The sequence below is a fragment of the Drosophila ficusphila genome, unplaced genomic scaffold (assembly GCF_018152265.1).
Source record: "Drosophila ficusphila isolate 14025-0441.05 unplaced genomic scaffold, ASM1815226v1 contig_607, whole genome shotgun sequence".
Lineage (NCBI taxonomy): Eukaryota > Metazoa > Arthropoda > Insecta > Diptera > Drosophilidae > Drosophila > Drosophila ficusphila.
The window spans coordinates 1337875-1476561 of record NW_025064537.1 but is presented as its reverse complement, the minus strand read 5'-3'; the positions used below and the strand labels follow the sequence as shown (position 1 = coordinate 1476561).

Below are 138687 nucleotides of genomic sequence, written 5' to 3'. Positions count from 1 at the left end.
AAGCCCCCCAAACATACACACAATCACACATATGTATAGTACATTCGGAATCAGTTAATATTCGCTTGTATCACTCATACGTCACGTTGCCGGTTTTTGGGCTGCCAGAAAAGAGGGGCGGGTAGGAAAAATGGGTGGGAAAGTGTTTGGCAGTGGTCAGGAAAAGCTGCTTTTGTACAGCACGTGCACTTGACATTTAGTGCCGCAAGTCCCCAAAACCAATAACCCCAAAGGCCCGCAGGTGAGAGTCTACCCTCTGGTTTTTGTGGAAAATTTGGGGACCGTACGAACTGCTCCCATAAAAATTCAAAGCAGACAGCACTCAGTGACGTACGATCCGAGACGGAGCTAACTAAACTGGAAAATAACAGCGACAAAAACTCTTCTAAATGTAATTTTCTGTTAAAACAATTTCACTACTTCAACTTGTTCAACAAAGCGTTTCGTGCGTAATTTAAAGTACAAAAATTTGTACTTCTTTCAGAACCAAATTTTGTAAATTAAAAATCAGAAGTAATTTGTTTCTCCTGGTTGTAAAGTTTGTGTTACTATTATTACCTGTCCAAAGACGTTAACATTTAATTTAAACTTAAGATATTGATAAACAAACTACCTTTTAAGTTACTTAATTAAAAAAGTAAATTAAAAAGAAAATTTTTTACCCTTGACAAAAAAGTTATTGTAAAATGTTTGTAATTATTATTACCTGACCAAAGACATTAAAATTTAATTGAAGCATAAAATATTGATGGGCAAAATATTATTTTTAATCAATATTCCCCTATGAATTATTTATTTAGATTTCTAGATGGGACTTAACTATATACTCATCTTTAACTTGTTTTTCTGAACATTTCCTGAGATGAAAGTACTACAACCAACTAGAACCTATTTGAGCTATTATTGTTGTCAGGTGTCGAGTATCTTCCCTATCCTACATTTTTTATTGAATATAAAGTATACAATTTTCTTTTATTTATCTGCAGGCATCCGAATAATTCCAGCGGCTTAGTCAATAACCTTTTCGATTAGTTATCCCCCGCCAACTCGAATGAATCGCATGGCGTGTCTGAGCACAAAAGTACAAAGGGAACGTGGCATTTCCTCGTCCTTGATGGCAATTGTCAAGTGCGAGTCCCGGATTGCCCCGCTACTTGAGTTTTCCCGCAGTCGCGCACGAAAAGCGCAGCTGTCGCAGCCACTCCCCCTCTTTTCCTTTTCCCCCTCCCCCAAACCGTTACTGTTGCCACTTGTGTTTCAGTTGGGTTTCCTTCGAGTGGCGCCGCCAATCATCGAAAGTGAAGTGTCCGAAAAAGAAAGTGGCGAACACAATGACGAAAATCGAGGGGATTTTGCTGGAGAGGAAGTAGTGGTGTAAGCCAACTGGCCAACTGGCCAACTTCCTGCCCGGTGAGTTAACCTAATGACCAGCATTCATGGCCATTTCCCTCTCGTGACGGCTCAAAAGTTTGGCTGGCCGATGTCCAGGCTTTTATGTGCCTTGTCTTTTGTCATTTATCATAACTTTCAGTCGTTCCTGCCCTTCAACCTCCCTCCCGCTTTCCCTCCAGAAACTCTTTCAATTGTCCAACGCAAAATTTAGTGGCAATAAGAGCCAGACCTTCGGGACTGTGTGGCAACTTTAGTTTATGGCTCAAACCAAAGGAGCAAACGAATTCTAAAATTAAAACATTTTCCTTTGCGTTTTTATGGGTGGGGTGGAAATGCCAGGGAAAATTGTCAAGTTATGTCAGCAATGAAAAATTATTGCATAAATTAATTACGGGGGAGAACGTGCCTGGCAAGGGCTCGACTTCAAAAAATATTAAGCACGTGTCCCGTATGTTGGCGAATGAAGCCCGTTTTGAGGTCGGAGGTCGCAGGTCGGGCTTTCATGGCGTATACGTAATGGCTGCTGCTCCGCTTCAACGGTACAATGTGTGCGTTTGAGGACAAGCAATTAACCACGTGTGCATTCAGGTCGCGGCTCCTTTGTCCTTCTTACCGGGAAATTTAATTTCCGGCATGGGTAGGAAAAATGCATTGATTGTCTGAGCAAATGAAATTTCTGCTGAAATTATGTGGCTTTCAATTATTTGCCGCCAAGTGCGTAGTCTTAGGCGATTTACCACCCTACCACATATTTTATGGATATGCATGAACGGGGGTGTTCATTATTGATTTATCCTTCGAATGCCGAGGCTTCTGGTTGGGTAAGCTGTTATAAATAAATTAGTTGACGATTATCCCCGGGGCACATTCAGCTGGAAATCCAATTCTCACGTCAATTATTAATCGTAGGAAAATTCGAATGTAAATTGCGCATACGCCGTGTGCCGCCTGTCTAAGGGAAAACAAATCCGTCAACACATCGCCGCTCGTGTTGACGTTGACAACCAGCCAACGCATCAAATTAGCTTCTGCCTGCCCGTCTACTGTGACATTTTGAAAAAACAATAGAAAAACAGCAAAAAAAAAAAAAAAACGAAAAAAAGCTAGAGCAAAACAACATCAACAAAAACGGGAGAATAAATTCAAGCGTAAACACAAGTCACAAGGGGACATCCATCAGAGTCCAGGACACTTGCTTTTCTCCCCTGTCAATCCAATCGGAGAGCCGAGATTTTCTGGCAGCCTCTCTTGTTCAATTAAATTAAATATATATTTTCCCCATGCGAATCACGCTGCAATTGGCTTTCACTTTTTTATGTCTGTCAGTGTGAGGGGTTGCTAACAACAACAACAACAACAATAAAAGCAACAATGCGATTAAAAATAGCCGCCCGTTGGCCAAGGACAAATTATGGTTATTTTTGAAGCCATACAAGCTGCAGGGCGAATGGCCAGAAAGGCAAAGGCAATGGATGGCAAGACAAAAGGTAACCATTTCTTGAAGTCGTTACTGTTTCTGCTACTGTAGTTGTTGTTATGACATTGAAATAGATTCGCGGGAATGCATAGCTTTTCACTTTCACTGTCCAAGTTTTCGTTACGTTTTCCATTTATTTTTCCAGCACTTTTCTTTTTCTTTTCTTTTGCTTTTGTATTTTGTGCTTGGGCTAGATTTATCGAGGATTATCCCCCACTTTTGTCACAAACGAACGGACACACACACACACACACACAATCTATTGTTTTTTGTTTTTCGCACGTTTCTTGAAAAGCCTATGACCAACAATGAAATGCGGCCGATTGGGAAAATCCGCCGTGAGTACCGTTAGCTGCAGTGGCTTCCAAACAACTGAATTTCCGCCAACGCTTTTGAAAACACTTTTTCAAAGTTGCGTTCTCGGTTGCGGTTCGTGCCATGTGCTTCGAACACGCTCGATGCGGCATTTTCATTGTTGTGTTTTGGGTTCGAAGCGAGCCGACTGCACAAGCCGAAGCCGATTTTCCCCCATTTTCCACCCACCCAGCAAACAACGAACCGCTATCCCTTCTATCCAACCCAAAGATGCTGCAGCTCGCATACAAATGGCCAAAAACGGAGAGGCTTTCTGGGTGGGAAACTCTGGCTGAAAAGCGTATTTCCGCGCGAGGATTTCACTCAGTCTGCGGCTCTGAAAAATTGCTTACAAATGGAAATGAAGCGTGTGTGTAAAGGTAAGTAGCAACATCAAATAAATGACCATTGTTGCCGTTCTTTGGACAGGTGAGGAATGCCTGACATATGGCCCACGTCCACGTATTTTGTGTGGGCCTCTGCCAGCAAAGGTTAATGGTAAGCTTTATTAGTATTTACTCCGATTTTACAAAATGATATTAATGGCGGAGATGAAAATAAAATAACACTAATTAACCCAACCTTTTTAACAAGTTAAAGGGATTTTTTAGATTCAATTTTTGAATTTGTAGAAGCAAATTTTAAAGTCATGTATTCAAATTTTATAAAATCTGAATGTTGAAATATTCAAAAAATCATTTCATGCTTAACAAATTTTAAAATCACCTACTAATCACCTAATTTGTAATTTTGTATATTTGGATATTATAATTATTTAACTGTTCCTGATTTATTAACTTTTAACAATTGTATCTGAATTTCACCTTTACTCTTGTATAAATTGGTCTCTCAACAAATCACAAGTTTGATTAAACTTGGTCTAGTTGTCCAAATTTTACATTTAACCTAATATAGGAAAAAATTTAGTTAATATTTGTCTAAATAATCAATTCTTGTCTTACTTACCACTTACATTATTAACTACCTTTCAATCTTTTATAAGCCACAAATTGCACTGCACACAATTTAAGAAACTTTTACGAATTCCCCACATTCCGAAGCAACTCCATAATTTCCACCTGCATTCATTGCCAATCCCTTGGCTGCTCGTTCATAATAAATGATTGTCCTTCTTGTGCCCATTGCCATGTATTGATGATGTCCAGGACCTTTTGTCTGACCGCAAGTCATCACATTAATTAAGAGCACGCCACAAAATCCCACTCGAATACTTCGATTGGACTGGAATAGCCATGAAGGTCGGGTGGAAATCCCGGATCCGGCAAACTCCTAATCCTTGCCGAGGCTCATTCTCCGGCGTATTCTGAGCCCTTGGCCTGGCACGTAAAATATGCCAACTGTGAGGAATTTTGCGGCAACGCCTCGCATTGCTGGCAGCGTGTAAAATGAGCGATAAGCGAGAGGAAAGCCGAGGAAGGAAGGGTAAGGAGGAGGAATAGCATAAAACAACACACAGAAATAAATCTTTGCATTCAAAACAAAAAAAAAAATGAAATATTATAAATTTTTAAAATATGGTATAAAACTTGTTGGACAAAATAAATGCAATCATTACTATTAAAATAATAACAAGTTATTAAGGACAGTAATTGCATATTTGCCAAATTTGTATGGATGCCTATATTAATGTTTTAAGCTTAATTGTTTTAGCAAATTAAATTATACTTGTTGATAAAAAATATTTATTTTTTTCAGTGCACAGGCTGTGAAGTGAAGGCGTGAGAAATATGTGGTAGCAAAGGAGGTAGTGTTGCCTGCAGTTTATGGTGGTAGTAGTTAATACTAACGGAGACGGAAAACCTCAAGACGCAGCGAAGGAGAGCGAAAGAGAGGGCAACAGGCGAAAGAAGAGAGAGAGAGAGAGGGATAACAGAGTGAAGCTCTGAGGAGAACAATCAATTTCACGTCAATTGGTTCATATTTTATAGGCTGAGCTACGGATGCGACGACGACTACGTCGACACGACAATCGGAGGCAAAGACGCAGGAATTAAGGCTATAGTTCGAGGCCTTCACTCCGCATTTCCCCCTCCTATTGGGTTGCCAACTAATGGCCAAAACGCAATACTTGACCCAAACAATATTTGGCACTGACAGCACGGCTAAGCCCAGTCGAACAATTGAAATGTCAGCATTTGTGGGCGTGCAATAACTGCGCTGCTGGCCAAAAGGAAATGGAACTGGCCGAAAAGCCGATGGAGCAGCCAGGCGAAATGGGGATGGACCAGTGGGCCAGTAAGGGATAGCACCCAGGGAGCTCATAATTTGACAGGTCGAAATTGAAATGCACTTACTCTGGTAACAGCTGACTGAGACGTGTTGAGAAGGCTATAATCCAGGTGAACCAATCAATAACGGAATCGTTTTACTAAGAAACGTATAAGCGTATATGTAATCCAATTATGGATAAGCTTATTTTGGACAAAAAATGTAGTATTTGAAGACAAGCTTGAAAATAAGTTACTAATTTCTAAATGATACTTTCTTCAAAGTACCCCTTAGCTCCTTTTAAAAAAATATTTATACAACAAATATTTCAAAATATATTTATTACCAATTAGAATTTAAATATAAAACATTTTTTATTTTCTTATAGACTATAAAAATAAAATCAGAATAAAAGTGTACAATTTAAAAAAAAAAGCATTTCTCTGACCGTTATTTAAATTTTTTCCATTAATTTTATCAAACAAAAAACATAACCTTTAAAGCTCTTGTTTGAAAATCAGTTATATATCATTGTACCCGTTGCCCAATTTAGTTAAATTTAAAGGCGAATGATCAGCGCGTTGGCCAAAGTTCAAAACGCTGGCCTCCGGGTTGTCGAACTTTGCGATGCCATCCTTGGACTCCTCCAATATTACTGTTCCATTGCCAAACAAACGCTGACTAAGCAAAACTTTTGTTTGGCAAGCGAAGCGCGTCCTATGCAAAATTGTAACCGGAAACACTGTTCGCTGCCGCGGATGCCACGGACTGGGCCAAAGCGAAATGAATTCGGTCCGATTGGAAGCAGTCTGCGTAATTTGGCCCTTTGATTGAACCGGGCGTATGCGCAATATGAGAACATAACAAATATGAAATGCGCGTGACCGCCGCGTCTTGTTTGCCCCATTTGCCCCACTCACCCCACCAGCGAGTGGGTCCAATTAATTTGCATCCTTTGGCGGACGACAAAAGGCTTTCACGTGCAACTGGGCGTGGTCACACATTCACCTGCTAATGAGTGGGCGTGGCAAGGTCAAATGTGCAAGCACTTAGTCTAATGATAAGCAAAGAATGCCAACGGGCAAAAGCATACCGAAATTCCGCCAACAGCCATTAAGTGGGAAAGAAGAAACCACTGCCACTGGTGAAGGGGAAGGGGAGAAGAACTGGGGCTCTGGTTAGGGAAAACTACACAAATCGTTCAACACTTGGCGGCACTTAAATGGGGAAACCACATGATAAAATTAGACGATTAGCAGTGACCGCAAGTTCACACACATACAGATACTTGTACTTGGTAGACATGAGCGTAGACAAAAGGGGTAAAACTTTTTAATTAAAAAAAAAATTAAATTAAAAGAAATCGTAAAGTATAATACAAATTATTCATAACTTAAAGGTATCATTATTATAGATATTTTGAAGTAATGTAATTTCAGGAAGTCCTGGAATTATAAACGTTTGTATAAATAAAATAAATAAAAATCATAAAAATTCTATAATATTTTAGCATTTTTTAAGCTCTAAGTTATATATTGTTAAGAAATAAAAATGTATTGGATTTAGATTGACTGCAGTATACAGATATCAACCATTAATAATCACAAAATAAAATGATTAAAGTTTAAGCACGCTACAAATTTATTTTATATACTTTTTCTGCCCCTTAGTGATTTTTCTTTGCTTTTAGTTTCTTGGAAATTTATACGCTTGACTTGCTTGTTGACCGGGCAAACATTTCGGACCCCTCTGGGTGGCGCCCCTGATAGAAGCACACATCGAGTCCATCCACAGACCCCGACTAGACTGAGTAAACAAACGGAAAACGCAGCTGGCAGTTCATGCAAGCTCCATGCTGCCAACAACTAACACTCGATTTTGGAGCTCACAACCCCAACCCTAAACCCCAACCCCTTTCACCCCCATGACCTCTTGGTGGTCAACAGAATAGAACGCAAAAAACAAAACCATATAGCGAAAGAAACACACACCAATTTCGACGCAGTTCTGGTGAATATTTCCGCTGTGAAAAATCGTTTGAAATTAGTTGAACGAAACATAACGAACAGCGATAAAGCAATAAATACTTGACACAATGCCTTCGAGTCTATTGTAAACAAAGAATAGATATGAATAAATTGCCATGGGGATTATCATACCGCAAACTGTGGGAAAATATATTAAATTATATCAACAAATTAATCTTTAAAGTCAATCAAAGAACATTTATAGTTTTATTAACTTAATTGCAATCCAACAAAATTGAATTATTTTCAACACAAGTTTTTAAAAACAAAAAAACCAATGTATGAATTTGAACAATACGTGCTTATAGACTAAAATATTCAATTACAGAAAATATAAACAACCTCAAATTATCTGGAAATATTTTACCAATTTTATGGAAAGTGAAAAATAGATGTGGTCTTTTGGTTTGCTGACATTGCTCCTTTGGAATCTATTATGTGGACATTGCGAAATTCTGGTTATGTTCTGCATTTTATTGCTTTGATATTCTACATAATTTACTGAATTTTACTGGTTTAGATTTAAAACCAGTAAATCCAACAAATCGGGTTAACCACATTACTGCGTGCTTATGCAGCGATAAAAACTTTGTGGTCTATGCCCTTTTAACTTTTAAATTGAGTTTCTGGGGCAATTTGTGAATGGAAATTAAATTGTTTATCCAATGGCTTTTGTGTTTACCTTTTTTCCCCAAATTAGTTCCCAAAGGGTAATAAAAACTAGACGTTTGATGCTAAGCAGAGAAAATCTAATAAATTACAGTACAAACAACATGACAAGTTCAAGACTTGTGCGACCTTGCCTATCACAAATTGAACACTCTGCGCAGATGGGTCTCCTTGAAGGGTCTCCCGTTCTTCTCGAAGCCTTCGGCTTCTTGATAAATTTGAAAACTGTCAGTTTCGCCTGATAAGACCAGAACAATTCCAGCAACTCACTCCGGCTCACACTTTTCGGGAAGTTTATCACAGGCCACGCGCCAGTTGCCCTCGAGCACAAGTGGAAAAAAATAAGATTAAATTACATTTTGCACACAGTTGTGATTTTCATTAATTTAGTGGCACATAAACACACACTCGGAGGGCAGTCGAGGCCAAAAAATCATATAGAAAACAGAAACTTTTCGAAAAATTCCAAATCAAATAACTTTTGCAACTTTTCCTTCCGGTGGAGGGGACAGCCACAAACAAAAAACACAAAAAGTTTGCCAAAAAAGTTGCAGCTGCCTCTTAATTATGCCGCACGGTAAAAGCGAGCATATTGTTTATTTTTGGAAGTATGTAACATTTAAGTTTAATTATCTTAAGTAATTGCTTTAACTTTTATGGTATATATTGAAAAGTAAACAAATTGATTTTGAATTAAGGTGAATTTTACTTAAACAAAAACCGACGATTAAAAAAGTTATTTTAAACTAAAATAAAATTGATATAAAATAAGTAAGAAAAAAAATGTTTAATAGAGGGCATTCTTTATCCTCTACAACTTTTATCTGCCAAGAGTTTTTTTTGCATTCACTTTTTTAGTTGTTCGCACGCTATATTCATGTTTTTCATTTTGGTATTACCAATACGCAACGTTGACTAGAACAAAAGGCATATTTTGTCTTCAGCCTTGGCTGACTTCATCGAACAAAAAAGCGTTGACTAAAAAGCGTCCTCTAATAATCGTATAAACCTTCAAAGTGTTATAAAAACAGCCAGAAAGACGTAGTTACTAAAAACTCATTTGACACCATATTTTTAGCGTTTCAAAAGACAATGTAAAGTAAGTAAAATTGCATAGAAAAATCATCGATAGCAGTTATAAGACATTTGAAAGTTAAAAGATGCAACTTTTGCTACAGGAACAAATGAAAACTTGCCCCTTTTTCTTTTCTTGTTTGCTAGCAGCAGATTTTAATGTCAAATTATGGCAACTTAGTCCGTGCAATTGCAACTGAGATTAAGACTTGCGCAACTTTTTAACTGCATTTTTTATTGCACTTACTTAAAAAAACAAAAGCATTTTATGTGAAATCGATGGAATAGTGCTACAGAGTAAGTAGAGGTCAAGTGCCTTGATTTAAACTTCTACATTTACAGCAGACACTTTACAGGTGTTAATTGCCTAACAACAATTATGTGTAATTATACATTAACAGTTATTTCATCGGTTAATACAACAATTAACGTTATTTATTAATCAACCCGAACCATTTATAAAAACACAAACCTCCCGCAGTGTTCTTCTTTCGATAATTCTAAGAAGTTATCTTATTAAAGAATATTAATAAAAATAACCTTCTTTTATGGTACTTCAATCTTCTCTGGAAAGGAGCTAATACAATTTCCATTTACATTTTTTGGCAAAAGCAAAATAAAATAAAAAATCAAATCAAACGAAAAAATTTTAAAAATATTTTTCTTTAACATATTGGTTTTTACAATTAACTATTTTATATAATTTAAAAATTTACTCACTTAACTTACAAAATACAGAGGACCAGTAAGCAAAGATATAATATAACAATGTGCAAAAAAAAATTTTAAAAACACCCTAGTTTTTGCATTACTTTGGATATACTTAGTAAGTTACGTGGAAAAGTTCTGCGGTCACCTTTGCAACAGCTATATGTAACCGTTAGGGCTTAAGGGCAATAAAGTTTTTTAGTGGCTGGTAGTTCTCAACTGTTCTTCTGCCAAAGCAGCAGGTTTTTTAAAAAAGTTTTAGCAAACGCTTTATAACATAAGATGCATAATAAAAAAGATAATCATTGATAAACAAGGGATCAAGACAATTTAAAATGAATTTATAATTTTAAATATTTAAACATATGTTTATATATCTAATTTGATTCCAAATCATATTTTACATATATATCGACTATAAAAACTTTTAAAAAATACGATAAAGCTGTGAAAAACTGGAACTATATACATCGAATGGTCTATACAATATTTTAATAACGGTAACCCTTTGCAAAGAAAACGCATAAATAATTCAATCAAGTGTGATAATTGGTAGCAGCAATTAAATACTCTAAGAGGCAACAATTACGCATGTCTGTGTTAGCCACAAAACTATTTAAAAGCAGCAGCTACCATAATTCTTGTCTAACTGTTCACAATATGGAGTCAAAGCTTCCGGTTGTAAGAAGTGAAAGTCTTTATAAAATTTATTGGCTCTATTTACGAATTTTGGCTGTCGAGGGAAATTATCCGTATCGATGGATTCTGGATTTCATAGTTTTCTTTTTCATTACATTTTGGTACCCCGTACATCTAATAATTGGACTGTATAATGAACCGGTGGTAAAGGTTTTCAGGAGTCTGTACTTCACAATAGAGGTATTTTTCTGCAGCTTTAAGTTTGTGTTTTTTCGTTGGAACATGGCAGAGATAAAAGTCACCCAAAATTTGCTCCTGGAATTGGATAAAAGAGCCGAAAGTGACGAGGAGCGCAGTTATTTTGAAGAAAACTCAAAGCCAGTGGCCAACTTGATTACCAAGGGTTATTTGGTAGCTGGTTTACTATCCATAGTAACTGCAGCTGCCGCTGGTTTTGTTACAACTGGTCGAAATCTAATGTACTTGGGTTGGTTTCCCTATGATGTCAAGGCCACTGCGCTATACTTTTGGATTAGCTTTACATATCAATTTGTTGGGTCCACCCTGTCGATTGTGCAAAACCTCTCCAACGATATTTATCCCCCGATTACATTTTGTGTGGTTACTGGCCATGTGAGACTATTGGCAATGCGTTTAAGTCGAATTGGCAAGGATGGGAAGAAATCAAGTGCTGATAATACCAGGGAACTCATCAAAGGCATCGAAGATCACAGAAAACTAATGCAGTAAGAAAGCACTGAAGTCTATACGTTGTTATCATATTTGATACTCAAGATAAAGGTTTTAAAAGTTCATAAAAAGTTTGTGCGAGTGCAATTTTGGTTTTAATTTGATGTTGGTAGAAAATACATTCTAATTTTAAATGAACACTATTACGTCAAACCTAAATACGTATAAAGTAATTTTATTTATTTTGATTAAAAACATTAAAATTGCTCGAGGAAAAAATAAATAAAATTATAATACTGTTTTGCATGAATATTAACTTCTCGTTTTGATATAAATATGTTTTCATTCAACAAATACAAGATTTATGAATTAAGTAATAATCTATATATTTGATTTCCGCATTTAACCACTATATATTCTTAATTTTCTTTCAGGATAATTCGCCTACTCAGGAAAACTTTGTACTTCACCCAACTGGGCCAATTTCTTTCCACCGGAATCAACATTTCTATATCGCTTGTCAACATTCTCTTTCTGGCGGAAAACAACTACTCCATGATTTACTATTCTGTGTTCTTCGCGGCCATGTTTATAGAACTATTTCCAAGTTGTTACTATGGAACTCTGATGTCGATGGAGTTCGATAAACTGCCTTACGCCATTTTCTCGAGCAATTGGAGTGGAATGGATAGGAAATACTGTCGCTCCTTGATAATTCTGATGGGGTTCATGCTTATCCCAGTGGACATTAAAGCGGCCGGAATTGTTGGCATCGACATGAGGGCATTTTTTTCCACAGTCCGCATGGCCTACTCCTTTTTCACCTTGGCCATGTCCTTTCGATTCTAGAAGTACAGAAGCAATCAGTTAAATATTAGTTAAATTTCAAACAAAAAGTTTAGCTAATCAAAATCGCGTAAACGCAATATTATCCAGTTGCTTATTATACATTAAAGACATTATAAATGCGTCGGTAGGTTAAAATCAAAACATAATAAGAACCTGTAAAGGTAAAAAACATAAATGCTGTGTTAAGAATTAAAATTACCAAGACACTTACAAATTGTAATATTCATTAATATTGTTTAGCACGATACATATCTGTTTGTATTATACAAATCACTTATATACAGCTATTTCACTTATTTTCAATCCAAACCTTAATCAATAAAATGTTTTAACTCAAACCAAAAATATTTATTTATATATCCGTACTGTTTCACCTATTAGGGGAAGTATATAAATCATCACACTTATAATTCAGCACTGACTAGCCAGACGTTTTACAATAAATTACTCAAGGATAGGTGTGAATTGGTTAATGTAAATTATAGGGTTATCACGGCGACACCAAATTGATGGGCGTAACAATGTAAGAACAAAATGTGTCAAAATCCGAGTATAAAAGAAGAAATGCCGCAGGACATTGTAAATTGTTTCGGACATGGAGCCAAAATCGCCAGTCATCAGAAGTGAACATATCTACAGAGCTTATTGGTTGTATTGGCGTCTTTTGGGTTTGGAGAGCCACCATATTCTAAATCGGTTACTGGATATTGTGATCACAGTTTTCGTTACCTTTTGGTATCCAGTTCATCTTATTCTCGGATTATTTACGTTAAGAACCCTCGGAGATGTCTGCAAAAGTCTACCAATAACAGCTGCCTGCTTTTTCGCTAGCTTTAAATTTATTTGTTTCCGTATTAAGTTATCGGAGATAAAAACAATAGAGGTCCTTTTTAAGGAGCTAGATCAACGAGCTGTTAGTCGCGAGGAGTTTGAGTACTTTGACAGAAATACGCGCCGTGAGGCGAATTTCATTTGGAAAAGCTTCATTGTGGCCTATGGATTGTCGAATTTATCGGCAATGTCAACTGTTCTCTTCGGCGGTGGACATGATTTATTATATCCTGCCTGGTTTCCCTACGATGTTCAAGCCTCGGAACTAAGATATTGGTTAAGTGTGTTATACCAAATTGTGGGAGTAACTCTGGCCATACTTCAGAATCTGGCCAATGATTCCTATCCACCGATGACTTTTTGCGTGGTTGCTGGCCATGTGAGATTATTGGCAATGCGGCTGAGGAGAATAGGTCATGGTAAAAAGGAGGATCAGTCCTTAATCGCCAAGCAATTAATCGAAAGCATTGAGGATCATAGGAAATTAATGAAGTACGTAACTACCAAATCAAAATAGAATTAATTATGAATAAATACCATTTCAGAATCGTGGAGCTGCTTCGAAGTACCATGAATATTTCCCAACTCGGCCAATTCATCTCCAGTGGAGTGAACATTTCCATAACTTTAGTCAACATATTATTCTTTGCGGAGAACAATTTTGCCGTAACTTACTACGGAGTATACTTCATATCCATGGTGCTGGAGTTATTTCCTTGCTGCTACTACGGCACCTTGATTTCCATCGAGATGAGCCGCCTGACATATGCTGTATACTCGAGCAACTGGATCGGAATGGATCGGGGATACTGCCGCACCCTGCTGATCTTCATGCAGCTCACTTTGAAGGAGGTGCAAATTCAGGCAGGTGGAATGATTGGCATCGGCATGAACGCCTTCTTCGCCACCGTGCGATTGGCCTACTCCTTCTTCACGTTGGCCATGTCGCTGCGATAATGAGTGCTCCACTCATTTGCATATTCGCCTCAATTTAATTACCACTAATGGCGGCCATTAACGGAGGCTTTATGAAAATTGCATTGGCATCGTTTAAATGCCGCTTAGCGGCAGATTATGCACGCGAAAAATTCGCACTTAAATAAAGTATAATAAAAAACAAATTAAGCAAACCTCTTCGCCTCTTGCTCAGTTTAAATAAATGTGGCAATTTATACAGGAGCTACCAACAAAGTGGAGAATTATTGTTTAATTTCTTTTATTCACATAATTGCACTGTAAACAAATCAATCATTTGCTCACTTGCGTAAACAGTTCTTAATTAAATCGATTCATTATAACTATTTTATCCTGTAATGAATTGTAAAGCCCTCTTCCCAGTTATGCTAAATACACTCAAAACTGCACCCATTTTAAAACCTTCTCTCAGTGCATGTGTCAATGCAGCTGCATAAAAGCCGTCACCTCACCGGCGAATTTCCATTCAAAGAACAATGGTCACCGTCGATAGTGTGAGTTTTTACCGGCCGTTCTGGCTCTGCATGCGAGTGCTTGTGCCGACGTTCTTTAAGGACTCTCCTCGTCCTGTCCAGCTGTATGTGATGGTGCTCCATGGTCTGGTCACCCTCTGTTTCCCCCTCCACCTGGTGCTGCATCTCGTTGTGCATCATCCTTCGCCGGCGGACCTCCTGAAGAACCTGACCATGTCCTTAACCTGCGTGGCCTGCAGCCTGAAGCATGTCGCCCATTTGTACCACTTGCCGGAGATTGTGGAGATCGAATCGCTAATTGGCCAGCTGGACAAGTTTATCTCAAGTGAGGAGGAGCATCGCTACTACCAGGATTACGTGCACTGCAATGCCAAACGCTTCACGCGGTGTCTCTACATAAGTTTTGGCCTGGTTTACTTGTCCGGTTTACTTGATTTTCCTGTTCGGTGTCATTGTTCAGATCTTAACTGGTACCTGGGGCATTCTATACCCCGCGTACTTTCCCTTCAACATTGAGGACAATCGCGGGATGGCTGCTGTGGCCCTGGCCTACCAGGTAGTCTGCATCCTGGTGGAAGGCATTCAAGGCCTGGGCAACGACACTTACACTCCTTTGACTCTGTGCCTTCTGGCTGGACATCTGCAATTGTGGGCCATTCGCATGGCTCAACTGGGATTCTCTGAGGAGAAAAATGACAGCAATCATCATCTGTTAAGGGACTACATTGAGCAGCACAAACTCCTGATGAGGTAAATTTGACCTATTCTTAATTTTTAAAAAATATAAATAACAATAATAAATTTTTTCACTTATTTAAAACTACAATTTAAACAATTTAAAACCTATTTGAAACTACAAATGTAAACTACTCATCAAATTAATCGATACAAAGTCTACAACATATCGATTTCCAATTAAGCCTAACCATCTTAAATAGTTAAAAAATTTTATGCTTTTTCACAAAGAATCGCAATTAAGAGGATGTGTTTTTATTTTATTTCATAGAATTTCTCTAATAATTAATTTTGCTACCATTAACATTTTGTGTTTAAAAACGCTATTCAAAACTGTGCTAAGAACTGGAAATATAAATACCTAATTATCCCTCCTAAATCCGCATTGGTTTTTGATCCTACAGATTCCACCAACTTATATGCCAGACCATCAGCGAGGTGCAATTGGTGCAACTGGGGGGCTGTGGCGCCACCCTGTGCATCATTGTGTCCTACGTCCTGTTCTTCGTGGGCGACGCCATCGCGCTGGTCTACTACATGGTTTTCTTCGGAGTCGTTTGCGTCCAGCTCTTTCCCAGCTGCTACTTCGCCAGCGAAGTTACCCACGAGGTGCAGAATCTCCCATATTCCATCTTCTCCAGCAGATGGTACGATCAATCGAAGGAACACCGCTTCGACCTGCTCGTCTTCACCGAAATGACCTTGAGGAGCAGGGGGCGGGTCATCAAGGCGGGCGGTCTCATCGAGCTGAATCTAAACGCCTTCTACGCCACCCTGAAAATGGCCTACTCTCTGTTCGCCGTTGTGGTGCGGGTAAAGGGAATATAAAAACGGATGGTTAATTAAATAGCCACCCCGGCCACCGTATTGTTATTGATTTCGACCCCCCTGAAATCGGCCAAAAGTGGAGCAATCAACGCAGAATGAAATTTCATTAATTGGCCCCGTCGCGATACGCAAATAAACAGTTTGCCACACGGATATTCTGCTCTTTTGGTCGAACAATGGCACATTAAAGTGAAACGATTTGTTTACGAATACACACAGTTTTTATTCTGATTTCTGCTTGCGTAATTTGTTATTGTAAACCTTGTATAAATCTCAATGAAATCTGGCTGCTCTGTGTTGTTGTAATTATAATAAAAAATGTATGCCAATCAGCGAGAAATATAAAAAAAATGCATGTAAATGCTATTTATCGCAGTATGGAATTCATCCTTGAAGTCGCTTTATTGCCATTTTAAATTCATTGCTTCTCTGCACAGCACAGTTTTCCCAATTCGTCAATATTAATTTTTTTCCATTTATTGACTTATGACAAGAGACCCTGGCTTTTTCTTTTTAGGGTCGACTTGCGCCCCAAAGTGCCTACGTGATCCAAACACATTTTTCCACGCCTTTTCATCTGGAGAAATTTAATCAAACTTAAAAGCCTCTGCAAATCGATGTTCAATTTTTAAGCATCTCCGGCTCAGACGCACATTTTATGACTGATTTTTAATTAAAACTCTTACCAAGCGGGCATAATTGAATTCGGATATGGTTCCGCTGCATTGCATTCGATGTTTTTTGGTGGAAGCTTGTGAAACCAACAGGGATACCCTTGATTTAAAAATATTTGTTAAAAAATTGATATAAAAAAACTAAAAAAATTTAATTAAATTTATAAAATAGATAACGCGCAAATTATAAATGAAATATAATATATTTGTCATAACTCAGAGCATTAAAAATGAAAAAAAAATTAATATTGAATAGATACCCAAAATTATTCGAATAAATGTCCTCTTATGTTGTTCCGTCTTACAATTTAAATGGTCGTTAAAAACCACAGAAAATGCTTGCTTAACGAAGCAACCGTGAATGTGATTAAATGAATCGACATGGAAATCGTGAAGATGGGACATGATAGCATCTCGAAACGCGAAACTCATTCGCAAGGCGGATATGCTGAGGTGGAAACAAGAAATATATTAAAAAATATTTCACTGGACTGTAGGCTTTTTGTCTGAAATGCAAATGAGGAAAAGCCGTTGGGATTTCATGCCGGAAAACTGCACCGGACAACGGACTGCATAAGTAACCAGGAAGGTGCCACATGACAAATGCATTGAACACTTGCTCAAGGACTTGAGGTGTGGGGTGGTGTGTGGCGGTGTAAGGTTGAGTGGGGTGAAGTAGGGTGTTGCCAAGGACACGCAAGGATTCGCACCGCGCCGGTGGCAATTTATTGATGCCAACGCAACGATGAGCGCGTACAAATTGCTTGGAGTGATGGCGGATACACTGGAGTACAATTTCTATATATTAGTTAAATAAAATTCATTTAGAAAATAATTAATTAAATATGCATTATTTGACAAAATAATTATTAAAAAATATATTTTAAAAATTTTTAATTACATTTTGAAGCCTTAAAATAACAAAATTGTTCAATATATTATTTTTAATATTTTTTCCAAAATATGTAATACTTGGAATTATTAAATATTAGTTTTCATTTGGCAATTATGTATTTACTTAAAATGTGTTATATCGATAAAAGTTTTTAAAAAATCAACATAAATGTTTTTAACATTTGTTTTTTAGTTTTTTGTTCACTTTTAGAAGGCTTTTAAACCGGAAACCGCTTTAAACCGCTTCACTTTTGTGACATTTTTCTCACTGTATTTTGAGGAGTTCGACAAGGGGTTGTGTCAGTTCAATTTGTCGCCTCCAGATGGCGCTGTCCTATCTGTCGAGCGCGCAGTGCCCAAGCAGCCATTAAAATGTCCCCCCAGCAACACTTTGCGTCATTATTGAAAGCAATTTCCCACGGCAAATAGAAAATCGAAAAACAAAACAAAATCGAAAATAAATGCGGGAAATAAAATAAAAAAGAATCACGCAGAAACCGGTGGAAAATGCGACAAATGTAGAGGCTCAGAACGCAGCTTAGAGGCCGATGCGCGAATATTGCGCATACGCCACCCCAGGGAGCAGCTCTCAAAATGCCTAGGCATACAAAACCTACATCCCACTACCCAGAACCCACTGCCCTGAACCCACACTACCCACTAGACACAGATCTAGAGTCGGGAGCCACAGAAGGCCCAATTGCTGGAGGTGATTTAACTTTTTCTGCCTGCCATTCATTTCCTTTTCAATAGCACAAAAGCACACAGACACCAAACCGAGCGAAGCCGAGCGAAGAGATGGCAGAAATATTGTTGGCATACTTTTTCAAGTGTTTCCTGCCTTCCTGCATGTTGTCCTGGCTCCTTTCTCCTGGCTGTTTATTTTAACTTTTGGCATTTTGTGCGCGAACCGGGGGAATTTCGCCCGTCTGAAATAGGAAAGTAAAACAAAAAGCGGTTAAACAAAATATGAAAAATAAATTGAAACACTCAACCGGGCCCCTCTGTCTGTCTATCTATCTATCTTTCTATCCAGAAAACCCCCGAAGAGACTTCCACTCAATCAGAGCTTTGGCATCGGTGACATCGGGTTAAAAATGCCATGCACCTCCTGTAAATAAAACCAGATTTGCGATCTGGCCAACGTCCTGCCGCAGATTGAATTGCTTCCTCTGACCGAAAAACCGAAAAACTGAAACTGAAAACACACAATTTGATTGCCAAGCCCTGCGGTATTCAGAATGAAAATGCCAAACTAAAGCAATCACAACTTGCGTTGCATTTTGCCTTTGTTTTTCTTTCTATATTTCTTGCAAAAATCAACAAAATGTGTTTCAGCTCGATGATAATATATGCAATGGTGCATTTTTAATGGGGTGAAATGCATTTGCACAAGTTTTAAGGTTGTACAAATTGCTAGAAACTACTTGTGTGAAAACAACTTGCAGAATAATAAGGGGAAATATTCTTTTTTACTGCATTTGTTGCTCTACGTTGTCAGAAAATTATCTTTACTTGTTATCATTTTATATATAGAAGAAGGGTAAAATAAAACACAATTTTTATTGTCGTTCAAACTTAGCTAAGGAAAAACAACTAAAATTAGTATATTAAAATGTAGCCTTAAATTTTACCGATAATTAATCCTTGTTTCTTTGCTCAAGTGTTATAATCATTATAAACTCATTTATTTTGTGAACTTTCATGTTTTAATCAAACAAATAGAAGCTCTACTGGGGAACACAAGAAACCTAATTAAATTCGCAGAAGCAATAGCCATTGATTATTTAATGAACGCTAATACAGTAAATGTGTCGACTCTAATTGCCTTTTGGCAGTTGCAAATTGTGAGAAATTGTTGGGCGCACTTTTCTGTACCAATTGAAAAAGTGAAAAATGATTAATTACCCGCCGGCAAATTGGCCAGACTTTGGCCAAGGGAAAGGGATTTTCCGCGTACAGCTGCAATGCATTCGTGTCGGAATTGGCGAAACTATTTTACCATTCCACACGGCCAACTCAATTACAACGTGGCCGACTGTCGGCTGCTGGCCATTCAATTTTCCCTGCCCAGTGAGAAAAACAAGCGGAAAAAGCGCATCAAAGACAAACAAAGCTGCTAAGGGGGTTAGAGGGCTGGAAGCGGCATGTTGGATGTTGGAAAAAGTGTCCAACATGTTAGCGTGTCGGGCGGGCAACCAAACTGGCGGCGCCTAAAACTATGCTCCACGGCATGAATAACTGAGCGGATCGGCCCTTCAGCTTTTTTGCGCGGCTTCTGCACTGACAAAAAAAGTATGTTTTTATCGTAGTTAACATAGAAACAAAGTCAAATTTGGTTTATTGAAAATGTGAAATACGCACTTAATAAAGGAAATACTTGAGTCTAAAAAGGTTATTTTTAAATAAAAATTTTATAAGTATTAATCCCTTTTTACCTATCAAATAATCTTATGTTTTAAATAACGAATAAGGCTTTATTCTCATATATATTTATTAATTAAAGATAAATTATATAGAATGATGTTGACAAAGTGTTATAGAATTATTATTAATAGATAATATGATTGAAATACAGGGAAGACTAGTAGGCAGTATAAATTTCGTTATTAAATTAAATATAATTCTTTCTTAATGAGTGCGACATATAATATTTCTTTTTTTTTTAACCCTTATGTTAGTAACCGGGTACCCGGGTACCCCCCGCGGTATATCTGTGTGAAAAGCTTAAAGCAAGTTCAATATTTCATGTTAAGCTCTTAAATCGTCGTTTTTTAACTTAAAAGGAAGCTAGTTGCGAGTTCATTTAATTTATATATATTTTTTTTATTATATTTTTTTATGCTTAAACTTCAGCCATCGCCTCATTAGTAACCGGGTACCCGGGTACCCACAGTGGAAAGCATAGGAAATAAAGTGAATAAAATTTTTATAAATGCATGCAATATAATTAATTACATTGAACACACTGGACACGATTTACTGAATGTTCGTCACATACAGGTTGGCGACAATTGGCACAAGACTTGCGTGTCTTTCGCCGTCTTCTTATTGGCAAAGCATTGCAGACATAGCAAGATCCTATAACCATTTTTCTTCCGGTTTTATCTTTTGGAATCTCTGGACCAGGATTTACCACGACTGTTTCTGTCAATGCATGGCCTAAAATACTTTGAATGGCAATCTTTGTTGAAAAGTGACGCATTATTTGTGGATTCGCGGTACGATTTTCAATCATCGGCAATGCTAGTTCCTCACTTAGCTTACGCATAAATTGACGACGTTCTGTCGTTTTTTTTTTATCATTTTATTATTTTTTTAGAATAAATTATATATGTCGCAAGTGAAAAAATGTCTAACATATTAAAAAACATTGCCATTGGCCATCTCGAGGATCGTCGTTGACTGGTGTATCTCCGCACCATTCGGTCCATTGTGTCGACTCCAGTTTTATATTCATTATAGAAATTTATTATTTCTGGTTTCTTTTTAGCGTCATCACTATTTTTTTTCCTTATATTGTCACTTACTATTAATATTTTAAGAAAAAAAATATTTTGGAAAAATTTTTTTAATAAAATAAACAAAATTTTTGATATTCAGAATTATGGGTACCCGGGTACCCGGTTGCTAAAAGACGTCGGTAAAGTTGGTTACTAACATAAGGGTTAAATATAAGAAGAGAGATTTGGATAATCTCTGTGTACCGCCCTTCTGCTCTAACTCTTGTATTTTAGTCATGCATGACAATTTTTTCCAGCCAGTTGCCGTTTTTGCTTTTGGGTTTCCTTTGGCTCTTCTCCTGTTATTGTTGCTGTTCGCTTTGTTTTGCCCTCGTTGGAGATTTTTTTGTTTTCCTACGCACTGACACAGATGTTCTGCCCGATGTTGTTGGCGCTTTTTGTTTTTCCAGCTGATAAAGTTGGCACAGTCGCGGATTTCAGTGTCGCGCGCTAACCAAGTTAACGTGCACCCATTAACAAATATAACTCATAGGTGGATCTGGGGAAAAAAGCGAACTTTAAGGATGAGTGCCGATAAATAAATATATGCTATAAATATAGCTTCAATTTCATTTAATCTGATTTGATTAAGATATTTGTATCTTTATGAAATAATACAAGTTTGGTATAATTACAATTTAAGAACAATTAAAAAAATTCTTTCTCGAGAAAATTATTATTTCTATTTATACTTTTAACAACTTTAAAGCTTCAGTGCATTAGGTAACATATTAGGAAAAAGCTGTCTTCATATTTTCTTATTGAATTCTTGATATTGGTGATACATCCTTAAATGGTTCATTATTGCTCAATTCCCAGTCACTGCTGATGGAATTTTCCCGTAATTCTCTACCTTAAGCTCGATTTCTGACATTATCAGATATAAACGAGCTCTTAAATCCCCCCTCATCTAATCATAAAGCACCTGCATTGCGCAAATCCAGTGAAGCACCGCAAAGATCCACATCCGGTGGGCCAGTCTGCACTTCCTGCAATCGCCGCAAAAGACAACAAATGAGCCGGGGCTCTTGTTACTCTACGCATGATGAAAAACCTGTCGGATAATGAATCGAGATAATCGATAAAGTGTGCCTGGTTACAGGGGAAGTCCATTAAAGTGACCGTTCCAGCCTGGCGCCTCTTTTACTTATGGCCAGCTATCAAGTTTCCCTTTTTTCTCGTTTTTCCCCCCAAACGCATTGTTGTTTTTGTTGTTGGCATTTTGCAATTGGAGCTCGGTCGGATGAGGGATTACAAAATTTCAAATTCATGCAACAAAGACTGTCTCCGGTGCAGGCCTATTTTCAATTTCCGCAGGCGATGTTGCCTGACCATTTTCATAAGCGCCACCCGATTTTCCTCCCTTCCCATCTCCCCATGCTTTTCCATGGTTTACCATAGCTTTTCATTTGGGCTAGTGGGTGACAATTTTGTGTTGGCAACGCAGCGGCGGCGGCTGAAAAGTGAATGCTGCACTGCAGCTCCAATTTATGTGTACTCATATCTGTGCCTCGGAGGAAGGTCATTTGTAACCTTAACTAAACAAATTTGAAAGCTCTGTCCGGCATATCGGGTGTGGTCAGGTTCTTCTACCGATCTGCTGATGGCCCTTTTTCCGGCCGGTGTTATAAAATGGCCAGTGGGCCTGGCAGGTGGCATCAGTTCGCCACGAGTTCGCCATCGGCAGCAAGCAGCAGTAGCCAACAATTCGAATAGCCAGCAAACGAACAACCAACTAGTCGAATACTTAACGTCAGCAGCCATGAAACGGGTAAGTTTTCCATCAACCGCTGCCGGCCATAAATCCTCGGAGCTCCCTTGTTGTTCTGCCGCCATGTAAATCCGGCAAAGTGGAAGTGGGGCCATAAATCAGGATAATCAAAAATACAAAACGATAAAGGACTAAGCGTATTAGGCCAATTTAAGTGCCAAAGGGAACCGGCATAAGCCAAATGGAAATCAACAAAGTTTAGCTTGAGTGAGGAAGGTTAAACATCCTTAAAAGTTGGTAAAGAAATTAATGAAGGTGTAAACCAGCAATCAGCATTTGAATTCAAAACATTCAATTTATGAAAAACATTTACCAAAGATTTTTAAACTTATTTCTGTACCTTTAAAGACTTATCTTAAAATAACAAATTGCAAAAATACCAATATTTAACTAGCTTTTTCTTTCATTTAAAGTCTCAAATCAATTTCAAAATGAAGTACAGACTTGAATACTGATTTTTACAACTCTATTATACTTTTTTGGCTTAAAGAGTGAACATATTTTCCAAGAGTACCAGAGTACTTTGTAGTATTATTCCCGTCATCTAAGCTTGTTCTCTTTTCAAGCCTGACAGCCAATAGAGTCCGACAAACCAACAAATAAATCCGCACAACTTTCTGTGCAGGAACATGAATGGTTCGATGTCGTTTTTAATTTATGGCCCTTTGCAACTAACAAGTAAAAAGGAAAAACCATTGTGGGATGACAAATTGATGAGGCCAGCGGGTGATTTATAACGGACAGCCATTTAATTCGCATCCTGTGTGAATCCCTCTCTGGTTTGGTTTCAGACATACTTGTTGCTCTGCCTGAGCCTGCTGACCTGCAACTTGGCCAATTCGGCCTTCTTGCGGCCAATTGATCTTAGCCAGCTGACCAAGTCCTCCGGAATCCAGCAGCAGCAGCAATTGCGAGGGGATCTCAACCGGGATGATAATGACAGGGATGACGAGGACGCCACCACTTTGGCCCCCAGTTCCAGTGAGGATTACGACACCCGCCCGCAGTACAGTTTCGCCTACGATGTGCGGGACTCCCTAACTGGCGATGATAAGCGGCAGGAGGAGAAGCGGGATGGCGATTTGGTCAAGGGTCAGTACTCCCTCATCGAACCCGATGGCACCCGTCGAATTGTGGAGTATACAGCGGATGATGCCAGTGGCTTTAATGCCATCGTTTCCAAGCAGCGTTTGGACGAGCAGCAGCAGAGACTGAGCAGTGCCTCCACCTCCTCCCGTTTCAACAGCCTCGAGGAGCTCCAGACCAGACTTACTGCCCAAGCCATTGCAGAGGCCCAATCTCTGGCAGAAGCCCAGCAGGCCAGTCAATTGCAGCTGGAGGCCCAGAATCGCAGAGAATCGGAGAACCAGGCACGCAACCAGGCGCAGCAGCTGATGGAGCAGTTCCAACAACAAGTGCAGCAGCAGGAGCAACAGCGTTTGCAGCAGGAGCAGCAACTGAGGGAACTGCAGCGTCTGCAGGAACAGCGGGATCGGGAGGATCGCGAGCTTAGAGAAAGGGAACAGAGGGACAGGGAACAAAGAGAGAGGGAACAAAGGGAGAGGGAACTCAGGGATCGGGAACTGCGGGAACGGGAGCTGCGGGACAGGGAACTGCGAGAGCGAGAGCAACGAGAGCGGGAGCAACGGGAACGGGAACAACGGGATCGGGAGCAACGAGATCGCGAGCAACGAGATCGCGAGGATCGTCGCCAGCAGGCGGAGCGTCGTCAGGGTCAAAACCAACGGCTGATTGATCAGCAGACCCTGCTCCTGGCCCAAAGCCTGCCCAGCATTCAGGCCACCGTGGTGTCGCACCCACCCACCCTGCTCACCTCTCGACTGCCCACCACCACCACCACTTCCTCGAGGACCACCACTCTGCTGACCAGGGAACGCGATCTGGAGGCCTGGCGCCAGCTTCCAAGTGCCAGAATAACCATTGATCGCTCCACCCAACCCTTGATCCTCAGCCAACCTTCAAGTGCAACTGTTCAAGCCCAACTGATCAGTTCTCCTCTTCTCCTGGAGTCGGGAAACCTGAATGGATTGATAACCACCCGGCTGAATGGTAATGCCGCTCGTGCTGGAGCCGCCTTGAGTTGGTCCAATGGACGTCGCCTCCTGAACAACGATATCTGGCAGTTGGAGAGGCTAGATCGGGAGGATCGGGAGGATAACAGCCGACGGGAGAGCGAGGAGCTGCGTTCCAACAGCGGCGAACGGCGATCCAAGAACTGGTAATCCCGAAATTGGGAAACTCCAACCCAAACTTCAACTGAACTCAAGCGAAACTCAACCAGCGACCTCAGCCATCTGCCAACCGGACCACGAATATGCTTAGCCCTTAAGAACTAGATTCAAATATTGTATTTTGTGTGTGTTTCTTAGCCTGTTTTTTAGCCTAGAATCGGGGATTTTGGTAATGACTCTCTGTCAGCTCTCAGCTCTTTTTTGTTTCGACCAGCGCATACAGCAAACTCTGCCAAGAACTTAACTCTAACGCTTTTCTTTCACGCTAACTTTAGCCCTAAGTTTAATTGTCTTTGTGTTACTTTATAGTTAGTCAACTGCATCAATTTGAAAACGTAAAAAAAATAAACCAGACGAAGTCTGCATGCTCTTTGCAAGTGAAGTACACTACGCTTTTTAAACTTAATTTATGGCAACTTCCAATTAAGTGTGGCTAACTTCGCAGCAGATTTGAGAAACGCTCACAGGTGGTCAGGGATTTGGCTTTCTCACTCCTTCTGCCCAACTAACCAAAGTCAGTTGACCCTAATCGCCTTTCATGGACTCTGACACTTCGGTCATGGATGCTGCAGACTCACACATGAGTTTTCCCAACCCCTTTTCCTCCCCCACCCCCTTCTTCATCTTTCCATTTTAGCCTTCATGGACACGTGTGCACGCAACTTGGCCATAAACCCCGGAGCCAAGTTTCTTCAGGGCAGCAAATGGCTACAATTTTTTTAATAATAAACACTCGCAGGAGGACGCTGGGAAAGCGCTGGAAAAGTTTCCTTCTCGTTCCATAAAGTTTGTCTGTCGTACACTTAAAAATAAAATTGCACTTGAGTGCTTGCTTGGGAGAAAAGGTGATGAGTTTGGCCAAGGCTGTTTGGAACGCCGGGGTAATAACAAAGTGGCAAAAGGTAATGAAAACCGGTCAGAGACCACAGAAATTGAACTCCAGTGAAACGAGGTTTGATTAAGAAATTTTTAAAGTGGCAAAGTCATCTTTTATTGTTCTTATGGAGGATTTAGTTCTAGAAAATACCTAAAAGGATTATTCACTGGTGTTAAACAGTAAATTCATCGATCTATTAAAACTAGTTTAGACATACAATAAACTTTTGAAAAAAATGTCAATATGTGCTTCTTTTATTGATCAAACCGAAAAATTAGATTAGAGATTATGATTTATCTTATTCATAGAGATGTTAAATTAAATTCTTAAATTTAGATTTTATGTACGTTAATATTACTTTTTTACCTTTTTGCTACGTTTTATGTTAATGTTTTTTAATTCAAAAACCGTTTGAATTTGCAGAACCTTTAATTTGGGTATTTAAATGCTGTCTTGTCGTTAATTTAACCTTTTAACCTGTCTCAATTTCGCAGCTGTAATCTCGGCAAACTAAATTAAGTTTGAGGCTCCAGTTTAAGTGACATCCAAAGTCATGACGAGCTACTTGCAGCTGTTGTGCAAGGCGCCCGTGAGTCCTTCGGCGGGAAATCACTTAAAAGTTCATCAAAAGCGCAGCTCGACTCCCATAAGCCCTTCGGCTCGACAATGGGCTGACATTGGGAGAAAGGAAAAGCGGGAAAAGGAAAACAAGGGGTGGAAAACTGAAAAACAGTCTGCCTGCGCGGCAAATGTCAAGTCCATGGAATACAAAAAGGAACAACAGAGACACAAAATCCGAGGAGCTCAAAAAACGAAACCAACTAAGCTGGTAAGCGACTCCTCTTGACTTTTGGCCATCACCCGAAAGCTGACTTTCTGTCCAAGGCACAAAATGTTGGGAATGCTGAGGAAAAACGTCAAGAAACTGCAAGTACTTAATTGGCCGCTGACCCATAATCGCGGATTCCCGACATTACTTAAATTTGATATAAAACATGAGGAAGCAAAGTCAGGTGCTGAAGAAATGGAACCGCAGTCCACCATGAAATTACCCTATTTTATAAGCCCGAAGTGTGTTGCAGATCAAAATCAGGTTGTCGAAGAAAATGGAAAAAAGTTCACCTACAACTATCATCCATTTTCCATTTACGACTTGAGTGAAGCCACTCTACGAGCCAAAAAAGCAACCGCCACATACTCAAAAAAAATTAAACAGATTCAAAAGTTGAAGGTTGAATACGTCAAAAAGTAATACAAACATTTACGTAAATGAATATCTGCATAAATAAGAAAAATTAATTGTTATTGAAGCAGTTAAACAAAAGTTATGTGCACAAATAAATTAAACTGTACGTTTTAAACAAAAATAAATTTCAATAAAGTAAAAGAAAAGGTGCACATTTTTTTGGTATTTAAAAAATGTAAAATTTTTAAAATTTTTTTACTTATTTATTAGAAATTACGAAGTAAAAAGATCAATGAATAGAAAATATTTTCTTATAAGTAATTTCACCACAGCTAAAACCGTTTTTAGCCAACCAAAATAACTCACCATTTGGGTTGGCGCCAACACTAAACCAACATAGTATGTTCCCAAACCAAAAACAGTTTTAGCCTCACTGAAACTCAAGCCATGTTCCCTCTTGCCGTTGTTGTTGCCTTGAGTTTCAACTTCAACTTGCAATTTGAATTGTTAATAAATTTGTATCAGAAATTCGCATAAAATCAATCAACACGCAACGGTTTCGTACAACGGGGGCATAACGGAAACGCGAATCGGGAACGGGGTTGCTGCACAATTTCAGGGACAAGTAAATCCACGGAGTACCAAAACAAAACCCCACCTTTATAAAGTTTAAGGGAAGATCCGCATTGAGATCGTAGCACATTGACGCAATTCGAGTTCTGAGCGGGCTGGGAACTGAGAACTTTGCATTGATCTCTGTGAACCGATGGCAAGAGTCATCGCCATCACGTGTACACCGCTTACTAATTAGCACTAGGAAATTCCCCCATTCCAAGAGAGAGTTTTAGATCGAGAGAGCGATGCTACGAACGATCTATTTTGTGATAAAGACCTAGACAATTTCTAGAACTCAGTTTAGATATTACTTAATTGCCAGTTGAAATACGGTTCCCCATTTTGCGTGTGGTTCCCATTTATTAGAACTTATACAAGAAATATGTTCTTCTCAGAATGAAATCACTGATTTTATCGTAATTATATTGACGCAAGTCGGTCTTAGCTTGAAGTCGATTGGCTGCTTTTATGTTTATATTATATGGATCTAATGTTAGTGTTAATCATCTTAGCCAATATTGTATTTCCGTTTTTAATGCAACATTTAAAAAAACATTATTGGCTATTGCTTACCTATTTGCTGTTTATATTAATGATTTATTCTACCTGATTTTGTTATTTAGCTTTAAACTAAAACATAGCTACGCTTTTTATGTAAACTGGATATACATACATATGTACCCTCAATAAAAAAGTATCAATCTTTTTTCAGACGTATTTGAGCTGGGATTGTTTACTTACAAAATAGTTTATGTTATTATAAACATTCAGCTATGATGCTGATAATTAACGATAAGTCAACCCGAAAGTCACTTTTCTCAATAAAAATGATTCTTATTAAACGCTAATCCTTAGGTTATCAAGCAGCTGGTGATGCAAATGAATTATTTTACACTGATTCTCTTCATAGCTTCGAATCCCATTGTAAACTTCTGGACATAATTATCGTACCCTAGGATGAAGGGTATAAAAAGAAGAAAAACCTCTGAGCCGCCAAAAGCTGTTGGGCACACGATGCGCCTCGTTTTGCAGGCATTTAAGCTGAAAATTGCTGCTAAAATATTTGCACACTCCACAAGCTCTGAGCTCCAGTCGCAGCTTATGTTGTTGTTGGCGGTTGGTGATTTTGTTGTTGCTTTTGTTGTTGCTTTTGTAGCTCTTGGCCAGCTGCATTGATGCGTCGCCAAATGTTTACCCTAAGCCCATAACTGCAACCAGCTCGGTATCTGGCCTTCTCGTTCCCACATAGGTGAATGGATACACTGAAAGAAACACACATCACAGACCTTGCTTAAGTTAATTAGATTTATTAACGAAGACATATTTATATTTCGAAGGATTTTGCTGTGCATTTCTAACACTAAGCCTAAAAGTTTTATTTTGTTTTATCAAAATTAGAGAAATTTTAGTTTTAATGATTTACCATAAACAATCAAATTTCTGAATTTATACAATAGTTTTTTTGTGCCAAACATGTTAAGATTTGGTTACATACATTTAATTATATTAGATGTATTATATTAAAAATATCTATAAACTAAGGAATGTACGAGTGATTAATGCGAAACTTTATTTCCCGTATTTTGAACTAACCTTTTTCGCCATTTCTACATATTTTTCCAGGTGTAAGCTATTGCTTTCGGTTGCTCTCACTAGCGATCTTTGCCCGGCATACAAAATGCATCTAATTTTGGGCCTAACGACAACTTGTCGCTTGTCATGGCCTCCTGGCCTGAGCTCCGTTGTCGTGGTTGTTGTTGTTATGGTTGTTGTTGCTATAGTTGCTCATCATCATTTGCAACCGCTGGCAGCAACAGCTGCCTCACTTGGGGATCAACTTGTGGAGATTGCCGCGCTTTATTTGTGCAGCTTTTAGCTGCGCCTCGTAATCGCGGCTCATAGATCAAAACAGGCGAGCGAGACGCGTGCTAGCTGCCTCTCTCTCTGTCTTTCTCCACACAAAAAAAACACAGACCAATTTCGAAATATTAAAACTTGTAAAGAATTTTTCAACTGGCAAGAGTGGTAGAAAAGGTATTTTTGTACTAACTAGAACTATTTTACCAAAGCTTGTAAATTATTTCTAAACCAGTTAAAAAATCACTCAATAAAATATTCTTTTAAGGATAACTGTAATATTCTTAGCTTTTTATAGTTTTCTCTCTGTGTGGCAATTTTGCATAATATGGCCTGGAACTTCTTTTGTTTATGTGAACCAAGTCCAGTTCTCATCACGTTGAGATCAAAGAAGCGGGAAAGAGAGGGGCGAATTCCAACGCACAGCTGCTGTCTCTGTCGCCCACCCACGCCAAAAAGTTTTCCCACTGACCGAAATGACAAGAACGGCAATTCCCACAGTCGGCATTTTCCATTTTCCAGCCAGATTCCGATTCCGGCACACTCAAATTAGCCATCTCATTTTCGCTCTGATTAAAGGTAATTTTCAAATTTTCCCAACAACCCTGCGACAACAGCAACAACAACATGCAATCAGTGATGGTCAGGATCTACATAGGTACAAATATGGGTACAGTTTTTATATATATTTATCTGATTTGATAATATTTCTATAGCTCATAAATCTTTTGCTATCTTTTTTAATTGCTTTAAATTTAATCTAATTAACTTAGGAGTAAACACGATACCGAACAATTTTATTTAAGTTCATAAGATATTTAGAACCTAATAAAAAGAAGTTTACATTTTTATAGTCATTTTTATTCAACCTACAGGCATTTTAAAACATATGTTAGCTTAATCACAACTCCAAACGATAGTAGTTAAAATTGTAAAACGGCTTTTAAAACGCAGTACATGTGAGTACAAATTGAGTTGAGATTTTATAACTATTTAAAAGCCTGAGGATAATTTTTTAACCTCAGAGTGAATGTGTGATTTAAATGATTATATTGACAAAAATAGTAGTAATATCTTCGCATACCATTCATACATCTTGATTTTTTATTTTAAAGGCTGAACAATGTAATTTTTAAAATTGGGTATAGTCAACACTGCTTTTATATTCTAAAATTGCGTTTTATTTTCTTGGGCCTTTAAAGCTGGTCTATAAGTTACCTGTTTGGTAGACATGGTTGTAATGTACCTGGTACCTAGATAAGAAAAAAGGTTTACCCAACTCTTTTAAAAACAAATCACGGCTACAACAGCAGGCGGCAACTTTGGCACTGCAATTTCGATTTCGCCTGTCGTCCATTTAATGATTGCGAATCGGAGCAGGCCCAACAACTTCCCCACTTCCTCCCTTTCCCAGCCAAGTTTTCTTGACCATTTTCTGCAGCTGTGGCCACGGGAAAATAAAGGAGAAGAAAATTGCCGAAACTAAAACCAGAACGCGTGCGCATTGAATTATGCAGAAATTTAAACCATTTGCCGCCAATCAATTTGTTTTCCATGCCAGCTGGCGGGATTTTCTTCCCTAACAACCACAGCAGAACAATGGAATGCAGATTATATTAACAATATCATTATTTTTTACAAGAAATATGTAAAACTTGGATAAAGCTCGTTAGCAACATTGTGTTTGGTGAAAGAAATGGAAGCAGTCCTGCCTATTGCAAATATATTTATTATTTTTTGATTCTTATGCGAGGCTGGGCAAATAAACAATTCACTTGATCTATAAATTTAAATAATATTAGTACATCCAAACCTAAGTAATTATTATCAACCTCATTTACCTTATTAGTCACGTATGTGGTACAATTTATTATATTATATTTATCCTTTGTTTGTTTACTCAATTTTATTAGTCAATCAAATTACTGAGTTAGTGTGAAAGTCCTTTAGCTTGTTTTAATTGTTATGAAACATATTCTTAGATTATATATTATTTTTAATTAAATGTAGACAACATGAGAAGTTAATTAATATGTGTAATAATTTATTATATTATTTTGCAAGTATGTAAATCATAAACTGGTTTTAGATAAACGAAGTATAAAAAAAAATTTTCGTAAAATTTAAATGATTTCGGTATGGTTTTCGTTTTTGTTTGCTTAAAACCAGTTAACTTTTTAAACCCTCTTCAAAGCTGCAGAAATGTAAGTTCAACAAATAGTTTAAAAGCTTTTCTTGCATTACTAAATGTATTAATCAAATATTCCTAGAATTTGAAATATTACTTTTTAATCTTAAGCGAATAATTCCACCGACATATCGTGATCATTAATTCTCGGAATTCCTTTTCGTCCGATGATCAAAGAAAAGCCGATTCGGCGCACCAGACTTAATTAAGTACAAATTTCAATTGTTGCTCCGCCTGGGACTTATCAACGCGAAAGGTGTCTCATAAATACATATATGTGCGGCTGGCTGGCGAACAGGAAGCATCATCATTATAAGCCCCCCTTTTTCCAGCTCAAAAGTGCTCAAGCGGAACTTGGCCAGAAGGCAGAAAAAGAGTTCTGTGCCGGAATTTATTTGATTCTTGCTCGACGGACTGCAGAAATTTCAGCAAACCTGCAAAATTTATGCATGACAAAATCATTCAAGCGTTTAGCGAGTGAAAGAGAGAGAGGGCGAGGAAGGGGAGGGATGCCGGGAAGAAAGAGACGGATAGCCCTTACCTAAGGGAACTCTCTCACACTTGAAGAACCCCTCCATTGTAATGTGTTGTAATTTGTTGTTGTTGTTGCTGCTGTTGTTAGTGCTTCCTCTTTGGCATACTTAGTGCTAAAAGAAAAAAAAGTTAATTATCTTTTTTTACCTCTCATTCTTTCTGTCTCGCTCCCGCTTTTTTTTAGTATTTTTTATCTGTATGTGAGTCTGTTGTTTTTTTTTGTGATGGCATGCCCAACAGCTCCATTGGGCTATTATCCATGGGTTTTGTGCTATTCTCCGGGAGATTGGTACTTTGTGTGTTCGTTTCTTCTGTCTTCCATCCGCTGGGCTGGAACTTCAAGGGACTGCCAAGAGTCGCCGGCCCGGTTCATTGAACTGTTAATTGTGGGCAAAAAAAAAAAAAAAAGTGGGAGAGAACCGGGAACTCTAGGCGGTGTGAAAGGTGATTTTTCAAGGCTGCCTTTATGTCCGGCCCCGTAAACTCTCCATTGCTTCTCGATTCGCTTCACTCACTTCTCTTTCCCCCGGTTTTTTTTTCACATTTTTCGAAAGGTTTTCTCCCTCCGCTGTAGATTTGGAATTTATGAATTAGATTGTTTTTCTGGGGTTTTGGGATCGAGGTGCTAATGACTCCGCTCTAATTTTTAATTTCCGACACACGCAAAACCGATTTAATGCAGTTCACATTATCACATTCTTAGCTTTTGATTTGATGTCTTATTCCCGCACCATAGATGCCACTAAGAGATCACGGGTTGTATAGAAATTACCCCGTGAATTCTTCCAGTGCCATTAACTGTGCCGAGATGGAGTGACTTGTCAAGATTATATATCTTGCTCTTTGGTTTCACTATAATTTTCTTTGGTACTCACATAAATTCTGTAGACTGTCCTGTGTGAATCCATATTCATGCTTTGGAATCCTAGAAATAAAAACCATTAATATGAGAGGTAATGAAGCAGATATAAAAATATCTAATTCTACTTTAAAGTACTGAATATAAAAACCATAAATATAAGAGGTAAGACATAGAAATAAAAATACGACGGCACACAATCTTCACCTTTAATCCGGCGCAACTTCCGTCTTTCTGGGAATCTAAAATCTGTTTCTCCCATAGAAAGGGTTAAAACCTGAGCACCTCGGTGATTCTGTCCCACGTTGGTTAACTCGTTGCCCCCAGCCAGTTCACCTGCTTGGCCAACTGCGGTTGATAAGGTGGCTTTGATCTATCCCACGATTTAATCAAAAACGCAAATTTCGTTTGCTTCTCTTCTTCTTCTGCGGCGGGCTAAATCGCGGAAGTCGCTTCTGCGCTATAGACATGAATATATATATATATATATTTGGCTGGCCCCCTTCAGTTTTTATTCATTGGGGGCATGCGTGGGAAATCCATGTTGCATGTTCAACGGATCCAACTGCGGTTGGCCGCATAATTTGCTGTGAAAATCATTTTGCGGCTGCGTGTTGCATAAAATTACAATTGAAATTTTTTCACTTCTTCTACACGGCATTTTCCTCCTTGTTTGCGGCGGGCATGGCCAATTAAAAATTATAATGGTGGCTAAACTAATTAGGTAGCGAGAGATTAAGAGCATTTCCACGCTCTACTTCAGAATTGCTAAGAGGAGGTATATATTATAATATTAATATGCTGAGAAAGATATGAACCTTCAGGTAAGTGAGAGATTTATACTGAATTTATATGCATTTTCATGTAAGATTTCCCTTCATATATTAATTTATATTTGGTAATCGAGAAACCAAGTTGAAAAGGAAGCAGATTTAGATAATAACCCCTGAGGGCGAGTAACCCCAAATTGACTTGTCGTTGGCCAAACAAATTGTAACGTCCAATTGCTCTGGACATCTGTGACCCCTGGGACCCTCATTATGGGGGCACTCTCGACTGGGACTGGGACTCCGCTCGGATCGCTGGGAAAACGTCGCCAGTCACGAAGAAAGCTCCGATTTCATTGCCCGTCTCGTTTCGTTTCATTTGGCTTAGCTTTTTTCCAACGTTTTTACGGGGTTTTTTTCTTTTTGTTTTAGGCCAATTTATGCAAATGCCAAATGCTGCTCCACTTGAGGTAATTGCCACTCGTTTTTTCGGCTCTCGACTTTTTTGTTTTTGGTCGGCCGCTTATCAGGCAACGGTAAATCAGTACGTCAGTGGCATAGACATGCCGCGCATGCGCCGTGAGGCGACAGCCATCAATCAAATCGAGTGGCCCGCAATCAAAATACGAGAAACAAACTCGAAGCGAAACAGTTAAAAATCAACAGCAGCTGCCTGTGTTTCCAATTTTCCTCATGCCTCTTATTTTTTTTATTTATTTATTTGTCTTTTTTTTTGTGTTTGTTTTGTGGGCAATCGCGTGTGTCTTTGTGGCCGATCTCAAACATGATTTTTAACGACAAATTTACGCGCTTAATCTCGACAACAAAATATGCAAATGTGAGCGGGACGCGGCCAAAAGGAGCGGCTTGATAATAAAAAAAAAAACCAGAGGACGAACTTGGTGTTGGCCTTTACGACTCGCCGTGTTCATTAGCGCCAACACTTGAGTGGCAACGACGGCCAGCAAGAGTCTTTAGTGCTTTAAGTGCGTTCCATTAATTGAAATGGTCAATTTGTTGCCAGCGATAAGAGAGGAAGTTGCAGAGAAATAAAAGGAAAAAGAAGCTGTTCATCGCAGATTGCGATACTGTTGGCTGCAGTCGCAGATTTTATTGCATTGATATTGCCACAACGATTTCGAGTTCTGTGCTCTGAGCTCTGATCGACTGGGGGATCAAGTTGCCCTAGATGGCCAGCCATCCGGAGGAGTTTGATAGTTCTGCTGTTCCCGGTGGCGCCACCAGACTCCATTCATCAGCCAGCTGCGACAGCAGGCCATCGCGAGACTTTGCCACATGCATATTTATGGAGTGCCAGCAAGACGAATAGGTGCCACTCTACTTGCTAATAAAACTCATAACTCACAATAAATATTAAGTGCAATATTTCCATATTTCAATAATAACGGTTGTAAAATAATCTGCATCATGCGAATATTCATAGGTCCAATAAAAATATTTTATGATCTGTAGTTAAGAAACAGCTTATAAAATACCACTCCATATGAACATATTTATGTTATATAGTATGTATATAATCAGCAATCATTATTTATGTATATCAGTAAGAACATTATACGTTTATTCTTATTGAAATTCCGAAAACAATTTGGTAATCAAACTGGAAGCTATTTATTTTTACAGCTTTATTTTAGTATCAATTACGGATTGAAATATGACAACAATTTACGATATAGTGTCATAAGCTTACCAATTTGTTATCGTCTTTAAACCTCCTGCTGAACCAGTATTTCGAAGTTTAGATCAAGTTGAGGCTGTCAAAACAGTTTCAAGAGCAATTAATTTTGGTCAAAACCAAAGGCAAGCACAATGGCCAAATCACTGGGGCAGCAGATACAATCGAACTGAAATGGGTAATGCGACTCCCGCTTCCGTTAAAGCCACGTTACGAATCCCGTCGGCAAACGGAGGTAACCCTCGACAGAGCTTGTGACCCACTTGCGGAGACCACAAGTCATGGTCATGGCGACAAAACCTCTCCCAACGGTAAGCGGTCAACGGAAACCCCTTCCCCGCCCCCTTTCCCCCTTTCGCCAGCCGCCCCTTTTGGCCGTGGCTCTAACTGTTTATCTAGCGGATTGATTTTACTCTCCACGCGCAGATCTTTGGGAAATACTGCCAGTCAAACTCTTTCCTCCCACTTTTCTTTTCTTACGTTACTCCAAACAAAAAAAAAAAACAGACAGATAGACAGAAAATAAATGTATCTTTGGGATCTCCGGTTGTTCTAATTGTCCAAGATGACAATGCAGATTGGGAAGGGTAACGGTAACGGCACGCACACTGGATGCTCGCTCCAATCCAACCAGAACGAGACAGTCCGAACCGAGTCCAACTGGAAACCAATTGGCATTTCAATCACGCATCAATCTGGCACGTTTTTATGATGCAGATCACAAGGCGAAGCGAACGGGGCTAAAACAGCAACATTGGCCACATCATGATCATGTTTCTGGCTTTTATTTATTTTTCTTTTTTTCCTTAAGCTTTTTTCCTTACGTTACGAGGAAGACGAGCTGCAGCGCTCCTTTTTCAAAAAAAAAAAAAGAAATATGAAATTTTTATTGGTCGGTTAAGTTTTCGTTACATTTCGTGGATTGTTATAAATTTCATTGATAATTGCCATATATTGATGGCATGATTGTCTGATTGTTGCCGTTTCGTTTGCTTTGGTTTTGGCTTCTACGTGCGTGGCATACACTTTTATGCACTGCAAAAATTTCGTTTCTCATTTGCTGCTGATCTTTCCCCTCTCGGAGTTTCGTGCTCCGTAAAATTGTTTTCGACGAACAACGAAATTGTTGCACGAACCCGAAACGCAGGAGGCGGAGATATCAATATGGGGAATATGTAACGAGGATATCTGTATGCTCTTGCCACAAGCATTCCTTTGAATGTACGAAGGTATGTACATGTCGGTTCTTATTAGCCATATATAGGTCAGCAGCAGCCTCCGTTGCATGCCCCTTGATTGAGTTGCAAGATGTGAATTTCATCTGGCGGGTAATTCGCATTTTTATGATAAAATTAAGTCGGCTCTTGCAATTGCTGGGCCGCAAGTTGCAACTGCCGCACTAAATCTGCCATTCGATGTGGCAACTTTTCCATTTGATTTGCGAAATAAATCCTACATTTGCATTGGCATTTCTTCTCCTTTTACTCGACCATAAGCCAATAAAACACTGAACATTTCACTTCGCCATCGACTGGGCTTTTGGCCTTTTCTGTTTGCCAAATCCAAGGTTCCCATGCCTCTCCATTTCTTGTTAATCATTCTGTCTATCTTTCTGTGTCTGTTTGCCTCATAAATTCCGCTGCTGCTGATGCTGCAAAAAGAAAAAACTCCCATAGGGAGCAACTGTCAGGGGACAATGTTTGGAAAGTCGAGCTCCACAAAACTGGCCTCCGAAAATGGCTTAATAGTTAAATTTAATGCTCGGCCATAACTAAAAGCTCAGGCTCAAGACAAACTGCCGTTCAATATGCAAATGTGGCCAAAACGGAGAGCGGCAGTGGCTGCATCCGATTGGGATCCTCTGTTACCCCCTTTCGATTTTCCCCCACTTCGTTGGTTAAACAAGTCTCGTGTGCAGGTTCTTATCAGCCGACTGAGCCTGGCCTATCAAAAATAATTGACAACTAAATGGCCCATAGAAAAGTCAGCGGATGGCGTGAAAAAGAGGCATTCAATGAGGACGAGAAAATTGTCATTTGACAAAATCGTTAGCCCTGATAAGATACCACTCAACTCGGCTTTTTGTGTGGGTCTTTCTACGCTTTTTTCCTTTCTTGTTTTTTTTTTTTTTTATTTTAGTTGGTTACCTTTCTGTGTGGGTTGCGCTGCTCTCCCTGATTTGGACATAAGTGCTCGTTGCTGGGTGCTCGAATCTGGCTTACTCGACTTGAGGTTCGTCGAGTTCGTTGCCTGAGTCTTTTGTTTCGACGCATTTCGTTTTTCGTATTTCGTATTTCGTATTTCGTGTGCGCCGGGCCGTGATTCATTGACCAGGCTGAGAGAGTCGACTGGCACGACCACCGCAATTACATCCGGTAATTTAATGTAATTTTATATTTCATTTCAATCGCATGCGAGATACGGCGACTAAAAATAAAGGCAAACCTGATTCAACCTGATTCAACTCGCCCCTTGCCAGATTTTGTCAACATTCTCGACCAACGTGATTTTGTGAACTGGCATTAGCATTTAACTAATGGCCCAGACGTGCATCATCGGTTGATAAGACCTGATTTTTGAGGCTCTAACTAACTAACTGAACTCAACAGACCTTTTGAAGGCTTTTTTGGCGGCGGATTCGTTTGATAGCCCATGATTGATTACTCAATTTTCCTGTCAATCTGCCCGGCAACTCACAAATTTGTCAACACACTCAAGTTGGCTTACTTGGCTAGAAACACCAGCCACCAGTTGGTGGGATCTCGACCCTCGGAATCTTGGCTTATGATTGATTACAGTTCCAGGAAGTCGGAATGCCTAGACAATGCAAGCAAGAGGCCGAAAAAATATTTCATTAATTAGAATTTCGTTTGTTGGACCATTAACTGAGCCGAGATTAATAAGCGGCAATTAACCAAAGGAAAAATCCAAGCAAAACAACAAAAGAGCGGTCTCGAAAACCCCTTAAAAAAAATTTAAACTGTTAGAAAGAGGCGTTGCGCAACGGTTTAAAAACGCATTTGTGGCTATCTTTCGGTTTTGGCTTGCTGTTTTTTTTTTCGATTTTTTGGCTTGCTTTAATTATGCGCGGAGTTATTTCAGTTTTTCTCTACACTTTGATAAATTAGTCGCCGTCGTCGTCGAGTCTAAAGGTCATCACAGGTCGGGGTCTTTTTTGAGGGCTTTCGGTCTTGTGTCGTGTGGCTAATTAAGCCCCAGTTTAGTCCAAGTATCAACTTACCCGAACAGGAAGCGCTCACCGGTCATCCTTGGCCATTTCCAGTTCTAGCCAGCCGCTCGCCTCCCAACTGATTGACAAGACGAGTCCAAATTGTAACCGAGTCCATGGCATTTGTCTGCAAAGAGGCCGAGAGAATGGTAATTGACATAAGTATCAATGGATACAAGGCGAGGGTAGCTAGGTAAGTACTTGAAGTTTAACTAGTATGATATATTAACTTAATTTAAGTATTAATATAAAAAGAAATATCTATTGGGTTAAATGTAAAACCAGTAAAATAATTCATACCAATATAGATCATTACCAAAACAATATTAATATGAAATACCACTTAAATCCATTTTTATATAATAAAACAAGTTTTACTGCATATAATACAATATTTCTCACACAACCCTCGCATCCTATCCGCTTACAACCTACAGCTCATATAACGACAGGAAGCAGGAGCAACAAAAACTTGACTCAATAACTTGCATCAGTTGCATTACCCCTTTTTGCCCCACAGACCATAAGCGTAGCTCAAAAACTCTCCACAGGGATTGGGTCTCCACTAACTGCCTGCTTAACTGGAACTAAAAAGTAGTTAATTGGATAAAGAACTCCGACTATGCTTGTACAAAATAATATAGGATGTATAGATTTTATATTTATTAATTAGAAACTCATTAATTAAAAAATATCAAAAATAAATCCATGAAATTTAATTAAGTTCTTAACTTCTTCGACAATAGAAATTCTATGCTAAAAAGGTTTCTCTATAATAGTTCCTTAGGCTTATTAGTTTGAAGCAGTTCTATTTTTCGTATTCGTTATATCACACCACTTGAATATTAATTTATATATATATCTAAATAACAACCTATTTTCCAGTGCATATCTTGTAGGGAGGTGCAATTGACAATTGCTCTGCTACACTTCGCCTGGTTTGTCCACTGGAATGCAGTTGGCTTTCAGTTTTCAGTTAGCTGCTTGCAGCTGCGAAGTTGTGGCAGCCACATGGCAGTAATGAAATGTCTGGCATTTCGTCCGGATCAACCAGCTCCCAACTACCAACTTCCAAACACCCAACAGCCAACTTCCAGCAGCCAACTCCCAAGTTTCAACTGGTAATTCCCAAGTGGCGGTAGGTAAGTAAGTTGGCCACTCATTAAGTGCCATCTCCATGTCGCCAAAGGCGCCGCAATGCAAATGATAAACTGACAGCCTTATGACAGCATTAAGCAAATTGCTCATCGCTCGCCAGACGATCACCAGACATTTCGCCGAGATGCAGATGCAAATGGAGATGCAGATTCAGATGGAGATGGAGATGCAAGGCTGAATGGACTTAACGATTGGCTTAATAAAATGAAATATTAAATGCGATTAAAAACGCGACGACGACGACGACAACGAGCAGGAGCCACAAAACGAGAGCAAGGCGACGATGCAATAAATATATTGGAACAGGCCGGACAGCTACTGGGATACACCAGCAATCCAGCAATCCAGCAATCCACCGATTCCCCCTATACCACCATACTCGTATATATCCCCCACTTTTAACCAGCGATCCCCGACTCCAATTGGACATGATAAAAATGTGAAATGCATGCGTTCATTAAATTAATGCGCATGGGGCATGTGGAGCCGGGCAGATAATTAAATGCGTGTTTGTGGCATGGGCGCTGGGCATCGAGGTGCCCGTAATGACATTAAATATGTTTAAACATGCATAAATAAAACCAACGCGATGGGATGAGTCTCCCCCTTCATTGGACTTGCGGAACAACTTTACTTTGGCCTGATGTTTTAATCAGGGCGATTCTTAGCATAGAGAGCGCCTCGAACCTGACCCAATGGGCAGGCTTAGCTTGTTGCAACAACTGGTTAAATTAATGACGCAACATGAGCCGGGGAGACGGGGCAGCAGTTCTTACACACCGAATGCTGCTGCCTCGCCGAGATTTACGACGATTCAAATTGCCGGGCGATAAATTGTAAAGTTAATCGCTTGTCAAAGTTTTCGCGGTCGCATTTATCTTCGACTTCTGGCCGGTAGCAGCTGCATCGGAGGCATTAGATACCAGATAGAAGATAAAGATATGCCCGCGATTTATGTTCTACCCATGGAGCCGTATCAATGTTTAGGGTTATACACACTGCACTCTAGTAATTTGTTTTGACTACGAGCACATGAAGAACTAACAAACTTTGGCAAACCAAAGAGTTGTTAACTCGAAGTAAATGATAGTTATATTTTTTACGGGGTTATTAAGTTATGCGATATGCTGGTAATTCTGACAGTTTTAATTATTAATTTACAAAAGATTTTTGACAAGGCAGCTGTTTGGTTTGAATATCTAAAGAAACTAATAACACAAGATATGGGAGATAAAAATGTGGTGGCATTTTGGGGTTATACACATTGCACTTTAACAATTTGTTTTGGGTACACTATATTAAACCAAAGAACTACTAGCTCGAAATCAATAATTATTAATGGGTTATTAATTTATAGAAGTATGACTAATTTACTAAAAATATTTGGCAGAGCAACCGCTCACTTCAATTATGACAAAAATGTAATGTGGCTTTAATTACTTTTCTGTATAATAGACACATATTATTTCATTGAGTTCAAGGCTGATTAAACATTTATATTAACTTAGTTTCTCTATGTATTAAAGTAAAAAGTTAACAGCTTTTAAAGTACAACAAACCATTTCCCAGAAAAGTAGAACCGATTGACTCATCCGATTGCAATTTACTCGCTGATAAGACAGACTTGTGCAACTAACCGCGGCCTCAACTTCAACTCGGGCTGTCTTATCGGAGAAGTCGGAGTAATTACAGTTGTCGACTGCTACCGTTCCCGCTGATGGCCAATATTGTTACCTGTTTCTCTGGGCCCGCTCGATTGAGTCAGCGGAGCGCGACAACAATTGTCCATTTCATGAATTGAAAGCGCCGCAGTTGACTCGAGTTGTTCGCTGTTTGTCCATTGTTTGGATTTCCTTTGGGTGGTTTTCAATCGCGGAGCGGCGGGGTTGGGGGAGGGGGGTTGGAAATTGGTTTGGAAAATGTCATTCAAGTTGCCAGGCAAGTTGACAAATTTGTCAACTGATATGGAAGCGCACTGGCCGAACAACAGCCTCAATTCGAGTGGCTAAGCCAGTGTAAACATGTGTAGATTTATGGGTTAAGCTCGGTGATTGTTGTGCCAGCGGCTTTTGTTGGGTCTGCTGTTTTTCTTAAATGTTTTTCGTGTTTCTTGTCTTGCCCTGTTTGCATATGCATGAAAAAAGCGGCTCAATTTTGGTGGGGAGAGCGTGAAGTGCGTGAGTCACGAGTATCGAATTTTGGGCTAGGAAGTAAAGTAAAGAAAAGTATTGCCAGTGAACTGATTTTTGATTAGTCATTAGCATAACAACTTTACAGAAATACCTAAAACTGCTTAGGTACATAAAAGATATGACATATTTAAAAACAAAATCAATACATGATTCTTAAATCAAACAAATATGTTTTACTTAGAACAATCAATATTGGCTTTTAAGGATAAATTGTGTGTATATCATGGCTTTGGATTTTACCTATATAATTTCTGATTGAAATTTATTTTAGCTATACTCTTACTAATAGGTTCCCATTAATATTTATTTGCCTCGTTATCTTACTCCCCACTTTGTTCCCTTGGAAAACCTCATGTTTATTTGCGGTTTAGTTGAATTTATATAGCTCTGTTCGGCTGTGGGTCTATGGGGCATATCTTTATCTGTGCTACGTCTCAAGTTCAGTTCACACGCTTTCACTGGCCGGAGTGTCAATTTGAATTTTATGCCCCGCAACGCTTGATAGATAAGGCCAAAGCATCGAGCTCACATGCATAATTAGCAGGTTCGCCGGCGGGAACTGGAACTCGAGCTCCGAAGTTCGGCTTATCCAGTATCTGCTATATAAAAGTATAGCAGTGGGGTATAGCTATTGGATACTGGGTTATCTGGGGACCGCGTGGCTTCCGTGAAAAGGCCGCTTATTCGATTTGATGGCGGCATGCCCAACAAATTGCCGCTAATGAGCCGCACCAATGTTGCCCCCGTTTAATTAAAACCATAAACAGCCTCGGGTTGACTTACCTTCCAGTCGGCGGGGAGCTCTGAATTTCTGTAATTCTGTGCACTCCGGCATCGCGGTTCCGCTGAAAGGACTCCTGGGAATCGGAATCGGAATCGAACTTGGAATCGGACTCGGTATCGAAGTTGGAGTCGCAGTCGCTCTGCTGCCTTTGATGATGTTGTTATGGAGTGCCAGGAATTTCACTGCAAAGGAAATGCATTTTTTGTTTGATTAGGGTGTGTAATTAATAATGGTTACTAAATTATAGTTAAGCAATGTTTCATCACTAGAAAAAAACTAACAAAAAGAACTTTTAAATTGTTGGGGTACCTTATTAATAAATAATAATAATTTAGGTGCTTTCGGATAACATTTTTGCATTACAAACGATTGTTGAAAGTGTGTTTGCAAATTACAAAGATAAATATTCCTCTACTTATGAAATTATAAGGCAACCTTCCTATAAAATAAATCTACAAAATGTATTTCCCCCTTCACTTTAACTTATCAATCATGACCAGCAAAAATAATGAAATACCTATCCCACGAAACTGCAAATTTATTTCCTCTTTATCAACTTGACGCCCGGGGAGTTGCCAAATATTATATTATATTTGCCCACTAAATCTTATCGAACGCCAATGGCCGGCAACAAATTTGCGTTGCATTTGCCGCAGGTTCAAATAAATGTCACTTCCCGGCAAAATGCCAAAGGCAATCCCAGCAGGGGCTTGTCAACAGCTTTTTGCTTTCGGCCGTGGCAACTGGAAAACTGGCAACTGGCAACTGGCAACAGCCAACAATGAGTCGTAAATCAAGGAAAGGTGTTTTTTCGCCTTTTTCCCCATGAAGTTCTAGGCGGGCGGCTGGCTGGCTCATAAAACATTGAGAATTATGATTTAACGCAAATTTTTGTAATTAATCTTGACAAATAAAGCGGCCTGCGGGCGAGCAGTCGCCAAGTTGTTGCTTGCTGGTTGCTGGTTGTTCGATGTTGGTTGCAAGTGGCAAGTGGCATCTTCATCTTGTGGATGCTTGGCTCCTTTTCGGCCGCCTGGGCATAAATCTTTTCTCCACTTCTAGTCGGGTCTGGAGTGAAGTTTTTGAATCTCGGATCGCTGGGGATCGCTGGCGTTGGCTTGCAGCCTCTCGTCCGCGCATCGTCATCATCATCATCATTATCCTTCATTACGGCCCAGAGAAGAACCGGTTCTCTGGCTGTTTCTTTTTTGAGTTTGCAAAAATATTTCATAATTGTGCCAAGCTATGCAGTTTTTCTTTCCTTGCCTTCTTGTTTTTTTTGTTTTTTTGGTAAAATATGGCCTTTTAAGAGATGCACAAGAATGAGCAAAAAACAGAGAGAGAGAGCGAGGGAGAGTGAGAGAGAGAGAGGAAGAGTGGGGAAGAGAGGGGAATGGTGAGAGTGACCTTTTTGGAGACTTCATCTCGAGCGGGAACTCAACTCAATCTTAATTACATGTTTGCGCTGAGCTCACGACAAGCCCGTTGACGACCAGTAGCAATTATTGCCTGCAACTCAACACTCATCATTCACACACAGAACAACAACAACAATAATAACAACAACTACTACAACATCATCAGAAGTCGAGAAACTATAGTGCCTGGGATGATATACGAGCGTATTGCGTATACGCCACCTGGGACAGACTTTTACCAAAGGCAACTAATTGCGGCAGGGAGGGAAAAAAAAGAACCCGAAGCTGTCATTAAATCGACTGCAACATCATAATCCCTCCTCAAATCACTGCCACTTCCTACTCCCTCTAACCGCCTTTTATTTCAGATTTTTTACTATCTTTTCTTCTAATCAGATTCGTTGGATTTCTGATTTTATGCCTCTTCATGTCGGCTACCATTTTTACTGGATTTTTTTTCATCGATTTTTTTCATGATATTTATGATTTGTTTGTTGGCACGATGCGTCAACTTTGGGCGCGAGCTCTGCTTGATTTTCGTTTCGTTTCTTTATTTTTTGTTTTTTTTTTTTTTTGGCCAGTACTTTTCTTGTTTTGTCAGCAAAGTAAATAAATGAAATAAAAAACGTGACTGTTACGAAAAAGTCGTGTATGTGATTTTTGTTGTGTCTGTTATAGAGTTGATTTTTTTGAATTTTTGTTGTGGTTGTTTTTTTGCCTGCTGCCTCTTTCTGGTTTCAAGTAGTTGACAGTGAGAGAGCTGCCATATAGCCATATAGCCATATAGCCTTATAGCCACATTGTATAGTCATGCGAACAATGCGCACAATTTTCAATGCGTTGGCCAAGCTGCTTGGCACGGTTAGGGCCATTGTCTGTCTGACTGGCTCTAATTTTTTTTTTTTTTTTTTCGTACCCATCTAGCCTTTCTGTATCTGCTAACTGCTATTTTGAGCCGTGTGTCGTGTCGGATTTGTTGAAATTTTTATTAATTACCAAGGCACACCGGCCGTCATCCCGCGTTTTGGCCATTCTGATCTTCATTAGCGACTCAACAAAGCTGATGAGCAGCTTACGGCCCACAGAGCCCTCAAGGTGTGGAAATACAACATAATATATAGATACGTATTCTGGGATATAGCCCAAAACAAAGACAACTCTCGATTCTTACGTGGAGTTACGTGTTGGCTGGCACGATCTTCGCAAGTTAATCGAAACCGAAACGGAACTCGCCGCTCACCGGCGTTCTAATCGCATCGATTTATTCGTCTCGCAAAACGTTTCAGCCATCAGTGTGGCTTTCATGGTTTGGGCCACTTTTATCTAACAGATCTGCCGTTCTCCCAGGCACAATAGTTCAATTTGCTCAGTTTGGTTGGCCAACTTGGAACATTCTCTTTTGTTTTAGTGCACAGCTTAAAGTATTTCACCATTTGATCTTTGCCCCCTGAACTTGGGTTGCTATAAAAGTTTCTGAAATGTTTTTAACTTATTTGTTTATTTATATTTTGATATAAATGAATATATATTTTATAATTAATGTGTTTATTATAAATATTTTGTATTGGGCCGAGAGAAAATACACAATTTCCTTTTATTGTTGTTTAATCAAATTACTCTTCTTAAAAAAGAATTTGTCTAAAATTTAGTATTATTTCTATATTTAATGTAAGACATTATTCATTATTTTTTTTAATTTTTCTGAGATTTATGCATTTATCCCAAAAATGTATTGTAACAAATGTAATACTGTTAATAAGAACCCCTTTAGGTGTTCATAGATCTTCTCGAAACCCCAACCCACTTATCATTGTTTTAAATCCCTTACCATATAAAGTTCCCTTTGATTACCAACCGATTTCTAGGCAAACTCCGGCCACAAGAAACCATTTCACCTCCTCAGAGGGCAATTGTGGGGCTGAAGATCGGCTTCTGCGCGGTGGAGATCGCTGACTCCCCATCGGCGGACCAGTCCGCGAATGGTTACTCCACTGGTTACTCCTCCACAGCCATCCACAGCGATCCATGGCAATGAGGGGGTTCGTTGTTCGGCCCCTCGAAATTTGAGGCCGCCCATGTCCATATTTAGACAGCGCACAACAACCCAGCGATCGCGACTAGCCTGGATTTTGTGGTTTTCGGATCTCTTGCGTGGGTGCAGCCCGAGTTCCTCGCAACAGCAAAAAAAAAAAACAACAGCACACAGAAAACCCAAACAGATGGAAGAAAAAAGGAGAGGAGAGAAAACATAGCAATTTATATTGGCTGGCTTTTAAGGCAGGGCCTTTAAGCCAGGCCAGCAAACCAACCGACCAACCGATCGACCAAAGATCGATCTCCAAGTGAACCTGTGCCTGTGCCTGTGCCCCTCTTCAAAGCCCGATAGTTAATCAATTAACTAACATAATTTCGTGCAAAACTAATTAACTACCTCGGTTGCGGACAAATGTTTGCTGTCAAGAGCGTTTAGTGTCATTCATTTTGCGGCCAAGCGGCGCCCACTTGCCAGCAAACTAGTTTCCACCTCTTACAACGGTCGACTAAAAACCGATGGATGTTCAATGGGCCACGTTACTAAGCCGCCGATTTTAATTTGTTTGCATTTAATAAGTTTTCGTGTACTGCCCGCCCCAATAAAAAAAAAAAAAAAAGCGAGAAACACACTGCAATGAAACTTCCGCTTTTAGGGAGAAATCAAAAATCAATACATAATTCTTTTGACATGCCAATCGCACATTTGTGGCATGCAACCAGCAACAACAACATGTTTGCCCGACTCATTGAGATAAAAATGCAATGTGCCGAGATCCAGGAATCCGGGAATTCGGGGAGGCTGGCAACAAAACGACGACAAGGCAGCCAACACACACGGCACTCGCAGCAAATGTTGCAACTTGCAACCGTTCAGGCTGCACCTTCTGCCGCTCCAGCAACAACTAAACACAAAATACTATATATGAACAAAAAAAAAACCAAAAAGCAAAAACAAAAAACCTGACATCCCAACTTTGAGCCGGGCCAGGGAAAAAGTGAAATCTGCTAGAATTGATCTTGTGGGGAGTCGAAGTCGTCGTCGTTGGCTGTGGTTGCTCTGGCTGCTCCATCGCTCCACTCGACTGGGCACCCAGAAAACTGGTTTGCACAGCTGGCAGGGAAGTTGGCAACTTGGCCCAGCCAGGAACAGTGTCCCGGTGAAGGCCATAAAACCACTGGGGTAAAAGCCAACAGCCCGGGATTGTTAAAAAAATAAATTTTCACCACCATTGAAACCTATTTTATTGACGCTTTTGGAGGGCATAAGGAAGCTAAAATCAACTTGAAATAATTTATTTTTATTAAGTTACTACTTATGGCTTTTTTCTTAAATGTGTGATTTAAAAATAATAACCAAGCTGACTTAAAGAGGTTATAATTGTCAACAGTGCAAAGACCTAAATTCTAAGTGGTTCAATTTAAAAACAAAAACCTTGTTTTATTGTTCTGCTCAATATCTTTGAAAAAAAGACCCCAATATTAGTTTTATGATCACTGTAAAAACAAATATATGTAAGCCCCTTTTCTTCACTTAAATTCCTATACCTTTTCAATTGTTGATCCCCATAATTGTGGGCATAAATCTGTTATAAGATCGTAATATCTGAGCACATTTAGGACCACTGTGGCGTGGCCTTTGCTGTTCTGGCCGAGGTCTCAGTTGCAGGTTCTCAGCCAGGGCCTTTCATTCGCTGTCAGCATCAATTGAGCCAGCTCCACACCGCAGAGCTCCCAAGAACCCCCAAGATCCCCTGGCTTCCCCTTCGAGGTAACCATTCAGGCCGAGATATATGAGCCAGAGCAATGTGTGTTGTGACTGCTGCCCGCTGTGCACCTGTGCCCGTAGATGAGCATGTGGATGTGGAGGAGCCTCGACTTGGACGTAGACTTGGATGTGGATGTGGATGGAGATGAAGATGAGCCCAGGCAAAGGTGAGGCCAAAAGCTGGGGAGATGAGCAGGCGAAATGGACTTTTAAATGTTGCCATTTGTTGCGTGAAAACGCAACCGGTAGCCAAAAAACGTTCAGCATTGCGATTTCTTTGGGTTGAGGAGGGTTCGGGTTCGGGTTTAGGTTCGGGTTTGAGTTTCTGAGCCTGAACTTGGGCCTGGGATTGAAGCTCCTTTCAGCTATTAGGAGGCATTCTGCTCCTCATCCGCGTCGCATGCCCAACGGCGATCATTAACGCCAACGGTTTCTGCGGCGCTTTGAACAACATTTTACAACTTCGCCCGAAAAGCAAGCAGCAAGTAGCAAGTAGCAAGTAGCAAGCAGCAAGATCGCAACCACAGCAGCAGCAGCAGCTAAAAAAAGGTCAGCTACCGTCGGGGCCAAGTAAACAGATATATAAAAAAAAAGAAGTACAGAAAAAATAACATAAAATAAGACGGGGACAGCCGGAGAGATTGTCTGAGACGACGGGGCCATTCCAGGAAACCCAACCACTTTTTTAGAAGTGCCCAAGAAAACAGAAAACAGAACAAGTGACAAGCCACTTGAATGGGAACCTTTGGCCAGTCAGCCTAATAAAAATGTTGTAGCTGCTGTTGGCAACTCGAACTTCGCATTTGTGGACTTGGGGCGAACGGGGCAAGACTTAAGCGGAAGCAGTTCCAAACCATTCTGGTTTCTTTTCTTTTTTTTTTTGGCCACTTCCCAAAATCTCTGACGGGCGATTAGCTCGAAAATAATGATGTAAGCGAATGAAAGCTCGAATCTCACATTTGTCAACTGTCTACTTTTAAAAGAATATATATGGGAGATCGCTAAAAGTATCACATATAAATTGTTGCTTACAGTTTGAGGCTTGTATTTGCAATCATTCTGTATAAATAATGTAGGCGAATAAAAACATATATCTATAATTTGTAAATTGTTTAGGAAATATAAAGCAGACTCTGAAGTGCATTAGATAGGGTGTATATAGGATTTACATAATTTTCTTAATTTAACTATGTAATGAAAAAATAGAAGTTTAGAAAATAGTAATGTTATTTTTTGTTGCAGTAATTCGTTAAAGAATCTAAACGCTTTAAAGCTTGAATGTTTTGCACTCTAACTTTCATCTATTAAATATATTGTATTTCAAGATGATCCTAGAAAGTATCAAGGAAACACATGTTCTTCTATAAATCTCTGAGGCAACATTTATAGCCAGTGTTAAGTGCTACATTTTACTACTTAACTCAGCAGCCTCAAGTGGAATCTGTGTCAGCTATTTGAGCCCCATTTAGCATTTCACAGCCTTTTGCCAGTGCACTTAAAGGCAGAATCTATGTCGGATTTGCGAGCTGAGCGCTCTTGAGATGCGATCCTCGAGTTACCAGTGGATGTGGATGTGGCTGCCGTAAATGTGAAGTCGCCTGACCCGCTGGCAATTATCGCCGGCTGACAGGTGGCAAATTCTCACGGAGCATGGGACGTGAACCCTGAGAGCCTCTCACTACCAACTTGACTGCAATTAGACATGCGCAACTGCTGTTCGCTGTTCGCCGTTCTTGGCCGGGCCAAGAAGAGCACTCAGGGGTCAACAGACCTCCGGCAAACTGTCGGCCCTGACTGCCCTGATGGATTGCCAGGGACTCGAGAAGACTCGAAAGCCGAGTTAAAAGAACGAAGACTGAACACTGAACACTGAAGACTGAAGACTGCAGACTGAAGCCTGTAGACTGGAGAACGGTCTCCGTTTGCTCTCTTCTCTCTGGTGGTTTGGCACATCACACAAATCACGCACTTTTTATTTGCCCGAGCGGATGAGGCGGCCTTTTAAGGCTGCATCATGAGTTTGCAAATTGTTGCCGCTGCTGCCGGTTTCACTCGGTTTCCTGCTGCAGCTTTATGGCAATGGGTATTGGGTACTGGCCTACCTACTGATCGGTACTCGGTACTCAATACTCGGTACTCGGTACTCGATTCTCGATTCTCGGCACTGGTCGTGGCGATAGCTCTGGGTCATTTTCCGAGAGGATGCAGTCAAGGCGAATGCAACATGAAACCTCTGAGCACGAGGAGCATAAGGTGTCCCGGCGACAGCAAAGACTGTCGAATTGGGAAGGTGAATTGATCGACTTGGAAATGCTCTTACGAAGGTAATTATTTAGGGAAAAATAGTATACTCTTTATAGGAAATAAATTGAAAACTCAGTTTCAGACATAAACCAATAATTATATATAAAATATATTAAGCAAAGCAGGACTGAAACGAAATGTACTATTAATTCCATATTAAAATAAAATTACTTTTCCTAACTATAATATCCTTTTCTTCTTTGGTTTTGATATCTAATGTTATATCGTTTCCTACTTAAATCGCTTAGAAAGTACCAACATTTCATGGATTGATTGAAGTAAAGATAATAAGCATAACTCAAATAGAACTTTAAGTTATAGAAATTCTACAAAGGGGAGTATAACTCTGAATATTTAAATGAAGGTAAGTAATCACTAATCAGCGATTTCCGATATCATAACCCCACTTGAACTCGCCCGTTCAATAATAATATAATTCCCGCAACACTTCCAAGAAGTGTGCGATACAGATAAACTCAATCATATTCAGATTCAGAGGCGCACAATTAAGATTTCAATACAGGCGATGTACCCCATCATTATCTACCCTAACCGAAACCAGTTACTGCTCACTGCCAACTGCTCCTGTGGCATGCTGTAATTGATATTGCAACTGTATGTGTGTGCGAGTGTGTGTGTGTGCCTGTTGAGCGGGACAGATGGAGCCGGTGCGAGTGAGAGGGGTATGTAGTGGGTTCTTTCGCCAGCGATTCCCAGCGGGAAAGTGGGAAGGAGGTTTTTAGAGTACTTGAAAACCTGCTTCTTTTAGCAGGCGTAGGGGTAGGAGTAGAAAATTTCGGACCGCTAAATGGGGTGGGTTTCTGAATATGACCTTAAGTTACAACGAAGTTGTGACTAATTATTGTCTTTCTTCAGAATATGCACGGTCACATCAGTATCAAATGTCGTGCAAAATGTGTCAAAAGTGAAAAAAAGTTAAGTTTATTCTAAAAAACAAGATAAAGGTAAGTTATAACATAAATATTTTTGTTTGTATATCCTTATTTCAGCGTTACGGATATGGTGAACATAAGCATTTTTACGAAAACTAAATATTAGCCGCCAGAGGCGGTTGTCAAGTAAGTAAGCAAGTTTTTTATTTAAATTTATTTTTCAATTTCACAAGAACAAACAAATGTTTCTTTTCATAACATTTGTAATAGATTCGACATCAAAGATTCTGGCCCATATGTCAATATTAATGGCAAATCTGAACGTGCGCAAGCGGACATTTCGATTTCGTCATTTGAAGAACTCGGCCACTTGGACTCCGATGCCGAAGCCAATCCAGAAGCATTTGTAAGTACTCACTACATTTTTAATAAATTTCAATAGCCATGCTTGTTACTATGTAATTACATTTTTTTTTAATTCATATAATAATTTCTCCAACATACTGTATGGTAAGTATACTTGTTTTTCTAAATTTCTCTATTTTTCCCAATACTTTTTAAATATTTTTTGATTTGTATTAATATGTTATATATTAATATATTATGGTTTTTATTTTCAGAGTCACTCAGAATTGACAATTACAGTCTTCGCCAATATCAAGATGATCTGCGTTCATCGTTCACTGAGGCAAAAAAATATAATATACAAAAATACTTATGACAAAGGTCCTTGGACTGTATATAGATTAATAAATGCATATACCAAATTAAAAAGTATTGTTTTTTACATGTGGAAATTCTGTAAAGCAGGAAGGCCAAAACCCAGTGGATTTTGGCCTGCATTCAGCAGCCGTAGGTCCACTGGATTTTGCCCTGCTTTCAGCAGCCAGAGCATCCACAGGATTTTGCCCTGCATTCAGCAGCTGTAGGTCCACTGGATTTTTCCCTTTACCCCTTCATTTTTGTGTCACCCCCGTGTATTTTGAAAGGAGAGACGGCAAAAATGTAAGGGGTAAAGGGGTTTTTCCACATTCCGCTTGTATGAAGAAAGCACAGGAAAATAGTATATTTTCCACACCTTTTTTCCCGCTGGGTTCTTCCCGTCTTCTTCTTCGATGTGAGGCTGCCACAGCGACTGACTGCGACTCACACGTGTTGCTAATGAGACATAACTCAGGCATCAGGCAACAGGCATCAAGATCGGCTTTAACGCGACGAAGCTCGGTGGCTCTGATAACCTAATAAAGTCATAGCAATTAAAGCGCTCGGAAATATACACACATCCACTCACTCACTCCCTCCCGAAGCCCCGAGTGTCCGTACAACTTGTTTGGCAATATATAACTCTGGCCCCGAAACAACAGCCGCTCGCAGACACTCGAAATATTATAAAACACAAAATAAAAGTTGCCCAAAAATGATGTCACTCGATGGCCCAAAACTCGAACTCGCAATTATAGCCAACACTCTGAGCACTGAGCTCACTGAGGTTGCCTTTTATTATATCATTTTTGTTGCTTATAAAAAACATTTTCGTTCCTTTTTCTTTAGGTTTTTTAGGTTTTCGGTTTTCGGTTTTTTTTTTTGTTTTCCGAGAGTGCTTTTGTAATATATTTTTGTGGGCCGCTTTGCCTTTTGTGAGTGAGTGTTGCTATGTGTGTGTGTGGGATCTCGACTTCTTTTTGGGGGTTTTGAAAAATCATTATTTTAATCGTTTATTGACTTGTTTAAAGCGCCGCTAAATGTTTTCCATGCCATTCGAATGCTATGCTACAAATTATGTGAAATGATTGAGCACAAAACCCAGGGATTTTTTCCCCTCTCTTTCTGTTTTCGGTTCTTTGCCAGTTTTGACAGCTCGAATTATGGCCAGAAAATTATTAGCGTTTTGGAAAGCTTTGATTGTGAGATACGAGAAGAAATGGGGACTCTAAAAATGGAGTTTGACATTTAAGATATGTCTTCAAGAAGAGGTTTAGGGTTTTGTAGGGCATAACCCCTATTACAAAGCTGATTGTAAGGTGTAAAATGTTTTAGAAAAGATAACAATGTTATAACAAATCTTTCTAGCCCTTTATCTGGCTCCATCACAAAAAATCTAATCTCAAATAATTCTCATAAAAGATTAGACTGCCATTTTATAAGCCAGAAAAACCCAGACCTTCCTCTCCCATATAAAACCCATTTATTGCCAAGGCGAACTTTCGAAACCATTCATCCAGAGCAGGCCAATGAATGGAATCGACTGTGGCCAGATCAATTAGTTTTCAATTTTTCCCAACGAACAATCGCCTTCAATAGATTTTCTTCGCTCGGACCGGAGATCCATTAGGTTTTCCAGCCTGGAGCTCAGAGCCGGTGATTAATGATGATGCACCCAATAATCATAAAAACAAAAACCGCACCAGAGAGAAACAAAAAAACTCTCCACCTAGATGTATAAAAATTTTGTTAATTTTGAACTCACCTGCCCTTTTACAGGCCAAGGACATGGCAGCAGCCTCGTCTCGTTTTTTGTGGCGTTTTTTTTTTTTTACCCCGAGCATTTGTTGTAGTTGAAGTTGATGTAGTTTTTACGATCTTGGCTTTCGGGTGAAGGCGAGGTACATGCGGGCCTATCTACTCGCATACACGCGCTTCTATTAGACCTTTTGACTGTTGGCCACGCTAATTTGTGCCAGCTCCCCTCTCCTCTTTCATCTCTCGATCCGTTTTTTAGCTTTTCCTCCGCTTTTTTTCGGTTTTTTTTTCGTTGGTTTGGTTGAAATTTGCAAGTGCTTACTAATAGAACGTTTTGAGTTGTGTTAATGAATTCGAGAGTTTTATTGACACTTTGCCGCTGACTCGTTTTTTGTTTTACTTGGGTTATTGTCTTTACTGTTTTTTTTCGTTCGTTCGTTCGCCTGTTTTTGCCGTTTTATGGGTGTGTGTGTGAGTGTGTTTTTAGTTAGTAGATTTAACGCCACGTTAGTGGTTTTGTTGGCTCCGTAGCATTATCAGTTTATCTAACACTTCTGCTGATAGGGTTTCCAGCTGCTTTCCAGGTGTGCGGTGTTCAGTTGTTCGGTGTGTGCGCGTCGCTGGCTGACGGTGCACTGATCGGATCGCCACAAACGTGGCCAACACGACAGGTAGGTTGGTTGGTTGGTTGGTAGGTAGGTTGATAGCTTGCTAGGTAGTTGGCTAGCTAGGCAGGTAGGTGCCTCTTGGCCTCTCCGTACGGAGTGACTGGGCAGCGCGGTTAAAAACTCTTCTCTAACTGACTTTCTGAGCTCGTTCGCCTCTGCGTTCCACTTTGCGACTTGCCAGCAATCGACGAAGACACGGGGTTTTTGTAACCTCGCGGCGGTTCGAACTCTCCAAAATTACGACACGCCAGCCGTCCCGCTCGCACCTGTGCGAACCAGCGAACCGTATTAGCACAGGTGTAATTACCTGCCGCAGCGGGATACGTCCGTCTCGCTCGTTCGCTCTCTGCGGCTCGCTCTCTTCAGCTGCCCTTCTTCTCGCCTGCTCGCACCTAAGAGAGCCGCGCTCTTCGATCGCAATGATCATTAGGCCGCTGAGTCACCTGGAAATAAGCCGTTCTTAGGTCGGCTCTTCCGATTTACATCGCGTTGCAAACAGGAAAGGCATAATGTTACGACATTATAATGGCTCATATCGGCATCAACATAACGTTTTCAATAATTTCTACTAGTTCCTATGTTTAATAGTGAAAAGATTTGAAGTTAAATGAAGATTAATAAGTTAGTTTACTAGTGTTGTACCTTGCGCACTGACATTATAAATAACAGATTTTGTGATCATTACCCTAGTCTGTAAAGTGCTCCCAATAATATATTTTAAACAAAAACCACATGTAATGATTATTTGGCATTTATTCATAAACTTATGTTTGAGCAATAATTACATTGATAACGATAAATAAAAGTTGTCGATTAATTTGGAGGGATAGAAATTTGGGTTAGTTGTAAAAATATTGTAATGTAAATATTTTGTTGGTTAGAATATGTTCCAGTATAAATGAGCACTAAAACTAAAGCAATAAATATCTTAACTAGGTTACAGGATAATTAAAGAAGATTTTTCTTTTTTTATACCAATAAGGTAGGATAACAAATAACATATAATATTAAAATAGTAAAGTTCTCAATTGAACTTTATTATTTTCCCCGGTGTTTTGTCGGTGACATTTTCACTGGTCGACACTTCCGCTGAACGATCAGGCGTAATTCGTTTGGCCATTACCAAACCGTTTAGAGCAATCTTCTTAGCAGCCTCCGTACGCACTCCTTATCATTATGCGCCATTCCAAGCGGAACTATGTAGCTTCCTTTGGGCGCATCGGAAGTCCCAGCACGAGGCCTTAATCGATCCCTATTATCGTTATGTTCCAAGGTTCCAGCAGAGATATGTGGTTACATTGTAATAAGTTCAAACTTCCGTTTGCCTCTGCTTAGATAAATTAGCACAACAATATCAGAGGAATATTGTCTGCTCAATTTTCGCATTCCATGGTTTTACACAGAGGAAATATTCAAAGTCAGTTCTACATATAAATTTATAGAAACATTCTAAGCGATGACATATGTAACTATATATATGAGTTATTTTAAATGTTATTATTCGAGCGATAGAAATAATAATATTGTACTTAGAAAAAGTTCGGATAGGTAGATTAATAGACTTTCTGTTTATTTAAAATATGAAAAATGTCATAAATTGGTTTACAGTCAAACCAAAAACTATTTCAATATTCACAATCTGTACAAGAAATCCATTGTAAGTTGGAAAATAAAAGTAGTAGGACTAATGTTTGATTTACTTCTATGAAGCTTTTGGCTTAAAGCTTTGGCTTGAAGTTTTGGCTTACTTCTTGTAGAAACCAAATCAGTGGCAATATTTGGTGTTTGTTTTATTTTCCACCTGTGTGCACTCGAGGGGAAATTTTCGCTACTGTTAGTTCTGCGACGGGGTGTTCGATGCCTTGATTTCGTTGCAAGTAACGTTGCAAGAACAACGGCGGCAGAACAGAACACGCTGCGAAGTGGAGAAAAACTTCGTTTGTCGTTTTTCATGCTGCTTAACGGAAGCGGCGGCAACCGTTAGGCGCTGGATCGGTGGCTATATGTAGCTATAGCTGCTCCATCTGAATCCGAGCTGTTGCCGGCGATCCCAGCCAAATGCAATTAGTTGCAGCAACAAACTGCAGCTGCTGCAGTTGCATCCTCGCCCCACAGCAACCGCTGCAACCGCTGCAACGGCTGCAACTGCAACTGCTGCTGCAACATTGGCAGCAGCAGCCCGGCGGTCCGCTTTCCATTTGGCTAAGCAGCAGCCTAAATGCAAGCGTTCTGCAAATGATCTCTGGCAAAATATAATAAAGGAAGTTGGCGAAACACATTTATCCGTCTAATGATGTGATTCCACCCAGATGCCACAACAAGAAGAAGAAGAAGAACTGTCTTGAGTGCATCTTAAATTTATATGCGAACGGTTTGGCTTACTTGGAAAATTCTATTTAACTGGCATTAAATTGGAAAAAGTGTTCTTTCATCAATTTCAACTTAGTTTCATTAGCTTATGGTAGATCTAAATATTTTATGATTCCGCACTAAATTTAAAACATGACCTATGATTTATGATTGACTATGATTTAGTTGACTGTTTAGCACCTTACAAAATCAACTAAAGAAGAGCGGGTTCTTTTTTACAAATATACACTTACTTTGTTCTTATTTTAAATTTATAAATATAAATCTCTTTCTATAAAAATTAAACAAAATAAGTATTTATCATTGTGGTTTAAATATAATACTTCCAAATAATTATGGTAACGACTGTAGAATTTCTTCGAAACAATTTTTGGTCTCAAAATACTTATGCAATAAGAAAATGTTTAACATAAGAAATTTGTTTTTGTTTTACAACAAATTACAAATTTTAAGACGAACAAAAAGAAAGTATAGTATAACCAAATTAAAATCTAATCATCCTTACTGGTGATTGTGAAATTGTCGCTATTTATTTGTGTAAAAACATACACACTTATTTTTAGAAATCCACGTTATATAGACAGCTAGCGTGGTAAACGAACACAAGCGGCTATCATTTTGGCCAGACAACGAAAACGGCCCACAAAACTCGAGCTATTCGCAGCTCATGTGTTTCATTTGTATTTGAAATGCTCGGTTTTTGTATTTCTGTATTTTTGTATTTTATTTTTCACATTGTCATCGAACCGTGACGACGCGTTGCTGTTTGTTGCTGTTCTTGTTGTTGTTGCTGGGATGTACCTGTGTACCCTGTACCCCGAATACTATATATATATTCAGAGAGTCGGAGGTATAACCCCCGCAGAAGCAGAAGCTGATGATCTAAGTGTAGAACATGCGATAATGTTTATGGCCGTCGGTTCTGGGCTCGAATTCGGTTCAAAAAAACTCGATTATATAGGGGTGTAGATCGGAACTCGATCCCAACTGTGGATACGAGCGCCTGCATGACATCGATGTTGGATCGGCGGGAACGGTAGCCCCGAATAAAAAGGGATAATTAATTTTACCACCTACCGCTGCTGCCGGTGACATTTTTCTTTTCACCTTGCGATAAGGAAATGACGAGGCGCAAAACGCAGAAAATTTTCATGGGTTCCCCCATGGAAAACTATCGCCAACTCGCCTGCGGAAGTTCTCGTTTCGAATAGAACAAAATTTCCGTTTATGATATTGTCTTTCCCCTTTTATTTTGTTGTCTAAGCATATGGGTTGTCTATACAGACAGACATCGTAGATGATATAGTTTTTCCACGAAAATGAGTCAGCTGAGCCAGCGTCGATTGCTTTCGGCCAATTGTGCAATTTTCTGATTTCGTTATTGTTTTTTGGCTCTCTGGCTTTCGTTGCCGCTTTGTTGCAATCATTGGCAAAGACATTTGGCAAATTGCATTTCGGGAAAGCCATTCAGTATCTGCTAACTTTCACCTTATGGAGCCAAATCAGTCAATCCTGCGGAGCCGAAGCGGAGTACTCCTCTCGCGATCGCTTCTCACTGCAATTAACAGTGTAATGAACTTTCACCGAAATCTACGAAACAGGAAAAATCATTTCCAGAACCTAACGGATGTGCAAAGTGAGGAAACTGGGGAAACTGGGGAATCTGGGGTTCGGGTCAAAAGCAATTGGCCGCCCAGCAAGAACAGCCAACACGAAAAAGGGCCTAAAGCTTAATTTCGGATCAACATGGCACAGAAAAAGAACAGAAGTCGGGTTAAGGTTCCACTGACCAGTCGTGGGGTTAACCTCGGATGGGTGATGACTTTTTAATACCCTGTAGGTTGAGCAATTCTTAAATGGCTTAAAAAAAATTAAGAAAATATTAAAAAACTATTTTATCGAATTTATTTGATGAAAGATTGATGAAAGCATTTCTTTAAATACTTTTTTTGGCTGAGAAACTTTTTTGAAGTTCAGAAAGAAGAATAAGAAAATATTTTAGAACTCCTATACCGCATATAATATTTGAAGAAATATTAAAATGAGTAGAATATTTCTAGACATAGTCTGGTTCAAAACATTATACATATATGTTTTTAGGATATTTAGGCAATATTCCATATATTATTACATAATTTTAAACACATCTGCCATTGAAGATACCCAGGCGAACTATCTTTGGTAACAGTAGCGCAACCCAAAGTAGAACCTTTTTTTTTTCGTAACGTAAAAACAGCCTAGTTGTGGCTCCGAAATACTGGAAATAATAATAATAACCCACATGTACCGGTATGTAAGACCATTTGACTTTAAGTGAAGTCATCAAAACAGGCCGCATCAGCGACAAAACGAACCAAATTCTGTGAAACTTTTGCCACAGCCCCGGACATAAAACCCAAAAAAAAATATATATATTTTACGGAAAGAGGGAGAGATACCGGAGCGTAAAGAGGATTTCTTAATTACTCGAAAAAAGGGGGCGGAGAAGCGGCGGGGAGACAACAACAACAACAACAGCAACAACAACAAGTACAATCGCCGCATTTAGGGTCGTTTCTTGTATTGGCCTCATCATAATTACAGAGCACTTCTTTTGGTTCTGTTTCTGCTTCTACTATACCAACTTCTGCTTCTGCCTCTGCTCATGATCCCAGGTCCAAGTCCGTTCATCAGGGCAATGATATGTGTCGCGCTCTATCGCAGCTCTAGTAGTCGGCAATTATTTTACGACCTAACTGAAACCAGAATAACCAACTCATAACTATCCAGGGCTCTCTTTTAGTTTTACACGGGGAACAATGAATTAAGTTCTTCAAATATTTATGAAGAAATACGAAAATTCATATTTACTTCCTAAATCTTTGAATTATCTAGTATTAACTTCTTTACTATGATATCCCATTAATAATAAAATGGAATTGTTTCTTTAAATTTATCTCTTTTTGAAAGAGGTATGAGGTTTATGCAAAAAGGTTGGGTTAAATCCCCAAACATAAAAATTAAACATTTCTTTTTTTTTCTTAAAATATAGATTTGTTCACCATTATATGTAGTACATGAACTTTATATGCTCAACTATCAACTCTAACCTCAATTTAAGTCATTTCTCCCAGTACACTTTCATATGAAATTCTGGTTACGGACGGCTGCCTTTGACAGATCTACGATAGCGTTATAAAAAAGAGAAGTTTTCGACCATTTCCATTTTCAGTCCGAGGCAAGTGTCGCACGTGTTTTCCTTCAGGGTGTTTGCCGCAAGTACTTCCAAGTCGTTATAGTTTTCCTCATTTTAATGGGGATCCACTGAAGCAACCTCCGGTGGTACAGTTGAGTTCGGCGGAGGATGCAAGCGGAGCCGAATGTTTCATGCAACATATCAAACTCAACGGAGCAGAAAATCAAAAAAGTGCAAAAGGCAGAACACATCAACAGGTTGCCAAAGTCTGCGAGTGCAAAGGAGATAGCACTCAGCGCCAGAAAGAGAAGGATAGAATTAGCGACCCTACAAGTATGATAATAATTTAGACGGTTATCTCCCGATAGAGCCGAATAACATGCAATATGGTACGGATCCGAGTCCGACTGCGATGTAAAATGCAAACAGTTTTCCGCCGCTGCGAATGGAAAAGCGAGGAAAAATTATGTGCTAAACACGCAGTCTGAATGAGTACAGTTAGCACAAAATATAAAGCACATTCCTGACTAATGCTTGCCAACACTGGCCAACAAAATCCTTGGCAAAGCAAATGAGTTTTGAAATGATTAAGTTAGATAATATAATTTAGTTATTAATCAAGGTTTGCTTCTACTTAACCTTTTGCTAAAATGTCAATGTAATATTTTGTTAAGGTCAAACAATTTTACAATAAATCTGATAAAAACTTGTTTGGTTTTATTTAATTTCAAAAGGCGTTTTAAATTAATTTTGAAGTAGTACAGAAGTCACTTTTATTATTCATAAATTCATACCCTTTTACAAAAGGGAGTCTAACATTCATGACTAAAGAATTTCATCAGTAAAATAATATTCCTTTACAACCAAATACCAAATAGTACCCATATTTCCTCTCGGAATTTCCCAGACTGGCCAGGTGTGCTTAGAAGCGGCGACGGCGCCTTAGACATGACTTCAATTAAAGTGCAATAACAACTCTATTATTGGCCAATGGCTGTATCAATAAGCGTCGTCCACTCGCCGAGATGACGTGAGATATGAGGGGCGCTCTAAAACAATAAAAATCTGAAATCAATTTCCACAAAGTCCGACTCGCAGAAGCGGCGGCAGTGATGCGTAAACGTGTTGAGGTTGAGGCCAACGGAGGGACCTGGGCTACTGGTTGAAGTTGAAGTTAAAGCCAAAGTCGGAATGGAAGTCGGAGTGGAAGTCGAAGTCGACGTAGATGTCGATTCATGTTCGATCCCAGCCCGATCACACCTTAAATGGCGACTGGTAACTCGAGAGCCTGTGATTACCTGAGAAAGAAGCGAGAAATATTTATGAACCGATGGCCCCATCCGATCCTCATCAATGGATGAGGCTGCTGGCCAGCTGAATGGACCATCGCGGGTTCGTCTAGGGGGAGTTCCCTCACTCTATCGCCACTCCATCGCCAAAAGGCCACAGAAAATGTACAGATAGTGCACTGTTACAAAAAATATATAGATGAAGCTAGCCCTTGAGTTTTCATACACCATTAAATTATGGTAAAATTTTTGGATCACAAATGCAGGTCAAACATTAATATTCATTTTCATAATATTACTTACAATAATTATTGTTGAAGTTACAAGAACTCCTCATTGATCTAAAAGGCATAAAAAACCTTTGATAATACAATGTATAATATCTTCTAAAATATTACCTTTATTAATAATATATTTTAGGATATTATTAATTATATTGTATTGCTATCAACAAAGCATTATTAAAGATTGTATTAGATTTCTCCAAGTACATACATAGTTGCGTAGCAGGAAGCACGCTCCAAGTAACTTATAAAAATGCATATAAAATAAAGGCAGAGATGGAAAGCCAAGAGGTTGGAGATCTTGGGAGGGGTTTCGGTGACCGAGCAGCAACAGGTGTAATAATTGAAATCTGTTTTTCCTCAAAACCCTAATCACGGTGAGTGAGCGCGCGAGCCAAGATATGTTCTTCAGATACTTTTTGGCCTGCGGTTACGCTCGGTGGCCTGGTGTCTGAACATTAACTCAACCAGCAGCTGTAAAATTACAGCAAATGTTTAACCAACCCCCTCGCAGGCAAATTGGGGAGGTGGGGCGCTCTTGGATTTGAAACTCCACTTTCAAAGACATAACTCATACGCCGCTTGGTACGGCGATGTCCTGCAGGAGAGTGGAAAAACGAGATACCTTTCCCACGATCCCGCGACTTCTGCTGACCTGCCTTAATTAAGCAGCCAGCCAAGCGTTGCCACATGTCGCACCCATGTTGCAGTTGCACTTGCAACTCCTCCTCTCCTTTTTCACCCTGTTTTTTTTCGGTGGATGACCTACGCATTACAAACGAAGCAAATTAAAATTTGCATATCAATCCCCGAAACCTGCGCCTCATGCTGATAATTATCTTTGCACACCACGGTGCCTCTCTTTCTCCATTTCTCCACCTGTCTCTCTCTCTCTTTCTTTCTCTCTCTTTCTCGGTTTCTCTGCACAGCCGGTAATTGAATTGGAGTGCAGCCGCGAAAAGGTCACAGACATTGCACATGGGAGCGCAGTCAGCGAAAAGCGCAACACCAACCTGCAAAGTGCTGAAGACCAAAATATGCAAGACTCTGAATACGCCTAAGGCGTATTTATTATACTTTGTTATTTACTTTGAGAGGTTAATCCAAAATGTTCTTACAAAAACGCCCGACAAACAGTATCAAAACCCAAAATAAATTAAACTAAATCATCTTCAAATTATTATAATTATTTGTTAAGCTATTATAATTATTTAAAATGCAAACTACACCTAATATTTATGCGCATTCAAAATATGCTTTTTTTTAATGCGCATAAATATTTTAGATAGTCACAGCGCTACCACAAGTTAATTAGGTTGAATTTATTATAAGCCTCAAATATGACAGCACTTCTCAGCTAAGTTTAAGTATTTTATCAGCCTACACAGTTGCTAAGAGTTAATTGACCTTAATGTAAAAAATCTAACGATGGTTTTCCCCTAAAATAAAAGACAGTTTCGTTTAAAGCTAAGCCTTTTCTAAATTATGTAAAATTGTACATCACGGGGTTCCCATTTTATTTGAAATAGAGAATTTTTTTTTATTTAAAAGATATTAAAGGCTTTTATAAAATTCGTTGAATTGGTTTTGGCTAAATAGAGCTTGCAGAAATTGAAGATAAGCCAGAGATTTACAAATACCCAGTTAGAATAATACAAAATTTCTAGGCAACACTAGTAATTGTAATTTATTTATATGCTAATTTAAATTAAAATATAATCTATATATATAAAAGCAAGTTGTGTTAGTTACACCACTTATAACTTAAGAACGGCTGAACAGATTTGGCTGAAAATTGGTAGGAAGGTAGCTTAGAGCCCGGAATAGGACTTAGGGTACTTTTTATTCCGTTCGACATACCAAAAATCGCATATAAACTGAGTTAATGAGGTAATCCTCATCACACTGACAAGCACACACTACCATAGCATTTTAACTCAATTTTTTTGAAGTGAATTGAAGTTATTTGTGATTTTGGTGAATTGAAGTGAAGTGAAGTTTTTCGTGCTTTTTGTGAATTGAAGTGAAGGGAAGTTTAATTAATAATGCCGCGACCAAGACGATCGAATCTTTCCCGACAAAGCCGTAATGCAAGAAGACTACGAAATACTGCAAATGGAAGGTCTGAAGAAGAACAAAACATTGAACGTGAACAGAACCGCGTTAGTATGGGTCGACTTCGTGCTACTCAATCAGCAGAGCAAAGAGAGGCAATCCGTAATACGGCTCGGTTGACAATGCAGAATCGTCGAGCTTACAACAGAGGTCAAGAAATAGATCATTTGCGACGCAGAAGAAATTTATCAAGTGCTGATTTGAATCGAACAGCGTTTCAATACGATTGCATCACTGATTACAGCTTGCATCCTAGCGTTTGCATTGGGCAAATGGACGTTGTTTGCGAGTATTGCGGTGCACTGAAGTTTTCCGGAGAAACGCCTGGATTATGCTGCTTTAATGGTTAAGTTAAATTGCCATTGTTGACTCCGCCACCTGAGCCATTGTATTCGTTGCTTTGTGGTGAAACACAAGAATCACGCCACTTTCTTGCAAATACCCGAAAATACAATGGTTGTTTCCAAATGACGTCATTTGGGGCAGATATTATCGAAGAACGAGGATTTAATCCGACATTTAAGGTTTTTTTTGTTTGTATTACATAGAATATAGTTAAAGAATAACTTACTTTATCTTAGATACAAGGGCAGATTCACCATCGAATTGGATCATTATTACCTTTCGAAGATAGACAAAAAAATTTTTACAAATATATTTCATGGGCAACATGGAAGAACAACTTGATCGACGTCTAGCGATCAATGAAGGGATGAAGCGAGCAATTCTTCAAGACATGCAGTGTCTGCTTCATGAACATCATGCGATGGTCAGGTTGTTTAAGAGTGCTTTAGAGCGCATGCCAAATGATGACTATAAAGTTGTCATAAAAGCAGATAAACGACCATCTGGAACACACGAAAGGACATTTAATGCTCCAACAATAGACGAAGTCGCACATCCTGATTGTGAACAATTTGATGAATGAGGAGATACATTATCGGGTTTTACTCTTGATCGAAGATAATATATGTGTTACCTCATGTGCGGTAATATATTAATCAGGTTAGAATGCCAGCGCCAAATCGTGAAATGAATGAGGCATTTAATCGAGAATTAGAACGGGAACGTGAATATGATCACCAGGAATTAAATTTATTAGTTCAAGCGAATGTACCCCTGTTGAATTCCCAACAGAAGAAAGTTTATAATACTTTAATGAAGGCAATCGATGAAGAAAATGGTGGTTTATATTTCCTAGATGCCCCTGGTGGTACTGACAAGACATTCCTCATGTCATTAGCTTTAGCAACTGTTCGGGCGAGATCCAACATAGCTGTTGCAGTTGCTTCTTTGGGAATAGCAGCCATATTGTTAGAAGGATGCCAAACGGCTCATTCAGCATTAAAATTACCGTTAAATCTTCAAATTATTGAGGAACCAACGTGTAATATTGCAAAACACTCGGAAATGGCCAAAGTTTTAATGGTATCGAAATAAAATTTTTCCTTTTCATATATAAAACAAAAAAAAATTTTCTTTATCTTTTAAACACCAAACGAAGTTTTACCTAAAACTATCGCCATCTGGTGGCGGAACGGAGTTCGCTGGGTTTACTAGTATACATATAAATATAAAGTAATAAGGAAACCCAAGAGGTGTAACGTGAATATTAAAGTTTTAAACTCAACTTATCCATTTTTCACTGCGGGGTTTTTAATAACTATTAGGGAATACATTTGTTCTTGAAGCCATAATACGAAATATGTAAAACACGATTCCTTCTGTGCAGTGTAATTAAAGCGAGTGCTCAACGCGTGAGATCATCCATGAATAAGGCAGGAGCCGTGGCCATCGCCATAGTTATAGCCACCGTCATCGCCATCGCCAGTGCTTTTGCTTTTGCCACTGCCATAGTCATAACCCATCAGCGTGGCAGCAACAGCAACAGCCACATCTACAGCCACCTGGGCGCACAAAATAATGCAAATTATCAGCTAGAAATTGCACGAGTGGTCAGGTGCATAATGAAGCGGCAGCTGGGGAAGATGCAGATGAGCCAGAAGCCGCCGCTCGCCCATAATTGAGTTGCCAATGTGCTCGATGGTTACTGGGGTTACTGGGCTCTCAGCTCTCCACTCTTGGCTCTTAGCTCTTTTCGGCCTTTGGTTCCCAGGCCAGCGGAAAGCGTTTTAAACACTCCGTTTCATAGATAATCATCATAATTATCTGGCGAACAATAAATATAATATCTAGGCAAATTACAACAATTAGGCGGCTCCCGGCAGCTCGCTGTTGGAAAACACCCAAAACTTGGGCCCAAAAACCCAAAAAAAATAGTAGAAATGAAAAAACAAAACCAAGCCAGGGGAAAGCAAATGATTGCTGGCTGACTGCATTAATGTGTCCCTCCTCTTGGCACATTGTACATTGTATGTGGAACACAATGGCTGGGTGGCCGCACAATAAACATGGTTTTCACACGCGTTTCATTTTCGGCGAGAGCACCCCACTCGCTCACAAATTAGGCAGAAAAACACTGGGCCCGAAAAATGATAAAATGCCAGCAATGGTTTTAGCCACAGCAGGCAGTGGGGGTTGGGGGAAAAACACTTCAAAAGTTAAAACCTATTTTGTAACTTCGTTTCGATTAGAAAGTAGTGTGAAGAATAAACTAGATAGTCGGCTCATTAGTTGAAAGTACACAAAATTAGGTAAACTTGTATATTTAAACCTTTAAAAGGTCTCTCTTAAAACGTTTCATAAATTTATTGTGCAACTTTTTTAAGGTTATCTTTTAATAATAATATGTATTTATAAAAAGTTAGATTTTCAATTTATAATGATAAACATCAATGCTTTTTTGAATGTTTCATAAGTCTATAATAGTAATTATTACTCTCATAAATATAAGCAAATCTAATACTTTTCCTAATGGAAATGGAATAATTTTAAAATTTTCATCTTGCGGCATAAATATTTTCTACACTTCACAATTTTATTGAGCGCTTTGTTGGATTTTAAAATTGACTTCTTAAAGATTTTTTTGACATCTTTTTACATTAATTGTTAATAAATATATCAAATAATTCCGTATAAATCTTACCACTCCCATTCATAAACAAAAGCGGCACTGTTAAATTATATTTTTACCATCTGTTTTCTGGGCATCGCATGGTATTACCAACATCGGATAGCAACAACTAAGCCCAATGCCTCCAAAAGCGGAAACTCATTGGCAACGCTTCGTTGCGTAAATTTCTCGACGCGACTTTTCGGCCAACAGGTTGGCAAAAAAAAGTAAACAACAAAAAAAACATCAAATAAAACAAGAAGAAAGAAAACAAAAATCTGACGCCAAACCGAACTAAAACCGCCAGCAAAATGGCCGACAATAACAAAAGTCAAAACAACAACAAAACGCAAAAAAAAAAAAAAAAAAAAAAAAAAATTTGTTTTAATATTTCAGTTACGCTTCGGCAAGCGACAACATCGCGATAGAGCTCCGAGTTAGACTTCTTGAAAAGTACCATACTATATGGTATAGGATATGGTATAGTACACACATATGTGGCGGGGGATGATAAACTGGAAAAGGGTAAATCACAGAGGAGCCCCACCGACTTGCCGATGGAGATCTCGTGCCAACCCAAACCACAGCCATCGAAGAATCCGCCAGGCCGAACCAACCATCCAACTGGCCAAACTGGGGAACGAACACCTGAGCATTTCTTTATGGATCTTGAGCAGAAAACCTATCGCGGCGTAACGCCATTAAAATTAGTGCCGAGCTCAGCTGAACCGAACTTGGAAGCCCCGGAGAAAGAACTATATAGTTGGTTAGGAGTTGGGTAAATAAAAGATAGGGGTACACTCTTGAAAACCCTTTCAACATTATAATACCAACGAAGCTTTAAATGAATGAATTTTTAGCAGTTTAGACTAATAATTATAAAATATTAACTTTAGCTGGTGCTGGTGAAAATTTTTTCAAAAAAAAAAATAATAATATTTTTTAAATACTAATTTTTTATATAAAAAAAAATTAAAAAATTAAAAAAAAATCACATATATTCTGTAGCACTCATTATCAAACATTTGAGTCAAGAATTGTCAATTTTGTCTTAAATAAAAAAATAAGTTGTTGTTTAAATTAGAATTTAATGTAACAAATTTATTTTAATATTGAGTATTGTTAATCATAAAATAAATGGCTATTCAATGATTATTTTAAACAAGTTCTTCAGAAAAAGCCAAGAATATTATTATTTAAAAATTGTTTATCTAAATACACATATTTTTTAATTTTTTACGAACAACAAATAAATTAAATTACTTTTACTTTGATGTAAATTACTTATAGTGTAATAATACAAGTATGTACTTTGGGGTAACAGAGCCGTCAAATGGAGTTCCAGTCACGAACGCATATCGGTTATAGCCAGTCGGTTCTTAGCCTGGTTACGCTTCGTTGTCGGATAGCAAGATGGCGTTGAATATTTCGGATATGTGGGATTGGGTGGGTGGAGGCAGATCCAACCAGATGTAAAGCTCGGCAAGAGCCACTATGAACATCCGATGTGGGAAAGGGCAGCCGTTGTCTCCCAAGTAATTAGAGTCGACAACAAAGACCATAATTACCTTGTAACTAGGAATTATGAAAATATCATAAAGACAAAAAGCCTGAAGAAATAGTGAAAAGAATGTAGTCTAGGGGCCACCCAGCCACAGAGATCAGACCTTAGCCACCTGACAGTAGTCAACCTTTAATGACTTTTATTCTCGTTTTGTACTTGAGTTTTTCCTTTATATTAGACGACTTCCCATGACTGTGCCTCCAATCTCGCATTCACTCGCAGCTTCTTCTTTTCTGTGGGTCAGGTCTAATCTCCGTCCTGATAATCTCGTCCCATCCAAGTCGATTTCTTGTCTGCCCATTCAGATCTCAGAGTGCGATGTAATAAAAACCCAGGCAATGGTATTCTGGTTTTTATTGTTTTCCAGTGATGGGAAGATGCCAATTGCCTTTGGACATGGCACAATATTATCGGCATTGAGGTAGAAAAACTTAGATCTAACCAATGTTTTTGTCAGATTTTATGGGTACTTTCTTTTAACATTCTTGGTCATGGGTTAATCTATAGATGGGGAATATTATAAGTAAAAAGGTAATAATAACCTTTCAAAGTAAAAGTTTTAATACATTAAATTACTTTCTAATTCAAAATAAACGTAAGTTAAAAGGGGTAAAACTCAAGAAAGTATTTCCGGTTAAGCCGGTAATTCTTCGGTTTTTATTTCGATCGATTAGATAATGCAATCACCTCTTGTAAAAATGATTTACCAAATATTAAAGTGAATCTTAAAGCAATAAGTGAACTGATAATAAACCTCCTTAAAAGAAGGGAAACCACCAACGGTAATCGAAAATACAACATTTATTATATGAGTCAACTCAACAACCTCAATCCTCCCCGCAGAGATTACATCTTACTATCAATGCTCTTATCAATTTAAACAGACTTGCAATTGACCAAAGTGAGAAAGGAAAATCAGTATACTTCGGACCTTTTTGCTGAGTAGATCGCGAAAATATGCTGAAAATAATTTTTTTCATCGCGAATATAGCGCTGATAAAAAGCTGCTTGGCCGTTTCACCAGAGGCATATCTGCTAAAAACTAACAGGTAGGCATTACAAATATTAAGTGTAATAAAATAAAAGTGTTATTGTAAGATTATTTAAAAAGAATTCAAACACTTGTGTAGTTTTTAAAATAATTACAATATTCTGTTGTTATATTGAAATGCATATATTACTGTTAATAAGTTTATTAAATTTATTATCTCAAATTAATTTTGACTATTCAAGAATATGAACTTAGGTCAAGCTCAATAATATATATTATATTTCTGATATATAGAAAAACTACATATCGCGAGGTACTATTAATCTATTATAAAAAAATACATTTTATTTTACAGTCTTCCCTCGGACTTAAATTTTATGCCCACCCTAGGCAATGGCCACCTGGGCTACACGGTCTTCGGGGATTCCATCTTTATGAATGGGGTCTACAATGGAGCTGGTGGAAATAGCAAGCGAGCTCGGATTCCCAACTGGCTCAATATTACCACGGAAGTTTGTGATCGCTTTGGTTGTGCCTCTAATAGCGATGTGGGTACCAAATACGAAATGGATCTCAGGGATGGATACTTCCGCTCTCTAACAACCTACAAAGAACTAGGGATAATATTGGAGCAAAAAACATATCCGCACAAGTTCTATAACCGGGCTCTGGTATATGAAGTAGTAGCTAGAAGAATTTCAGTCCGGAATTCAAGAGTTAACTGTGAGTAAACTTACCAAGAAATATATAAACACTTTTTTATATGATATATATATGTATATATTATATTTAAAATATTTCTGTGATTGGGATTATAACAGTCCTAAATTGTATCAACAAAAGTGCTTCTAATTTTTATTAAAAACAATATAAGACGATCGTAAACTCTCAAAAAAATCTATTAAAAAATAAAATAATTTTTAACCGTTTTTCAATATGACATATTATTCTGATTAACAAGATTTCACTCTGATCTTAAAGCTCCAAAGTATCTGAAACTCACCCAAAATCCCGGTGAATCCAGCGATGCCTTTGACTTTGTCGTTGTGAGCAACGGCAGTTCCTCCGACGGAGATTATCGAACGCTTCGAGGACGCACAAAGGTACTTGAGCTTGAGAAGTTCCAGCCGGATCCCCAAGAGATTTTCATCCTCTTCAGTGAATCATTGGAGGAGCCCCTAAAGCTGCAGTGGCCAACTTGGCAAGATCAGTTGAACTATAGCGTTATAATGACTATAGATCGGGATGAAAGTGTTGCCCGGAAAGAGCTCCAAGATGTACTCCAGTTGAGCTCGAAAAACATATTTCAAAAACACACTGAATCCTGGAACAGTTTTTGGGACAATGAATTCTCCATTGAAATAAGAGGAGATGCTCTGGAACTTTCGCAAATCGTAAATGCTGGCATATTTTATATGGTGAGCTCGCTTCCTTCACTCGAAACCAACCAGAAGAACGAACCCTTCTATGGATTGAGTCCCACTGGCTTGGGCCGTGGCAATCTGGAGGCGGACTACCAGGGGCACAACTTCTGGGACACCGAGATTTGGATGCTCCCGGTGGTCAGCATGTTCAACACAGAGTATGGAAAACAGGTGCTGGACTATCGCAAAAGAAAATTGGAGGCAGCTAAATACCATGCTAATGAAACCGGATACAAGGGAGCCAGGTGAGATCGAATTAATTAATAAGAATAAGAATACATATGCAACATTAAAAATTACTAAATTCGTTTTAAAAGTATGTAATTACATATATTTCTATTTATATATCTGAAAATTCAGTTTTTATAAAATTGTATCTATAACATTTATCCTACCGAATTAAACCATAAAAATGACTATAGGTTTAAATTTAATTTTATGGTTTCTTTTCCCAGATTTCCTTGGGAGAGTGCCTTCACTGGAACAGAGGTGACCAATCCCTGCTGTCCCGAAGTGTCGCAACAGGAGATTCACATTTCCCCCGACATTGTGTTTGCCCTGCAAAAGTTTTACGCCCAAACGTTGGATGATGAATGGGCTTGTGAGACAGCTTGGCCCATATCCTTTGAGGTCGCTGAATTCCTGATGAGTCGAGCCTCATGCGATGACTCTTTGATGGTGTGCCACCTACTTAACGTAATGGGTCCCGATGAGGATCACCCCGATGTGAATGATAACGTTTACACAAATGCCGTATCTAAAATCGCACTGAACTTTACCGAGTGGTTGGGTAAAATGTGCGGTAACAACAACACTGAACTCTTGGAAAAGTGGCGCAATCTGAGCGATCGTTTGGTGATTCTGCGGGACGAAAGCCTGGACTATCATCCCCAACATGAAGGATATGTCCTCAACACCACAGTCAAGCAAGCGGACACCATTCTACTCGGATATCCGTTGTTATTCGATACAGGGTGAGCTTGTCAGGTCTTAAGGTTTATGATTATTAAATTAATTTATACGATTTCCTATTGAAGCTCCACCCATCTAAATGACCTTCGGTTTTATGCTAACGTGACCCGAGAATCTGGTCCTGCAATGACCTGGTCCATGTTTGCCGCCAATTACATGCGTAGCATAGACCACGAGGTGGCCAATGAGTTCTTCGAGCGTGGATACAAGAGCTACGTTCGACCCGAGTTCAAGGTGTGGAGTGAAACCCCAGTTGGCTACGAGGGATCGGCGAACTTCCTCACTGGCATCGGTGGCTTCCTGCAGGCCCTGATATCTGGCTACGGTGGCCTCAACTTTGGCAGGACTCGCGATCAATTTATGATGATAATAGGCCTCACTTTCACGCCCCCGAATGTGGATGAGGTTTACATCAATTCAATAATATATGGGGACGCCAGGTGTAGCTTGACATTCAAAAATCGGTCATCTGAAATTCACTGTTTTGACAGGATTGGTAAGGGTTTCCAGATGACCCAAGGGCAGGAGAAAACCCTGCTTGGCAAGTCCTTTAACCGTAAGTGGAGTATACCAAACATATTCGTTCTTTGACTAACTCTTTATTCCTTTTTTCAGTGACCCACAAGAGTGGAGATCCCCCAATTCAAATCAGTGTCTTAAGATAAATCCAAAGTGTATTTGAATAAATATGAAGAGTATTACATATTTGGACCGGATGCATATATGGGAGCGCTAGACTTAGGGATTTATAATGCGGATTAGGAAGTATCTATTGCATTTGGTTATAGTTATGGTTATGGTTATCTTGTTATCTTGGTTACTATATCGCTTTCTGCTTCCTTTTCTACTTGAATTTGGCTATCGAGGAGCCGCTTACTCCTGGCGCGTTTTTATTGCTGCCACTGAGCACCACATAAGCGGTCTTGGTTTCCTTTTGCTTCTGCTGCAACATGGTCAGAGTTCCCAATGGTGTATCCGTGGAGCTCATGGTCTTCATTAGCTGCAAAATACATTTACCATAAAGTATTTATTATTTTTTTTATCTGCTCAATAGTGTACTCACCCCATCCTGTTCCATTTTCTTGAGACGCTTTTCAATCTTGTTCTTTCCCGGGCCTTTGCCGTGGAACTTATGTGACAAGTACCGGAAAGCCTCTTTCAGGTTCAATATGCGACCGTTGTCATCGATATAGTCCAGTTTGACATTGGGTTTGAAGGTCTCCTTATCCTTAAAGTCCGTAATTGGTCCAAAGTGAAAGCGATCACGACGCCCAACCTTGTCGTCCTCACTAAAAAGATTAAAAATAAATTAATTTAAAACAAAGTTTCTTATTAAGATTATGTGTGAACTAACCCAGCAGCTTTATCTTCGATGGAATAGTTTTTGGCCTGCAGATGAGCCATCTTGGTGTTGCTAGGCCTATTCTTTTCCTCCTTTTCGAGGTATCCCTTGGACAATGCCAATCGCAAAGCATTCGCAACTCCTGCGCCGACATCGGGTTCCTCGTCTAGAATGGCACGATCCTCCAGGTCCTCGCCCAGGTTATCCAAGTCGGCGGGCTGCATGACTTCATCGGGATTAACTGAATTCCAGGTACCATGACTCAGGGCAGGCTCATCGTCTTGCGTGTCCATGTGCTCCTCCGTCTGTTCCGTCTTGTCGAAGTCCATCATGTCATTGGAATCCTCGTTACGATTTCCCGCCATACCATATGTGGGAATGTCGCCCAAAGTGCGGCAAAACTCCGCTGTGGCATTTAACACGATGTTGCCATCGACGCCGGTTAGCACCACACCAGAACTGGTGTCCTCCACGGGTTCGGGTTTGATCTCCCGCTGAATGCTCTCGAAGTCAACAGGCAGCGGCTTCTTGATTATATTCTCCTTTTGTTTTAGTTTGCGGGCCTTTGCTAGAACCCGTTCCAAATCATCATCCTCTGCTTCCACCTTGACATCAGTTTTAATTTCCATCTCCTCATCCTCATGATCACGATAACGTCCTCCACGAATACCAAAGTTTGAGGATCCAGATGTTCCCGGCTCAGCCAAAGGCAGAAGATCCTCGGCTTTAAGTTTTTGGCGAAGTTTCTTAACTTTTTTCTTTGGCTTCTTGAACCTGCAAGAAAATTTACATTACTTATAAAATAAAAGCGGTTTAAATTAAGAGAATGAAAACATACTTGGCCAACTCTTCTGTACTGTATGTGTCGGATGCCAACTGCAGATTGGTATCCTCCAAGGTTTCCAATCGTTTGCCGGCCAATTTGGTTTTAATTTCCAAGAGTTTGCGCCTGTGTTCGCGCTCTTCATCCATATTCTCGCCAATAACAAAGTTCTTGCGTTTTTTTGGCTGGCCCTCGATCTCATCGTCGTACTTCTCCAGAACTGAACGATCGATGGGATTTCCCAACTCATCGTACTGCTCCTCGTAAACATTATAGCCATAACTTAGCGGGTTCTGCTTCTTGTTGGCCACATTCTTCTTGTAACGCTCCTCGTCGACCATGTTTACATTGACTAGAGTGTCGCCCTCCTCTTCATTCAGCACATCTTGATCCTTAAGTGTTAGGATGACGGTGCGCCCTTCACCAAAATCATCCATGTCGTGATCAACTCGCAGGCCCTTTAAGTTGCTATCTCCATAGGCCCGCTGTCGGGCTTTGGTTTTCTCCTGTTCAAGCAGGTCCGAAACACCAAATGCCTCATCCAGCTCCTCCAGCTCTTTAGCCTGGGATAGGAAATTTATATTAATTTATATTAATAAATGAAAAAGTAGAAGCTTAATTACCTTTCGCTTGGCTTCTTCGCGTTCGTTAACCACTCGCTTGTTCCTGTCCACCCACTTGGACGCATTGTCCGTTTCCTCGTCGGACTCTCCCAGCGTTTTGATGCGAGCCAAGCGCTCCTCCAAGAAACGCTTCTCCTTGCGCTGCTTGAGCTTCTCGCGCAGCTTCTCTGCCTCCTTCTTCTCCTTCAGGTTGTCGGCTGGCTTGTGCAGGAATTCGCCCCACTCGTCTTTGTAGGAGGAGAGATCGGCTTCGCCGGAGGATTTTTTGCTCTCTGCCTGACTACCATTTCCGGCAGACGATGCCACCTTGCTGGGACCACTGTCCACTTCGAGTGGCTTCAGACCCAGCTTGGCACGCAGCTTATTGGTCTCCGTAATGGAGAGGACATCGCCTGCTCCGTTTTCGGGTATGGGAGAAAAGGAACGTGAGGAGGGTTCGCGTTCCTTGGCGGCGGGTTTTCGGGTGGCCGGCGGAGGCGACTGGGATCTGGAACGTTCCCGGTTTCGCTCCCGCTCGCGTTCTCTGCCGGATCGCTTGCGGGCCTCCCGCTCACGCTCGACTTCGCGTTCTCTTCGGGAATCATATTCCGCGTGCCTGGAGATTTGGGGCGGCGGAGGAGCAGTGAGCTCTCGTTCACGTTCCCTTTCACGCTCCTTGAGTCGCTCCTTTTCGCGCTCCTTGAGGCGTTCTTTCTCGCGTTCCCTTTCCCGTTCCCGTTCCCGTTCGCGTTCCTCGCGCTCCTTGAGTCGCTCCTTCTCCCGTTCCCGTTCACGCTCCTTTTCCCGATCCCTTTCACGTTCCCTTTCGCGTTCCCGCTCACGTTCACGGTCCCTTTCCCTTAGGAGATCACGATCACGCGCAGACTCGCGCTCTCTGTCCCGATTGGAGGTCTCCCTGGCATCCCTGTTCCTGGTCTGTTCCTGTACAGGAACCTCGACGCAGTCCGAACCTGCAAGTAAGGAACACCGGTTAGAACTGTATAATACCCAAAGGGACAATCGCTTCAACCACTTCTGCTCGCCCACTCACAATCTGCTCCAGCAGCGGAACACCTGCAAGAAAAGGAGAAACGAGGAGAAACGCAACGGTGGGTTTAGTACGTCCGAAAGAGGAAGAGTGCAGGTCCAAGGCAATTGCCGGGTCAGGGCGGTCCGGAAATCAGATATAATCGCTTTTCCGCCGGATCCGCCGCCCTTGGCAATAACCCTTTTCTGTCTGGCCTGCACTGGCGGTAAAAACGGGCAAACACTTACTATCCGAGTCCGATTCCTCCAGAGAGATGACCTCGCTGGCCCGCTCGCGCTCCTTGTGCTTGTGGTGCTTGTGGCGGTGCTCCTTGTGTTCCTTGTGCTCCTTGTGCTTCTTGTGCTTGTGTCTGTGACGCGACGAGGAGTCGTCTGTCAAGTCAAGGGTCACATCTTCGTCCTCTGTGACCCGCCGCTGGCGTTCTGACGACCGCGAACGATGTCGGCTCTTCTTTTCCTTCTTGTGTTTTTTTCCAGACGACGAAGAACCCATTTTTTAACAAAATAGGAAAAAAAATTTCACAAAAAAAGCAATACAGTCAACCACTCACGATACTATCGAAATATCGAACAGTTGGCTTCCGAAAAACTACTGAGTTTTCGATAACAATCGATAGTGCTTAGCGCATACATTTTTCTAACACTATACTTTGCGGATTTATGTTAACAATTATATATTATATAATATTATATTCTTTTTGAAATGCCCGAATAATAAATATACTCTACTCCGTATACTATGGAGAGTGCTACTTAAACACCTTTGCACATTAGAACTTTTACCTTAATATTATGATTATAACATGAATTAATTTTTTAAAAGATAGAAAAAGTAGTCATTTAAAATCAATGAAATATCTTCTCAGCTTTTCTTAAACAAAATTTGTATACAAACAATTAAAAAAAAAAAAAAAAAAACATACTAAAATAAAATATACAAATTTACCAAAGAAGTGTTCACCCTAATTTTTCATCTTACCGATTTTACCATTCACAACGACCATAATAACAAACACCACGCGGACTTATTGAAATAAACAATGGAAATAACTAAAGTAAATAGAAATAGATTTGTAAGTTGAAACTAAAAATTAACTGTTTTGTGACCCACAGAAGTCGAAGAAATCAAAGAACTCAAAGAAGTCAAAGGCCCTCAAGGACTCGGCCGTTTCTCTTAAATTGACTGCACTTCATCGCAAACAAAAGGAAGTTGCCCGCGTGCTCACTCTCAAACAGGAAATATTATTAAAATCGGGAGTGTCCTACCTGGAATATCTGGAGATCCGCGCAGAAATCGAACGACTTAATAGCGTGAAGGAGACATTTTTGCGTCGTGTTGACAAGTTGAAACAGCAAGACAAGTAGTTTTAAGTTATAAAGTTTATTTAAGAAAAATTAAGTATGGTACAAAGTATGAAATGTTCTTATAGTAAATATCAACATAATTTGAGTAGTAAAGTAAATTTATACATGTTCAATTATTCATGTACAATTGTACATTTACAATTATAAAGGTACAACGGTTCATGTATAATTATACATGTAAATTTCAATTAATAAAGCAAACTTCGTTTAATATATAATTTATCAAAAACAAAATGCAAAAAGACGACGTGCAGCAAGAGGTCCATGAGGAACGGCGATGGTGCGCTCTTGGGAACCATATGCTAAGGACCCCATATCGTGAACTCGGCAATGAGCATTTGTACAAGTTTGCCAAAAAGCTTAATTCCGAAATCCAGATAACGTCGCCTTTATGTATTCCATGCTATCGAAGTCTGGTAGAAGTTTATAACATAAAGAATAACAACGCCAGAAAGCACAGGGAGCGGGCTGAGGCCTCAAGTATCACTGATGTCAGCAGCAATTCTGCTGACAATTCCACTCCAGCAAGTAATTCTGACGACGAGCCCAACTCGAATTTAAGTTTAAATGTAGTAAATGGCACCCGGTTGCCCCATATTCAGCCAATTCCCAGAAGACGTCCTGCTCTTCATTTGAACAAGGAAGCCATGGACATCTATTTGCAGGGAACTACCGGAGGATAAGCAGATATCTCTCTCTTATAACAATATTTATATCTTATAACAATATTTTCATAGCTTAACTGTTTTCAATTTCATTTTTTCATGTACTCTAATCAATCAGCGACAGTAAAGATTGGAAGAATAGCTTTTAAAAGCACTTAAATGTTATATGTAGAATTCAAAATACTTAAACCTACAAAAATCGGCTAAGATCGTAATTTGTAATACCTTGGTTAGTTCATCATGTAGCTTCTAGTTTTACTGTAGATACAATTTTGTACCTTTATAAAATATTTGTTATTTTTGGTAGTCAATTTTGCTTTTCACTTTCTTGCGCTAAAGCTTAAGATCAATAGCTAAATAAGAAGGATTACAACGTTAAGAAAATTAGATTAATAGTTTCCAAGTTGTTAGTTCTGGTAAACGTTTAAGTTTCAATAATTTGAAAAGAAAAAAAAAATGTCGCTGTCAGCGTTAAAGAAATTTGGAACATTGGAGGCTTAACCTCATTTAGTTGGAACACATGAGATTCATAGTTTTGGTTGTTCAGGAACATTTTGAAAATGTAAAATTTAAATTTTTTTCATTTGGTATAGAGATTGCGATTATGTTTTGGTTATTTTTTGTTTTTCTATTCTGACGGAATAAGCTTATTCTCGGTCTTCTTAAAGGCTTTCCACATGCGACTGAAATCCGCCTGAAACTTGCCCGCAAATTCCTCGTCCGCACTAATGATGCAATTCTCCCAGTTGCCTCCAAATCCCTGTCGGGTCCAGTTAACAGACCCAGTGATAATGACACTGCAAAACGGACGCATCCACTTGCGCTGCTTCAGCAGCCGAATCTCCTCCACTCGCTCCGCACCATCAATTACGCAGTACTTGTTATGCATCATTTTAGTGGAATCGGGAGCGCGGACTGGAACCCCAAGGCGAGCCAGTTCATTGATCTGTGATCCACTGGAGTAACACATCTCACGATCGGTAATAATCCTTAAATTTACGCCTCGTTGCAATGCTCGCTTGAAAGCTTCCGCCAAAAAAATGGAGGTAAAGGTATAGATAGCCACATCAATGGAGTACACAGCCCGGTCAATCTGTTCCACTATCTTTTCCAAGTTCCGCTGTGAGCAGTGCTCGTTCCGGCATTGGGTGACCATTGGTCCAGATCCCGGAATGCTGTTTCGGAGATGCTGAGCCGCACAGATTTCCCCCAGTTCGTTAAACACGAGAACTTCATTTACGACAAGTTGTTTTTTCCTTAGGCCTAGAAAGTACTTGACCACCTTCCAGACCACCTCTGATACAAAAACAGTGCCGGCCCCAACGCTGATGGTAGCCAGTATTGGGTGGCTTCGGATGTGATCCATTATCAATTGAGTACACAACATTTTCTTGGAAGCTTCTAGCGCGTCGCTTTAAAACATGATCGTAAAGTTGCCATATGCTTCCACTTCCAATCTTGTGGTTAGTATTTTTAAGTGATCAAGTTCCTTCATAATATTTTTTGTAAACTGCACTTTGGTCACACCCGCCTAGCAAAGAGTTGCCGTATCGCCGCCTATTCACCATTCGAATTAAACAATCAATTTGCACAATCTAAGCATTTTCTCTTTCAAATGAATGATCCATCCACCACGCTCCTGGCCGGCGACCCCGAAGATCTACGGGAGGCTCGCAGCACCGAGCTGAAAAAGGTGCTTAAGCTGAAAATAGTGCTGGACGAGCTGCGTCGCCTGGATTTGAGGCCAAATCAGAGCCCGGAAATAAAAAGAGCCCTCAAATTGGTTTCCATTGGGAACTATGCACAACTTGGCGATACCGAAGGCGGTGGTCAGGAGCAATTACTGGGTAAAATAACCTTGGATGGCCACTAAAAATGGAATTTACTTGTTACATTTATCCTACAGGCCTGCAGAATGGCAGCAGTTTTCCGCCCTTAAGTTATACGGATCGAAAGACGGTGAGGAGCAAACTCTCTGCTCAGCTCCGTTCTAGATTGCAACCCATTGCTGAGTTGTGCGACAGGATGCGCGAGGAATTTCCTGATGCCTTTGGCCACGAGGTGAAGTTAAGTTGCGACCAAAAGGAGATCCTGAGGATGGAGCAGGAGTACCGAAGCGGGCTGGAGAAATTGGTAGCGCTTCAAGGACGCAAGTGTATGCTGCTCAAAGAAACGGCTGAACTTAAATTGGGCCCGCAGTTGGCCAACGAACTAAAATTACAACAAGCGCAGGCGCAACTCGTACAAACAAAAGCAGAACTTCTGCGAGGTTTCTTCGTCCACGAAGCCGCTACCCGGTCCGAGCACAGTGTCAAGGCCCACAAGGAGGTTGAAGCGCATCTGGACGAGCTTCTCGCCGCTAAGAAATAGATTAAGCAAATTATAACCATGCACCATAACATATTAGGTTTAAATACAGTAGAATTTATAGCAAGACAGGGACGTTTGTCAAGGTTTTACAAGAAAAGTGGCATTACATGGCTTCCTTAAGTTCGGTCACACTGGTAAAACCACTTCGGGAAAATTTGTAAACAAAAGAAGCTCTGAAGTTTGCATGATAAAAACAAATATGACTGAGAGCAATCCTGGTGAGATGGCCTCCTCTAGTGAAGAGCCACCGGCAGAGGAGGAGTCCCTTGCTCAATCTCCATCAGAAGCTATCCTAAGCAACACCTCATCGAATGCCGGCAATGTTTTGGATGCGGAAGATGACAATGAAGCTAATTCCGTAGATCGAGACGACTCCGCCAGTTTGTTCAGTACCACTACAACGACGACCAGGAGCAAATCCCCCAACACAAGGAAACTAAATCGCCTGTGCCGGCGCCTAAAGGCACCAAAAATGGTCCAACCGCTGTACAAGTACAGGTGGGATTTCCTTGGTGTATCTAGATTTAAATATAATTCCCCTTTGGAATTGCAGTTCCCACGTTCGCGAGGACCACAACCACCAGATCTTCGGGGTGCAGTTTAACCCCTTTCTGGACAGAGGTCAGCCGCAGGTGTTTGCCACCGTGGGCAAGGATCGGGTGTCCATATACGAATGCGAGAGAAACAACGGCGAGGAGTCCTGCCAAGGCATTCGCTTGCTGCAGGTCTACGCAGATCCCGATGTAGGTACCCACAGAAAATTAAAAAGAATATCGTTCAGTGTACAACAATTTATTTATTTATTACTTTTACCAAGACATCCTATTGCAAATCAGCTTATTAACAATTTGAGAGCTCTTTAGAAATATAAAATTTCTGTACGTTTCTAACAAATTATCGACATATAATTTTATTGTTAAATAGGAAATTTGATTTAATTAAGACTTTAGGTATACAAATATACCGCAGTTAAGGAAAGTAAAGAGTGTTAAGTTCATAAGCCCATGTTAATAATTAAAGGCTAATAACAATATATGGCTATTAAATTTCCAAATCAAAAAATATTGTGTTGATAAGTTTCATCTTCCATTTCTTTTTAGACCGATGAAAGTTTCTATACATGCGCTTGGTCCTACGACTCAGTGACCGGCGATCCTGTCCTGGCAGCAGCTGGTTATCGTGGTGTCATCCGTATATTTAATCCTGTCAAACACCAATGCAGCAAGAACTACATTGGACACGGACATGCCATCAACGAGCTCAAGTTTCATCCGGTGAGGCCGCAGTTACTCCTTTCCGGCAGCAAGGACCACTCACTGCGGTTATGGAATATCCAGTCAGACGTATGTGTGGCTGTTTTCGGTGGAGTCGAAGGCCACCGCGATGAAGTGCTGTCCGTTGACTTCGATTTGCGCGGCGATCGCATCATGTCCAGTGGCATGGATCACTCGCTAAAGTTGTGGCGACTGGACAAGCCTGATATTAAGGAGGCCATCGAGCTGAGCTCTGGTTTCAGTCCCAACAAGAACACGGGTCCTTTTCCCACCATCAAGGAGCACTTTCCGGACTTTTCTACGAGGGATATACACCGGAATTACGTCGATTGCGTTCAGTGGTTCGGTGACTTTGTCTTCTCAAAATCATGCGAGAACTCTATTGTCTGCTGGAAGCCGGGAAAACTTTCAGCCCCTTGGAACGAGATCAAGCCCCAGGAGTCGACCACCACGGTTCTTCATCACTTTGACTATAAGATGTGCGAGATCTGGTTTGTTCGTTTCGCCTTCAATGCCTGGCAAAAGATTCTCGCCTTGGGCAACCAACAGGGCACCACCTTCGTATGGGAGCTCGACTGTAATGATCCCAACCTGACCAAGTGCAGCCAGCTGGTTCACCCCAAGAGCAACTCCACCATTCGGCAGACTTCGTTCTCCAAAGACGGCTCCATTTTAGTCTGTGTGTGCGATGACAGCACGGTGTGGCGATGGGATCGCGTTAATTAGGAAATATTTCGGCTAAAAAGTTTACTTTGGGAAAACATGGCTGAATTTAAATATGTTTCCGAAAGTAAAACAACTACTATGTAATAATAGCTTACCGCCCTGTGGTATATGTATGCACAGCATTTGTATTCAAAAAGCTTTTATATAATTATTTAAAATGTATTACTTAGTTTTAGTTGGATTCATTTTTTTTTGAATATTCCCAACAAATTTTAGAACTTATTGATTTTTGATAATGGTGTGTGTAACTGTATTTATTTAAAGCTAATTTTTATCTTAAAAATACTTATTTTAGGAGCTATCATAATTTATATTTTACATAAAAAATAAAATGTTAACATTAAAATATTTAAATACAAGTATATTTTTTAATGGTCCATTTGTTTGCCTGAATTGAAACAAAACCAATGTGATGCGTTCAAAATTAAAAATTATTGAATCATTTTTTAAATCGGTCAAATGTGCATTTCTATACCTTACGTAATTTATTAACTGTTTTTAAACATTATAATTGTATTTGTGAACGTACCTATTTAAAATTTTGCCGGTAAATATTTACTTTGAACCGTCAATCGTGTTTTATTTTCATACCGATCAACGGTCACTCTAAACAGCTGCTTCAATTTATTTTCATTGCAAACAGTTCTTCCGAATTTTTTCGATTGTTTATTGCACAAAATGCTGACCGACCGAGTGCTCGCCACCAAGGAGGCGCTAGTTGTGGCTCTGGGCGACAACTGGGAGCGCTACCGGGCCAATATGAAGAACTGGTTTCGCAACCGTTGGTCAAAGGAGGAATTCGATGCGGAGTCCCGGAAAATACTCTCGCCGGATAAACTTCACCTTCACAACCAATTCCTGCTTGCACTGCTTAACAAGATCGACGCCTTCTCTCCGATAGAGAACCCTCCGGCTGTCCAAACCAGCAGCAGTGGAAACCGGAGCAAGCGGCGCAAGAGGAGTTCCCGCACCTTCGCCGAGCGCCTGAACTTCGAGCTCTGCGAGGTCCTGGAGTTTGTGGCCGAGGACAACATGCAGGTCATCCGGCCACCGCCCACGATCGGGGGGTCCACGGAGCAGCAGCCCATGCAGCAACAGCTGCCGTCACAGCGCTACTGCGCCCAGGAGCTCTTTCTGCCCGACGCGGGCTTTATAATGGGCCGCTTTTTAATCGGCGCCTGGGAAATTGGACTCGTCTCCGTGGACGACAACGTCGCCGAGTACGTGGCCATGGCCGTGCAGGTCCTACTCAAGGATCTGCTGTCTGCCATAATCAAAAAGCGAAAGCACTACAAGACCAGTGGCGAGGGAAACTTCTATTACGATGTGGGTGCACCGCTGCGGGATCCTTCGCTGCGAAACACGGTCACCCGTCAAAAGGTGGACGACACACCGCTCGAACTGGACAAGGAGCTGAACACGGCCAACTTCATGCGGCGACAAAACGACGATGTCACCTTCCTTTCTGCCTGTGAAGAAGTGTAAGATCAAATATTATTTAGAATAGCAAACGCGCATTTAATTGCACCTTTCATTTGTGAATATTTTCAAGTATTTAAAATATTTTATAACCTTGTTTTTTGGCTTTTTCTAACCATCTCATAAAAGAAGCTTTAAAAGGCTTAACTATTCACTTAGATTAAAAATAGTCTTTTCATCCTTTTACAGCCTGCCCAGCGAACGCACAGTAATCACCCTCAAGGACTGCCAGCTAGCCTTCCGGGATCGCAACCTGATTGGCTCCCATGCCGTATACTCCATCAACATGGAACGGCTGAACATGATGATGCATTAGTTTTTAAGGCTTACTTATTTAATATCAGCGCAATTTAAAATTACAAACAATATACGTTAGTGTAAAAGAATGACAACAGCTTAACAAAGTTCCCTTGGCGGTGGCTTGAAGGGCAAAGCGCCCGACAAAAACTGATCCGCCTTAAATGCCTCGATTTCCTGTTCGTTGAGATCCGCCATGCGGCTGTACACCGAGGAGTGGGCTTCATTGGTCGCCTGCGGTTGCTGCTGCTGCTGCAACATTTGTTGTTGCTGCATCATCTGCTGCTGTTGCTGTTGCATTTGCAATTGTTGCTGTTGTTGCTGCTGCATTTGTTGCTGTTGTTGCTGCTGCATCTGTTGCTGTTGTTGCTGCTGCATTTGTTGCTGTTGCATTTGCTGTTGTTGCAACTGCTGCTGTTGATTAGGAAATGTAGAGGCTGCTGCCTGAGCAAACAATCCAGATGGAGGCTGCGCCTGGGCTTGCTGTTGTGCTGCCTGGCCAAAGATTCCTAAATTAGTATTGGCTGGTTGGCCGAAGATCCCAGCCGCCTGTGGTTGCTGTTGTTGTTGAAAGCCACCGAACGGACTGGGATTTGCTGGCTGAACTTGAGCCTGAGCGAAAAGGTTGCCTCCTTGAAAGGCTTGACCTGCAGGCTGTGGTTGCTGCTGCTGTGGTTGTCCAAAGACACTTGTAGCTCCTGCTGCCGCAGCTCCGCCACCAAAAATGCTGTTCCCCGGATTGGCAGTGGCCATAGATCCTCCGAAAATACTGTTCGCATTGTTCGGTTGAGTAGAGACATTGCCGAAAATATTGCCTGTACTTAATGTGGGCTTGCCAAAGATTGACGCCGATGAATTTGTTGCCGGAGCAGCTGCAGCAAAGGGGTTACTGGGTTGTTGAGGGGCCGCCGACACTGTTCCGCCCTCCGGCGCCTCGTGAATCTTGATCATCACGTCAAGAATTTGGGGCGACATCTGCAGCATGGTCTTCATCTTGTTGGTGGCCTCCATGACCTCGCGATTGAACTGCTGTGCAAACTGATCGAAGCTATTCAAGCGCTTGGCCTCGTAGCACAAAAATCGGACTTCCTCGAAGGACTGATCCTCGATGAAGTTAGGGAAATTGGCCTTGTCCTTAAAGGGTCCGTAGGCAGAGAAAGGCCACATCTTGCCATTGAGGCTGGACTCCATATCGGCTTTTAGGTATTGTCTAAAAATTTAGGAAAATTGGAATTTGTCTTCATATTGAAATTGTTGTTTTCTTACTTGACATCGAAGTGCTCGTTGTGACATTTTGTACCATAGCGACAGGAGCCTTGTTGAAAGAACCGGCAGACCACCATTTTTGACTAGATCAATATATTCTCTAAAAATTAAAAATATGTAGACATTCACTTTAATTTCTAGGCAACGCTATCTATGTGCATTGCTTTAAAAACAACATACAAAATGTTTTGTTCCGTTAAAATACTGGATTTTGGTATTAATTACCTCTTACTTTATATGCAAACATATACTGACATATACTTTTTGGTTGTCCTTTGGAATATTGCGACCCATCAAGCACGGTCCCACTGATTGTGAAATCCGCTTTGATAACAACGAAAAACACAAGAATTTCGAGGATTCCATCACAATGCAGAAAGTGCTGGGAAGAATCCAGGCGCAGCTCCTGCGCTGCCGCGCCACAAATGCTGTGGCCACAGCGGTCAGACACGAGGCAACCTCATCCAGGACAGCTCCGAAACCGGCAGCCACATCCAAAGGTAAGCGGGTGCTCCAAAATGAGCGGTAATCCCTAACGAATTTTTAATTTTCACAGAATTTCGGGAGCGACAGGTGCGCTTCAACATCAAGAACGAACAGACCGAGGGACGCCCACTGTACCTGGACGCCCAGGCCACCACGCCGATGGACCCACGTGTGCTAGACGCCATGCTGCCCTACCTCACCAACTACTACGGCAATCCCCATTCGCGCACCCATGCCTACGGCTGGGAAACGGAGCAGGCGGTGGAGAAGGCACGTGAGCAGGTTGCCACCTTGATTGGCGCCGATCCCAAGGAGATCATCTTCACCTCAGGCGCCACCGAGTCCAACAATATTTCCGTAAAGGGAGTTGCCCGATTCTATGGCGTCAAGAAACGGCATGTGATTACCACCCAGACGGAACATAAGTGCGTTCTTGACTCGTGCCGAGCACTAGAAAACGAGGGTTTCAAAGTCACCTACCTTCCGGTGCTGGCCAACGGACTTATCGACCTCCAGCTGCTGGAGGAGACCCATAACGTCGGAAACCTCACTGGTGTCCATCATGACAGTGAACAACGAGATCGGCGTGAGGCAACCCATCGACGAGATCGGCAAGCTGTGCCGCTCCCGAAAAGTATTCTTCCACACGGACGCCGCACAAGCGGTGGGAAAAATCCCGCTGGACGTAAACGCCATGAACATCGACCTCATGTCCATATCGGGGCACAAGATCTACGGCCCGAAGGGTGTGGGTGCCCTCTATGTGCGGCGCAGGCCCAGGGTGCGCCTGGAACCCATCCAAAGTGGCGGAGGACAAGAGCGCGGTTTGAGGAGCGGCACGGTTCCAGCTCCGTTGGCCGTGGGATTGGGAGCTGCTGCCGAACTGGCTCTGCAGGAGTTGGAATACGACAAGAAGTGGGTAGATTTTCTATCCAACCGCCTGCTGGACAGGATTACGAGTGCCTTGCCACATGTCATCAGGAACGGCGATGCCGAAGCCACCTACAATGGCTGCCTGAACTTGTCTTTTGCCTACGTCGAGGGCGAGTCCCTGCTGATGGCCCTTAAGGATGTGGCACTGAGCAGTGGTTCTGCCTGCACCTCCGCCTCCCTGGAGCCCTCATACGTGCTGCGGGCCATCGGCACAGACGAGGACCTGGCCCATAGCTCCATTCGCTTCGGCATCGGTCGCTTCACCACCGTCGAGGAGGTGGACTACACCGCCGACAAGTGCATCAAGCACGTGGAGCGACTTCGCGAAATGTCGCCGCTGTGGGAGATGGTCCAGGAGGGCATCGACCTGAAGACCATCCAGTGGTCACAGCACTAATGTAATAATATTGTAAGCCGTTACTGTTACCCCAGACTTTGAAAGCAAGGGAAATAAATTAGTTTGAAGAGTATCTAGGTTTATTTGTGTTCACAAAACCACTTATAACTAAGCTTAGTCCGAACGAATGTGCTTGTGCAAGAGGTGAGGTAAGAGCGACCCCAAAAAGCGAAAACGGCTCCAAAGTGCGACGGCCAAAGATATGCAAATGATGCAATAATTTGCATCGCCGCTGGTCAAGGTTCAGTTAGCTTTCGCTTTGGCCGCACCGCTTGGTGCTCCTCCGCCAAGGATCTTGCGCCTCTGGGCAAACATGTGCAGGTACAGTTGTGGGAAGATGGGAATGTAGCCCAGCATGACGATCCACAGGAATCCGAAGTACGAGAAGGTAGCGTTCCACTTGTTGGGCATCACCACGCTCCACACGCTGTTCTCGCGGGCGTAGCTCTGGGCCCACCAGAAGCACAGCAGCTCCCCAGTCACGCCGATTGGATACAGGGCAATAAAGGTGGTGTAGCGCAAAAAGACCACGAAATGTGGTACCACCTTAATGATGTTGAGGGCATAGTAACCGTAACGGATGATCTCGGTGATGGCCCAGGCCAGCAGGGCAATTGGCAGACCGGGTGACACTTTGCCCGTGGGCGTGGCCATAACCACGCCGACCACAACCATCATGCGGCTGAACACCTGGAATCCAGTGACCACCGGGTTGGACTTGACTAGACCGAAGGAAGCGTTAAGGATCTCCACGAAGGCGGCGTTTTGGAAGATAATCACGGCCAGCCGAGTGTACTCCCATAGCGTGACCTTCGCCCGGAACTCGGGTCCCTGCAGAAGGTAATAGTTGGCCAGCTGCCACAGGATGTAGCTCCACCCAACCACCTGGCCGGCGTTGTATGCAAACAGGTAGAGCTTGGTGAGTGCCGACGGCTCCTTGGAGGCTCCCGGTTTGCTTGTCTTGACTGCCTTTGATGACATTGTGGGGCTGCTTGAACTTTCACCTCGTCGATCGCCGCTGGTTAACTAATCAGTCATTAAACTTATCGCGCGATTGTTCCAACGTAGCTTTCACCTGATTGGGTCAGTATGACCGAATGGCCACAAAACAAAAAATCCCAAATAATCCGCTCCACATAAACATATTGTTAGTTTAACTAACCTGTTTTCCAAATTTATTTTACTTTTTAGATACCTGAAAAAGGCCTTTTCTTAAGGAAGCAAGTTTTTCAATTTAACATATATTTTTAATATGTTTTACGTTTTTTGTAAATTTTATTAAGTTAACTCTATAATACCGCTGTAGGATTCAAATTTTACAGCGGTATAAACATCTGACCAAAATTAAAGTAGACTTTAAACGGTTTTAAAACCACAACTGGTCTCACAAAAGATCAAATTCAATCTTTTTTGTTAGTGGCCCTTCATAATAGCCCCCGAGGTGTGAAGCATGCTCTCTGCCCATTTATTTGCAGTCAACAATTAACTAAAATTATAGTTTTTGTAAACAAGGGCCAACTTTACCCTAAAAGCAGTGGCCGATTGGGCAAAGGGCAAACTACGAGATTAAAAAAAAAGTGACAAATGCCAATGATAGCTTATTTCCCCTTTAATGTAATGAGTTTTGTTTTTAAAATAATGCCGTACAAAAAAACATTGTCAATAATACAATTTGAGTTTTCTTATTTTATAAATATGTACATATGTATGTATGTAGTTGTTATTGCATTGGTGTTGCAAAACGCTACACTGCAATAATATAAATATCTTTACTTTGGTAAAACATAAATTGTCCTAGAACACATGATATTATATTTCTTTGTAAAAGGCAATAAGAAGACAGTAAAATAATATTTCACTTCACTTGTGTCCACCCAAACGCACATTAAATTTTAATATACATTTTCGCCTTTTGTCCCATTGTAGCCGCTCAGCTGTCGTTTCTCAGCGAGCGACGGCCGGTTTGTGCGATGAGCCAGCTGCCCAGCTGTTTTTTCTGGTCGCCTGGTGGAAGCCGAACCGAAAACCGAACGTGTCTGAAAAAGTCCGCCACCACAACACGGGCCGGTGCACGTCTTGTCCCCACCTGCAAATCGCGCGTGTGTGTGGGGCGATTTCGTTCCCCAGCTGTGGAGCAAATTCGCTGTTGTGAAGTGAATCGCAATCGGAATTGGAACTTTTGTTCCGAAACGAAGCCAAACGGCGACGGCACGTGCTGCTTTGCTCGCATGTATGTGGGCGGAGGCCTGCAACCACGCCTACCGTGCGAATTAATTTGCTGCCGCCTGCCGGTTTCCGCCTGTGCTGGCCATTTAACGCAAATTACTAACTACTCCCCTAAAAAGCCGACGCCTTATCAACACGGCCGCCTTATCAGCAAACGCTGTCGGACGGGCGGAGCGGCAATTCCGACAGAGCAGCGCCCACAAAAGGCCGATTGGACAAAATTGGAAAAACGAGAACCCCGCCAAAAGTGAATTCCCTCTTTTTCACCAGGCGCACAGAACGAGCAGGCCGACGAAATGGCAGCGAATTCGTGAGGAGTGGTAACCGTGCGGGTGGGAGCGAGACGACAACAGTGTCGCAATGGCAGGGGTTTTCAATGTGACTGGTCGCCGGTGTGTGCGTGTGTGTGTAACTGTGTGAGCAAAGGAATTGCCAAAGCTGACAAATTGCGGCAGTTTAAGGCCAAAACTAGTGATTATTGAATGTCTTTAAGCTGAGCAAACAATTATATTGCCTCTCTCTTTCTCGCCTTGGAGCACAATCTTTGATTTTTTGCACCAAGGGCAATTGAAGCAAATTGGCTGGTTCAACGACTGGCTAACAGAGGGCGCCACCTCCTGTTTGGGGGAAAATAAACCCAGGGTAAAAGCCAAGAAAACCCATTGCTACACGCCCACAAATGCGAGCCCTGCGCCCCTCATGCCATCTCGCTCTCGTTTCCACTGTGCAACACAAAGTGGAGAAAAATAATAATAAAAAAACACGTAAATAAACACAGAAAACATTGTTTGTTTGAACCGCAATTTCTAATGCAAACACACTCGCCCCTGCGAGTCTCGCTCGAACATTTTGCTCAATTTTGAGCAGTCATTTTGTTTGCTCACATCACAGGCCAACAGAAAACGGAAAATTGGCCCCAACAAACGCTCTCGGTTCGGTTCTACGACTATTAACTATATGGCCCCTCTGGCACACATGTATGTACGTACACTCATTGCGGTATTTGCGATAAGATGGCGATGGCCTAGGAACTGCATGATGGCGGCGGATCATGTAGAGCGCCGTCGGCGGAAGTTGCGGGCGCCCACTCCGGCCGGACATTTTGTTTTGTGCCCGTCATTTTGCTTATTGCACAGATTTCTACTGGGCCCGCAGCAAAAATCGACAGCTCTCGTTTGCCGCTAAGCGCCAAAAAAAACATAAAACAAAACTATCTCCTAACACTGCCGATTAACTAACAAAACAGCCAAGGCAAAGAAGCGGTCTAAAAGCGTCCATTATTGTGGGCGTTCAACGTTTTCCCACATGAATCATAACAGGCAAACAGCAGTGGGCCACAAAGAGCGTCTCCCCATCTGAAAAAAAGCGAAAAAGAGCCAACTATTTGACTCGCGGGTATGTCTGTGTGTGTGTGTCTGTACGTTCCCCCTGAGAAAAAAGAAGAAGCATCCGGAAGGGGGGCTAAAAGGAGGAAACCAGTTTGCGTGCGATTGTGTATGTGTTGGCTCTGCTCCAAGAGTCCGACAATTCTGCCTCCAATGGTCAGTTTGCTATAATATGGTCAGCATTTGATGTTTGCCTTGGCTTTTTTTACGACCAGCAACCCTACTGCTCCAATCGGGAGCTGCTTAACAGGCGCAAATTAGCTGTAAAATTATATGATTTATATGAATGGTTCATCTTTTCTGTTGATTTAAGTGCAATTACTTAGTTGTTAAATTTTTAATTTTATCTAATATGTATTTACTTTATAAAATATTTTGATTTGCAGATATTAAATATGTAAATATAACACACAGTCTTAAAAATTATAAAATTCTAATTTGTTATAAATTTAAAAAAATCCTTCTTTCGTCAGTTGATTTATATGTAAATTTATTTGTTTGCTTATTTATATGTAAATTTCGATTAACAAAATATTTGCATATGCCCAAACAATAAGAAAATCTTTTAGAACGCGTATACATACATACGTAAAATTCATTGTTGAATAATTTCATTTTATTAATTAACTAACAATGCCTTTTGTTCACCACTTGTTATTTATTTTACCTAACAAGCGGAAATGTAAAACATCGATAACCCTGTAACACTTTACATAGTATTGCCTTGAACTTAACCATGGCTGCGAGCCAAGGGAACGGCCTTGAACTGAATACGCTCCAGGCAAAGGGAGACCGGCTGGAGTGACCCTGATGCTGGCGACGCTCTAAATTACTTGTTGCCTGGCCTTTTTGGACGCTTGCCAAGTTGAGTCGTCGGACTGGAGAGGCCGAGCCCCTTTCCCTGAAGAGCCCCACTCCCAATCCCGGTTACGTAGCCCCAAACGAGACCGTTCCCCCCTAGAGAGCCACTGGTCGACTGGGCAGTCGACGGAAAGACCACGCCCTGGCCAAGCGCAAATGGAATGCTTGGGGAACGTGGAGTGGATGTGATTTGCGCTGCTGCCGGCGATGACGCCAATGCCGGAGCGTCGGCCACCTGCTGCGAGATCGTGCGCGCCTGTTACCGAAACAGGATTTTGGGGCCTGACTGACCGCACTATCGAGTGCCGGGACGGACAAGCGAGGCGTTGACACTTGCCCAACAGCCGATGTACCAATCAACCATCGAACCGTCGAAATGAACCGCACCATTGCACCACCGACCGCGTCAGCCACTCCCATTTTGGGTGGCAGTGAATTGCCTGTGGTTAGTTACCCACCGAGGCCGGCAATTAGCGAATAACCTTAACCTTAGCTTCCAAAAAAGCTCAAATGACAACCTGTACTATGAGGCGCCCAAAATTGCTTAGCTGGTGGCCAGGCCACCCGAAATTCAGCGATGGGGGAAACCCGGCGAGAGTTCATTTAACCCGCCACGCTTCGAGTGAGTATTTCGTAACCCCCCTCCGCCCGTTAACCGAAAATACGGAGAACTTGTTTCGGCGCATCTCAATGCCACTTGGAGATTATACGAGAGCTTATGTCATCGACAGTCGAGCAAAAACCTCCTCATACTTCCCCCCACCAGCAGCAGCAAACTGCTGGTTTGCCAAAATTCGATTTGACCCACTGATTGCCGAAAAAGTTTGCGAAATTTGCGAAATTCGCAAAATCCTTGAGTTTCAAGGTGCGTCCTTCACTTGGCAATGGGAACGGCCCCGAAATTACGGTCAAGGCGAGAGTTCCACCAGTCGAAGGTTGAAATTAGCGGGCGAGGCTAACGAGAACAGGGGCGATACCGAGTTGAGCAGAAAGCCGATTACGGTAAATAAAAAATTCCGAGTTGAGCAGAAACGATTTTTGGACATAAAAAATGAACGTCCGAGTTGAGCAGAAACGATTTTTGCACATAAAAAATGAACGTCCGAGTTGAGCAGAAAACCGATTATGGTAAAAAAAAAAAAAAAAAAAACATCCGAGTTGCGCATGAACGCCTTTTCCACATAAAAAACCAATGTCAGAGATGCCACAAAATCATTATTAATTAAATAATTTAATTTTTCAAAAAAATGGTTCTTTTTTCAGTTTTCAGTTTAGTTCTTTTTTTTTTTGAAAAATTACTTAATAATCATATAACATAGCATATGTATCAATGCAAAAGTGCGCCACTTATGCATTGATACATATGCTATATGATTATTAAGTAATTATTAAAAAAAAAGGTTATCTTTTCTGTTTTTAGTCTTTTTTTTTTTAGAAAAATTACCTAATAATCATATAGCATATGTATCAATGCAAAAGTGCGCGCGCACTTTTGCATTGATACATATGCTATATGATTATTAAGTAATTTTTCTCAAAAAAAAAGGTTATTTTTTCAGTTTTTAGTTTAGTTTTTTTTTTGAAAAAATACTTAATAATCATATATGATACATATATGATTATTAAGTAATAATTATTTGCAAATAAATGAATAATAAATATGTAATAATTATATGAATAAGTAATGAAAAGTGCGCGCGCACTTTTGCATTGATACATATGCTATATGATTATTAAGTAATTTTTCTCAAAAAAAGGTTATTTTTTCAGTTTTTAGTTTAGTTTTTTTTTTTGAAAAAATACTTAATAATCATATATGATACATATATGATTATTAAGTAATAATTATTTGCAAATAAATGAATAATAAATATGTAATAATTATATGAATAAGTAATGATTTTGACGCATTTCTGACATTGATTTTGCCCAACTCGGAGGTTTTTTTTTTTTACCGTTATCGGTTTTATGCTCAACTCGGACGTTCATTTTTTATGTTCAAAAATCGTTTCTGCTCAACTCGGATGTTCATTTTTTATGTCCAAAAATCGTTTCTGCTCAACTCGGATGTTCATTTTTTATGTCCAAAAAGAGTTTCTGCTCAACTCGGACAATTTTTTTCAATTTTCTGCTCAACTCGGCTAGCCCCGAGAACAGGAACGAGACTGCCAGAACGGGATCGAGCGATGTGTTTGTGTCAGCAGAGGTCTCGCTCTCGCCGTGCGCTACGAATATGCGGCCTATTGTTTCCTTAGACAAGGTGGGGTGAATGATTTGTTAACATTTGGAAGTTAAGAAACAAACTTGATTGATCAATGCCAAATTTAAAGAAATAAGGGAAAACTAAATAAATTCTAAATCCATTTTTGTTGAATATATTAAATAAATTAATAAATTAAACATAAGTTTGTACATCCATACAAAGTATTATATATTGAAACTTAATCTTAATTTTTTACAAATATGTTTAATAAATAAAAAGTCCTTACGATGGAGATAATCGATTTTATATCTCCACCAGTAAGCTCTACATCCATCAGTGACTAAACGCCATAGGGAAGGGTACACAGAGGTACCGCCCACGCTCGCAAGATTCTCGATACATGAGCTGTACACACACACACTCTCTTTCACAATAAACTCAAATTCCGCCTCGCAACAAAGGCGGAGCGAATCAAGTGTTGCTCGTTGTTTTTATTGTTGTTATGCTTGTTTTTGTTGCCTGTTTACCCGTGGGTTTTGAGTTGCCATGTTGTTTCTGCTGCCAACGTGATGTTGTTGCGTCGGCCGTGTTCTTGTCGTCATGTGTACGATATTTTCTGGCCGCCTAATGAAAATGTTGCTGTTTTTGTTTTTTGTTGTTGATATAATAAAACACCATGTGCCGCCGCAGCCGCCGCTTTGTTGTATAAGCAAACAGTCAAACTCGAACGACAAGAAGCCGCAAGAACGGAAAACGGCAGAAATCGCGCGAGGCGAAGCGACGCGTCGCGACGCGTTTTTTGCCGTCGCTGTCAGTCGTGAAGGTGGGTCATTGTGAAATGACAGCGCCGAACCAACCAGGTGCGCAGAAAGTGCGAGCAGGACGCCCTCCTCCGGTTCGCTTGAGCGAGATGGCTATATGAGCCGCACTGTTTCGGGGGTGGATTGCATCGCCGTCCCTCTTTGGCGGCGACCTTCTCTGCATGCTGTGCGCCGGTGTGCATTTTTGCGTCTGAAAGAAACAGGTCGAAGCCGGCCAAAACCCGCGGAAACGGAGATTAATGTGAATGTCGCTCGCTCGAGGCGAATGCCGAAATCCACTTACTGGCCGTCTTTGCGCTCCGGTCCCTCGATGTCGGAAAATGTCGTGCAAGTGTTCGCATTTGTCGCTGCAAGCGCCAGAAAGGGAGACGTTACATTTCGAATTTGACTTGTTCTGGTCGGTAGTACAGTAAAATGGGCAAATTCGAACCGTGTTATCCCATGTAAAATGGAGAAACGTTTTTGTTTTTACTCCTTAATATGTATGTAGCTATTGGTAATGCGTAGGTTTAAAGGGGGATTTATGTTGGTTTTATGGCGCTGCTAAAAGGACAATTAAAATGTACATACAATTCTGTACATTTGTTGTAAGAATAAACGCCAACCATTCAAAGGAAAATGTTGACGTGGTGGAATATGTACAAATATGTATGTACATTTCTTTACTCAGAACAGTTTCAGCATATGCAACCGTTAACATTGCAAGTGTTACGGAGCATTTCATTTTATTTTTTTACACAACATTTTATGTAAGTCCTTTAATCCCTTATTTTTTGATAGCCAAAAATTCGTATAGCATGCGAACCACCTATAACCTTCGCGCCCTCCCACAAACAAATCAAAAATTATTCACTTGAAGTTTGGTATAGATGTTCGAAAAGAGTGTACCAACCTAACAAAACTTAAATATCGATAATCGAAAGTAATTAATTAATATTTAGCTTAAATTAAACCGACCAGAGTTTTTTTTAATATTAGATTTATTTTTTAATTAAAGAACGAAGTTTTTAATTTAGTCTTGTAAGTCCGATCAGGAATGTAAAAAAAATTAGAAAATAAATTTATTGAATCCATTTGTTAATTTTTTCAACCGAACTTTGCTTAAACTTTGAAATATTTGCACCTATTTTGTGGACATACTCGTACATACATACACATGCCAGAAAAAGTATGCGTACAAACTCGATGCCTAACTTTGATCGCTAAAAAAACATATATATATAATTGATATCGACTTAATTTTTTTTTATATTGTTAACACATTTATTGATTATAAATATATTTAGTTTTTATTAACATAACACCTTAACTTTATTTATTAAAATTAAAAAACGAAAAAGTGACGAATTTTTAGCCAGAAAAAATATGCGTACAAATTTGAAAAACGATGTGTATCTGCTCTGTATGCAGCTTTAGGTACCGTTAGTTTACTAGAAACGGTAAATAAAGCTCTAAGAACTGCTTGGCACTTGTTCTTTGAGCAAATTTCGTCACTTCGAGGAAAAAATCGCAATGGGCAAGAAGACAAAAGAAATTGATCCCGATTTAAGGAAACTAATTGTAAAACTCCGAGATGAGGGGAAAACTCTGCGGGAAATCGGGAAAATTGTTGGCAGAGCTCATTCCTCTATACAAAGAGTGCTCGAAAACTTCGATTTAAACGGGTCAATTAGGTCAAAGCCACGTTCTGGAAGGCCACCTAAGCTGACGGATCGAGAGAAGCGGGACGTTTTGAAGAGTGTGAAGCTGAATCCTCGATTAACAGCCTTCAAAATTACTCAGGACATCAAGGAGAAGTTCAACAAAGATCTTCATGAGGATACAATCCGAAAAATTTTGAAGAAAGAGGACTTACATGCCCGTACCGCGCGGAAGAAGCCCTTAATATCGCCGGCCAATAAGAGAAAGCGAACAGATTTTGCCAAAAAATTTGTCCAGGAGCCTGCAGTGTTCTGGAACAAGGTCCTATTCAGCGACGAGTAAATTCTGCATTTTTGGAATAAAAGGGCGAAAACTGGTGTGGCGTAAGAGCGGTACAGCGCTGGACGTGCAAAATCTTGCTCCGACTGTAAAGCATGGTGGCGGCGGTGTGATGGTATGGGGGTGTATGGCGGCAAGTGGAGTAGGAAATCTGGATTGTATCCTCATGAAGATCTTTGTTGAACTTCTCCTTGATGTCCTGAGTAATTTTGAAGGCTGTTAATCGAGGATTCAGCTTCACACTCTTCAAAACGTCCCGCTTCTCTCGATCCGTCAGCTTAGGTGGCCTTCCAGAACGTGGCTTTGACCTAATTGACCCGTTTAAATCGAAGTTTTCGAGCACTCTTTGTATAGAGGAATGAGCTCTGCCAACAATTTTCCCGATTTCCCGCAGAGTTTTCCCCTCATCTCGGAGTTTTACAATTAGTTTCCTTAAATCGGGATCAATTTCTTTTGTCTTCTTGCCCATTACGATTTTTTCCTCGAAGTGACGAAATTTGCTCAAAGAACAAGTGCCAAGCAGTTCTTAGAGCTTTATTTACCGTTTCTAGTAAACTAACGGTACCTAAAGCTGCATACAGAGCAGATACACATCGTTTTTCAAATTTGTACGCATATTTTTTCTGGCTAAAAATTCGTCACTTTTTCGTTTTTTAATTTTAATAAATAAAGTTAAGGTGTTATGTTAATAAAAACTAAATATATTTATAATCAATAAATGTGTTAACAATATAAAAAAAAATTAAGTCGATATCAATTATATATATATGTTTTTTTAGCGATCAAAGTTAGGCATCGAGTTTGTACGCATACTTTTTCTGGCATGTGTATGTATGCAATTTATCAACTTCAATAACGTAACAACTTTAAAAAATTTATGTGTGTTGTTTAGCGAATTTACTTATATATTTATTATTCATCAAGTCCGTGTAAGCAAACAGTTCGAAAAATAAGAAACAAACTAAGTAAGGAAATGTATTTGTTGACACGAAACATTATTCAAACATTTGATGATTATTAATAATATTTTTTTTAAGCAAAAATAAAACTTTGAAGGCATTTCGAAAGATATGCAGGTTCTTTTTGGCAAGTCTTATAAAAACTTTCTTCTTCTTTGTGCTGACGGTCATGGCAGTAATTTAAGCGCCGCGAAAATGTCTTAAGTCACGGATAAGTCGTGGGGATAATCCCCGCGAGGTATGCACACGCACCCCAAGGTCAAGCTGGCACCTGTCTTAATCCCCCTAATTAGATTCTTCGGCGGGCTATAAAAGCATTTTGACAGCAGTTGGGCCAGGCCAAAGGTGACTCAAGTGGAGGAGGGCCAGCATGTCGGGCTCCAAGGGGAACTGAATACGCGGAGCCGATCAGCCAGGATGCACCTCAGTGGCCCAAGTGGGCCGCAGGCCCTTGTGAACGACAGTTCTGGAGATGGAGCCGTTTTCCCCATGGGTCACGGCTATCCATCGGAGTACCAGCACATGGTGCACTCCCACTGGCGCGGATTCAGAGAGGCACCCATATACTACCACGCTGGCTTTTACATCGCCTTTTGCGTCCTCATGCTCCTGAATCTTTTCGGAAATGGATTAGTCATCTGGATATTCTCAACGTAAGTAAATTAGTAATTGCAAGTAACTTCATTAAATTGAGTATTAATTTAGATCGAAATCACTGCGAACTCCTTCCAATCTGCTGATTCTGAACCTGGCCATCTTCGATCTGTTCATGTGCACCAATATGCCCCACTATCTCATCAACGCGACTGCTGGCTATATAGTCGGAGGAGATCTCGGCTGCGATATATACGCTTTGAACGGGGGCATCTCCGGAATGGGGGCTTCCATAACGAATGCCTTCATTGCCTTCGATCGGTACAAGACAATATCGAACCCCATTGACGGACGACTAAGCTATGGCCAAATTATCCTGCTGATTATTTTCACTTGGTTGTGGGCCACTCCGTTTTCGGTGCTGCCCTTCTTTCAAATTTGGGGACGTTATCAGCCGGGTAAGTGGTGGCTAAATATTTTGGATTAGTGTTGCTAGCAAAGAAAAGTTCTAAACATGAAAGCAGTTTATTTCAATAACGAACTATGCCAAAACAACTATTTGTTAGGCATTTGTAAATATTAATAGTTTAAATACTTTTTGGTAACAATAATAGTTGCTTAAAGTAAATTTTTAAAGTAAACAAAATAATGTTTTCTGCTCGGTAAAGAGGAAATATTTATTATAACTATTTTGCTTTCCCGATTAAATTAATTTTTCAGAGGGCTATCTGACCACCTGCTCCTTTGACTACCTGACCAACACGGATGAAAACCGGCTGTTCGTGCGCACGATCTTCGTGTGGTCCTACGCGATTCCGATGACCATGATCCTGGTGTCCTACTACAAGCTCTTCACCCACGTCCGCGTCCACGAGAAGATGCTGGCGGAGCAGGCGAAGAAGATGAACGTGAAGTCGCTGTCGGCCAACGCCAATGCGGACAGCATGAGTGTGGAGCTGCGGATCGCGAAGGCGGCCCTCATCATCTACATGCTGTTCATCGTGGCCTGGACGCCCTACTCGGTGGTGGCCCTGATCGGATGCTTCGGGGAGCAGCAGGTCATCTCGCCCTTCGTCTCCATGCTGCCCATGCTGGCCTGCAAGTCGGTGTCCTGTCTGGATCCCTGGGTCTACGCCACCAGCCACCCCAAGTACCGCCTGGAGTTGGAGCGCCGGCTTCCCTGGTTGGGCATCCGCGAGAAACAGGCCACATCCGGATCATCTGGTGGGCAGGAGAGCGTGGCCAGTGTCAGCGGCGATACCTTGGCCCTGAGTGTGCAAAACTAATGGCGAGAGTCACAGGATTAACGAAGTACTTGAAAGTTGATTAGTTTTAAGGCGCAATGAACTGAAAGAGTTCCAAAAATACAAACCAAAAAAAAGCTGGCATTGAAAAATTATACAAAGTATCTTTTGAGGCGAATTGAAAACTGGTGGTGGTGTAAGAAATATTAGTTATTAGAATAAGGAAGTCAAATCTGGCCGTTTCCACCCTATACCTTTTTCAACTTCACTTGTTTAAAAGTTTCTTATGATTTTTTTTTATATTCGCGTGATGTGCTTGGGTTTCCGTAATTATTATAACACATTATATTATGTTATTATAACATAACAAAGGTATTTAAAACACACCCAGCCAGTTTTTCCTTTTGTTTCAATTTGTGTTTTTTATTTTTTCGTGAATTTCTATAAAATTTGATATGTTACTTTCATCTGATATGGCACTTTTAATAATATGTATTAATAATATGTATGTATTATCAAATATAACGTTTAAACAATATTTCCTTAAACAATTGTGGTTGTTTAAACATAAAGCAACCCACATGCACAGCTTGCAATTGAAAATAATGAATTGGGTTTCATTTTTTTCGGGTAAGGTAACTGGAAAAACAAGTCATTGGAGCATTTCCTTTATCAACCACATATTAATTCATTTATGAGCTCGACTTTAACGGAGACAGTCCTTCTCTTAAAGACCTTCCCTCGTTCTGCTTTAAAGGCAAATTGAAGCTGTTTCGGTTCGATTGCGCGTAGAGCGCACACTCGGTAAATACAAACCGAATCAAATAATCGACGCGGCAACGGCGATTTCAATAGGTGGTGGCAGTCCAGCCGGGCAGTCCAACCACCGGCGAGGTTGAAGAAGTTGTGCTTCTTTGTTGCTTGCGCATCCAACCAATCCGAAAACCAAAAGCCGCGTTTCAATTCAGCGAATGTTCCACACGATACCAGGCGAACAGGAGCGCCAGCGGGGGTATACAACATTTAAAGGCGAGCGCTGAGAGCGTGATTGGCTGGCGCGAGTGGGAGTGGTGGGCAAATCGAATCCCCGGAGCGAGGAGCATGGCAACAATGTTGCAGTTGTTCCCGCTCCACGGGGAATGTGCTGTGCCGCCATACACATAGATGTAGACCACGCGGACCACAATTGTGCGAGCGAGTGGCGCGAAGTGGGGCTTCTTCTTGCTCTTTAAGAAACAACAAACATTTTTACTAGGTCTCCAGGAGATTTAGCAGCATGCCGTGTGGCTAGCGAGCGATTAGATTTCCAATGGAAACTCAATAGAAACGCCGTTAGAAGCGCCCAACCACAGGTGCGAGTGAGATGAAGGTAGTAAAGTGCGGGATTAGAGAGATAGACGGATGTGCATTCAGCATCTGCCTGGCACTCGCACTCGAAACCCACAACGCCTCCTCCACCTCCAGCGAGACCACTTGATTCTCCGGATAATCCAATTTGCGCGTTGAATTGAAGAGCCGTTTTCTGTTGTGTCGTTTTCCACATTCCTCTTATTGTGCGCCCGCCCGACTTGTTGCATGTAATAATAATAATAACGAACGAAACGGTATCGTAGCTGTTTAGTGGATGATTAAACTGAATTTAATCGTTTGCGAACAGGCGCTCAGCGGCACTCAGACGGTTGGCTGGCCATTATTGTCGCTGCGTTTCTCGCCCTGAAATCCATACGAGTTTAAATTGCCCACTGAATGGGTGGCACTCTACAGTCGTCTCGTTCGCACACTCGTTTTAGCGAGCATCTTGAAGCCCTGTTGCGAATTCGCTGCACAGAATCGTTCTGACTGGGTAACAATTGAATATAACACTTTATTTATAAAATATTAGTAAATAATATTTAAATTCCTAATACAAAATATTCTTAAATAAGGTTAAGTAACTGGCATTTGCATACAATTCACTTGTATATTTGCGAAAGTTTATAATACATTTATAAAAATAAAACACGTTATTTCATAAAAGTAAAAGTATAATTAGTCAAAAAAGATGTTTTGCTAAAATTAATCCTAAGACAACGTTATAAATATATACAAGAACGTACTTAAGAAACTTTTAGGAGTTTCTAAATAAGCATTGTAAATAATTTTTTCCCCTCTTAAATTATAATTCTTATCAAATAACAAGCAAATTTCCCATGGGTAAGGCACATTACAATCTGCCATCTCACTTGTGCTCGTTCCAGACATGCGACCAGTGACAGCCGACCATGTCTGTCTCTGTCTTCCGGCATTAATCGTCTTTCTATGATTTTGGCAATCCTAATAATGCCAATTCATGGGGTGGGCGCCTGTTAACTAGCAGCAGGCTTACAGCATTAACATGACGGAAATCAATAACAGATGACGTTCCGGGACTGCACCCACTTATCCTGCGCCTCTGTTAACATTTGAACGTTAAAAATTCGATTTTATAGAATTCCAGCAACGCCCCGAAGAGCGAGAAAAGAGCAGTGTTTGCCGGAAGATAATTACACTGGCGGCAGCAAAGCCAAAGCGAAGCCAAAACCGAAACCGACAAAAGAGGCCTTTCGAATTGCGCTAACAGGCGAGCTGCTACGCATTCTGCGCGCCTCTTAGTTATTATGTCAGATCTGCAATGTGCGACTATAAAATACGTATGCGGCCGACGAGAATTTATTGACTCAACGCCCCCGTTTGGGGGTGTGGGTTATAAAATTGATGGCATAAACTGTCTTGAATTTATAAGCACTCGCACAGGGGACACGCTCGCTGCGCCCATGGCCTGCATTTGCATTTCCTGGGCGCCTGGGCGGTTTTTCGAGTGTATGGTAACATGTTGTAGTCATTTTATGAGCCGCAGAGTGTGTGAAGGCCTTTTGGGGGGTGGATTTGCACTGGGTAGCGGGCTTTCGCTTTCTGGAGGCCTGGTAAAAATTTTCGGTTGTATGTTGGTAACATTTGTGGTCCCAAAATGTTCGAGACGACCGGCAGCGGCAGCTCTGGCAACGCTCATCGCGCCATCCCGCTCGCTCTTGTGGGCTTGTTGGAATTTTGGGGCGGCATTCCCGACCGCATATTTCGAATCTCGTAACGCCTCGCATTCCGCCGTGGGCGAGATCAGGGTTGCCAGGCCAGCAGTCGGGATCGAGGCGAGACAGGTGGCCGCCAAGCTGAGGGCCGCGCTACAACCCTGGTCGAGCGTTCCACGGACCAGTGGCATTCCTAACATAACCGTCCGTCTGCTTTTTGCGCTGCTTGCCTGTTCGGGCAGCTGAGTGAAATTTCATGCAGCGCGATTCTCACAAATTTCGAATTCCCCACATATTTTCATGGCGTGCCGCTGGCACTGTGTTACTTTTGCCTCTATTCTCACTGCTCGTGATTATGACGTTTTGTGTCCGGGGTGGTTGACTTTCCTCGTCCACTGTTTTCGCGGCCTTGAGTGGGCGTTTTGTGAACTTGTGGGTGATTGACATACATTTTTGAGCAAAACAATAACATCTTCTATTTGAGGAGGAAAGCAAAGCGATTTGAGCCTTCAACAAAAGACTTACTGACGCGTTTCAACTTGAAAGAGGTAACTTAACGTAACGTTCGGCATAAACTGTTTTATGGCTATTTGCATAAATGTATTTCGCGAGTGTTGTACTGAAATAACGAAACAAAGTGGTTCACATTTTCACATATGTATGTACATATGTATGTATGTATATAAACTAAATAGCCACGTTCATTAGTAAAATAAAAACTAAATACCCCAAAGCAATAAAATCTTATAAATTTTGTGATATATATATGATTATTGTGGTTTATGAAGATACTAATCAAAGAAAGTCCTCCTGCAAAATTTTGTACACCTAAAAAAATGTCACGAACATATTTTATTAACAATAATAAAATCCTTTAAATTGTTTAAATATAAAGAAAAATGATTAATTAAATACATATGTCGTTCCTAAGTTTTTAATTTCAACGCGATCTTTTTGAAAAGATGAAGTAATATTTAAAAAAATATTTCCCTTTTATAAAAAAAAAACATTGCACTATTGTTAAAACGTCTTTAAAATTTTAAATTGAAAATGTGTAAAATAATTTAAAAAAAAGAGAAAAGTTCACCCCTTTTGCTTAAGGTGTAATCAAAAAGGATAGTTGCTTCTTAAGGGGCTTACACTGAAAATATTTTCCTCGTACTTGGTTTTATAAGATTCGTTATTTGAGCACTGCTGCACAAAGAGAAAGAGCTGCTTGGCAACCTATGTATGGCGAACCAATACCAAGATCCCCAACTAGTTTCTCCGTCGGAGTGGAGGGGAATTGGCGGGGGGAAGACCTCATTATCCCCTCCGCAGATTACGCACTCCATCGACGTGGACTCCTTAAATTCAAGGTGACATCGCCGAGATCGAGGGAACAGCCCAATCTCGTCCAGTTCCGTAAAGTGGAGCCACCTGGCTGGGAGTCGCACTCCCACTGGCCAAAAGTGGGTGGCAGTGGTGCCGCTGGAGTTAGACGCACTATTGTCCTCTTCAAATCCTCATTGTAACAAGCGCCCAGAATCATTGCCTTACGCATAAGTCGACCTGACTCCAGACTTCGAAAAGTGCAGCGACAACAACAGCAACAACAATAAAAACAACAAAAGCAGCAGCAGCAGCGCAGCAGAAATGCCAATGCAAAAAAGTTGCCATAAAGAGACGACAGCGTCCCCATCTCCGCATCCGCATCGGCATCGGCATCGCCCAAAAATAAATGCAACGCCTCCGAATGGACGATCTCCCTGATACTTTTACTTGCCCCTCCTCCTTCCCTCCGCCCTCGGGACCCTCGAGATCGCAACCAAGTCGTCGGATGCAATGTCCATCGCCGCTGCGATGTTGCTGCTGCGCTGTGATATTGCTGCTGTGCTGCGGTTGCTGCTGCTCCCAGCAAGTTCATTGACCCAGCTCAAGGCGATGCGAGAAAGGAAATCGAGTAAACACCACGCACACAGCGAAATATTTAACGAGCGAATCATTCTGATTGCGTCCCGCAAACTGGTTTCAGGTTTGCGAACCGCAATCGAAAGTCGGAATCGGGAATACGAGTACGTTACTCACGGGAAACTCAGATAAATCATCTTGACAAAGTGGAGAACATGTTTCCGGTAAAGATAAATCAAAGTTTTTAAAAGATCAACAAAAGTTTTTACATTACTAAATAAATCTGTATCATTAAAAATATTCCCATTTTAAATAAATATGTATAAAGATGTGAAGTAAATTTAAAAATATATGCTACCAAAAAAACTGTTTTCCCTCTGCAAAAGTATAACAAGAATTTGGGAAAAGAAATACGAAGTATAATCAACATTTACCTTGTCATTTTTATTGAGTTCGTATATTGCTATATAAATATTTTACCTCTTTCCAGCTTAAGTTGTTAATTGTAAATACAAATTGTCTCTTTTGTACAGACGTAAGTATAACTATACACATAATGTGGATTTGGAATGCCTATATAGATTATTTATAGCTTTGATTATAAATTATGCAGAACGTCGCTAATATTATTCCACTGTCCGATTAATTGTGCGAACGTAAATAAATGTTTCTGCATTTGCAAGCCGTATCTCAATACGTAAATTCATTTAATTAGGCGGGTGGGTTATTTAGCGACGTTCAATCTGCGTTAAAACAATATTTGGTGCCATTGGATATAAAATAAACTAGAGTATAATATCATATTTTGGTACAGAATTTCACGCTGTCTAGCAAAGCAGGGCGATGTTTCCGCTCTCGTTGCCGGCGAGGAAGGCTCGGTTCAAGGGCAACACGGCCAGGGAGGTGAGCACGCCGCGGAACGTCTCCGAGCGAAGTTTGGTGATCGTGTTGAAGGCGTGGGAGTGGGCCACATCTGCATAGACGCCCACTCGGTTGCCAGTGGTGGCGTAGACCAAGGAGGAGCCCACACTCTGCAGGAAGTGCGCGGGTTCCGGGGGAGGTCTGTAAAATATAACATTATAAGTAATACTTCATCATAGAAATAGTTATTTAAACCCACTTTAGTTGGTAGTGCATGATGCCATCCAGGGCATGCCAAACGGCCAGGCTGTGATCCAAGGCGGAGCTCACCAGGAACTGATCGCTCGGCGCCGCCAGCTGCAGCAGATCGCATTCCATGGGTCGCCAGGAGTTGATCACCATTCCGGTGCGCGTGTCCAGCTGAACGATGCATCCGGAGGAGAGACCTGCCGCCAGCCAATTCCCGGATGGAGCCACCGCCAGGCAACGGACTGTGGCATTGGGTAAGGTGGCATTGCACACCCGCCACTCGTTGACGTACTCCAAACTCCTGGCGTCGACCATCTTCACAGTGGACTCTGCCGTGCCGGCAATCACCAGTGGCGAATGAGAGGGCAAACACTTGACCACCGTCACTGCGCTGTGACGAGGAGCATCCAGTATCCCAAGGGGTCTCCCGATAAACGGATCCCACAGGTGAATGCCCGAGTCGCAGGACACCACGTAACGCAGCGATTCCAGGAAGCCCAGGGAGTTGATGGACTTCTTGTGCGCCGTGTAGGTGAACTGGCAGGCGGTGGTCTTCCGGCCATCTCCTTCGCTGCGCAGCGACCACAGCTTGACGGTCTTGTCTTTGGAGGCGGAGATGAAGCTGTTCTCGTTATCAAGAGCATAAATGGCTCTCACTGAGTTGGTGTGACCCACGAAGGACTGAAGGCGAATCTGCTTGAGGTTGAGCGTCTGATTATCCTTCTCACTGCGCGTCGTCTCATTGCGCCAGTAGGCCAACCAGTTGCCTTTCAGGTGTCGAGTGCTGGGCATCTGGTCCAACTTGTAGGCCACCATGTCGATCAGCTCCACATTGTTCCTGGCCACCTGCAGCCGATTGCCCACGATCTGGGTGCCAAAACTGTTCGCGGCCAGCTCACAACTGGCATCCACGGAGTCCAAATCTTGGCCAGAACTCACACTGGTCGCCGATTGGGCCTTGCTCTGTCCATCGCCACTGGGTTGCTCGTGTTCGTGACAGAGGGTCAGCACAAATTCCAGATTGGTAAGAGTCCTCTTCATGTTGGCCTCGCCCAGGAAACGCAGGAAGGTCAGGTAAGCTGTGTGCGCCAGCTCCGGTCCAAACACATCCCTCAGCTCCTCCAGGGCACGTTCCTGCTGCGATGCACCACCAACCAGCGAGAGATTAGCCAGATCGCAAGCAAAATCATTGGGCAAGCCAAAAGCCTTGTTGAAGATCAGGAAAAACGGACTGAGCAGCGACTGGCAGAGGTGCTCCCGCGTCATGTCCGATCCCAAGCGCACACTGAGGGCATAGATCGCATCCAGAAACTTCCGGGCCAGTAGAGAGCGTCCCAGATAACCACTGGGCATCAGGAGATTTGTGGAGCTCAACAGACGCAAAATGGGCAGAAGAATGGCATCCAGCAGGATGTGCTGCAGGTGCTCCATAATGCTGGCATCGGTCAGGCACGGAACCATGTACTTGAGCAGCTGCAGCGAGCTGATGATGGCTCCCTCCAGGCTGCCAGTGATCCGCTTGGAGCACAATCCAATCAGTTCGCTGATGTGCGGGAAGTACTGCAGCAGAAGGAAGTTCTCGCCATAGAGAGCTGGAATATAACATGTTTAAATACTTTACAATGAACTTAAATGGATTTGAGGAATAATAACTCACCCGCAATGGACATGAGGCACTCCAAAACTCGAGCAGCACTCCTATCCCCAACAACCCTGGCGTTGGCAATACTGAAATAGTTTAGGTTGGCCGCCTCGGGACTGGAACTAAACCCACCATCATCGACCTCAGGGAGCAGATTCTCCTGGCCCACATAGCACAGCGAGAGCAGTTTCAGGAGATTCCTGGTGATGAACCGGGAGGTGAGCACCGGACCCAGTCGATGCGACAGCCACACCAGACTCTCGGCGCTCATCTCGCTGATGCGATTATTCTGCACGGCTTTGGCCTCTGACAACCGGGAGATGACCGATGCCTGGAGTGAGTCCGAGGCCTCCGTTTCCGTTTCCACCGCCGCAGCAGGCAGCTGCTCCACCGCCTGGCTGATCAGCTCGAAGCTGTCCACACTCTTCCGGGAGCCAATGTCGCAGTCGATGGCACTCAGCTGGAAGCTGCGTCGAATGCCACCGGCAGTCGGGCAAAGTGGAATCTCGATGGTGGGCGAGCGGGGTCCCAATGGGGGTGGAACCAGAGCTGGCGGCGTTTGCCCCTCCCTCAAAGAAAGCTTATCCGGGGATATTCTCGCTCCGTAAATGAGTTCGTTGATCACCAGTTTGTCCGGAGATCCGTCCGATTCCCGAGCCTCCTCCGCACTGGCGGCACTTGTGCTGGGTCGCATGTCAAAGGAGTCGATGGACTTGCTGTCCTGGATGGACACCCTGTCCTGGTCATCCTCGAAGGTGAACAGCTCCTCGATGTCTGGCTTGGTTTCTGGTTCCGTTGTGTGATGCACCTCCTCCTCCTCCTCGACGGCAAAGTTGAGATTCTTGCTCGTCCTTCTGCTGCCGCCGCTGTGGTAGTGGTAGCCATTGCCCTGCTCCGGTTCCTTGTAGCCGCCAACTGCTTCGATCAGAGGAGCTATAAAGTGGTGCAGGAAGCACCGGAGTCCGAATCGCACAACCAAGCGAAGCAGGAAGCTGTGGTGGTAGAGCTTCACTGATTTCCGAGACTTGAACGAACTGCTGGCGGAGAAGCGCAGATGGCCACCACTGCTATTGGAGCCATTGGATCCACCGTCCTCCTGGGAACTGACCCCCTCGACATCGTAGAGCTTGAGCAGAGGCTGCAGCAAATGCTGTTGAGTTTGGGCAACTCCCAGAGCTTGCGCTATAGGATCGAACAAGTTCCAGGCGGTCAAGATCGAAGTTCGCTCGTCCCTCAAGAGATCGATGATGTGGGGCAGGAGCAGCTCCACCGGAGTGAATTGCTCGTAGGCAAAGGCCACGGGTTCCAACAGCCTCTTCACATGGGCACAGCACGACATCACCTTGCACTCGGCGATCTTCCGTTCGAACAGCACTCTCTGGCGATCCATCTCCGTGTACCTGGCGCACTCCCTTCCTCCCTTGCAATTGAAGTGGGTGTTGAGCTCCAGAAGCACTGCATTGGCCTCGAAAGCATGCAGAGATCTAACCAGAGCATAGACAGCCGTGTAGTGGCTGGGGAACGGGAGCAGCAGGTTGGCGAACATGGGCTCCACCAGCTGAGCGGGACTTGGTGGTTGTGGCAAGCCCTGATCCACCTCATTGGAATCCTCTATTTGCAGGAGGAGGCGCACCACTCGGCGCACTGGTTTGGGCAACTCCTGGCGATGCATTTGAGCCACTGTTCGGCAGGCGGAGAGTCGCGCTTCGAAGGAGGCACTCAGGCCATTGCCCATAAGAAGCGGACGCAATCGTTGCATGGCGAAGAGCTCCACGATAAGGCATCCCAGCACTTGGAGATCACGCTCTTTCCTCGCATTAACCAAATGCTGCAGGCAGTTCTTCTTTTCCTTTAGAAGATTCTTTGACTTCGTGGGTATTTCCCCACCGCTGGCAAAAAGCTGGTTGGTGAAGGAATGCTCAGCTGAATTCTGCTCGAAAAGGAGATCACTGCTGATCTCTTCTCCTCCGGATTGGCCGAAGCCCGTTGCTGCGGGAAAGTGCGTGCGTAGAATGTCTCCAGAGTCTCCAGATTATTAAGCAACAGAGCTGGATTATAGTTCGCCGGAAGTTCGATGAAGTTGGTGATCGCATAGAAGTTGGAAGCGGAAGCGGATGCCGAACTGCTGTGGATTGATCCCTCATCCCCAAGACGCAGAGACAGGTTGGACGATCCGGTTCCAGCCTCGACTTGCAGGTTCTCCGTGCTCTTGGCCAGACGCTTCGAGGGACTGGCGTACAGTTGGCTTAGCCTCGGGGCGGTTTTACTAAACCAGGGCGTGGCATATCGACGCGGAGGATGTGCGTTCGCAAAGAGTTGGACAATGCCGCGCTGGCTGAGATTCCTGTGCTGATCCACCAGCGTAAGGCAAACGTTCTTCGATTTCACCGCTGCCTTGCCACTTAATTTGTATCTGAGAAGAGAAGTAAAATTAGTAACAGAAAAGATCTATTAAGTTAAAAGGCTTACAAATATTTATTCCATTTCAATTACTATATGTTACCATTTGAATTATTTTAATGGTATTAAAAACTCACCCAAAATTGAGATCGATCCAGTGGTGCAGTCGTTCGCTGACGTACTGCGACTCCAAAGCCTCGCGGTGCTTGCAAATAAAGTCCTCGGGACAGGTGGCCCAGGCGGGCAACTCGAGATCCGGCAGATCCTCGTGAATGCTCTTGAAGATCATGGGATCGGAGTAGAACTCCGGGATGCACTCGTCGGGGGTCCATTCCTGAAGGCGCTGAATGGACACCGGGTACTCCGCCGGCACCCAGATGGGACGCACATGGGCACAGAGAACGGCCTGCGGGGTTCTCCTCGCCATGTACACAAAGTAGGTGATCTCGGAGAGAAAGTCGGAGACGTGGTGGGGCGCCTGATCCCCAACAGGTTGGTAACTGCCATCGCCGGCTCCATGCTGACTTGCATGGGCGTACATGAGATCCAGATGAACGTCGCCTTTATTCAAGCGGTACTTGCTCTTGGTCAAATCGCGCCATGCGGCTCCTCCGCGTCCATTGAAGTCGGTCACCCAGGGCATAATGTGGTGATGGGCGGCGTTGGTGAGACTCCTGCCACACGCGTTGTTCAGGATGGTGAGGTAGTCGAAGTTGGACAGCTGACCGTTGCACCACATCTCGGCGTACTCGCGCAGATTGAAGTGGGCGGGATCGTAGGCGAAGTGCAGGTCGAACATGGTGCCGCTCGAGGGCAGTGGCTGCTGCTGATCCCCCGTCTCGCCCAAATCCTCGCTGGCCAGCGGAGTCAGCGGCGACATGTCCTCCCCCGCTGGGTCATCTTCCAACAGGTTGCACTGCAGCCGAGGTAGCACCTGCAGCCAGAGATTCTCGCGCAGCACTATGTGCTGCAGTCGCAGGTCGCCCAGGAAGAGACCCTGTCCCTGCAGATGCTTGGCCAGCTGCAGGATCTGGTAGATCACAAACAGCGTCTTGTTGTAGTTCTTTCCCAACAGCGCAGGACTAAAGGTAATGCAATCGTACAGGCTGCACTCTAGTGCTGGTGGATAAAAGAAGACGCTGAAGTGGGTGGAGGACTCGATGGCCACCAGGGCGGGCAAGACGTTGGCGTGACAGCTGCCGGAAGAGCTCGTAGGGGCGGTGGGTGAATCACCGATCCCCTCTCGGTCCAGTTGGGAGTGAAGCACGGGGCATTGGTAGACCCGTTGGATGAGCTCCTTGAGCACCACATCGTGCGGCTGGAGCTGCCCCTGTCCACTGGGTGGCTTTGCCGACAGTGCCGAAGGTGTGGACCTGCACAGCTTGACATGGGCGCCATCGTACTTCCTGTAGGCCTCCTCCCAGAGTTGCTTAAAGTTACTCTGCGCCACAAAGGATACTGCCTGCGAATAGGAGAGTGGTAAGTCGGGTGAAGGACCCTCTGCGGAGGTCCTGGGCAGCGGGTAGACCCTCGCCTGTGGCTGCTTGCGATACGTTTGCACCAGGATCCTTGTCCACGGGTGCTCCAGCTGGCCAGTGGGATAAGCCCTGCGATCCAATTGCGGCCAGCTGGGGAAGTGAGTCAGACGCCTGTTCCGCTCCAGAGATTGCAGCCAGGCCTTGTCGCAGATCACTTGAAATCGCCCCTCGCCGCCCGCCTCGCTCACATGCTGCGGATCCACTCCAATCTCCGGCCAAATCAGCTCGCTGTCGCCCATTTTGCCTCGGGGGTGCTCCAACTGAAAACTTGCCAATCCTTCTGCGATTCTGCCTGCCTCTGCAAACCGATCACATATTTCGACTGGGCGAGGTTCGATCTGCTGCCGCCATTGGCCTTTTCGATTTAAGCTCACCGAATTTGTGGGTGTTTGGAGGATTTTCTGTTATCTTATTTGTTGTTTTTAGCAATTTCTGTGGTGCTCTTCTTCTTTGGCTAGCAGGACTGCCGGTTCTGCTTTTTTACCGTCAAATCTGAAATCTGGCTGGTTGTTATCGATATTTGTGCAGCCAAACTATCATCTTTTTATCGAAAGCGCGCGACAGTTGTAAAATATTTAAAATTGAAGAAGATATCAAAACAATGAAATGCATATTTTGATTATTTTATTAGATTGTTAGTTTGATATATGAGTTTCTATGTTAGGTATAATTTTAAAATGTAAAACCTAGTGTTATCATTTCATCTTCCAATATTTTAATACTCTCATATTTTACGTTGCTAAATTCACGCAGCCATCAGCCGTTTAACAATGTTACATGGCAGCGACCTGTAAGTTTTTATTTCGGTTTTTAGTTGATCTGGTAACAAGGTTAAACACTGAACTCGATGAAAAGTGCCTTAGCTATTGTTTCCCTTTCGCTTACTCCCATAGCGGAAAAACAGATTTCGTCGATCGCTTTACTTGGCTTTAACAATGTAGCTCAGTAAACTTTTTGTAGTATTTAATTATTTTGTTAGCTTAATATTAAGAAAGCGTTTCATCAATTTGTCAAAGCACACACAAAGCGATATTTGTTTTTGCCACTGCTGAGCAAAGTTTGCATTTTCAACCGATGTCAACACCTTCCTGCATGGCAGCTGTAAATTAAATGCTCGGCATGCGACGCATGTGGGAAACACTTGACCGATAATAATCGCAAATGTAATCAAAGGGCATGCTATCAGTAATAAACTTTTGGAGCTCGAAAAGCCCTATACTTATGTACATATCAGTATAAAAGTATTTGTATTTACCAAGTCAACAAACGCGTGTATTTGGATTAGAATAGATCTGCTAAGTAAATCTTTAAAGTATTGACACATTAAGAAGTCAAATATTTCTATAATAAAATCAAATAACATTTCTTAAAAAGAAGATGACATTTTAAGATACACTTATATTTATATTAACGTATATCCAGTTATAAATTATGAAGCATGCTTTGTATGTTTGCTTTCCTCATGGAAATTCCCACGCTTCTCTTTCCCAACATTCCGAATTCTTATCCAAAATCCTTATCTTATCAAAAAGGTGGCTAGTTCTGTAATTTGCCGCCTTCTGCGGTCCTCTTTTTATTTTTCGCTGTTTGTGTTCGGCATTTAAAAGAGCTCCAAAGCAGCATCCGAGTTTAAGGTCAAGGTGGGCCATGGTCTTCCAGTTTTCTCGCATCTGATATAGATTGGGATTAGAATATAAAATATAATTTTGTTGAATCGCGCTCGGAATACAGAAGCCATATCATTTGTATATCCCATCCAACTGGTTTCGGTGCCTCCGAAACGAACCTTACCCAATCTGATGCACGGACTCACTTCCGTTTTGCACAAATTAGCGGCATTAAATATTGTGTATAAATAACAGAATCACGTGTTAAAGGCTTGTCTCTGGTTTCAGGTTCACCTGTCCAGATGTTGTTAGGAAATTCACTCGGACCCAATATTTGCAAAGTGCCACAATTAAATGTTTTGCATGGCGAGAGGGGGAGTATTTGCCTGCTAAAAGTTCATACCACTTTTCACACTTCAAATGAGTTGTGCAAACAATTGATACGTGTGCTTATTTATTACAAGTGATGTGCAGTACATTATGTATTATACAAGCCAGCCCTCCCGACTTTGGGAATAATGCAATCTTTAAAAATACCCCTTATATGATTGCAATTGAATTTGGCACTTTCCCTTACCGCATCGGAAATTATTTCGCACTCGTAAAGCGGCGCACACGACTGCCTGTGATCCGAATCAGCGAATATGGCCAATTAAGTTATTAAACACCTTTTCTGGATGACGCACCCCAAACGCTCCCCATTTGGTCGCACTCCCGCCCATAAATATAAATCAGTATCAATGGGACACGACTTTCGCGACATTTGAAAGTAAGTATGTACAAGTATATAGGCTTATTTAACGAAGTGGGCTTTTTTTAACCGCAAATCACATGCTGGCTTTATGCCTCAGATTTGACAGTTCTGTTTGTTCCATACTCGGATCGGAGATTCCCGCCTGTCCTCCCGGACAATCTTATCTTTTCCTTGAAGCCTTGGTACAAAGTCGCGCTATAAAGTCTCTGGCCGCTATAAAGATTAGGACCGATATTATGGTTAGTACCATTGTAAAAGGCATATTTTAGATAGCCAACTATGGCCGTTCCGTTCCGTTCCGCAGTTTATTCAGTTTTATGGCCAACACGAATATGGCAATATTACCCAGTTAAGCAGAACAGAAAAAACCCAGAACTCACATAACCCCGTGACCCATTGGTGGTCAGCCTTCGATCACTTAACCCACTACACATATCGCCCAATCCAATCCAATCCAATCCACTCCAATTTAGCCAAGTAATTCGAGTCTCGTGACGATTCGCGGTCTCGGTGTTTATTTCTGTTAGCTCGAGTATTTTCTTGTCATCATCGATGACCCTCGAAATGTCAATTGTGTGGCAATTTCCTTGCCTCGACGATTCGTTTTTATTTGTGGCTGCTATTTTAATTATTTAAGTGCTTATTTACTGCATTTAACTTGAACTATTCTCGCCTTAACCGATGTCGATCACCTGTTAAGATTTCGCTCAAATGATTTATAGTTGTTACTAAAATTGAACTCGTTAGAAACATGTGTCTAAAAATGTGTTAACTATTAAAGTCTTACTATATAGCGTTGAAAAACAATTATCCTTTTATGACCATGCTGTTTTAGCCACTACCTCTAAATATTTATCTAAGGAATTTTTATTTGCTGGAAAATTGCATGAGTGGCATGCTATCTTCTCTTGACAGATACAACTTGTCATCACACTTAAAAATATTTTTAGATTATAACATCGTTACTTTCATCCCAATAATAAAGATAGCGTATGTATATATTTCCAAAGAACCAGTTAATATTTAACCGGTGCCCAGACACAAATGGACTTTAATAAACCCATTAAAACTATTTTTAAATTATTAATATTCCCTTGAATGATTGATACCCTCCCCTCGATTCGAGGTTCCTGACTTTTGTCCTTCCACAGACACTGTTTCGAATCCAGAGATGAAGTTTCCACTTGACTTCGTGGCTTTAATTGGCTGAGACATGAGTGCTCTTGGGTTCTTCTTGAAATGATGTGCGCCCAGGGAATTAAAGGTCTTTGGAGTAAAGTTGACAGAATAATATGGAATTTTGTAAGGCGAATTCTTTAACCCCTTACAACTACATATATTAAAATGTTTTTTAGAAACCGTCTTATCAATGAAATGGGTTTTTAACTGGATAAATTGCATTTAAATATTAAATAAGATTATAAAAAAATTTACGATTATAAATTATTTTATGAAGTTGTTGGTATTGCTTGATAAAGTTTTTACTGTTTTTATGATCTTTCATGGAAAATACTCATTATGGTATATCACACCCTTGAACCGTCGACATTTTATGTTCCGCAATTCATTTTATCACTTGTTAAATACCCTCTTTCAGAGTATTATTATATGTTGATATAAATATTTGGCGCCCGTCGCAGCCCATTAATGGACATCAAATATAAAAGAGGTTCAGGCCGCTTCAATTAATTTGCCGAACAGTATATAACGCAAAATATTTGGTATGCGAGTTAAATATTGAGTGCTATGTGTTGTCTGTCTGTCTGCCGCGAAGTCTGTCCGTCCATCCGATTGTCCGAATGTCCGACTACCAGTTCAATCCGGTAGCGTTTTCGGTCATGGACGACGGAGCCAGTTTTGGCTAGATTCTAGACCCAGTCGCACGGACCTATATATTTACATTTCGCTTGATATATTCTGAATATTCAGATATTTATTTGGACAAACATTTCAATTACAGAGTCTCATTTTGCGCAGCATGGTCCGCTGACTTGGTAGAGTCATCTCGAAATGACAACGCACAAAAACGAGTTTGAAGATCATCTCGGCTGGGTTTAGTTTCGCATAGTCCAGTGCTGTGGTCCTATCGGATTGCATGGATCGTTCGGAATGGATTGGAATGGGATGGATGTGCGTGCGGTTAATTGATGGGTTGCGCATTAATTGAAGTTTGTCACTTTTCATTAATCGAGCGATGGAATATTTCCAGTTGCTGCCAGCTTGGAATTCGCTTAAATGCAGGTTATCTGGCCTAGGTGTATGCACTTGTCACCCAGATGATCTTAAGTCATGGCAAAGTGTGCCATCGATAAGAACGTCGAGGTTTACCTGATAAACTAGTCATACTTCTCTTGGATTTTCATTGGAGGGTTCTCAGCAACGGATTAGATTTCCGGTGATAGTGGACTGATTGCAACTTAGATATTGCATGTGTCCAAATTTAAGCCAATTCCACTTGGAAACGGAGGTGCGAAAATCCCCATAGAAGTAGTTCCATTGAGACACCCATTAAGTATACAAACAGATCGTACGATAATTCGCAAGTCATTTGTTTTAGTGATTCGACAATGTCCAGTCAATAAAAGTACTCATAAAACAGTTACTTCATGACAAATACGATTATAGTCAAGCTTCTATAAAGCGAACTTCTTAACTTCAAAGTCCCTAAATCTTTAGCAATAAATGTTTAAGTATAGGGGAACTCCCTATATTTATATCTTAAATATACTATTTTAAAACCACGTGGCTTTAGTTATAGAATATCTACGGTACACACAGAAATAAATGTAATCGAAATTATGAGTGTGTATTTAAACCGCAGCTCAGCTGCATTGAACCGCATCTGTAACTGGTTAATTCAGACGTCAATTTTTGTGTGTGCAGCGAGTTATGCAAATATATGTATTTATAAAACTCGAGCGGAATGAAACTGAAATCGAAACTGAGTCTAAAACGACATTCGACTGGCCTGAAACGAATACTGATCGCACAATAGAAGTGTCAGGGGCGGTTTGAGGTGGTTCACCCGACTAAATCGATAAGCGTTCCCTATTCTCGCGACCGCCAGCCTCCCACCGCCCACCACCCACCATCCACCTCCCCTTTTCACTTTGTAGTTAATAGCATTGCATAAAGTCTAAACCCGCCTCTAACCGGTAAACGCCGCTGACTAACTAAACGTGCAACAAAAAATAAAGCATCTACTGCAACAGCTACTCGCAAAACGACTTACTAAACCAATTCTATTCGAGCCACAGCTTTTCGCTCTCTACTAGACACCCTACACTCGGACTATAGGGTACCATCGTTTTTAGTATATAATATGTGTCTTTAAGATGGAAGTGCCAGTGGACATCAAAGTCTCATTTTATATATCGCATTCTCGGGTGGACAAACAAAGATATCTGTTGTTGTTCGGCGAGTTCTTGAGAATAATCTGCCATTTTTTTTGTAAAGAAATCACTTGTGTGATTAAAACACATATATTGTTTTATATCCAGACAAACTACCTTGCCGCGTGTATGAAAAAATGAAAATGTTCTTGGCTTTTTATTTTTGAAAAATAAACGCCTATACATATATATCAAGAATAGTTTTTTGCAGCAAGTTTTTTTAGTCCTATTGTTTTCCCAAAACCTAATCGCGGACGTATCTTATTCAAAATGTATTAGTATATTTAAAATATTTATACAAATAAAATAAGTCTTATCAATTACTAAACTTATACACATTTTATGATCAGAGATTATTATTAAATTTACTGCTTTGATAAGCTTAATTCAAGGGGTTCCCTTTTTAATAAACAAAATAATGATGTTGTTATATTGAACTGATAAGCCTTAATTCATAATCCTTGCTTACCTCCAATTGCAAAATTGAATTTGCAATTTCAATTCCTCTGTTTCTACACTGGAAATGCCAAAGATAAAGATAGTCGAGTGGAAAGTTCTCCGGAAATCGGGCAAGTGGCCATTGGATATCATGGGGAAATCGGTTATAAACGCATATTTCTCTGGGTGCAGCTACCAATATTGGTGAATGGCGCTTATGTTCGGGCCATTGTTGGCCAAAGTTTCGTGCATTCCGGTTTCGCTGGTTCTAAACTAGAGCAGGGTGCATGATTTGGCTCATAGACTTGTGGGTTTTTTTTCGGTTTGACTTTTGGTTTGACTTTTATAACGCGACATAAAGTGAGCGCGTGCACTGAAACTGCGACTGCGGAAAACCGTTAAGTATTCAGCGCAGAATCGATTGTTCGTTGATAACAACTGAAATCGAAATCGGGCTTGAAATGGCCAAATAAACCAAAGTTCCTTGGCGGCGCTGCTGAAAGTTGTGGTAGTTGTTGCATTTGTTGGAATGCTCCACGCATGCGGAGGCCCGTTGGCATGGTCGATTCGATCGGATCGGATCGGCCAAGATAGCAAGAGTTTTTATGAGGTGCTACAAACAGACATCCGCACATGCACAGGAAAAAAATGGCTTTAGTTCTTACTTTTTTTTTTAGCAAATATTTACTAACAAAAAAGTATTGTATTTTAAGCATCCTTCTTATATTTAAAAAAAATTTTCAGTTCCCTTGCGAGATGACAACCGTTTGATTAATTGATGTTTGATATTTAAGTTACTATAAAAATTGTTAACTGTTTAAGAAGCGTAACGACCAGTTCCATTTCCAAAAATATAAAGCCACATATAATTAAAGTGGCTAAAATTTTTTTGATTCTTTTTTTTCTAATACCTTATTTAATACATACGCATATTTTATACGATATAAATTTCGTCCGTTGTTTTATTGCTGTTTGCTGGTTTCTAGAAAGTTTTTTTTTAATGGGCAATAATAATTAATTTAAATTACTAATTAACTTTTTTCTGCAGTGCACAATTGTGGCAGTATGTACAACAAGTGTAACGAGTCAACTCCTTGTCAATATAGCGATACACGATCGTTGGCCGGCAGCTAATAAAAAAAACTCCCGCGTCAGCAGAGCGGCGACAGCGACGCCGGCAGCGCAGCTACAGCGGAGCGACGCTTATCTGCTCTCATATAAACTAAAGTCGGCGGGAGTAATTTCTCATTTGTAATTTGGCAGGCGGCGTGCGCGGATCGGACCGGAGAATTAGAACCCCAAACCCCAAAAGAAATTAGCATTCGGGATCGGGAGATCACTGCTTTACCGTTGTTTTTTGGCCGGGAAACAAAAAGAGACAACGAACACCGCCGAACCGAAAGTGTCGCCCAGTTTTTCTCCACCTCCGTTTTCGTTATTGCGCGTGCGCCAAGTGCAGGGAAAAAAAAAGAAAAGAGAGAAGACCGATATAGAAATCGCGAAAAATCGAGGAAAAGCGAAGAGTTGAGTGCGCGAACTCGTACGCATTAAGGATCCGCCGTTGTCCTTATACCCGTAACCGTGGCGAAGGAACTGGCCAATTTGTTGACCCAGCAGAGCAACAGTCCCGAGATGACTCAACAACCACAATGGGGCATAAACCTATCGCGGTGTAAGTGTTGCCAAAACTCCCAACCAGAAAAAAAAAAAAAAAGTATTCGATTCGGGATCCTCTCGGCTGTTATCTCATTCTCATCAGGAAGTGCGGAGTTCAGAATGTGCGGATCGTTGAACTGCGATCGCGGGGGCATTCTTGAGAAACATTTCAGTGGTTAACCGACATTGACCGACAGCAATATAAAATCCTAAATGTATACGCGCATGTGTATGCTGTATAATGCATAAATGAAAACAATGACAAAACAAAACGCTTTGCCACTTCCGATTTTCGGATTTTTTGTGTTTCGTTTTGTTTGTTGGTGTGTCTCAGTTTTAGCGGTCTCTTAATATTCCCGGCATGCGGCCCCACAATTGGTAAATATTTTGCATACGATTTGCATGTAAATCGGTCGTCTAGAAGTTAAAAAAAAACTTCGATTCTACGCCACGGTAGAGTCATTTCAATTCCCAAACTCCCCATTACGACCATTAAAACTTTTACAGTTATTATGGACTTGTAAAATTACTTATTGCTTATGGCCCGTTTCCTCGCCCCATCTCGCTCTATTCTTTTTTGGGCAAGGTCAATGCAATAAAGAATTCCGTCCGCTGGCTTTTTTTTCGTTAGATTGGGCAACCATTTCTTCTGTAAGAGCTTGACAAAAATAAAATTCGAAATATATGGAGTCCCGAAATCACGTAAGCGACCAGAAGCTAATTTTATAGTTCGGTTCGGTAAATTTGAAACCCAAATACTCATGTAGTTAGTTACAAACCACCTGAATCTTAATTATTCAGATATTCTACACTTTTTGCAATAAACTTTAGGGTAATTAAAAACCCATTAACTTTCCAGAGATCATGGTTAATTTTAATTATATATACTTACTATATAAGTCACTGGAGTAGAGTAGAGTAGTCTATATTTGTTGTGCGTAAAAAAGAAACAAATTTAACGAAAGCTTTAATTTTATTAAAAAAAATATTTAGCCGATTAGTGTGGCCGAAAAACACCTGTGAAAAATTCACGCAGCATTTTGTAAAACAAACAAATATTTTTAATGAACAAGCCTAATGAGCCAAAAAATTTACAAGTTGCCCATAAATCAACTGATTGGCAGTCAGCATTACGCATTAGTTTTGAGCTATAGCGATCACCGATCACCAGTGAGCTCCGTGGTTCCCGGCTAATCACCTTGTTCTATTGCCCCTCCCAGTTGCTCAAGACTCATTATCATTTGGAAAGGGTTTCACATTTGTAGGCCTATCTGGTATTTACATGCAGTGGACGTACTTTGTGGACGACCCCCTGCCCCCCAGCCCATTGACATAATTTTCGCAAGACCACGGAAATGCGAGAAAAGAAATGGTGTTTACTTGCGATGTGCTATCGCTGGACACCGAAGATTGCCGGACAAAGAGCCACAGACCCATAAATGTCAACAGACCTCAGAGAGACAGAAGAAATTGTTTTTATTTTCTCATTACTGCAACGGATATGAACGACTATGACTGGACTGTGGTATTGCAATCGGCCTCTTGTTAATCTCTTTTAAATAGGCTCTTTAAAATAATTGCTTGCTTTATGAAAATATATAAAAATATTTTAAAATAAGAAAAACAGAAACATGTATCTAGTAGTATGACAAATTAAACTGTTTACTATTTATAAACTTGTGAACATGATGTAAAAAATGTGGTTTTTTTAAATTTAAAAATAAATCTTCGTTTTAAGTCAGATAAGAAAGACAGTATAGGATTCCCAATACCCTAAATGATTAAACAGAACTAAGGAGCTAGGGAATATTCAACAGAGTAGATTTAAAACGTTTCCCACAATTAAAACTAGCGCAATTGTTTAATCTAGTTTATTAGAAAGTCTCTAACAAAATGGTATGATTCACATAGAACTTTAACTTGGAGTTCTGAAATCCATAAAGAATAATTCTCCGAATGTTTCAAAAAAATCACAATGACAAATAGGTGTAATAATCCGACTAATCCGTATACGAAAGTGAGTTTCCCTTTCCTCCTTCGAATGGTTTCCATTAAGCTTTCGTTTTCCACTTACTTGCGAGATAAGACTGCGTTACTAAACTCTGATTAAATCTAGAATTCCTTATCGCATGATGGGCCTCAGCTCGAGAGCGATCATATATAAACGCCACTAAGCGTGATTGGTAGGATGAATTATTGCCATACTTGGCGGGCGGCGATATGATTAGCACCCATTTACATATGTGAATGGAGCGGGTTATGGCCTTATCAACTTATCACTTGGTAATCATATTAGGCGAATTGTTTTTTATTTGACACTCGTGTGGAGAGCGCGAGTAAACTCTTCTTGTCGAATTTCGTTAAGTAACCTGTCAAATATTGACACATTGTTAATTTAACCTGCTCCGGCCACTGGCTTTTTGGCTTACAATTTGCCAGCAGCAGAAGATTTATTAATGTTAATTTATAGGCGAAATAAACTTGTCAGCGAGTGACGTCGATGAGCCCTTGCGAAACTTGCGAGTCTTCCATAAACCGAGAGAGTTTCGCGATCCATTAAAAAGACAAACATGCTTGTTTGGTTTTTATTGGCGGGTGGATCTGGATGGATCTGACGTAGGTGGAGTTGTGGCCGGCCAAGTGTCAACAACAACAGCAGCAGCAGCAGCCGGTGATCTAATAATATTGTCATGAATTGGATTCTGATTGTGTTTACCCAAGAACGCGGTCTGTTTGCTCATTTCGAATGCGGAGATCAGTATTATTGGCGTGCCGTTCTTGTTAGATGTTTTATTCGGATGAAATGGGTCAATGTTAACCCAGCGTGTCCGAGAACTTGATCAATTCAACCTTCAAAATGTATTTCTTAAGAAGCCCTATAAATTTTGGGCCGAACTCAACTTAATTGGCACTGCCTCCCGCCATTGGTTTATGGTCATTGGACCTGGTTGCCCATTTGCCATACTTGAGATTGGTCAAACCGCACTCCAATTATTTATCGCAGATCTACCGCACTTGGCCTTATCTGGCCGTAATTTCGGTTAACAGTTTGATTGCGATATGGCCATCATAAAAATTGCGCTGGTGATTGATAGCGGGACATGTGAAAACGAGTGCATAGCGCCGTTAATATAACCCCCAATCTTTTTGGCCAGAGTGATACGCTCTTAACTCAACACGAGCCATAAACCTCACGAGACAGGAAGTAGGTTCAAAAGCGGTGCTTCAACTCAAAATTCTTTAGATTCCATCGATTATTTACTTAGAATCAATAAAATAAACTATATATGAAGTGCGAGAATGAGAGCAAATAAATTTAACTGATTTTGGGTCTCCAAGAATTGGAAAGACGATTGCGAACCTCCATATATCAGCAAATGGTTTATAGAATATTTAATCAACATTTGAGAACCAAAAATATATTTATTGAGACCATTGATTGAAAAGACGTGTTGATTACTATAAGAGGTTCTGTCGTTCATTGATTAGAAGTTAGAAGTTCATAAAACGATTTTATGCTTTATTTTATACTATAAGGAGTAGTTTTCGCGAGAATTGATGAATCACATTTTGCATCTTGACCTATTCCGTGTTTGATTTTCAATGATATAGCGAGAGGGAGAGATAGTGATTCATTGGGAACAGACCTAATATATTCTAAGAATTTTTAGTAAAATAGCGCAGTAGACTAGACTACGCATAATATTTAAATTAACAAAATGTAAACGGGTTTTCAACTAAATAATCGGACATCACCTCTTAAAATAATACAGGTGTCCGATCACAGTTATTTTAAAACCTGAATTAGTTATCATGAATTCTTAACTGAAATGAATATTTAATTTATTTCATATTTCTAAATTGAAACTCTTTGCATTTGGAGTAAATTTGGAATTTACATTCTAACTTATTCAAACATAACTTTGTGTTCCAAGCTAATGGATAATACTTACAGTCATCTGTAACTTGTAAGCTTGAGTCATTTTAATTCAGCTACAAAAACCATTAATCTGTTTTTCCATAAACTGCCTCAATCGTTGTATATAGGAAACTTAATTATAATTATTTAATGCGAACACTTTTTCGAATATCATCCTATTGCTGGTATTGAAACATTACCGGAATCGGCAGCTCCGGCTAATTGATATAGTGCCACAGCAATCAAGTGCAATTTGAAGTTTATCAGCGCAAATTGATTTGTACCCAATTGAGCCACCCGTCAAACTATTTATTCGCACGCTAACCAAATTAAATAAGTAAATTGCTTAAACAATATGCGATACGCAAATCCATTCCGCTCGTAAAATGTTTGACGCTGTGGTTGACAAAAGTTGCCCGGCGGGTTAATTAATTCTCCCAGCAGAAGACACCCACTGACGTCAATTTCGAACTCGATCTTCTCACTTTCAGTTTTCGTGATCCCCCAGCGAGTGATCCTGGCCATCATGGGCTTCCTGGCCATCCTGAATGCCTACACGATGCGGGTCTGCCTTTCGCAGGCAATCACGGTTTTGGTCGTCAAGAAGAATACCTCGGAAGATGTAGATGAAAGTCTCAAAATCTGCGAAGCCGATGACTTGGATAGTGGAACCAATGTAAGTGAAGATTTATTCAAATTTATTAAATATTGTTAACAACAAATGTCTCTTTGTGAAACCTTAACTACACAGAAAACTTAAAATTAATAAACTAACAAATTTTAAAAGGGATTACAATCTGAGATGATAGCTTACCTTAAATTCAATCCATCAAAATTATTTTAAACCTTATTCGAAATTTCATCTTAATCTTTTAATATTGCTTAATTCTTTCCAGGTTGGTGGAGACTACGAATGGTCCGAGGAACTGCAGGGCTTGATCCTGTCCTCCTTCTACATTGGCTACATTGTCACCCACATTCCCGGCGGTCTGCTGGCCGAGAAGTTCGGTGGCAAGTGGACCCTGGGCATTGGCATCCTCTCCACCGCAGTGTTCACCATGCTGACCCCCCTGGCGATCACCAAGGGCGACTCCGACTGGCTGATCGTGACGCGAGTGCTGATGGGTCTGGGCGAGGGCACCACCTTCCCCGCCTTGAGTGTCCTGCTGGCCGCCTGGGTTCCAGCCAATGAGCGTGGAAAGCTCGGTGCCTTGGTGCTGGGCGGAGGTCAAGTGGGCACCATCATGGGCAACCTGTTGTCTGGAGTGTTTATCGATGCGTACGGCTGGGAGTTTGTCTTCTACTTCTTCGGCGGTCTGGGTGTTATTTGGTTCGTCATCTTTGTAAGTAACCTTCACTCTTATTTAGTTAAAGATACAGAGATGCTAAATAAAAAATATATTTTTATAGGTCTTCCTGTGCTACAGCGACCCCTCTACGCATCCGTTCATCAAGCCCAGCGAGCGGGAGTATCTGATCAAGGAGATCGGACCCATCAGCCGCAATGAGAACCTGCCGCCCACTCCGTGGAAGGCCATCCTCACCAACCTGCCCATGTTCGCCTTGGTGTCCGCCCAGATCGGCCACGACTGGGGCTTCTACATCATGGTGACCGACCTGCCCAAGTACATGTCCGACGTCCTGCAGTTCTCGATCAAGGCCAACGGTCTGTACTCCTCGCTGCCCTACATCATGATGTGGATCGTGTCCGTGGGCAGTGGCTTCGTCGCCGATTGGATGATCCGTACCGGCATCATGGACACCACGAAAACGAGGAAGGTGATGACGGGTCTGGCCGCATTCGGTCCGGCCATCTTCATGGTGGGCGCCTCCTACGCCGGCTGCGATCGTGTCCTCGTCGTGGTGCTCTTCACCATCTGCATGGGTCTCATGGGCGCCTACTACGCTGGAATGAAGCTGAGTCCCCTGGACATGAGTCCCAACTACGCCGGCACCCTGATGGCCATCACCAACGGAATCGGAGCCATTACCGGTGTGATTACGCCGTATCTGGTTGGAGTGATGACACCAAACGTAAGTACTTCTAGTTGCAAATTGCCATTTAACGTGTAAACATTTTACTTCATTAACTCAAGCTTTTCTAGTTTAAATAGAGGCAAAAAAGTAATTTCTACTTGACTTCTGAATTGCTTTGATTTATCTGAGTGCCTTTTGTCTTTGCCCAATAAATCATTCAGTCAGTCTTTTAATTATAGTTGGGCACTCATTGCAACGAGTGATAAACAGCTCTAAACAATATATTTTACTTATGCTTCAAAATGGAATTTCTGGAGTATTGCTGTGGTTTTTTAAGTGTGCTTGTTTTTTTATTTCTCTGAACAACGTTCGTCATGTTAATGTTTGCTTTCGGTTGACAAGAAACGGAGCATATGTAAATGCTATGTTTAAAATAATTCAATTTAAATCACCTTCACATAGAAAGCAAAGTATCCAAGTATACCAAAATCAACCAAAAGAAAAACAAATAACTAAAACTGCTGATCGAGTTTAAAGTCTTAAAGTTAAAGATTAAAAATACCTTTCAATGATTTCTTTATTCTTTTCAAATTTTACTAGATTTAACTTTAGAGCGTTTAAGATGAATAGTGTAAATCAGTACATTTCATATGCCAAATTATTATTAGGTAATTCTTAATTCTAAGTTTTAAATACAGATTTTTGTATTTAAGTTTTTATGTTTGTGTTAAGATCGAAATGCTACTATCGTATATTGAATAGTTTGGTGTATTTCATACTAACCTGATATCTCTTGGTTTTTAGGCCTCCCTGATGGAGTGGCGTCTGGTGTTCTGGGTGGCATTCGGCGTGCTCTGCGTCACGGCGGTGATTTACTGCATTTGGGCATCCGGGGAGGTGCAGCCGTTCAACAATCCTCCGATTCAGCCGCGCACCGTGGACTTTGAGGCGCAGGAGCGCAAACCGGAAGCCGGAAAGTCCAGGGGATTGGAGCAGAGCTCCTAAGGCGGAACGCCATCGAAAGTGCCATATATATGTTCGCTGTACTCTAGTTAAAATGCTGTCCACGTGGATCCACGATTCACGGAAGACCCGCAGAGCATTGTCACACTGTATACCGCTGTTCAGATTGCTAGTTTTATAGTATTCCCGATCTGGCCGATCCCTGGCAGAGGCGCCAAAACCACTAATTTAAGCGAATTTACTTACACTCCCCAACGTGCGCAGTGCACTTCAGTGTGTGTGTGTGTTCCTGATTTATCCAGGATAACCCCCTACCCAAAGCAACCTATCAAAACCCTATCCCATCACCAACATCCTTCTTCGCCGCGCACGCAACGTACTCTCTTAATTATTATTTAGTATTTAAACGAAATGCGATTTCACGTTTAAGATTTAGTGTACACAGAGCTCGTATTGCCGTATTGTAAATCAAATGATGAAATAATTTGTACATTTTAGATTGTTGATCAATGTGTAAAGTGAAGCGTGTTTTTAACTGTTCTGTTAAGACATTACTGTTTTTATGACGTTAGTCAAATAAAGTGTATAAAGCAAATTAACATATTAGTCGTTTAATATTTCCGACTAACTAGATGGGGAAAATGAGTTAAACCGAGAACATACCTTAACAATTTCGAACTTATATACATTTCTGTAGCATTCTTTTGGGCTTTTAGTGAATAATCAGTGGGTCAGCTTTTTGGTTTCTGGAAAAAATTCATAATTATGACAGAGCCTGCAAAAAGTGTGTAAATGAAAAACATTTATTTTCTATTTTGTTGAGATAGCCGGGAAAACTTATTCTAAGATCAACTTTATGCTATTTCCTGAATTTAGTTTAAATGTAAATTTTATGTTAAAAAGTTAAGTTTAACATAGTTCACAATTTATTTTAAATTCAGTGTACAACTTATATGACTAGTATTCACTTTCCTTCTAGTTACTAAATAGCAAATTGACCTATTTAGTCGATCAAAAGAAAAGACAACAAACAACATCTGAAAATGTCAACTCTGTGAAATCAGTAGGCTTTAAACTTTTCTTTTAATTTCAAAAAAAATAAAGTGACCGAAATGTTGCCCGCTGTTCAGCAGAAGCTGAGTGATGTTTTTATATGTGAGCATTATCTTTACACCTATTACAACTAGGGTTATCTCTATATATATCCCCGCAGATCTGGAGATAAGACAGCGGTTGGTGCTCTGCTGCTTCACCTTCTTGGCCATCATAAATGCCTATACCATGAGGCTTTGCTTGGACTTTTCACTTAACCGGATCGTCTTGGAATGTAATGATGGCGAGAGCTCCAAAGTGCCACAAGTTCTTAATCCAAAGTCCCTGCCCAACTGGCGTTTGGAACTGGCCATGAGACTTAATCAAACGGAATCTCATTTGAGGCGAAGGATGAAAGCTGGCAGGGAACGGTCCGATCAGAATCAGATGAAAGGAACCCAAAAGAGGCAAAAGGAGAGCCGGGAAACTGTCCAAGATAGGCCTCCTGTTCAGCGGGGTTCTCGTGAAAGGATCAGCTGCTCCGAACTGTGGTCTCGTCAAATCCAATCCCTTGTGGTAATGGCCTTCTATGCCGGCTATGTGCTCACCCACGTTCCGGGTGGACGACTATCAGAGCGATATGGCGGAAAATGGGTCCTTGGAGTGGCCATCCTTACGTCCGCTGTGCTCACCCTTCTCACTCCCGCTGCAGTGCGTCAGGGCGGACCCTATGTCCTGGTGGGTGTCCGTCTCCTTGTTGGCCTGTGCGAAGGTCCCTGCTTCCCAGCGGTGTGTGCCCTTCTAGCTCAATGGGTTCCCGAACAGGAACGCGGGATGCTGGCCAGTTGCGTCCTTAGTGGCGGAGAAATCGGAATCATTATGGTTCAGTTGGTCAGCGGATTGGTGATGGCGGAGCAGGACTGGCCTGTCGCGTTCTATCTTGTTGGAGGAGGTGCTGTGGCCTGGTTTCTGGGATTTGTGAGTTTTGTGAGGACTTTACTTTGAGACGTTATTTTTAAATTTGAATTTTACTATGTATATCCTTTCAAATTAACTATAACCGTTACTTGTAGAGTAACTACTGAATTTGTTAAAAAGTATATAACTTACGAAGTAAGCCTTTGCGACCCCATAAAGAATAGTGTATTGGGTTTAAAAATGTTACTTCTCATTTTTCAAACGCAGCGCGAGTTTGTTGAATTTTTTGCCACGCCCACAACCAGCCGCGAAAATAAGCGTCGCACGTACGCGCACGAACCCATAAATATTTTTCTCCTTTTCATATTGTTAATCAATTGAAGGATTATAACCATTAATACTATAACGTACAATAATTTAAAAACTTGATCAATATCACAACCTCTTTAATTATAGACCCTCGTTTGCTATAGTACACCTGACCACTGCCCATTTATCCAGAGTGAGGAGAGGGATTATATTAGAAGCAACACAAGCATCGCCCTGCTCATAACCTCCAGCAGAGAAGTCAGGGAAAGGCCAGAAGAAGAAAGAGAAGAAGCCACCACAGATGGGGAAGAAGGAAGAGTGGCGCCAACCAGCTCAGCACCTTGGAAGAGCATGCTGACCAACACCCCGCTCTGGGCACTTGTGTCCGCGTCCATGCAGCAAGAGTTCCAACAGAAGTTGCCCCAGGATCTGCAGATCGTTCTGGCGGAGATGCATTCCCGTGCCAGCAGTGCGTGGGAGGAACTTCCCGCCACAATCGCGGTGATCGGCCCACATATTGGCAACTGGGTGGCTTCGCTGACCACTGGCCGTCTGAGTGATCTTCTAATCTCCGAGCAGATCCTCACCCGCACGCAGACGCGCCGTCTCATGTCCTGGCTGATGATCTTCTGCGCATCCATGTACATGCTGCAGATCCAGGCGAACGGAGCACGGATCTGGAGTGTCCTGGCAATGGGTGCTTACTATGCTAGCATCAAGTTGTTGCCGCTGGATATGAGTCCGAATTACGCCGGCACTCTGATGGGAATCTCCGGCGGATTGGGTGCCCTGCCGGCCCTTGTGATGCCCTATCTGGAGCAGATGGAGAAGGATTACAGCCTGGTGAGCAGTGTGAGAGCCGCCCTGTGGATAATCGGAGCTGGTTACATTTCCGGAGATGTACAGTCGTTCAACCAACCGGAACCGCAGCCACAATGAGGACACTCGCTTGTTATTAGTTTAATCTTAGGCTTAGACATAAGCTACTGATTTTGTCTTAGTGGATTCCTTAGGCAACAGATTCTAGATTACAAATGTACCATAATACATGACGATTTCTATGCTATAGCTAGGAGCATAAACATAAACAAGCTTTATATATATATAAATAACAGGTATGGTCGATATTAACTTAATTAGAGTAGGTCTGCTAGTGGTGGTCTGGCTAAATGCTCCTCTCTCCTCCGTCTCTCGATTACAATACACACCATCCACACTCTATGCGACGCCCTGGGGCATCAAGCCCGATTGTGCCATGGCTGAGACGGAGTTCATGTCGATGCCCAGCTTCTTGGTAACGTTGATCTGGGCCACCGCCGCGTTGCGCAGCGAGTAGACGTGCACCAGCTCCGCCTGGCTTTTGGCATAGAGCAGCGCCTTCTCGAAAAGTTCGACCGCCCGCTTTAGCTGCGCCCGTTGCACCTCCACGGTTCCCAGGGTCTCGTAGGCCAGCTCGCACTTGGGATCCACTTCGATAGCCTTGTTGAGCATCTGGACAGCCGACTCAATGTCTCCCCGCCACTGCAGCACCATGATGGCCTGATGAACGATCAGGGCCGGATTCTTTGGCGCCAGCTCCATGGCCTTCTCGTAGTATTTCTGCGCTTGGAAGAACTGCTGCTGATCGGCCAGAACCTGGGCCATCAAGCTGTAGCACTCGACGCATTTGGGGAACCGCTCGATGGCCTCCTCGAAGGCGCGCATCACGCCCTCTAAGCGCCGCTGGTCGCCGGCCAGGAGCGACAGGCGGTACTCGGCGTAGCACTTCTGGACGAGGGCGATGGCGTGGTTGGGCGCAATGCGCACCGCCTTGTCAAATTCGGCCAAAGCGGGCTCGATCTGCTCCAGCAGCAGCAGGATCTGGGCGCGCTGGTGGTACACGTCCGGGTTTTCTGGGTTCAGCCTTTCCGCCTCATCGAAGTCGGCCAGACCCTTCTCGCGCTCATCCAGCTGGATGTAAAGGGCAGCTCGCTTTATGTACGCGTAAGCACGCAGATTAGGATCAGCATCAGCTGTGGGAGAAAAAAAGGGTTTAATATTATTCTTTTTTGAAAGGAATATAGAAAATGTATATAATTAGCAAGTATACATATAAGGCTAGTATCGATTTCTTTACGAACACAAAATTGATGTTGAATTATAACCAGCAGACATTAAATAGGAAGTTCTCTATCATAGCAAATATTATTAAACTATTATCTACATAACTACAAAACTGCCGATATTATAATCTTACCATTTGCCAAGATAGCATCAAAGTCCTGCTGACTCTCTATGTAGGAGCCACATAGGAGATGGAAGGTTCCCCGCATGAGCAGAGCCTCAACTTTGTACTGCGCCTCGGCCTCGGAGGATTCGATCTCTTCGGTGCAGGCGGGAATTATTTCGTCGTACCTTTCGTCAAGGAAAGCTTGGTGGGCCCGCAGAAAGCCCTTTGCGGGGGCGTTAGACTCCGGGGCGGGCGGGAGTTCCGCGGTCTGCAGAGGATCCGCGATGAAGGAACGCATGTAGGTGTTCACGAAGCAAGCTGACGGGACAACGGGCACCCTGTTGCGCATTCCCTTCTCGGCGTCCAGACGACCCGTCTCCTTGAGCACGCGATCTGCGAACATGATGGTCTGATTGTTTTGGAACATCTCAAGAATGCAGGTGGCGGTCACATCGTCCAGGCACTCGGTCATGTCCTTGGTGGCCTCGTGGGCACGGGCACGTCGAACGTAGGCCTTCACGTAGCGCGGATTGTACTCCAAGGATTTGGTGCAGTCCTCTTTCACCTTGGCCCACTTCTTGAGCATCTCGTAGGAGGCGGCGCGGTTCTGGTAGAAGATGGCCATATCGGTGCGGTGCTCCTTCGGACACTTCTCAATGGCCTTGTCGTAGAAGATGATGGCTTCGTCGTACTTGCCGTTCCGGTAGCAGGTGTTGCCCTCCGCCTTGTAGTTGTTGGCCTCCTTGAGAGGCGACAGAATCTCGCCCAGCTCGGCCTTCTTCTTATTGTTCTCCAGCTCCGGGTCCGTAGCACCGCCGTCCAGGGAAATGGGCTGCTTCTCGATCTTGCCCTTCGGCCGCTTCTTCTCCCCATCCGCCTCCTTGGGCGCAGCCCTCCACCGCTTCACCGCATATGTGCCCAGTCCGATGGCCAGCGGAGTGCCAATGATGATCGCCAGCTGCCACTTGTTCAGCTTCAGCGAGCCAATGCTTAGAGTCATCGTGTTTTGTGGACTACAAGGAAAGAGTTTGGTCAGTGCCGGATTCGTCACAAATTGTGTAATACTCCGCTGGCTTATCGCACGGCGCCTTTTGAGCCCGCTAAATGCCGGGCGGGGGGCACGTTTCCCCCAATTCGCCTAACCCCCAACCCCATTGATTTTTCACACCCCCAACCGCCGGGCCATTAACGCAGTACATCCTGCCAGCGACACTTACACTTTTTTAAAACTTAACACTGCTGTGAATTTAGCAAATAGGATACGTTGTTTGTCTAATTTTCAGTTAGAACTTGACCAACTTAAATTCTACTTTAACATCAGCCTGCTGAGCACACGAAATGTGGAGGTGTGACCGAGTCTTGCGCCGCCTGATTTGCCCAGTGTTTCGAGTCTGCCGTTAACGGAATTTAAATCTTTCCACAAGGGGCCACACATTGAATTGAGGGTGTGAAGGCCGTACAGTGAAGAAAATCAGTTTGAATAGATACAGTTTTAAATAAACCTATACTTTAATATAAAATAAAATATCAATATGAAATATTTTTAAGCAAATAAGCCATTTGTACAAATTTGATTTAAGGGGAGAGCATTTAACACTTCATGTTTTCAGTGCTATAAAGTTGCACGTTGCTGTTCGTTATCAGCTGTTGATAGCCATTCACACAGAAACGGCACTACATAAACTCTACCCACCCGTAAGGGAGCCCCATTAGATTACGATTTAAAATTACATACAATGTATTTAAACGTAATTTACTAGAGTTGGAATTCAAGGACAGCTTAAGACCGGATCTCCTCCTCTGCGCTAGATGTAGGTGCAGGAGACGCAGTAGTCGCAGTCGGTTTGTCATTGTCGCTAACCAGGATCTTCTGTAGATTCTCCACCTTTACCAGACCGTGGGAATCCGCGTAGTGCATGAGATCACAAATTGTGGGGGACTCAACGACCAAGATGTACTGACACGTCTTTGGCTCCAGCAAATACATGGACACGGCTGTTCCACTGGTGGTCACAGGTGTGCAGGTCAGCTTGACATCCACTTCGCGGGCCAATCCAGTGCGATCGCAGTGGGTTCCCTTCCCATAATGGTGCCAAATGGACGACGAGAAACCTGTACGTCGAGCCCCCTTTTCTGGATTGGAGTTGGCCCAAGCACGATGAGCTTCCTCTGAGAAATATCCCAGGAACAGCTCAACTTCGCTGTTCTTGTCTTTATGGAACTGACGCACATGTCGTCCGTAACAGAACTCGTACTTCCACCAACCGTTGCCCTGAAAAAATGAAAAAATTAGCAACAACCATGGATTAGCAAAGGGAAATCTTTACCCCAGTTAGGCAGTTCTTGCCAGAAATGAAGTCCCTGATGGGGGTCAGATCGGTGATGGGCGTGGGTCCTGTTCCAGCTGCTGCTCTTGAAAGAAGGAGCTGCTGGTAATCACTGTCTACCTCGATGTCTCCGTTACTGATAAGCTCCAGTATAATTTTGTCCATGTCCCCGCTGTACTTGAAGGTGACCATATCACCATCCGCCTTGGGCCATAGCTTGGCTGGCGCCTTGCCCTCTTTTTCCTTGGAAACCAGCAAGTCAGCCTCGGACTCTGCCCACTCATTCAGTTCGGAGCGCAGCATACTCAAAGGGCTGTGTGGTTCCGATTCAGAGTTAAAGCACTGAATGGACAGCTCCTTTGTTTCCTTGGCATGGAAACCACGGATGGCGCACAACGTCGAGGAGAGGATAATGGCCTCATAATTGCAGGAGGAGGTCTCCTTGAAGGAGTAAATATCGTCCTTGCCATGAGGATAACACACATAACGCACCATCGTAGTTCGAGGGGCATCAATAATGTCGCACATGGTGCCATCGCTGTATTCCATTTCGAAGTATGGATACTTTGTGTTGTCTATCTTCAAACTCTTGTACTTTGGCTTTATTCCCGCCTTGAGGTCAGACTCCCAGGCCTTCCACAGCAAATCTGTCTTTTCCTCAGTCCACTTGCCCAGGAAGTACTCCTGGAACTTAACGTTCTTTCCCTCGCGCTCCTCATGATATTGACGCACATGATGTCCATGGCAGATTTCATAAGACCAGTAAGCTTCGATGCGATACGTGCAGGTCAGCGCAGAGAAAGTGGGCTGCAGCAGACTTATAGGAGCTGTAGAGAAATAAAGTTATATATAAATCGAACGTAGCGTAATGTTTTTTATATCCATACATAGCTCCGGCTTTTCTGTCTTTTCCTCCTCCTTCTGGCGCTCCAATGTGGGAATCAAGCAGTCGTATTTCTCCTTGTCCGGTGTGTAAAATGTTCTAAGCTGGTTGCTCAAGTCCTAATAATAGTATTGGAATAATGGTATTAAATATATATTTCATATATAGGCATTTAACTAACTTACAGGTTGACCAATCAGCTCCGGCACTTCGAAATCAATTTTGTACAAAATAGAATCGTCAAAATCTTTGGCTTCGTGTGACGCCGCCGCAATTATCAGAGTCAGCAGCAATGTTAGTTTTGCAATTATCACGTAGCAGCTCTCCATTTTTGTGACAAATATTGTAATTCTTTTACATGAGTATTTCCGTGACAAATACAAAAATAATTGCAAATGCTACGTGTTGTTTTCCTCTGAAAATAATGAACATATGTTTTGTGTACACGTTGCGTTGCGAATGACGATTGGAGATGAAGAAGAGAGGCAAATTTTTGTTTACTCATACTCATCACCAATTTTTGAATTAATAACCGGTTCAACCGTTATAACTGAAAAAACACATTTGTCTTAATTATTCTAAGAGCCATCTGCCTAAGATCATAAATACAGTATATGTCCCTCTATTGACAGTATTAATAATAATTAAATAATTTCGAACTTTACATTCCAAAACATTCTCAGACTGAAGAATTTTCCGTTAACATTTTCAGCTTTTTCAAACCCTTTCTTGGAATCAAACATAGTCCAAGTTGATCCAGAAGTTTCAAAAAATCAAAAGAAGGATTTTAGCTTCATAAGTTTTGTTTTATTTCTACAACAAGGCCCCTTAATATTACATTTAACCATAAATTGAAACTCAATTCCAAGATTATCTTCAACATTATTATATTTTCATTAACAAATATCGCATATATGTAGTATTCAGTTCCCTATCTCATGCTTAACGCCGTGTCCGTTTTCCCCGCGGACCAGCCGGGCTCCTTGTCCTTCTCGCTATCCAGTGGCACCTTGTCGATGGCATCCAGAATGAACTTGATGGAGTGCGCCGTCCGCGGTATCCACTCCATGATGCGGGAGGTGGTCGAAACTGGCGGCGTCGCAGCGTCGCCGTCGTCCACGAAATCAGCATCTCCACCGGACAGAGAACGAACTCCGCCCAGGTAATCCGTGTAGTCGTAGTCGCTGGTCAGCGGATTTACCTTGGAGTAGTAAATGGCGGCGAACGTCGAGTAGATAATCAGCAGGGCTGTGCCAACCTATGGGTTAAACACAAGAGATAAACATGAAACGGTATTATATATAAGATAAGTATAAAATAACATTTATTTTAAGATATGTAATTTATATATAAAATATAAGAAATGTTTAACAATCAGACATAACAAAACAATTCAATCGTATTGGTATTAATAGATTGTTTATCAATTTTATTTAAAATTAATTAAAATTATATCTAATTCAATATAAATTGTAATTGTTGTACTATTTACCAGTGTACTTTTGTATTATTGGTATATACAATTTTTTTATAAACTAGAGCTCATTTTAAAATCTAGACCGGAATATTTCATGCCTAGTATATTTCCACAGCTAAGATAATGCATCACAATATATTCAAATGTTACATTTGATAGCTCCGTGCTAATCACTCACCTGAAAGACGGCCCAGAATTTGTAGGAGCCCTCCGTGATGACGAAATCGTAGTATCCCTTGAGGGGATCGCCCTTGATATAGCGACCCTCGCCCACATCCGTATCAGCTTTCTCCCCCGCTTCGGCATCTCGTCGGTGGCGCAGTCCACGCACGGATCTCAAGTTTCCCTTCTCCCCCTTTTGGCTCTGCACTTTGGTGGATGGCGACGATGGTGTTACGGTCTCAACTTTCTCCACCTTCTTTGCCGGCTGCTCCGCCTGCTCCTTCTCCTCGTCCTCCTCCTCAGAGCTTTCTGGAGCCGAAGTCGTCGTGGACGTGCTTGTTGACTTAGTCGTGGTCGTTGTGGCGGGCTTCTTGTTCTGGCTCTTTTTGTTGTTTCCCTCCATCCGTGGCGGTTTCTTGGAGTTAATCCTGGTCTTCTGCTGCTGCTGCTGCTGCCGCAGTCGCTCCTTTTCCGCTTTCTTTGCCGCCTGCTCCTGGCGGAACTTCTCCGTGCTCTGCTGATGGCGCTCGCTCACCGCATTCCACGCACCCATGAGCGCCTGATATAGATCCCAGATCTGCTTGAGACTCTTTAGCACGGTGACCAAAGTGGATTCGCTCTGGACCTGGGCCACTGCCGTATCGGCGGGGGGCTGTGATTGTGTCTGAGATTGTTTCGCCAGCTCGTGTTCCGGATGAGGACGCGTCTGGAAGCCCATGGGGTAATCGTACACCTCATCGTAGGCGGGATAAGGGGATCTGCAAATAATCAAAGTTTAGGTTTTATTTCATTGATGTAAATTAATAGAGATTATTGTTTATTAATTTTACAGAAGTGTAAGACTTTAAGTTGCAATTCAAAAGGAGTATTATATTTTTTTCAGTGGCATTATTCTGGTTCCATGTAACATTGTGAAATTCTGTCAGATTAAGAAATCAAAAAAGTTGTTTATCAAATATAAGGGAACATATAAATAAATGGTTTAAAAAATGTGTATATAAATATGTACTACTTTATGACCTTTGGTTAATCTGCAAATGGCGTCTTTGAGTTTACTTATTTACAATATACATATATGCATTTGAGTTTAACTGATATAAAATATCAGTACTGTTCTCGTTTCTCATCGCATGAAATGAAATTTATTGAGAAATCAAAAATTATATTAAATATATATATTTTTGTTCTTCTACAAATCAGAACATTTAAATTGGAACCACTTTGTGTATTGAATGTCAACAATTTTTTCATTCTTGGTTAGGATTTCTCACCTATTTGGAGATGGTTGGAGCTTCCTGTTGTTACCCTCGCTTGTGGGATGAGTGGCCACTGGAGCTGGCTTATTTGAATATGACCAGGGGGCGTAAAAGGAATCGTAGGGACGCGCCTGCGAAGCCCTGCCCTCCTCAGCATCCTTGTCGTAGAAGCTTTCCTCTTGCGCCGATTCCTGTTTGGACTCCGGATATGGATAGCGACCCGGACCATAGTCATCGGCCACGTCGTAGTAAGGGTCCTGGTCGTAGGAGTCATCCCTGCTCTCTGGGGGACCGTATGCATCCTGACGTTGGCCCATCACGGGATCCATGCTCTCTGAGTTCACCACTACCGCCTGCTGTTCCTCGTAGTAGTTTCTTCCTTGTTCCGGTTGCGTTGGAATCGGATTAGTTGCGTTTCCGGTCTCCCTGGCAATGCGCTGCACGGTGGCCACTTCCGTTTCATTTCCGGCACTATCCGTAAAGTGTTTCCACATCCGCGTGAGAATCAGGAGATCGCTCTCTTGCCCGGAGCTGCTCTGTGCCCGTCCAGCTTCGATCATGGCCACCGCCGTTAGTGTGGTTGCGAATAGCAGCATTGTGAGCACCAGAAACCAAATGGGCGAAAGACGCCGTGGCGTCTTCACCGACGACATTTCCTCATAGGCTGACATTGTCTCCTTTTGTTCCGAATCCCTTTTATATTCCTTTGGCACTAACCGCACGGCCAGTCGGCTCGGAGTTTAATGGTCAACTGAGCCAGTGTCCCAAATGCCGATCCAGAAAAACTCCACCTTGCGATGGTGCTAATGCTGGCTTTTGGGTATCTAGAACATCATCTATCCGTACTGGCTCGTTGAAAGGTGCTAATCCGTGGGCCGCGTGCATCATCGTTATTGGGCCAGTGCTCCAGTTTCGATTTAACGGTTCATCCGCCACCGAGTGCCGCAGCAATTAGCACCATCCACGTCTCCATGTAGCCAGTACTCCAATACCGATCAGCATCCCCATTCATTTATGCATAATCCCCGATTCTGTTGTTTGCCACAAATTCGTTTTTTTTCGCGGTGAAAGTGTGCAATATGATTCTCTTCCTAGAAGATCGGAGGAATTTAGGAAGTCGTAATTGGTCGCATTTAGCCAGGGCCTTCGGATCTGTGGGGAGACGGCCATCGGGGTCCACTGGCTGTCGTGTGCCGGGCGTAACTCACGACCTGGGAAGCTTACTTATTTATCTACCCCTGCTCGAGATCGTGTTAAGCGTGCCACTTTCATTATGGTCTAAGAAAGAAATCTAATCCATCAGTTAAGACATATTTAGACAACAACATTGGGGTGTTAAGAGCGTGGTGACATCCCTCACTATTACAATAAACATCTACATAGTACTTAGGAAAATACTTTTTCCTTTTTTTTAAACAACAATTTCGGATTTCGTTAAAGACTTCTTTTAACCTCTAACTAATAGTAAAATAACATCTGCTTTGAACTAGAATTTGGACTTGTTTGTCGGTAGGGTGCTATTTTCTTAGCCGTAAAAAATAGTTTCTTCATATTTTTCTGCAAAAGTGTCAATTACCAAGAGAATTTCGTTACCTATTAACAAATGTCTTGCAGTATACAAATTAGTAACTTTAACCATCAAGGTATTAACCCAAATGTTTTTTTAAATGGTTACTTCAATGTTGTTGGTTGGATAAAAGAAGAGCTAATATCTTACGAGAAAACTTTGATATTCACTCCTTATTTACTTTACCAATTCATTAATAATAATATGCTTTTGAAAACCAAAATTTTGCCATAAAACTTAGTTTCTATCAATTTCTGTATTTTACCGAATTTCTAATGCGTCATTTCTTTATCGGCAAAACGCACCGTGGCAAACTAGTTTCGTTACTCCCAAAATTGTTTACACTATGGTTTGGACCTCTCACTTGTTTTCCTCATAAAAAAAGCTTTGTCGTAAATTTTGCTGGTGTTTGTTGTTTTGTTTGGTACCTTCGCGATAAAGACTACTAGATGTTTCTGGATTGTTCCCCTAGTGTTTTTTCTTTTAGTGGATGTAAGACAGAAAAAGTTAACTATTTATTTGAACAGCCCTCGCAATAAATAAAAAAATGTATAAACAAAAACACCATTTACAAAATAACATAACTTATGAAAATATACATATTTTTAATTTTTTTAGGAAAGAAAATATTATATAGTATTTGGTTAATATTATCGAAAATAAATGCTAAATAAACTTGACCTTTATATCATTAAACATATTAAAAATAGAGACAATACAGAAAATAACTTTTAACACTATTCTACAATATATGTATAGTGAAAAAATTTTCACCAGAAAAACGCATCGTAAAATTGACTGCTTAAATATTTACATATAACTTGGTGATGATTAATATTCAGTATACATGTATGTACATATGTATATGTACCATATGTTTGCGGAATATAGAAAAACCACCTGATCAAGAGTCTGTTTTATTGTTTACCAAATATCAACAACGCAGTTTAAAAAGCCGGCAAATGGCTCAAAGAGAGCGAGAGAATTCCATTAGAGTGGACCTTTCTGGAAGTTTGTTGAATGATCTATTAATGATTTTGATTTTTTATGTTTTTGGCTTTGTGTGAGTGGAAAATAACAGGGCTTTTGTAAGTCTCATGTTTCATATGTAAATACATATACATACATAGTATATAAAAATATATTT

General features: G+C 41.4%; 23 protein-coding genes and 1 long non-coding RNA gene across 24 annotated transcripts; 15 read left to right on the top strand and 9 right to left on the bottom strand.

Annotated features, from left to right (window-relative positions):
• The first annotated feature begins 10590 nt into the window (after window positions 1-10590).
• Window positions 10591-12108, top strand: LOC108093469 (odorant receptor 33a). The gene is made up of 2 exons (XM_017193554.1): window positions 10591-11315; window positions 11694-12108. The coding sequence occupies exons 1-2, from the start codon at window positions 10591-10593 to the stop codon at window positions 12106-12108; spliced, it is 1140 nt and encodes a 379-aa protein (XP_017049043.1).
• Window positions 12109-12703: 595 nt separating this feature from the next.
• On the top strand, window positions 12704-13896 carry LOC108093479 (odorant receptor 33b). The gene is made up of 2 exons (XM_017193564.2): window positions 12704-13431; window positions 13485-13896. Exons 1-2 carry the CDS (start codon window positions 12704-12706, stop codon window positions 13894-13896), a joined length of 1140 nt encoding a protein of 379 aa, XP_017049053.1.
• Window positions 13897-14390: 494 nt separating this feature from the next.
• Window positions 14391-15950, top strand: LOC108093480 (odorant receptor 33c). The gene is given in 3 exon segments (XM_017193566.2): window positions 14391-14810; window positions 14812-15137; window positions 15527-15950. Coding segments are annotated over 3 exon segments (1170 nt in total).
• Window positions 15951-22694: 6744 nt separating this feature from the next.
• LOC108093477 (trichohyalin) lies at window positions 22695-25426 on the top strand. The gene is made up of 2 exons (XM_017193562.2): window positions 22695-22792; window positions 23584-25426. The coding sequence occupies exons 1-2, from the start codon at window positions 22784-22786 to the stop codon at window positions 25033-25035; spliced, it is 1461 nt and encodes a 486-aa protein (XP_017049051.1). The 5' UTR covers window positions 22695-22783; the 3' UTR covers window positions 25036-25426.
• A 1228-nt stretch (window positions 25427-26654) lies between these two features.
• On the top strand, window positions 26655-27294 carry LOC108093478. The gene is made up of 2 exons (XM_017193563.2): window positions 26655-26750; window positions 26807-27294. The coding sequence occupies exons 1-2, from the start codon at window positions 26671-26673 to the stop codon at window positions 27171-27173; spliced, it is 447 nt and encodes a 148-aa protein (XP_017049052.2). The 5' UTR covers window positions 26655-26670; the 3' UTR covers window positions 27174-27294.
• Window positions 27295-33929: 6635 nt separating this feature from the next.
• LOC108093495 lies at window positions 33930-54691 on the bottom strand. Its single transcript, XR_001771498.2, has 3 exons — window positions 53868-54691; window positions 42986-43168; window positions 33930-38979 (listed from the first exon to the last, which is right to left on the bottom strand). It is a non-coding gene; the product is annotated as an uncharacterized LOC108093495 (long non-coding RNA).
• A 14573-nt stretch (window positions 54692-69264) lies between these two features.
• Window positions 69265-72430, top strand: LOC108093491 (protein-glucosylgalactosylhydroxylysine glucosidase). The gene is made up of 6 exons (XM_017193581.2): window positions 69265-69387; window positions 69685-70052; window positions 70311-70998; window positions 71209-71727; window positions 71791-72281; window positions 72341-72430. The coding sequence occupies exons 1-6, from the start codon at window positions 69296-69298 to the stop codon at window positions 72388-72390; spliced, it is 2208 nt and encodes a 735-aa protein (XP_017049070.1). The 5' UTR covers window positions 69265-69295; the 3' UTR covers window positions 72391-72430.
• LOC108093490 (U4/U6.U5 tri-snRNP-associated protein 1) lies at window positions 72382-76105 on the bottom strand. The gene is made up of 6 exons (XM_017193580.1): window positions 75768-76105; window positions 74514-75463; window positions 73906-74453; window positions 73080-73841; window positions 72789-73014; window positions 72382-72725 (listed from the first exon to the last, which is right to left on the bottom strand). Exons 1-6 carry the CDS (start codon window positions 76030-76032, stop codon window positions 72570-72572), a joined length of 2907 nt encoding a protein of 968 aa, XP_017049069.1. The 5' UTR covers window positions 76033-76105; the 3' UTR covers window positions 72382-72569.
• Window positions 76106-76461: 356 nt separating this feature from the next.
• LOC108093494 lies at window positions 76462-77138 on the top strand. The gene is made up of 2 exons (XM_017193583.2): window positions 76462-76594; window positions 76653-77138. The coding sequence occupies exons 1-2, from the start codon at window positions 76580-76582 to the stop codon at window positions 76902-76904; spliced, it is 267 nt and encodes an 88-aa protein (XP_017049072.1). The 5' UTR covers window positions 76462-76579; the 3' UTR covers window positions 76905-77138.
• On the bottom strand, window positions 76902-78981 carry LOC108093493 (mitochondrial cardiolipin hydrolase). Its single transcript, XM_017193582.2, has one exon. The coding sequence runs from the start codon at window positions 78954-78956 to the stop codon at window positions 78198-78200; it is 759 nt and encodes a 252-aa protein (XP_017049071.1). The 5' UTR covers window positions 78957-78981; the 3' UTR covers window positions 76902-78197.
• A 115-nt stretch (window positions 78982-79096) lies between these two features.
• LOC108093515 (augmin complex subunit dgt2) lies at window positions 79097-80005 on the top strand. Its single transcript, XM_017193607.2, has 2 exons — window positions 79097-79416; window positions 79476-80005. The coding sequence occupies exons 1-2, from the start codon at window positions 79185-79187 to the stop codon at window positions 79937-79939; spliced, it is 696 nt and encodes a 231-aa protein (XP_017049096.1). The 5' UTR covers window positions 79097-79184; the 3' UTR covers window positions 79940-80005.
• Window positions 80006-80118: 113 nt separating this feature from the next.
• Window positions 80119-82122, top strand: LOC108093514 (polycomb protein esc). The gene is made up of 3 exons (XM_017193606.2): window positions 80119-80437; window positions 80493-80682; window positions 81040-82122. Exons 1-3 carry the CDS (start codon window positions 80124-80126, stop codon window positions 81937-81939), a joined length of 1404 nt encoding a protein of 467 aa, XP_017049095.1. The 5' UTR covers window positions 80119-80123; the 3' UTR covers window positions 81940-82122.
• Window positions 82123-82535: 413 nt separating this feature from the next.
• Window positions 82536-83804, top strand: LOC108093501 (transcriptional adapter 1). The gene is made up of 2 exons (XM_017193591.2): window positions 82536-83420; window positions 83608-83804. Exons 1-2 carry the CDS (start codon window positions 82618-82620, stop codon window positions 83732-83734), a joined length of 930 nt encoding a protein of 309 aa, XP_017049080.1. The 5' UTR covers window positions 82536-82617; the 3' UTR covers window positions 83735-83804.
• On the bottom strand, window positions 83735-85164 carry LOC108093500 (ras-interacting protein RIP3-like). The gene is made up of 2 exons (XM_017193590.2): window positions 84982-85164; window positions 83735-84925 (listed from the first exon to the last, which is right to left on the bottom strand). Exons 1-2 carry the CDS (start codon window positions 85056-85058, stop codon window positions 83815-83817), a joined length of 1188 nt encoding a protein of 395 aa, XP_017049079.2. The 5' UTR covers window positions 85059-85164; the 3' UTR covers window positions 83735-83814.
• Window positions 85165-85252: 88 nt separating this feature from the next.
• LOC108093499 (cysteine desulfurase, mitochondrial) lies at window positions 85253-86870 on the top strand. Its single transcript, XM_017193589.2, is given in 3 exon segments — window positions 85253-85481; window positions 85538-85998; window positions 86000-86870. Coding segments are annotated over 3 exon segments (1389 nt in total). The 5' UTR covers window positions 85253-85351; the 3' UTR covers window positions 86798-86870.
• LOC108093502 (very-long-chain (3R)-3-hydroxyacyl-CoA dehydratase hpo-8) lies at window positions 86856-87894 on the bottom strand. Its single transcript, XM_017193592.1, has one exon. It carries the CDS (start codon window positions 87776-87778, stop codon window positions 87041-87043), a length of 738 nt encoding a protein of 245 aa, XP_017049081.1. The 5' UTR covers window positions 87779-87894; the 3' UTR covers window positions 86856-87040.
• Window positions 87895-95805: 7911 nt separating this feature from the next.
• LOC122320512 lies at window positions 95806-96276 on the top strand. Its single transcript, XM_043208650.1, has one exon. It carries the CDS (start codon window positions 95806-95808, stop codon window positions 96274-96276), a length of 471 nt encoding a protein of 156 aa, XP_043064585.1.
• A 1308-nt stretch (window positions 96277-97584) lies between these two features.
• LOC108093504 (opsin Rh5) lies at window positions 97585-99608 on the top strand. The gene is made up of 3 exons (XM_017193593.2): window positions 97585-97885; window positions 97938-98284; window positions 98547-99608. The coding sequence occupies exons 1-3, from the start codon at window positions 97650-97652 to the stop codon at window positions 99110-99112; spliced, it is 1149 nt and encodes a 382-aa protein (XP_017049082.1). The 5' UTR covers window positions 97585-97649; the 3' UTR covers window positions 99113-99608.
• Window positions 99609-104415: 4807 nt separating this feature from the next.
• Window positions 104416-111146, bottom strand: LOC108093498 (WD repeat-containing protein 81). The gene is given in 5 exon segments (XM_017193588.2): window positions 104416-105066; window positions 105125-106706; window positions 106772-108715; window positions 108718-109169; window positions 109294-111146. Coding segments are annotated over 5 exon segments (5853 nt in total). The 5' UTR covers window positions 110934-111146; the 3' UTR covers window positions 104416-104831.
• A 6995-nt stretch (window positions 111147-118141) lies between these two features.
• Window positions 118142-125999, top strand: LOC108093485 (putative inorganic phosphate cotransporter). The gene is made up of 5 exons (XM_017193571.2): window positions 118142-118557; window positions 122952-123136; window positions 123357-123803; window positions 123871-124494; window positions 125242-125999. The coding sequence occupies exons 1-5, from the start codon at window positions 118518-118520 to the stop codon at window positions 125440-125442; spliced, it is 1497 nt and encodes a 498-aa protein (XP_017049060.1). The 5' UTR covers window positions 118142-118517; the 3' UTR covers window positions 125443-125999.
• Window positions 126000-126108: 109 nt separating this feature from the next.
• LOC108093483 (putative inorganic phosphate cotransporter) lies at window positions 126109-128613 on the top strand. The gene is made up of 3 exons (XM_017193569.2): window positions 126109-126555; window positions 126614-127410; window positions 127807-128613. The coding sequence occupies exons 1-3, from the start codon at window positions 126513-126515 to the stop codon at window positions 128596-128598; spliced, it is 1632 nt and encodes a 543-aa protein (XP_017049058.1). The 5' UTR covers window positions 126109-126512; the 3' UTR covers window positions 128599-128613.
• A 116-nt stretch (window positions 128614-128729) lies between these two features.
• On the bottom strand, window positions 128730-131230 carry LOC108093482 (mitochondrial import receptor subunit TOM70). Its single transcript, XM_017193568.2, has 3 exons — window positions 131086-131230; window positions 129896-130881; window positions 128730-129671 (listed from the first exon to the last, which is right to left on the bottom strand). Exons 2-3 carry the CDS (start codon window positions 130866-130868, stop codon window positions 128878-128880), a joined length of 1767 nt encoding a protein of 588 aa, XP_017049057.2. The 5' UTR covers window positions 130869-130881; window positions 131086-131230; the 3' UTR covers window positions 128730-128877.
• Window positions 131231-131588: 358 nt separating this feature from the next.
• LOC108093484 (endoplasmic reticulum lectin 1) lies at window positions 131589-133524 on the bottom strand. The gene is made up of 4 exons (XM_017193570.1): window positions 133264-133524; window positions 133083-133197; window positions 132196-133022; window positions 131589-132140 (listed from the first exon to the last, which is right to left on the bottom strand). Exons 1-4 carry the CDS (start codon window positions 133405-133407, stop codon window positions 131649-131651), a joined length of 1578 nt encoding a protein of 525 aa, XP_017049059.1. The 5' UTR covers window positions 133408-133524; the 3' UTR covers window positions 131589-131648.
• A 424-nt stretch (window positions 133525-133948) lies between these two features.
• LOC108093473 (eukaryotic translation initiation factor 5B) lies at window positions 133949-136939 on the bottom strand. Its single transcript, XM_017193559.2, has 3 exons — window positions 135989-136939; window positions 134734-135475; window positions 133949-134336 (listed from the first exon to the last, which is right to left on the bottom strand). Exons 1-3 carry the CDS (start codon window positions 136642-136644, stop codon window positions 134010-134012), a joined length of 1725 nt encoding a protein of 574 aa, XP_017049048.1. The 5' UTR covers window positions 136645-136939; the 3' UTR covers window positions 133949-134009.
• Between the last annotated feature and the right edge of the window lie 1748 nt (window positions 136940-138687).

Bases quoted from the DNA above. Each gene is read 5' to 3' on its own strand.
- LOC108093469 (XM_017193554.1), top strand. From the start codon at position 10,591: ATGGAGTCAAAGCTTCCGGTTGTAAGAAGTGAAAGTCTTTATAAAATT. The intron at 11,316-11,693 runs GTAAGAAAGCAC...ATTTTCTTTCAG, and splicing joins GATCACAGAAAACTAATGCA to GATAATTCGCCTACTCAGGA.
- LOC108093479 (XM_017193564.2), top strand. From the start codon at position 12,704: ATGGAGCCAAAATCGCCAGTCATCAGAAGTGAACATATCTACAGAGCT. The intron at 13,432-13,484 runs GTACGTAACTAC...ATACCATTTCAG, and splicing joins GATCATAGGAAATTAATGAA to AATCGTGGAGCTGCTTCGAA.
- LOC108093478 (XM_017193563.2), top strand. From the start codon at position 26,671: ATGTCAAGTCCATGGAATACAAAAAGGAACAACAGAGACACAAAATCC. The intron at 26,751-26,806 runs GTAAGCGACTCC...TTTCTGTCCAAG, and splicing joins AAACGAAACCAACTAAGCTG to GCACAAAATGTTGGGAATGC.
- LOC108093491 (XM_017193581.2), top strand. From the start codon at position 69,296: ATGCTGAAAATAATTTTTTTCATCGCGAATATAGCGCTGATAAAAAGC. The intron at 71,728-71,790 runs GTGAGCTTGTCA...TTCCTATTGAAG, and splicing joins CCGTTGTTATTCGATACAGG to CTCCACCCATCTAAATGACC. The intron at 72,282-72,340 runs GTAAGTGGAGTA...TCCTTTTTTCAG, and splicing joins GCTTGGCAAGTCCTTTAACC to TGACCCACAAGAGTGGAGAT.
- LOC108093490 (XM_017193580.1), bottom strand. From the start codon at position 76,032: ATGGGTTCTTCGTCGTCTGGAAAAAAACACAAGAAGGAAAAGAAGAGC. The intron at 75,464-75,767 runs GTAAGTGTTTGC...CCTTACTTGCAG, and splicing joins GGAGGAATCGGACTCGGATA to GTTCGGACTGCGTCGAGGTT. The intron at 72,726-72,788 runs GTGAGTACACTA...TGTATTTTGCAG, and splicing joins AGAAAATGGAACAGGATGGG to CTAATGAAGACCATGAGCTC.
- LOC108093493 (XM_017193582.2), bottom strand. From the start codon at position 78,956: ATGTTGTGTACTCAATTGATAATGGATCACATCCGAAGCCACCCAATA.
- LOC108093515 (XM_017193607.2), top strand. From the start codon at position 79,185: ATGAATGATCCATCCACCACGCTCCTGGCCGGCGACCCCGAAGATCTA. The intron at 79,417-79,475 runs GTAAAATAACCT...TTTATCCTACAG, and splicing joins TGGTCAGGAGCAATTACTGG to GCCTGCAGAATGGCAGCAGT.
- LOC108093514 (XM_017193606.2), top strand. From the start codon at position 80,124: ATGATAAAAACAAATATGACTGAGAGCAATCCTGGTGAGATGGCCTCC. The intron at 80,438-80,492 runs GTGGGATTTCCT...TTGGAATTGCAG, and splicing joins CAACCGCTGTACAAGTACAG to TTCCCACGTTCGCGAGGACC. The intron at 80,683-81,039 runs GTAGGTACCCAC...ATTTCTTTTTAG, and splicing joins AGGTCTACGCAGATCCCGAT to ACCGATGAAAGTTTCTATAC.
- LOC108093501 (XM_017193591.2), top strand. From the start codon at position 82,618: ATGCTGACCGACCGAGTGCTCGCCACCAAGGAGGCGCTAGTTGTGGCT. The intron at 83,421-83,607 runs GTAAGATCAAAT...ATCCTTTTACAG, and splicing joins CTTTCTGCCTGTGAAGAAGT to CCTGCCCAGCGAACGCACAG.
- LOC108093500 (XM_017193590.2), bottom strand. From the start codon at position 85,058: ATGGTGGTCTGCCGGTTCTTTCAACAAGGCTCCTGTCGCTATGGTACA. The intron at 84,926-84,981 runs GTAAGAAAACAA...CTAAATTTTTAG, and splicing joins AACGAGCACTTCGATGTCAA to ACAATACCTAAAAGCCGATA.
- LOC108093502 (XM_017193592.1), bottom strand. From the start codon at position 87,778: ATGTCATCAAAGGCAGTCAAGACAAGCAAACCGGGAGCCTCCAAGGAG.
- LOC122320512 (XM_043208650.1), top strand. From the start codon at position 95,806: ATGGGCAAGAAGACAAAAGAAATTGATCCCGATTTAAGGAAACTAATT.
- LOC108093504 (XM_017193593.2), top strand. From the start codon at position 97,650: ATGCACCTCAGTGGCCCAAGTGGGCCGCAGGCCCTTGTGAACGACAGT. The intron at 97,886-97,937 runs GTAAGTAAATTA...GTATTAATTTAG, and splicing joins GTCATCTGGATATTCTCAAC to ATCGAAATCACTGCGAACTC. The intron at 98,285-98,546 runs GTAAGTGGTGGC...TTAATTTTTCAG, and splicing joins TTGGGGACGTTATCAGCCGG to AGGGCTATCTGACCACCTGC.
- LOC108093485 (XM_017193571.2), top strand. From the start codon at position 118,518: ATGACTCAACAACCACAATGGGGCATAAACCTATCGCGGT. The intron at 118,558-122,951 runs GTAAGTGTTGCC...TCTCACTTTCAG, and splicing joins GGGCATAAACCTATCGCGGT to TTTTCGTGATCCCCCAGCGA. The intron at 123,804-123,870 runs GTAAGTAACCTT...ATATTTTTATAG, and splicing joins TTATTTGGTTCGTCATCTTT to GTCTTCCTGTGCTACAGCGA.
- LOC108093483 (XM_017193569.2), top strand. From the start codon at position 126,513: ATGTTGCCCGCTGTTCAGCAGAAGCTGAGTGATGTTTTTATAT. The intron at 126,556-126,613 runs GTGAGCATTATC...ATATCCCCGCAG, and splicing joins GCTGAGTGATGTTTTTATAT to ATCTGGAGATAAGACAGCGG. The intron at 127,411-127,806 runs GTGAGTTTTGTG...CTTTAATTATAG, and splicing joins TGGCCTGGTTTCTGGGATTT to ACCCTCGTTTGCTATAGTAC.
- LOC108093482 (XM_017193568.2), bottom strand. From the start codon at position 130,868: ATGACTCTAAGCATTGGCTCGCTGAAGCTGAACAAGTGGCAGCTGGCG. The intron at 129,672-129,895 runs GTAAGATTATAA...TTTCTCCCACAG, and splicing joins TGATGCTATCTTGGCAAATG to CTGATGCTGATCCTAATCTG.
- LOC108093484 (XM_017193570.1), bottom strand. From the start codon at position 133,407: ATGGAGAGCTGCTACGTGATAATTGCAAAACTAACATTGCTGCTGACT. The intron at 133,198-133,263 runs GTAAGTTAGTTA...TACTATTATTAG, and splicing joins CGGAGCTGATTGGTCAACCT to GACTTGAGCAACCAGCTTAG. The intron at 132,141-132,195 runs GTAAAGATTTCC...TCATTTTTTCAG, and splicing joins GCAAGAACTGCCTAACTGGG to GGCAACGGTTGGTGGAAGTA.
- LOC108093473 (XM_017193559.2), bottom strand. From the start codon at position 136,644: ATGTCAGCCTATGAGGAAATGTCGTCGGTGAAGACGCCACGGCGTCTT. The intron at 135,476-135,988 runs GTGAGAAATCCT...GATTATTTGCAG, and splicing joins CTCCAACCATCTCCAAATAG to ATCCCCTTATCCCGCCTACG. The intron at 134,337-134,733 runs GTGAGTGATTAG...TTTAACCCATAG, and splicing joins AATTCTGGGCCGTCTTTCAG to GTTGGCACAGCCCTGCTGAT.